General features: G+C 45.9%; 4 protein-coding genes and 1 long non-coding RNA gene across 16 annotated transcripts; 3 read left to right on the top strand and 2 right to left on the bottom strand.

The window, feature by feature from the left end:
- The first annotated feature begins 5,392 nt into the window (after nt 1-5,392).
- AFG3L2 (AFG3 like matrix AAA peptidase subunit 2) lies at nt 5,393-51,804 on the top strand. The gene is made up of 17 exons (XM_082697382.1): nt 5,393-5,787; nt 10,174-10,273; nt 10,869-10,946; nt 16,162-16,268; nt 16,407-16,559; nt 19,084-19,158; nt 22,985-23,109; nt 25,081-25,354; nt 26,554-26,691; nt 29,290-29,443; nt 36,340-36,447; nt 36,546-36,671; nt 39,213-39,323; nt 41,216-41,331; nt 44,543-44,743; nt 46,852-47,046; nt 50,969-51,804. Exons 1-17 carry the CDS (start codon nt 5,671-5,673, stop codon nt 51,209-51,211), a joined length of 2,421 nt encoding a protein of 806 aa, XP_082553508.1. The 5' UTR covers nt 5,393-5,670; the 3' UTR covers nt 51,212-51,804.
- On the top strand, nt 41,607-43,556 carry LOC309847351. Its single transcript, XR_014302421.1, has 2 exons — nt 41,607-42,938; nt 42,975-43,556. It is a non-coding gene; the product is annotated as an uncharacterized lncRNA (long non-coding RNA).
- A 2,258-nt stretch (nt 51,805-54,062) lies between the features above and the next one.
- TUBB6 (tubulin beta 6 class V) lies at nt 54,063-71,187 on the bottom strand. Of its 2 annotated transcripts, XM_082697387.1 has the most exons (4): nt 71,012-71,187; nt 70,519-70,627; nt 68,831-68,941; nt 54,063-55,558 (listed from the first exon to the last, which is right to left on the bottom strand). In XM_082697387.1, the coding sequence occupies exons 1-4, from the start codon at nt 71,066-71,068 to the stop codon at nt 54,495-54,497; spliced, it is 1,341 nt and encodes a 446-aa protein (XP_082553513.1). In that variant the 5' UTR covers nt 71,069-71,187; the 3' UTR covers nt 54,063-54,494. The 2 variants fall into 2 exon arrangements, with proteins under 2 accessions (XP_082553513.1, XP_082553514.1); XM_082697388.1 differs by lacking the exons at nt 68,831-68,941; nt 71,012-71,187 and having other exon boundaries at nt 70,519-70,625.
- On the top strand, nt 70,105-89,387 carry LOC309847350 (uncharacterized protein). 11 transcript variants are annotated; one of them, XR_014302418.1, is made up of 6 exons: nt 70,573-70,657; nt 71,823-71,932; nt 72,413-72,517; nt 82,067-82,096; nt 83,787-84,074; nt 88,928-89,387. XR_014302418.1 is itself a non-coding variant. In XM_082697402.1 (5 exons), the coding sequence occupies exons 1-5, from the start codon at nt 70,418-70,420 to the stop codon at nt 88,940-88,942; spliced, it is 381 nt and encodes a 126-aa protein (XP_082553528.1). In that variant the 5' UTR covers nt 70,105-70,417; the 3' UTR covers nt 88,943-89,387. The 11 variants fall into 11 exon arrangements, 1 of the variants encoding a protein (XP_082553528.1); XM_082697402.1 differs by lacking the exons at nt 70,573-70,657; nt 71,823-71,932; nt 83,787-84,074 and adding exons at nt 70,105-70,437; nt 80,284-80,494; XR_014302411.1 differs by lacking the exon at nt 71,823-71,932 and having other exon boundaries at nt 70,394-70,657; nt 72,308-72,517.
- A 7,473-nt stretch (nt 89,388-96,860) lies between these two features.
- Nucleotides 96,861-116,919, bottom strand: CIDEA (cell death inducing DFFA like effector a). The gene is made up of 5 exons (XM_082697395.1): nt 116,817-116,919; nt 106,135-106,279; nt 105,143-105,289; nt 99,107-99,288; nt 96,861-97,306 (listed from the first exon to the last, which is right to left on the bottom strand). The coding sequence occupies exons 1-5, from the start codon at nt 116,852-116,854 to the stop codon at nt 97,159-97,161; spliced, it is 660 nt and encodes a 219-aa protein (XP_082553521.1). The 5' UTR covers nt 116,855-116,919; the 3' UTR covers nt 96,861-97,158.
- Nucleotides 116,920-126,207: the final 9,288 nt, after the last annotated feature.

The raw sequence follows: 126,207 nt of genomic DNA, 5'->3' as shown, positions 1-126,207 counted from the left end.
CACTGAAACAAGTCAGCCTGAGAATCAGCACAGCAGGCCTCTCCCCTAGAAAACGAGCAGAAACACCTTGCTTATACCAAGTCTACTAATCATAGAGTGCTGCAACGCTTCAGGTTTAGGCGAAATAGGATCTAGCTTCCTTTTTAGTTTTATTCTTTCTTTATTATTATTATGTTTTTCATATATTTTCTCATTTTTATCAATTCCTTTAAACAATTTTTATAATTTTTTTTAAAATTTTAGTTTTATATACATACTTTTAAAAAAAGATTTTATTTATTTATTTGACAGAAAGAGAGAGAACACAAGCAGGGGGAGCAGCGGAGGGACAGGGAGAAGCAGGCTCCCTGCTGAACAGGGCTCAATCCCAGGACCTTTGGATCTTGACCTGAGCCAAAGGCAGATGTTTAACCAATTAAGCCATTTAGGTGCCCCTATATATATCATATATATATATGTATATATGTATATATACATATATATATATTTATATTTATATTTATGTATAATACTTTTTGTATATATATTTTTTGTTTATTTTCAGGTTTTTTCTTTTTCTTTCTTTCTTTTAAATAATTTTGGGATATAGGTTCTTTGAATAAGCAGGTCAGTACACACCCATGAGCTAGTTTTTTTGTTTTGTTTTCCTTTTTCTTTCTTTCTTTCTTCTTTTCTTTTCTGGACAAAATAATGACATGGAGAAATTCACCCCAAAAGAAAGAACAGGAAGTAGAACTCATGGCCAGGGCTTTAACTGATATAGATATAAGTAAGGTGTCTGAACTAGAATTAAAAAAAACAATTATAAGGATTCTAGCTGGGCTTGAGAAAAGCATAGAAGACATTGGAGAATCTGCTACTGCGGAGATCAAAGAACTAAAATCTAGTGAGGTCAAAAATAAAAATGCTATAAACTGTGATGTAATCCCAAACTGAGGCCATAAAAATGAGGCCGGATGAAGCAGAATGACAAATCAGTGATACAGAAGACAAAATTATGGAAAATAATACAGCTGGAAAGCAGAGGGAAAGAAAGGTAATGGGCCACGAAGGTAGTCTTAGGGAACTCAGCAACTTATTAAAACATAATAACATGGGGCGCCTGGGTGGCTCAGTGGGTTAAGCCTCTGCCTTCAGCTCAGGTCATGATCTCAGGGTCCTGGGAGCAAGTCCTGCATAGGGCTCTCTGCTAGGCAGGGAGCCTGCTTCCTCCTCTCTCTCTCTCTCTCTCTCTGCCTACTTGTGATCTCTCTCTGTCAAATAAATAAATAAAATCTTTAAAAAAAACCAAAAACATAATAACGTTCATATCATAGGAGTTCCAAAAGATGAAGAGAGCAAAAAGGGGGCAGGTTTTTGGAACAAATTATAGCTGAAAACTTTCCTAATCTGAGAAAGGACATAGACATCAAAATCCAAGAAGCACAGAGAACTCCATTTAATTCAACAAAAGCCAACCATTGCCAAGGCATATCAGAGTCAAATTTACAAAATACAGACAAGGAAAGAATCCTGAAATCAGCAAGGGAAAAAGTCCTTAACCTATAAGGGAAGACAGATCAGGTTCACAGCAGATCTGTCCATAAAAACGTAGCAGGCTAGAAGAAAATGGCAAGAAGTATTCAATGTGCTGCATGGGAAAAAATATGCAACAAGAAGTTTTTATCCAGTGAGGCTGACATTCAGAATAGGAGCAATAAAGAGTTTTCCAGACAAACAAAAACTAAAGAAGTCTGGGAGCACTAACCCAACCCCACAAGAAATTTTTAGGGGGACTCTCTGAGTAGAGAAAAAAAGACCAAAATCAACAAAGTCTGGAAAGAAACACAGAAAATCTCCACAAACAGCGACTTTACAGGCAATACAATGGCACTACATTCTTAGCTATAATTATTATGAATGTAAATGGACTAAGTGTCCCAATCAAAAGACATAAGGTATCAGGATGGATTTAAAAAAATACCCATCTATATGCTGCTTACAAGAGACTCACTTTAGACCTAAAGACACCTGCAGATAGAGGATAGATAATGCTCTATCATGCTAATGGACATCAAAAGAAAGCCAGGGTAGTCATACTTATATTAGACAAACCAGATTTTTTAGAAAAGATTTTTATTTATTTGACAGACAAAGATCACAAGTAGGTGGGGCGGGGGGAGAAGCAGGCTCCCTGCCGAGCAGAGAGCCCAATGCGGGGCTTCATCCCAGGACCCTGGGATCATGACCTGAGCTGAAGGCAGAGGTTTTATCCCACTGAGCCACCCAGATGCCCCCAGACAAGCCAGATTTTTTTTTAAAAGACTATAATGAGAGATAAAGAAGGGCACCATATCATAATTAAGGGGTCTATTCATCAAGATCTAACAATTGTAAATATTTTTGCCCCCAACTTGGAAGCCCAAATATATAAATCAATTAATAATAAACATAAAGAAATGCATTTATAATAATGTAATAATAGTAGGGTATTTGTACACACACCCCCTTACAGCAATGGGCAGATCACGACATACTTATATAGACATAGATATACTCAGAACTTTTCATCCTAAAGCAGCAGAATACACATTCTTTTCAAGTGCACATGGAACATTCTCCAGAATAGGTTACATACTGGGTCACAGGTCAGGCCTCAATAAGTACAAAAAGGTTGAAATCATACCATGTATATTTTCAGACCACAATATTATGAAACTTGAAGTCAACCACAAGAAAAAATTTGGAAAGACTTCAAATATATGCAGTTAGAGAACATGAAGAGCCCTACTAGGGTCGCCTGTGTGGCTCAGTTGGTTAAGTATCTGCCTTTGGCTCAAGTCATGATCCCAGAGTCCTGGGATGGAGCTCCACATCAGGCTCCCTGCTCAGTGGGAAGCCTGCTTTTCCCTCTCCCTCTGCCTGCTGCCCCCCCCCCCCATGTTTGTGCTCACTCTCTCTCTGTCAAATAAATAATTAAAATCTTCATATGATCTCCCTGATATGAGGAATTTAAGATGTAGGGTAGGGGGTTTGGGGGGTAGGGTAGGAAAAAATGAAACAGGATGGGATCGGGAGGGAGACAAACCATAAGAGACTCTTAATCTTACAAAACAAACTGAGGGTTGCTGGGGGTGGGTGGGGTAGGGAGAGGGTGGTGGGATTATGGACACTGGGAAAGGTATGTGCTATGGTGAGTGCTGTGAAATGTGTAAACCTAACGATTCACAGACCTGTACCCCTGGGGCAGATAATACATTATAGGTTAATAAAAATAATTTTTAAAAAATCTTAAAAATAAGAACATCCTACTCAAGAATGAATGGATTAACCAGGAAATCAAAGAAGAAATTAAAAATCACATGGAAGCAAATGAAAATAAAAACATGACAGTTCAGGGACCCTGGGTGGCTCGGTCAGCTAAGCATCTGCCTTTGGCTCAGGTCATGATCTTGGTGTCCTGGGATTGAGTCCCACATCAGACTCCTTGCTCAGCAGGGAGCCTGGTTCTCCCTCTGCCTGCCACTACCCCTGCTTGTGTACTGCTCTCTCTGACAGATGAATAAAATCTTTAAAAAAATACAAATACAAACAAAAAATGGAAATACCATATGATCCAGCAATTCTACTTCTGGTATTATCAAAAGAAAACAAAATACCAATTGGAAGAAATAGACGCACACATATATTCATTACAGCATTATTTATAATAGTTAAGATATAGAAGCAAATTAAGTGTTCATTGATAGATGAATGGATAAAGATGTGTCAGATGTGTGTATTTATATATAAATATATATTTTTATATATAACATAAATATATACATATATGCATATATGCACATACATACATATATGTATATATATACCTTTGTGTGTGTATATAAAACCATTTGCAACAAGATGGATGAACTTAGAGGGTATTATGCCAAGTAAAATAAGGCAGACAGAGAAGATTTCACTTCTACGTGGAATCAAAAAAACAAACAAACAAAACAAAGCAGACAGAGACTCATAGGTGCAGGAAGCAAACTATTGGTTACCAGAGAGGGAAGGGTTGGGGGGCTGGGTGAAATAGGTGAAGGGAATTAAGAGGTAAAAACTTCCAGTTATGAAATAAATAAGTCATGGAAACGTAATATACCGTATAGAGCATACAGTCAGTAATATTGTAATAACTTTGTATGGTGATAGATGGTTATGAGATTAATGGGGATCATTTCATAATGTATAAAAATATAAACTCACTATCATGTACATTTGAAACTAATAGGATACTGTATGTTAATAACATTCAGTAAAACATTTTAATAATGGTATGAATTTACCATTGTTTTAAACAGTCCCTTATAGATGAATATTCTAGTTATTTCCAATAAATTGTGACCACAAACCATGCTGTAATTATTAACCTTGTGCTCACAGCATTTTATACACGTGCAAGCTGTCTGTAGGGTTCATTTCTATAAATGGAATATCCGGGTTAAGGAACACATGCATTTGACATTTAGGCAGACATTGCCAATTTCCCTTCCACACGCTGTCATCATTCTTTGTGCCCACCAGTTATTTCTGAGAACGCCTGCCAGTAGAGTGAGTTGTCAATATATTGGATTTTGCCACTGTGACAGGTAAGAAATTTCATTACCATTTCAGTGTCTGTTCTTCCAGATTTTTCCCGTCTCTGTGCATACGTTAATACATTTCTGAGGCCACCTTCGTACTCCTCCTCAGCCAAATCTCCTGCCTTTCCTTTTCTTCCCCATCGGCAACATCAGCTACCATTTATATTATACATAATACTGGCCAAGCTAACAGAAAACAGTGACATGTAAAACTTGGCTCCAGAGTCCTCTCTCTCCTCCTCAGTCACCGTGTGCGAAACAGCGTGCAGTTCCATTGAGTTCATCTGAGAATCATTTCTCTTTCAAACGGTTCCCGATGGATCCAAGCCAGATGTCACAGTCTCAACACTTTTATCATTGCATTTAGCTTGTGATTATTTGCATTGCTCTCCTAGGGTTAGGGATGCGTGTTAGCATCTCCAGACACTTGGGCGATGCCGTCGCTGATTAGGAGCTCAATAAAATATTTCGGGAGTGACACACCGAGTGTGAATGCCCAAAATGTCGACAATGGCCTCGCGCCGAAACAAGGAAAGATCCGTTTGTCTGGGACAGCAGCAGCCTTCCCCGCTCTCTGCTGGCTGCTACGAGCTGGCCCCGCCCCGCAGCCCTCGCCTCCGCTCGCTCTTCTACCCTACGGCCACGCCTCCTGCCCCGCCCCCAACGCCCCGCCCTCCGCCCCGCCCACCAGCCCTACGCTCCTCCCTCTAGGCCCACTACCTTGCCCGCCCTCCCCCTCCACCCCGCCCACTGCCCGCTGTCGCCCTCGACGCTCCTCCTCTTTCGAGCGCGCCGCTCCGGGAGCGAGGACGCTCCGGAGCCGAAGGAACGGCCCTAGACCCCTGCGCCCGCTCTGCGGCTGACGTCAGCACGCCGGGAGGGGTGGAGCTGGGAGAAGACGCGCGCGTCGAGAGCGTGGGCTCGCCTGTGAGCCGGGGACCCGCAGCGCGGTTCGCTGGTTGTTCCGACCCGGTTCCCGCGACCGGAGTCGGTCCGTCGCCGCCTCTCCGGCCGCAGAGCCGCGCCTGCGCAGCGCCCCCGGCCCGAGCAGGCGGCGCCGGCGGCCATGGCGCACCGCTGCCTGCGGCTGTGGGGCCGGGGAGGCTGCTGGCCCCGCGGCCTGCCCCCACTCTTCGTGCCTGGTGGCCGCCTGGACCCCACCGAGCGGTCCTGCCTCCGGACGGTGAGTCCCGGGGGCCCAGCGCCCTCCGCCCCCGGCCCGGCTCGACCCTCGGGCCTGCTTCCGGCCCCGGAGAGCAGGGCGTCAAGGTCACCGGCCCCCGGGCGCGCTCGCGCCTGTCCGGGCGTCTGGGGCGGGTTCCTCGCGTGAATGAGGCCGCGTGCGCTGCGTGTTCCGGGCCAGGACGTCCAGCGTTTCAGATCGGTTTTATCCCGTGGTTCCCGTAAGCACGCTGTGCGTCTCAGAGCCTGGGTATAGAATTGGATTTTTGAAAACAATCAAATACTTGTACGTCAGGGAGCTTCAAAAAGATCATCCGGGAGGGTCCTCTGACTTCATTCAGGACGAACCCATTTTACAGATAGAGCAGATGAGACCTGAAAACGTTAAGGAACTTGTCTGTCGTATCTCCAGTGTAGCTTACCTTTCTTTCACCTGCTCTCATGGTATGGAAAAGTAGCAGCTGTTAAGCGTTGACAACGTGAGCATGATCTGAAAGCACAGGTTTTGGAGGTAAGCTACGCAGCCTCTCTCAGCCTCCATCTCTCCATCTGTAGAAGGGGGCTGCTGCCATTCTGGATCTGGCACATAGTAGATAATACATATTAACTATGATTATTAACAACATCATCTCAGAGTAGAGAATGTGCTTTTTGTTGTATAAGAAGGCCTGTCTTCAGTTGGAGGCTGTTTTTCTGTTGGTAAGGAGCAGATAACAGGGCTCCCACGTGGGGGCGGTGGTAGTACGTTTTTCTGAAGTGATGGTAGCCTGTTCTCACGGGACAGTGGCAGTAATCTGTCAAGTAAAGGTTCGTGTCATGGGTGGGTAGTCAGTATCATCTATTTCAGCCACATGGTCTCTTGCTGTCTGCCAGTTTTTTAGAGACCAGCCTTGGCATTGGTTTGCTTAGGGCCAAGGGGCAAATGAACACGGTGGTTAAGGCCCAGAGTCAGTCACAGGAACCTGTCACTTACTAGCCAGATGCCTTTGAGGAAATTATCTCAGCCTCTCCACTGAAAATGGAGCCTTCATGATTTTCTTTGAAAATCTTGCCAGTCTTGGAGTATCTTCATCTCTGTCTTACACGCCTGCCCTGCGCTGGGCCTAACGTTTGCGTCGCATCGTGTTGCCATCTTACCATGCCCTCTCCTTTCGTCCCTAGTGAATACTGGACTCAGACAAGTAAGAAGCAGATAGGGATCTGCCCTTTGATTTTGCAGTTATGATGTCAGGAATCTTACCTGAACACCTTTTCTTTTTTGAGTGGCACTGTTGTCCTGTGAGTCTTGGATGCTTAGGTCTAAGGAAGTCCCCTGTGCTGACAGCAGTAGCTGATTGATCAGGGGTCTGTGACACATTCCTGGTGTTGCTTAGAAGATCTCTATGGGGACATTAGGGCATTGCTAGGGAGTGTGAAAGATCAGATTTGCCTTTAGGTTTGTGCCACTAGTAAAGGTCAGACACAGAAGAAGTACGATTCTCACATTTTTTCCGGGGAAAAGATTTTGGTATGAGATGTCCATTCTCAGATTTTATGCTCAGAGGAATAAGGACTGATGAAAAAGCTGCTAAACGGTGCACATATTGGCAAACCTAAAAGCTAATCCTCTAATATGAGGTGCTCTAAACTTAAATTTTATGAGTTGATATTTTTTATCTTATCTTTTGAATGGGCTTGGGTTAGATAAGCAGAGAATAGTTTCAGTGATGGTGCCCTTAGAGAAAATAACTTCAGCGTTAAAAGAAGGTTCAGGATTATTGCTAGAGGTATTCTAGGTTAACACAATTTGAAAATAGAGAGTTTATTGGTCAGTAAATGTTTATGGTGTATATGCCTTATGCCCAATTCTGTACTTTACAGTGACATAAAGACTTACTTTATATGGTGATGTAAAGAACCCTTACTCTCCAGGGGCTTTCAAAATAATTGGAAATGGTAATTTAAATCGAGGTATCACCATATGATTTTAACAGTGCTTTTACATACGTAACTACATTTGATCCTCATGGTGGCATGCCTGGGAACTAGCTGTTTTCTCCCATTACAGATGTGTAGGTGAAGTTCTTAATAAGAGATGTGTTAAAGATGTCATTCAAAAGTTGAGATTTCTGGCTTTAACAAAATTAAAAGTTCTGACACCGTCTGCCTGGTGATTACAGGTTCTTTGAATCCCAGGCCTAGATGTCGCTTTTCTTATGACATCCTTAGGTCCCCTGAACATGTAATCCCTTCCTCCTGTGCTCCCTCTGTACTTGCATGTACTTGGAGGTTTTGTAGTGCTTGTGTATTATACCATCCTGTAGTGGGTCTGTCCTCAGGACTCTCTCCCCTACACTTCTGAGTTTCTTGGAGGTAGGGATCGGTTCTGACTTCCAGACCCCCAGCACTTAGCAGCGCGTGGCCTGGAATAGATGGTTCAGTGGATCAGTGTGACTTACTGTTGCCTTATCCACCTTGCCTAACAGGTCTTCTTAATCTAAATGGATTTGGTATTGGAAAAGCCTTATTTACTTTCGATACATTCTTGCTTATTGTTAGTGGTGTTTTCTTAGGCCAACTGCTCTCGGGTCAGGGAGGGCCTAACACAACAGAAGCTCCAAATTCTGTCAGACCAGCATTGCTGTCAACCAAGATCAGTGTCAGTGCTTCTGTCCTATTTTGCTGTGTAGAATTGTGTATTAATTTGAAGTTAAATCAGCTTATTCTTTATTTCTTATTGACTTTTTTATTCCCATCCCATAAAACTAATCATTTTAAAGTGTACAATTCACATGGTTATACAACCATACTACTATCTAATTCCAGAACATTTCATCACCCCCAGAAAGAAGCCTTGTAACCAAATTAGAGTCACTCCCCATTTGTCTGCAACCAGTCCTCTAGTCCTAGGCAACTGCCAGTCTACTGTCTTTGGATTTGTCTATTTTGGACATTTCATATGGGTGAAATTACATAATATGTGGCCTTTGTGTCTGATTTCTTTAAGTTAACATGAGCATTTCATGAGCTTGTCACATGAGCATTAACATTTCTTAAGTTAACATGAGCATCTTTAAGTTAACATAAGCATAATGTTTTAAGATTTATCCATGTGGTAGCATGTATCAGTGCTTCATTCATTTTTATGGCTGAGTAATATTCCATTGTTTAGTATACCACATATCAGCACTTGATGGACATTTGGGTTGTTTCCCCCGTTTTGGCTCTTGTGGATAATGCTGTTATGAACATTCACGTACAAGGTTCTGTGTGGATATGTTTTCCATTTTCTTGGGTTGGAGTGGACTGACCAGATCACATTGTGACTCTGCATGTAACATTGAGAATGATGAACTACAAAGTGGCTACACCGCTTCCCATTGTCACCAGTTCCCGGCGGCTCTGCCTTTTCCACTTTCTCTACGTTCTCACCAGCACTTTTAATTGTCTTTTTGATTATAGTCACCCTGGCAGATTTGGTTTTGTGTTGTTCTGTTCCTCCCATCAGACCCAAATGAGGCAATGCTGGTGGAGACTAATACAGATGAACTTCTCTGTAAACATTCTCATCTGTATTTAAAAGTTTGTTCTCCTCAAAAATGGTGATGAATTTTCACTTTGCCAGGGGATAGGATTTCTTGAAGTTTTTCCACTGCCACATTTGGATGTATCTCCTCACTGCACCTTGCTTTTAATTGTGAACCTAAAAATTTAACAGGGAGTTTGTTCAGCTTGTTTATGTTATATTTCCAGTTTACCTAAACAGTATTTAAAAAATAACTTTATAATAGCCACATATGTTATTTAAAGCAGAGATGTGTCTGTAACAGGACTTGCATAACCTGCATTCTCTCTAGGATGACAGTGTATCAGGTATCTTTAGCAACTGTTAACTAGTGTAAGGATTATCAGTAATGTGGACCATAACTTCCTCATCCTGGAATGAAGATGAATTTACAAGCATTGCTGTCATGATTTCAGGTGAATAGTCTTGGTTTCAGGTGAATAGTCTTGCCGTTTTATAGACCCTCCAAATGAGACAGCACGAAGGAGCAGATTTTCTGTATCAGTTTGTCTTTTGAGTGCTACAAATTGCATAAACAATGCCAAGGTGAATGTGCCGATGAAGAGTAGTAATTGGGCCACAGTTCTAACTCAGGCAGGATTTTAAAGTGTTCTTGTCTTCTGGATCATAACTTAGGTGTCCTGGTTCATGTGGTGGAATAGAGAGGCACAGTCCCAGGCAACCAAAGTCCTCCCCTTCAAAGGGTGGAGACCCCTATGCTAGTGTGAGCACCTGTTGAGGGGAGAAACATTTCATTCACTTTGAGATACTAGGAAAAGAAGTCCTTTCAATGGTTTTATCTTGATATAACTTTTATGCTTTTATATATATGTTATGTTGCAGCTTTATCGATATGCTACAACTCAAGCAACAACCAGCAGAAATTCTCTTTTGACAGATGTAATTGCTACTTATCAAAGATTTTGTTCTCGACCTCCAAAAGGTAAACACACTCAGGTGTGATCATAATGTTCTATAATCTGTTAAAAATGTGCCAGGAGTGGGGTGCCTGGGTAGTTCAGTCAGTAGAGCATCTCACTTGGGCTCAGGTCATGGTCCTGGTGTCCTGGGATTGAGCCCCCATATCAGGTGACAGGCTCCCTGCTCAGTGGGGAGTCTGCTTCTCCCTCTCTCCCTCCCTGCCTCTCCCCTCTACTAGTGCTCTCTTGCTCTCAAATAAATAAAATCTTTTTAAAAAAGTGCCAGGAGCAGGTGTTCACTAATAGATGCGTAGCTGTTTTAGGTAGACTCTCAGCTTCTGTCTCCTGTAAACCACCCCCTATCTACTTGTGTCTGATTGCAGTGATGAAAATGTATCCCATTCAATTATAACACTTCTGTAGGTAATGAAATTGGCATGCAGTTGAGGCTTTTTTTCTTTATCACCTCAGGTTATTTAAGCATTGAATTACTTCTACACATGAACTGCTATATTTTGAGCTTTAGCGTTTTAATGGTATATCAGCTTTCAAAATGAACATTCATACGTAAAACCTAATGAATTTAGTCTAAGGGTGTGTTTTTTTTTTTTCTAACAGGGTTTGAGAAATACTTTCCTAATGGAAAAAATGGGAAAAAAGCTAGTGAATCTAAAGAAGTTACAGGAGAAAAAAAAGGTACCTTTTAAAAAGATTATGTTTAAGCTTACTACTTTCCTCTAGTATATAATGTTGCCAGTCATTTTCTCTGAAAAAAGGAAGTGTTCTCCTAAGGCAGTTGTGAAGTGGAAGGTTACAATACATGTAAAATTCTACAGACCCTGTGTTTCATTTCACCTTACTTTTCTGTTCATTCTTGTCATTTTCAAATTGAATTAATTTAAGTTTACCTTAGAGATACTGATCAGTCAGTATCAGTCATATTTATTCCTTTTATTTTTAATGTTATGTTAGTCACCATACAGTATGTCATTCGTTTTTGATGTAGTGTTCCAAGATTCATTGTTTACATATAACACCCAGTGCTCCATGCAGTACATGCCCTCCTTAATACCCATCACTGGGCCAACCCATCCTCCCACTTCCCTTCCCTCTAAAACTCTCAGTTTGTTTCTCAGAGTCCATGGTCTCTCGTGATTCGTCTCCCCCTCTGGTTCCCCCTGCTTAATTTTTCCCTACCTTCTCCCAATGTCCTCCGCGCTATTCCTTATGCTCCACAGGTAAGTGAAACCATATGATAATTGACTCTCTCTGCTTGACTTCTTTCACTCAGCATAATCTCCTCCAGTCCCATCCATGTTCATGCAAAAGTTGGGTATTCATCCTTTCTGATGGAGGCATGATACTCCATTGTATATATGGACCTTATCTTCTTTATCCCTTTATAGCTAAGGGCATCTTAGCTATTTCCACAGTTTAGCTATTGTGGACATTGCTGCTATGAACATTGGGGTGCCTATGGCCCTTCTTTCCACTACATTGTATCTTTGAAGTAAATACCCAGTGGTGTAATTGCCAGGTAATAAGGTCGCTCTGCTTTTAACTTTGTGAGGAACCTCCACACTGTTTTTCAAAGTGGCTGTATCAAGTTGCATTCCCACCAACAGTGTAAGAGGGTTCCCCTTTCTCCACATCCTTTCTAACGCTTGTTTCTTGTCTTGTTAATTTTTGCCATTCTCACTGGTGTTAGGTGGTATCTCAGTGTGGTTTTGATTTGAATTTCTCTGATGGCTAATGATGATGTACACTTTTTCATGTGTCTGTTAGCCATTTGCATGTCTTCCTTGGAGAAGTGTCTGCTCATATTGTCTGCCCTTTTTTTTTTTTTTACTTGATTATTTGGTTTTTGGGTGTTGAGTTTGAGAAGTTCTTTATACCTCTTGAATATCAGCCCTTTGTCTGTAGTGTCATTTGCAAATATCTTCTCCCATCCCGTGGGTTGTCTCTTTTTTTTTTTTTTTTTTTATATTTTATTTATTTATTTGACAGAGAGAAATCACAAGTAGATGGAGAGACAGGCAGAGAGAGAGAGAGGGAAGCAGGCTCTCTGCCGAGCAGAGAGCCGGACGCGGGACCCGATCCCAGGACCCTGAGATCATGACCTGAGCCGAAGGCAGCAGCTTAAACCACTGAGCCACCCAGGCGCCCCCCGTGGGTTGTCTCTTTGTTTTTTTGGCTATTTCCTTTGCTGTGCAGAAGCTCTTTATCTTGATGAAGTCCCCAAAGTTCATTTTCGCTTTTGTTTCCTTTGCCTTTGGAGAAGTGTCTTAAAAGAAGTTGCTGTGGCTGATGTCGAAGTATCAGTTGAATTTAACTGCAAATTTCATCAATATATTTTACACATCTAAATCATTTTTTAAAAATTTAGAAATCCAGGGCCTGGGTGGCTCAGTGGATTAAAGCCTTTGCCTTCAGCTCAGGTCATGATCCCAGGGAGCGTGCTTACCTTCCTCTCTCTCTGCCTGTCGAATAAATAAATAGAATCTTTAAGAAAAAAATTTTTTAATTAAAAAAAATTTTAGAAACCTAATACATGCATATGTATCTGGCACATATTTTGATATAGTGTGGTGTTTTTCAGAGTTCCTCAGAACCTGTATGAGCTTGGGTTTCAGATAGGGTTTCTTAGAGCTTGGTGGCGGGGAGAACTGTGTAGTCCATGAGTCTCCTGTCCCCATTTCACGTGTGTGATAACATTTAGCATAATGTCTGTCACATTTCAGTTGGCATCTTTGTTTTTAGGGAAATGTAAGGAAAATTACAATACAGTGTTTTTTTGAGTCAGCCAGTGGAAAAGTTTTATTTTAACAACCACATACAGAAGGTGGGTCTTACTTACTTATTTATTTTTATTTTTTTATTAACATACAATGTTTTATTTTCTCAGGGGTACAGGTCTGTACAGGTCTGTGATTCATCAGTCTTACACAATTCACAGCACTCAACCATAGCGCATACCCTCCCCAGTGTCCATCGGCCAGCCACCACATACTTCCCACACCCCCCTCCACTCCAGCAACCTCCAGTTTGTTTCCCTCTGTGGTTTTGTCCCATTTCATTTTTTTCCTCTTTTCCCCCATGATCCTCTGCCTTGTTTCTCAGATTCCACAAGATTCCACATAACAGCGAGATCATATGATAATTGTCTTTCACTGATTGACTTATTTCACTTAGTATAATATCCTCTAGTTCCATCCGTGTCATTATAAATGGCAAGATTTCATTTTTGCGGGGGGGGGGGTTGGACGACTGTATAGTATTCCATTGTATATTGTTCCAACAATATACATCTTTTTTTTTTTAATTTTTTATTTTTTATAAACATATATTTTTATCCCCAGGGGTACAGGTCTGTGAATCACCAGGTTTACACACTTCACAGCACTCACCAAAGCACATACCCTCCCCAATGTCCATAATCCCACCCCCTTCTTCCAAACCCCCTCCCCCCAGCAACCCTCAGTTCCAACAATATACATCTTTATCCATTTATCTGTTGATGGATATCTAGGCCCTTTTCATAGTTTTCCTTGGCTTTCCATGGCTCTTGTGGACATTGCTGCTATAAACATTGGGGTGCATATGCCCCTTCGGATCACTATGTTTGCATCTTTGGGGTAAATACCCAGTAGTGCAGTTGCTGGGTCATAGGGTAGCTCTATTTTCAACTTTTTGAGGAAGCTCTGTACTGTTTTCTAGAGTACAGCCCTCGTTTTTAAGTGAACTTGGTTTTAATTCTAGTTCTAGTCGGAGAGACAAATAGATGCTCAGAGAATGCACGGAGTGAAAACAAGGCCAGGGGCTAAGAGAAGGGAGCAGCACTAGTGTGGCCTGACTGGAGACCTGGGCAGTTTGTATGTACAGTGTTTCCCAGGGTCATGGTGGCTTGTCTTTTTATCTTGGTTTGGGGGTAGATTAAGAATAATAGGTCTGCTTTTAAAATAGAGCCTGTCATGTTACATTTTCACATGTGTTCCACTCCTGTCCCAGTAGTAGGGATTCTTGTCAAACAACTTTAGAAATGCATTGTACTCTTTCCCAGCCCTGCACCTCATTACAGGTAGAGCTTGCCTCTCTCAGACCCTGCCTCACCTAAGACATGTGCAGAAGCCCCTTGTGTGCATGACGGTGGGGTGATCACGTCAGGAACTCTGTGCTAGGTAGCTGCAGCCTCCCGTCCTGCGTAGTAGAGGAGTCACTGCACAGTAGTTGAAGATGTTAGAGTAGTATTTGTGATTCTATGAGAGGATAGAAAGTAGGGTGGGGGGATATTCACTGGTATTGGTTTCCCAGGGCTGCGGTAACAGAACTGCACAGCTGGGCATCCTGAGCAGCTCAAGTATGTGTCTCCCAGTTCTGGAGGCCGGAGGTCCAAGATCAGTATGTTGGCAGGGTTGGTTTCGTCTGAAGATCATGGGGGAAGGATCTGTTTCAAACTTTTCTCCTTGGCTTATAGGTGACTGTCTTCTCCCTTGCTGCCTTCTCTTTGTGCATTTCTGGTTTGTTTTAATAAGAATGACCACTATATTGGACTAGGATCTACCCATATGACCTCATCTTAAACTTGATTATTTTTCTCTGAAGACTCTATTTCCAAGTAAGACCACAGTGGGCTAGGACTCTAAGCACATGAGTTTGGGAGAGGATACATTTTCTTCCCGTAACAGAGACTAATTTCAAATTCTTGCAAACTAATTTTAGTGGGTAAGGTTTTTTGTTTGTTTGTTTGGGTATCAAAATCATGCGTCGCTTACGGAAGAAACTGTGACAGTATTCAGTTCATGGGAGTGGGAAAGGGGAGCCCCTCCTTTTTACCTACAAGTGGGAATTCGGAAATTCGTTTACGTTCACCTCAAACACAACTCTGTCACTCTCTCAATGTCACTTAACACTACAACCAGTTATTTACCAAATTTCTTAAGCTATGCCTTTTTTATCTGTAAAATGGGTACACCCCCGGTTGTCGGAGTATTGTGCAGGTGTCACAGGATAGTGTGTGTAAAGCGCTGGCAAGCTTCCTCAAATGCTAACTGTCAGTTTCCTTTCTCACTTCAGACTCCTCAGTTGCCATAAGCTATTTCACAGGAAGTCCTTTTTTTGGATTTGTATAAGGTTTTGATTTTTTTCAAAGACTGGAACTTCCCTCTCTTTTTTGATACTACCTTATAAAATAGAGAAAATGACATTATTCACATGTTACTGTTCCTATTTGACAGGAGCATGAAGAGATTAAGTAAAATCTCAAGGTGTCAAAGTGATTGGAAAACACAGCTGGATTCTAATCCCAGATATGCTTCTGATTCCTCAGTCAAGGTCAAAACATGTTCTAAAGCCACAGTAACAATAGAACTAATGATTCTGTCTCCCAGGAGTATAGCTCATCTGTGCTCAATGATTTTTATACTCGGTGTAAATCTAGTTGAGGTATAGGATTGGATTGCCTTACAGAACTTCGATGTAACTATCAAGTAACGAAGCTAACATTAGGGTGGCCTGATGAAACTCTGCCTCCTGTGTATCTTAGTTGCACAGAGTGAAACAGTATTTCCTTCAGACTCATCCATGCTTTGAATACCAAGTGTTGTCACGACACCGTAACACACAGGCCGATTCTGGAAGTTGCTGGTTGATGAGTACCTGAGACAGGGTGCTGAAGGGTTTCCTATTCCTGATTCCCAGAAATAAAAGGCCTGCGTCTATTTCTAAGCATACAATACAACACAGAGGTCACAACTATTAATATTTGGCTCTGGATATATCTTAATGAAAAAAGATCAACAAGTTATTGTAAGAACTTTTGTAGTAAGTCTTTTATTAAACTATATTAATGGAAACTTTGTTGAGAGATATAAAATCTGCTGTGTTGGTATATGTGCTCTCTGTTCGTGAACAGAATCCAAGCCAGCTGCTACCTCACGCCCTTCTGGAGGAGGAGTTGGTGGTGGTGGAAAACGAGGTGGCAAGAAAGACGATTCTCACTGGTGGTCTAGATTCCAGAAGGTGTGATTCCAAACTGGATATTAATTTGGAGGGTGTGGGGTGGCTGCAGGGGAAGTTGGGAGGGATTTGTGGCCAGTATGGCCTAGATCATGTTGTGACATTTCAGTCTTGACAGAGACTGTCTCCTTCTTTGCCCAGGGTGACTTTCCATGGGATGACAAGGAATTCAGGATGTACTTTCTCTGGACTGCTCTATTTTGGGGTGGAGTCATGTTTTACTTCCTGTTCAGGAGCTCCGGGAGAGAAATCACATGGAAGGACTTTGTCAATAACTATCTTTCCAAAGGAGTAGTAAGTATTTTGTGGGAGTGGTGGTTTTAGTGGTTTCAAAGGTGAATTTAGTAGATTGCACCAATAAAGTAACAGTCAGCTAGTTACACAGCTTGTCCATGGTAAAGTTACTATTATCATCTCTCTCTCTCTCTCTTTTTTTTTTTTTTTTTAAATCCTGGAAAAAGTACTTGCAACCAAAAACCCCGTTTGTTTTGGCCCAGCAATCCCCACATATGCCACAAAATCCTTTTCTTGTGCTTCTGCTAGAACCTAGCTTTGGTCTTGCTCCCGCCATCCTCCATCTACTTTCTCCCTCCATCTACTCTTCCTGTGTGCTCTTCGGTCACCTCTTCCTCCTGCTATAGTGTGCCAGCCTCTTCCGGCTCCTTTATACTTCCAGGGCTCTTAATCTCCCGTGGCTTTGGCATTGGGTAAATAAGGGGCAGCGGGTGTTGAAAGTGAGAACAGATGGGCTCTAAGTCCAGGCAAGGCTGCTCAGGAGGCTTTGTCATACCAGCAGGTCTTTACCTAGTGAGACTATATTCCAGTATCTTTGAGATGCTGTGGACTGTAAGACACATTATTTTATGTATTCCTAAGAAAAATTTAGTAAGCTGCCATTGAAACTATAAAATAATACTAGTGTCAAACATACCCTAATTTCTCAAGTTAAAATATGAAAAATGTCCACCTTAGAACTGATTAAATGAACTGATAGTGAGAAAACCGGGCTGCTGTGTCACTGGGGAAATTTAACCTCTTGATACTGGGCTTTTCATCAAGGAAAATGGATAAAAATAAAGGTGAGATAGTGATACTGGGTAACATAAAGAATCAAAAGTTGTTTTTATTTTTTTTAAGGGTATTATTTATTTGAGAGCGAGAAAGTATGCAGGGGGAGGAGCAGAGGGAGAGGGACAAGCAGACTCAGCACCAAGTGCAGAACCCAACTCAGGGCTGGATCCCAGGACCCTGAGATCACGACCTGAGCCTAAATCAAGAGATCAAGAGTCAGAGAGGTTCAACTGACTAACCCATCAAGGTGCCCCTCCAAAGTTTTTTGTTTTTTTTTTTTTAAGATTGATTTTATTTGACAGAGAGATCACAAGTAGGCAGAGAGGCATGCGGGGGGTGGAGGGGGCAGCAGGCTCCCTGCTGAGCAGAGAGCCCAATGCGGGACTTTACCCCAGGATCATGACCTAAGCCAAAGACAGAGGCTCAACCCACTGAGCCACCCAGGCGCCCCTCAAAAGTTATTTTTAAAGGTTGTAGAGTAAGGTTGAGGATGGAAAAATGGAAACGATTATTTACTCAGATTTTTGAGGCAAATGTTTCTTGTGGAAGCCAAGATATTTATGTGTATATCCCAGATGTTGGGAGAGCCCGCTTTCTAAGAAGTGACTTATGTCTGTGTGTGTGTGTTGAGGGGGCTGTAGCCATCCTTCCAAGTGTGGTGACAGGGCCTTGGGGGAGATTCTCCAGAGAGGCATCTACTTTTGACCCCCTGGTTCTTTGAAATCTGTCTGCTGTTGTCCCAGAAGTTTTATAGGGAGTAGTCACTCCTTTCCAGATGGCGTGCCTTTAGGAACAGATAGTCCTCTGTCCCAGCTCCTCCTGGAATTACCCAGGGCTCCCTCACTTTCCATTTTTGACTTGTACCTTTCAGACTTCTGCCAAAGCATGCTTAATGACAGCAGGAGGCAAGCCTCTTCCAGAGGGCTCATGCTCCAAGTCCACTCCAAACTTTCGAGCGAGGTTTTTAGTGTTCTTTAGAACCTTGTAGTTAGGATGTTACAGGGAAAAAAAAAGCTTATTTCATTTTATACCCATAGAATGGCAAAATGAAAGTCTTCTAATAGCAAGTGAGACTGAAGACCAATAGGAATATTTTGTTGTGCATTGTGAACTGGAGAGCAGTTTCATGGTGTCTACTAAAGTACGTATATCATGCAGCCCAGCCTTACTGTGTCTAGCTACAGGTACACGTCCAGAGATATTTTTGAAGATGTGCCTAGGAGCGTATACTCAGGACTGTTCGTAACAGTTAGTGGTAGCAAATGTTTTGAAACAGCCTAAATGTCTATTAATAGGAGAATGGATAAATAACTTGGGGTGTGCGCATAAAATGGAATACCATGCTGATCTGGCTGGTCAACAAGGGTGTACCTCACAAATACAAGGAGGGGGAAAAAAGTGCAGAAGAATATATACCAAGCAAGACTGTTTTTAAAGTCCTAAAGACAGGCAACAGCGAGTATATATTTAGGGTTATGTCTATGCATGGCACAAGTGCCAGGACGTGCTTTGGGACAGTCAGCACCTAATGCCACCTCTGGGAAGGGGACATGACTGGGTGCTTCAGCAGTGTTTGTGACGTTTTTATTTTTCAGCTTGGAAGGGGAGCATGCTTCCTCCCTGTATTTTTTGTCATGCTTCTTTGTGTGATCTAAAATAAACTACTGTGTGCGGTTTTAATGTGCTTGACCATCTCAAATCTCTTCTGTAAATTTATGTCTAAATATATAACTTTTTAAAATTCCAGGTAGACAGACTGGAAGTCGTCAACAAGCGTTTTGTTCGAGTGACTTTTACACCAGGAAAAACTCCCGTTGATGGGGTAAATGATTTTACTAATTGATATGGATTAACTATAAATTAACTTCTCAGATCTGGAGTTGAAAAGCGAGCTTTCCTCACATTGCAATAGCTCTGTGTGCTGCAGATATCATAATTAGGCAGCAGAGCACTTGCAAATTTCACTACCATGGGTGAGAATGTGAACGCTGTGTCTGTAGTTGGGTTACGAAAACTGGGTCAGTTTTGGTTTGGTTTTGGTAATCATTTGGCTATACATTTAGGAAACTGTGAAATCCTAGTTTTCAGTGTTCTGGTGTCATCTGTGATTTTTCAAGACTGAGAAAACAGTTGTTTGGTTAGGGAAAAACTGTTAAAACTGAATTGTTTATGTTTCGAGGTAGGTTTTTTCAGATTGGTTTAAGAAGCATTCTGATCATATCTCTCCCAACTGTTACATGATATGGATTATTCTGACTTAAATTTCTTTTCTGATTTCAAAAAGAATTTGTATATCTGGTCCACCAGTTTGAACTCTACTCTAGACCTCCTAGACCAGGTCGAGGGGATTGTTGGGGAGGGCAGCAGAGGGGCAAATGAGGTTCCCAGGGGTCCCCAGCCTTCCGTGGGCCTGCCTTCAAGGGCTGTTCCTAGTCCCTTGGTGTCCTGTTGTCTTACCACCCTCCCCCAGGACCAGATCTCTTTACCAGGTTGCATCCCTCCTTCCAGATGATTTTGCTTAAACGTTCCCTAATCATCCTGCCTGGGTAGGGTGACACTTAAGGAAAACTAGAACTGATGGTGACCCCTTCTTTCTGAGCACATTAGTAAACAGAGGAGTATTTGTAAAGCTATATGGCTCTGGTATTTCAGTCATGATGAAATGTGCATTAATAACCACACTACTTTTTTTTTTCCTCAGAACTATCCCTCACAGTTTTAGTGCTGGAAATTAAATTGGCACTCCCTTTCAAGAGGACAGTTTGGCAGAGTATTTATCAGCAGTTTTGAAAGTACGCACACACTCAGTCATGTTGCTTCTAGGACTGTATCCTAGGGAAGTAAGGATGCATGTAAAGATGTTTATGCAAGGATGTCCTCCAAAACGTTGTTTCTAGAGCGGAAACTTGGAAATCGATAAATGTCCACAGTAGGCCCCTGGTTAATGTTAGGGGCTCCTCATTTCTCTTCAGTCTTGCCACTAAAGCAGTGGCCACAAACATTTATGTATTGAAATTCATACCATTTTATTATAAATTGCTTTCTTTTTGTCTCTCCTTTATATTGCAGTTAAGATTTTATATGAATTTCAGAATTGTGCATGCTTCAAGATCATAAAGGGGATATGAATATGATCTTGAATGGCATCAGAATTGCTAATAGTGTTTGTCTCTGAGTGTTGAGTTTACAGATGCTTCTTATTTTCTTTGTATTTCCTTAGTTTTCTACAGAGGGCATGTATTACCTGTTATATTTAATAAAAGACTTTTATTTTGAGCTTTCAGAAACAGAAGATTTTCAGTGTCCTGATTCTAGAGTAGCAGTGTCAGTTGCTGTGTTGTGTAAGCAAGGCTTTGGAGTCTGACAGATCCAGCTGCACATTAGCTCTCCTCTTGACTAGCTCTGTGACCTAAGTCCCCTAAGCCTGGGTTTCTTTATTGCTAAGATCAGAACCTCAATAACAACTCTTTAGGGTTTAGTGCTAAATGAGATCATGAGCTGGGGGTTTTTGAACTTCAGTATCTGAAGAATCACGTGGAGGGCTAGGAGCCACCCTCAGAGGCCCTTAACTAGATCTGGTCTCCAGATCTGCTGCTGGTCCTTTATCTGCCCCGATTCTCTAATAGGAGTCATGCGTCTTGTCATGTCCAACTGGAAATAGGCACTAAGTAAGGGAATGCTCAGTCACACGTGCTTAACCTGTTATTGACTTGCTGGGGGCCTGTAACCACAGGAATCTTGTAGCTTTGAAGTGCAGAGCTTAGCAAGGACCATTGTTGTATAATGTAAAACTTAAGAAAAAAATACACTTATTACAAAACTTACTCTCCATCTTTTGTGTTTAGATACTTGGAGAGAAATATCAGAGTGATATCCTCCACTCAGTAGCACTGGTTGGTGGGAGGAATACGGGATGACAAGTTACTCTCTTCTGTGAATTGTCTGAGTTTTATATTCTAGATTTATTGTTTTGATGGGGAAAAAACCCACTTTTAAAAAGCGATTGCAGATTTAAGAAGGAACAGAGTCTTTTCATGCTGTAAAATGCAACTACTACTTGCTGAGTGCTTAGAGTGGGTTCTTGTGTATTAGAAACTCCGTAAGTGTGAGTATTGGTAGGTAGGTGTGTGGTTGTGGAAGAGGCAGTGTGACATGCCAGATAGGGTCCCTGGCTCAGTAGCCAGCCAGACTGCTTGGGTTTGGATCCAGCTTCTTTTTTTTTTTTTTTTCTTTAAGATTTTATTTATTTATCTGACAGAAAGAGATCACAAGTAGGCAGAGAGGCAAGCAAAGAGAAAAGGGGTGGGAGGGCAGGCTCCCTGCCAAGCAGAGAGCTCCATGCAGGACTCAGTCCCAGGACCCTGAGATCATGACCTGAGCTAAAGGCAGAGGCTCAACCCACTGAGCCACCCAGGTCCCCTGGATCCAGCCTCTTAATAGATTTGTAACCATGAGCAAGTGAAGTCACCCCCGTAGTTTTCTTGTCTGTAAAAAGGGGACAAAGAGGGCTGGTCTTCAGCCAATAAACAGCGAGTACAGCGGGGAATACTTACGTGCTGGTGCTGGGGGGTAAGTAGCCGTTGCTTCAAAGCCTTCAGCTGTTCCTCTCAAGGGTCTCAGTAACTCGCCAGATCAGGTGAATAGGAGAGTAACAGCTGGCACAGCAAGATACGCCTCTGTTGTCGTAGGCTGGTGGGGGTGCCTTCCTAATGTTCAGATTTTGAATGTGACTTATAGTGATAGCACCTCCTTCTTAGGGGATTTCTTTTTTTTTTTTTTTTTTAAAGATTTTATTTATTTATTTGACAGACAGAGATCGTAAGTAGGCAGAGAGGCAGGCAGAGAGAGAGAGGAGGAAGCAGGCTCCCTGCTGAGCAGAGAGCCCAATGCGGGGCTCGATCCTAGGACCCTGGGATCATGACCTGAGCCGAAGGCAGCGGCTTAACCACTGAGCCACCCAGGCGCCCCCCTTAGGGGATTTCTGAAGATGGAAGGAGTTCATGTATCTAAGGGACTAAGAAGGATGCCTGACATTTAGTAAGTGCTCAGTAAACTTTACCTGTTGTTACTGTGTCCCATTAGTTTTTAGTTGGAAATAGGCAGCCTAGAAGTGTGTGGGAAATGAAGAAGAGGAAAAAGATACATATTTATGAAAAGGCTTGTCTTTTTTTTTTTTTTTAAGATTTTATTTATTTATTTGACAGACAGAGATCACAAGTAGACAGAGAGGCAGGCAGAGAGATAAAGGGAAGCAGGCTCCCCGCTGAGCAGAGAGCCCGATGCGGGCCTCGATCCCAGGACCCTGAGATCATGACCTGAGCCGAAGGCAGTGGCTTAACCCACTGAGCCACCCAGGCACCCCAAAAGGCTTGTCTTTTTAAATAGATTTTTCATTCGTTTGAGTTTATAGTTGTAGAACCACTAAGGAATATTGCTTAAGAAATGCTTATTAGCAAGGATTGCCAAGTGTTTTCACTGAGTGAAACTTAATTGCTGCATTATTAAAACCAGTCTTCTTTTATTGTTGGGGTTTTTCAGATTCTGAATTTTTGGTATTTCTGAGAAATCCTTTAAAAGTTGAACGTTACAGTAAATTAAACTTTGCTTCCCTTTCATTCTTAGGATATTTTGTTTTTGTGTTTTTACAGCAATACGTCTGGTTTAATATTGGCAGTGTGGACACCTTTGAGCGGAATCTGGAAACCTTACAGCAGGAATTGGGCATAGAAGGGGAGAATCGGGTTCCTGTAGTCTACATTGCCGAAAGTGACGGGTAAGAAGACTGTTGACCGGGCCTTGTGCAGCTCAGTGTGTGTTCTGTCACCAGGTGGCAAGGTACAGACAGCATTCTCAAACAGGCCTTTCTCGGTGTAGCCGGACTTCTTGTAAATCTTAGGTAATTTATAGGTTTTTGCTCCTGACCAATTTTCTACACATTCGTATTTATCTTTGATTAAGCAATAGATTGGGGTATGACCATCCTTTAGTAGGATTTTAGGGTGAAGAGTCCTCTTGTGTGAAAGAATGGCGTCCCCGTCTTTTAACCTTCATTTACATTTATGTTTCAGAGTTTCCCAAGAATTTTAAGTAACTCTTCTTCCTTTCTTGTCAGAACTTGCTTCTTCTCGTAGGGGTTGTCTTTAAAAAAAATTTTTTTTTTTTTTTAATTTATTTGACAGACAGAGATCACAGGTAGGCAGAGAGGCAGGCAGAGAGAGAGGAAGGAAAGCAGGCTCCCTGCTGAGCAGAGAGCCCGATGAGGGACTCGATCCCAGAACCCTGGGATCATGACCCAAGCCGAAAGCAGAGGCTTAACCCACTGAGCCACTCAGGCGCCCCTCTTAGGGGTTGTCTTTAATAAAATCACTTATGAGTCTGAGTCTTTCAGGAAGGGCCCATTGATTTTAAGAGTCACTTGTCTTTCCTTTGGGGATTATATTGTCTTTGGGTACTCAGCCACATACTACACCGGGTAGATTTCCTCACGGTCACTTCATTTGCATTGAGGTGTACCTCATTATGGAGTTACCAGTTCAAGAGCAAAAATAGAAAGAAATCTTAAATTTTCTGAATATGTAAAAGAGCAGAAAAACAAATTGCTAGTGTGCTAATCGAGCTGATGATTACTCTGTTTTAGAGACTTTCTTATGTCTCGGTTTCTGTAGACCTAGTTTCCCTCCATTATTTAGATCCACATAGCTATTGGGGTGGTTTCACCAAGGCTGTGTCCCTCAGCCCCCAGGGCTGTCATATAATCAATTAACTAGGCTGCTGAAATGTTATGGAAAGTTTTGTTGCACCATTTTTTAAACCTTTACTGTCAGTGAGTATTTTTTTGCCGTCCAGAAATAAACCAAAGGTAAAGTTTTCACGGTTCTTGCTGCCTGCTGTAGGGGCATTTAAACGAGTGTAAAAGATGAAAACTTAGAAAGTAGATCCTGGTTTTGGTTTTTGTTTTGTTTTTGAGCTAACCGGTCTACAAGGTTTTGACCTAAATTTCTTTGGGTAAGTTCAGCTAAATTGCTTATATTAACCAATATGAGTACGTATCCTTACCCATGACTGTATTGAAATTTACTAAGGCAAAAGGCATCCCCCAGCTTTACGTCCTCTCTGAGCAGAGTCGTCTAGAGCAGGCACTAGTCTGAAGGACAAATGATTGCTCCCCCAGGAGTCAGGCTCTTAGGTCTGCACAAGCTGCACAGCACTCAGCAAGCAATAGCTGTCACCACTGTAAACGGGACTTTGGAAGCTGATCTGCTGTTAACTTGGCAAGGATTTGATGTTTGGAAGACATCTCTTTAGAATAAGTCAATGTATTCCAATAAGAGAACTAGAATTTCTGCCTAAGCTAACACCAGATCATATTAAAAATGTTAAAATTTTTAAGTAATGCAAAAGAAATGTCTTTGAGCTGTAGATGTAATGATAGTAAATTACAGTTTAGGTCTGTATTGTGCATAAAGGATGATTATCGGGGTAAAAAGAAAATCTCAGTAGACATCGCAGAAAGAACAGCTTTATCTTCGGTGTCATCTTCTGCAATTCTACGTCAGTGATATCGAGGCACTAAGGTCTCTTTGTGCCTCAGACAAATCTTAGAATATTCAGTTTTTCTAAAAATAGAAAATCTATACAATTCATACCCTTAGCAGTTATCAAAAAGTCTATCTTACAAAACATGTACAAAGCCAGAGTTTAACAGACTTAAAAACATGTCAGTGTTGTGTGTGGTTTCCTTCAGCTCGTTTCTCCTGAGCATGTTGCCTACAGTGCTCATCATCGCTTTCTTACTCTACACCATCCGAAGAGGGCCTGCCGGGATTGGCCGGACAGGCCGGGGGATGGGTGGACTCTTCAGTGTTGGAGAAACCACTGCCAAAGTCTTGAAGGATGAAATAGATGTGAAGTTCAAAGATGTGGCTGGCTGTGAGGAGGCCAAGCTAGAGATAATGGAATTCGTGAATTTTTTGAAAAACCCAAAGCAATATCAAGATCTAGGAGCAAAAATCCCAAAGGTAAAGTGAACTTTCAGACGATTATTTTCAACTGATTAACCCCAAAATCTTTTGAATTACTTCTTGATCTCTAAAGTTATAATTTTATGAAGTTTGATGACTTAGGATAAAGTATCTGTTATTCTCCTTCTATCTTACCAGTCTTTGCTTGTTATTCCATGTCATTTAGTCTGTGAAAATGTTTCTTCTTGCAATACAGTGTGTATATTCCCAGAAAGATTTGTGTTCTCTCCCCTTGGAAGCCTTCCCTGATTTGCCTTTTTTATCCCTTCAGTCAGATTTAAATAACCCATCTCTTACCAAATGTGCATGAAAGCATATTGTCCCCCACTGTCACCCAGTTATCTCTCCCTGAGCAACTCTGAGCACACACTGCCTGTGCGTGGCACCTGGACTCAAACTCACACAGGATTTGGTGGAGAAGAGATAGGCAACACTAATTCAAGTCTTCCCCTCAAATCCGAGGACTGTTGACCACGGGCTGGGCTTACTGACCTTTTTACTCCAAGGGCCAGGCTCAGTCTTTAAGTAAAAGAATCCAGAATGCTTCATGATTTAAAAAATCCATTAATAAAGTTTCCTTTAAAGGAATCCTTTGTAAAGGAAATCATAATTTCCTTGATTTTCATGTCCTACCTATATGGATTTAAAAAAATCATATTTGATAATTTTTATAATTGGTTGTTACTTTCTTAGTACCTGTGTGCATCATACTGAAGCATCTCCATAACTTAAATAATTCTGCTGTTTGAGCAAGCACATTTTCTCTTTTTAGCTATGTTCACAATTGGTAATTAGATTTTTACTTCATTTGTAAAATTTTAAAGGGAAGAAAGTAAGCAGAATGTAATTTGGGAGTGTGTTGTTTTGTGTCTCCTTGACTTATTTAAGTAAACCTCAGTTGGTTCATTAGTAGATATTCAGCCTAAGTCTAAAGGTCTGAAAAGCAACACTAAAAATCTTATAAAACAGGCGAAGAATTTAAGATTTCACATTCTTACTAAGTTTTTAAAACATCTCTAAGTAATCCTTTTCTTACTAATATAAAAATGTTTTGCCATAGTTCAGATGTTTTAAGGAACATTCAGTATATGTCAGTAGAGTTTATAGACAGATTTATATCTCAGAATTGCCTGCAGATATGCAATTTACTTTTCTGAAATTCTAGTTAAAGATACTTTCCTTTTTTATATCTGAAGGGTGCCATTCTCACCGGTCCTCCAGGCACTGGAAAGACACTGCTAGCTAAAGCCACAGCTGGAGAAGCCAACGTCCCTTTCATCACCGTTAGTGGATCTGAGTTTTTGGAGATGTTTGTTGGTGTGGGTCCAGCTAGAGTAAGTCTTTTGTTCTGTTACAATGGCACAGCTTCCACACCTTTCCTCTGAGCTTCTCCCCAAATATGGAGTTGGTAAAGATGGCCCTGGCCCAAACTAGTGCCATCTGTTAATTGGGTTGTTGTTCTGACATTGAGTTGTGAGAGTTCTTTGTCTATTCTGGGTAATAAATCCTAACCAGATACATTATTTGCAAGTAATTTCTCCTGTTCTGTGGTTTGCCTCTTCTCTTTCTTGATAGTGAAGCACAAAAGCATTTAATCTTGATAAAAACCAGTGTATCCATTCTTCAATTTTTTTTTGCCATTACTTGGACTTGGTATCATATTTAAGAATCTGTCACCAAATTCAAGGTCATAAATATTTACTCCTATGTTTTTGTCTTAAGAGTTTTATAGTTTTAGCTCTTACATTTAGGTCTGTGATCCATTTTGAGTTAATGCAGCAAGGTGTAAGGGTCCACTGTCACTCTTTGACATGTGTGTATCCAGTTTCCCCAGCAGCATTTGTTAAAAAGATGATTTCCCATTGAATGGTCTTGGCATCCTTGACCATAGATGGGGTACATGGGCTTAATTACTTCACTCTCAATTCTGTCCTGTTGATATGTATGTCTGTCTTTATACCAGTACCGCAGACTTGATTACAACTGCTTTATAGTAAGTTTTGAAATCAGGAAGAGTGAATGTGGATTAACTTTTAAAGCAACACTTAAATTTTTCCTCTTGTGTATCTCATTAAATGTTAACTTTTTTTTAAACACCTAGGAGGGGTAAAGTGCTATCATAGTTGTCTTTCCAGACATCAGGATACAGCATATAATCAGGTGTTATGTCATCAACTGGCAGGATTTAAAATTTTTCTTAATTTTTTATTTTTTCAGTCAATGGCAAATGTGTTAATGATGTGTCTTACCCCTGATGGCATCTTCGGTAGAGTAGGTAGATTCATATGGGTCTTGTCAAGCAGCTAGGGGAGTCTGAAGGTGTTGTGTTGCTGATGTTGTGGCATCTGATATGGGCCGGAGCAGTGGGGGGACTGAAGACAGGAGAGGAGCTGTGGGTGGTGAGAAAGCAGTGAATCTAATGGGGTGGAGACCGAAGAGGAGCTGGCAGTCAGAGAGGCGTGAGCCTATGAGTAGGCCAGACCAACGGGAGGGTGTCAGAGTAGACTGGGAAGCTGGTTGTGTAGGGAAACCTTGGCATTGAAGGTGATGGAAATAGGTGCTTCAGGGGACCAACCAACCAGGAACCACTGAGAAAATAATGTCCAGTGAGGGAGGGGTGGAAAAGGGAGAAATCAGGCCCAGGGAGTACTATAACCAGGAGGGTCATGTCTCTGCCCCATATTGAGAACATCGATAAGCAGGGGTTTTCCAGCAGAATTATTTTGGCAGTAGTCACAGCATATGAGGTAGACTTCAACTCCCACGGGCCTGGAAGGAAAGACAAAAACCCTTTCCAGTTGAGAGCTTTGCAGTGTCAGCCAAATTAGAGTTCAGGCAAGAGGGTGAAGGAAGTATTTAGGGAAGAGTGTGAGATGGTTTATTGATCACAGATCTGGAGTTGAGTGGGGGAGGGCCTAGGTAACATGAGTTACCCTAGAGGATGTGTTCAGAGAAGTATAGCAGTGAAAACCTGGAAAGTCCAGGGAGGAAAGGGTGACAGGGAGAGTTGGACTTCAGTGAGTGAGGGGAAGAGGGATGTGAGGCATGGGAGATTGTTTTTGAAACTCTGAACTCTTGGCTGGTGGAAAGGTGTGGGGATGCCCATTCCTTCAACCCACTTGAACTAGTGGCCTGAAGGGACATGTTTAGTAGAACAGAATATAGGTGCAGGAGCCTCACACCTCCTCCAGCAACAGCAGGGCTAAGGGCAGGACACTGTGTCTAAGCTGTGGGGTGATGATCCCTGTGGGGACGTGGCTCAGTCACTGCCTTCGCTGTGTGTATGTGTACTGCCTAGATCTGTTAGTGCGTGTCTGCTTGCAGCTGCCTTGGGCATGAAATGCAAACCGCAGAGTAGTTTGAACTTTTAATCTGAATATAAAGTCTACAGTTCTACAGCATTATCTTTTTTTATTTTTTAAAGATTTTATATATTTTATTTATTTGACAGAGCGAGCCAGAGAGCACAAGCAGAGGGAATGGCAGAGGGAGAGGGAGAAGCAAACTCCTTACTGAGCAGGGAGCCCAACACAGGGCTCGATCCCAGGCCCCTGGGACCATGACCTGAGCTGAAGGCAGAGGCATAACCATCTGAGCCACCCAGGCGCCCCTACAGGGGCCATTGACTCATCTTTTTGTAGGGCAAAAATGTGTAGTATTAAGTTGCTATAAAAATAACAGATATTGTTAGTGCCTGTGATATATACAGTATCTTACTTACAATGCTATAGAAAAAATGTTTGCTCACCTTAAGACAGTTACCCACCAACTTTATTTGCCACTTCCTTGCTTATAACTTTTAAAATATGTACTATACAGTATAGTATGTTTACAAAAAGATTTCCTATTAGATGGAAGCATGATGCTTATTTTAGTAGGAGGAAAATAATATTCACTTGTCAAGTGACTCTAGTGTTTATATTTTTATCCAGGTCCGAGACTTATTTGCCCTTGCTCGCAAGAACGCCCCCTGCATTCTCTTCATTGATGAAATAGATGCCGTGGGAAGGAAAAGAGGAAGAGGCAACTTCGGGGGGCAGAGTGAGCAGGAGAACACACTCAATCAGCTGCTCGTGGAGATGGACGGTGAATATTCAAGTCTTTTCATATTTTATTTTATTTTTCTTGGTGTAGAACATTTATTCCATGAAACACTGAAAGTGTAGGTCAGAGGGAAATAATTTTAATCAAAGCGTTATATGTTTTCTTTCTACATATCTTGCTTTGTATTAGGAAATGACATTGCAGTCCATTTCACTAATGGATCACAAAAATATTTACAAGAAAATATTAAAATGACTCAAACACAGAAGGCAAGATGGGGTGCAGTAAACTTTTTTTTTTCCAGAAATCTCTACCCCAGTGCCGCCCCCACACAAGAAGAGAGTGAAATAAATAACAAGGTTCCCTCAGTCACAAGTTTCCAAAGAACTGGAGGAGGGGAACAAACAGGATGAGGGAGAGGAGGTTAGCACTGCTTCAGTAACTAGCCTGTTCTGAATGAAGTAATCCTCTCGTAGGTGCAGTAAATTCTGAACACAGCTTAAACTTTAGGGCTTAAACTATCCTACAGTTTAATTTAAGAATACCTTAACAGTAGGGGCACCTGGGTGGCTCAGTGGGTTAAAGCCTCTGCCTTCAGCTCAGGTCATGATCTCAGGGTCCTGGGATCGAGCCCCGCATCGGGCTCTGCTCAGCTGGGAGCCTGCTTCCCTCTCTCTCTCTGCCTGTTTCTCTGCTTGCTTGTGATCTCTCTCTGTGTCAAATAAATAAACAAAATCTTTTAAAAAAAAATTTTTTTTTAAGGAATGCCATAACAAAGTCACTCTTTCACTAAGTATAGTAAGAACCTCTTTCCCCAAACCAATGATCCAAACAGAAACCTGCTCCAGTATTAGAAGCTCTCACAGTAGCCCTTCCATCCCTTTCATGGAAGCTTCAGAAATATCATCCTTAGCCTGTGCTGAGACAGGAACAGATGGACCAGATTTGGGAGCTGCTTTGGCCAGAGGTACATCCTCTGACTTTCTTTGAGGAGCAGCAAATTTATTCTCCCAAGGTACCCTCAACGCAGTGAGCATGAATGAAATAATCTCTGCCTTGGGATTAATGATCTGTGGCTTGGCGCTGATGGTTGCCGTGGCTTTCTTCTCATTGGTGGCTGCACTTGTATCATCCACCTTGGGTCGCTGAATCAAGTTCTGGGGAGCCCGGCAAGGGAGCTGGTGGGACAACCTAGGGCAAGTCCAAGTGGAGGCATTTAACTGTGGTTGCTGTATGAGGTTAAACTCCCTTTCATCCAATTTCTCCATGTCCTGGATAACCCCTTTGGGATCCTTCAACTTCAAAGCTGTAGCTCTTACCGTCATGCACTGTTTCTATTCTTCTTTAATTCTCTCTTTGGGCTGCTTTTCAGGTTTGGTCTGTGGGATTCATAAATTTTCCACTCTTGGTGGATGATGTAGATCTCCGTCCCATGCTGACAACTTGTATGGTTTACTTGTTCATTAAAACAAAACAAAAACAACACTTTTGCTGGGCTCCTGGGATTAAGAGAAGTGGGGAGGGGAGGATTCTCTGCCTCTTCTACCTCATAGGGGCCTTCACCTGTCTGCCAGTCAGCCACCCAGCCACTGCCATCTTGAAGGTCTTCCATATTTTAAACTACACTTTCTAATTGTTTCCCATGTATCTAAAGTGAGAGGATGCCTGGGTGACTCAGTCTGTTGGGTGTCTGCCTTTGGCTCAGGTCATGATCTCAGGGTCCTGAGATTTGACCCCCACATCGGGCTCTCTGCTCAATGTGGAGTCTGCTTCCACCTCTCCTTCTGCCTGCTGCTCCTCTGCTTGTGCTCTCTCTTTATCAAATAAATAAAATCTAAAAAAATTAAGTGAGAATCCTTGTGTTGATGGTATAGATTTTTTTAACAAGATTGTATTTATTTATTTGACAGAGAGAGAGAGATCACAAGTAGGCAGAGAAGCAGGCAGAGAAAAAAGGGAAGCAGGCTCCTGGCTGAGCAGAGAGCCCAATGCAGGGCTTGATCCCAGGACCCTGAGACCATGACCTGAGCTGAAAGCAGAGGCCCAAACCACGGAGCTATCCGGACGCCCCCAAATAGCCCTTTTTAAAAAAGTTCTGCACCAGTACAGATAATAGCAGAATATTCTTACCTAGCAGCCTGCCATAACTTAATATTGGTATTAAGGTGGTGTTTGTACCTGGTGTTGAATAAGAGAAAAATTGGTGAAATGATCCACAAAAGAATCATAATTCCATTCTTTTTTTTTTTTCTTTTTTTTTTTTAAGATTTTTTAGATTTATTTGAGAGAGCAGGGGAGGGGCAAAAAAATCTCAAGCAGAGTCCATCATGGAGCTCAGTCATACGACCCTGAGATCATGACCCGAGTGGAAACCAAGAGTCAGATGCTTTACTGACTGAGCCACCCAGGTGCCTCTCTTTTTTTTTTTTTTTTTTTTTTTTGTTAAAATTTATTTATTTTACAGAGTGAGCATGAAGTGGAGGGTAGGGGGGGAAGGACAGAAGGAGATGGAGAGAGAGAGAATCTCGAGCAGGCTCCCTTTGAGTGGGGAGCCCGACGCTGGGCTTGATCTCACGACCCTGCATGACCTCAGCCGAAATCAAGAGTCAGATGCTTAACCAGCTGAGCTGCCCAGGTGCCCTGATAGTCTCATTCTTAAAACCATTTATGGTTCTGAAACATCAGGAAAACCCATGTATAACCAAGTGTAAATTGGGCAGATTTTGAATACTCGTCTTAAGAGAGTAGCAGTCTTTCCACATTAGTTAGCTTTTTCTTTTATTACGAAAGCTAGTTTGAAGGATGTAAGAATGCTCCCTGCTGTAAGATACATGAATGCTGTTGTGTGCTCAGAGAGGGCAGTACAGGTGCTGAGTATTAAACTGCTTTATGTGACTGAGCTGGCCAGTGTTCAGGCACTCCTCAGAGATAACTGCGGGTTCAGTACCAGACCACCGCTGTAAAGAGTATTGAATAAAGCGAGTTGAATGTTTTGGTTTCCCAGTACATATAAAAGCTGTGTTTACACTATAGTAAGTGCAAAAGGTGTCTAAAAAAAAAATGTACCTACTTTAATTAAAAAGTGCTTTACAGCTGAAAAATGTTGACCCTTATGTGACCTTTCAGTGATTTGTAATCTTTTGGCTGGTGGAGGATCTTGCCTCCGTTTTGACAGCTGCTGACTGATCAGGGTGGTGGCTACTGAAGGCTGGGTGGCTGTGGCAATTTTTAAAGTTTATTAGAGAGAGAGAGTGCACAAATGGGGCAGGTGGAGGGACAGAGGGAGAAGCAGGCTCCCCGCTGAGCAGAGAGCCCGATGCCAGCTCAATCCCAGGACCCTCGGATCATGACCTGAGCTGAAGGCAGAGGCTTTAACCTACTAAGCCACCCAGGTGTTCCCTCCCCCACTTTATTTATTATTTTTTTTTAAAGCTCTTATTTTTCAGTAATCTCTGCACCCATTGTGGGGCTCGAGCTCGTAACCCCAGTATCAGGAGTCGCATGCTCCACCAGCTGAGCCTGCCAGTGCCTTACGTTACTGTAATTTCAGCAGTCTTCACAGCACCTTTACTCATCCATAAGAAGCACCTCATCATCCATTAAAGGTTTATCATGAGATCATAGCAATTCATTACCTCTCCAGGTCCACTTCTAATTCTAGTTCTCTTGTTATTCCCACCACATCTGTAGTTACTACCCCCACTCAAGTCCTGAGCTCCTTAAAGTCATCCATGAGATTTGGAATCAGCTTCTTCCAAACTCTTGGCAATATTGATACTTTGATCTCTTGGTCCCATGAATCGCAAATGTTCTTAATGGGGAATCCTTCCTTCTTTCCTGCTATCTATAGCAGCAATAGCCCAACGAAGTGTATTTCTTAAAAAATAAGACTTAGGGGCTCCTGGGTGGTTTAGTGGGTTAAAGCCTCTGCCTTCGGCTCAGGTCATGATCCCAGGGTCCTGGGATAGAGCCCCACATCAAGCTCTCTGCTCAGCAGGGAGCCTGTTTTCCCCCCCTCTCTCTGCCTACTTGTGATCTCTGTCTGTAAATAAATAAATAAAATCTTAAAAAAAAAACTTAAGTTCAAATTACTCTTTGATCCATAGGCTGCAGAATGGCTGTTGTGTTTGCAGGTGTGAAACAACATTAATCTCTACGTCCCCATCAGAGCTCTTGAGTGACCGGGGCATTGTTTGTGAGCAGTAGTATTTTGAAGGGAACCTTTTTCCAAGCTGCTTTCTCAACTGTGGGCTTAAAATATTCAGTAAACTATGTTCTAAACAGATGTGCTGTCCTTGGACTTTGTTGTTCCATTTCTAGAGCACAAGCAGAGTTAGCATGATTCTTTAGGGCCTCAGGATTTTCAGAATGGTCAGTGAGCTCTGGCTTCAACGTAAAGTCACCAGCCGCATTAGCAACGAACGAGAGAGTCATCCTGTCCTTTGAGGCTTTGTAGGCAGGCATTGACTCCTCTGTAGCTATGAAAGTCTTAGATGGCATCTTCTTCCAATATGAGGCTGTTTTGTCTACATCTAAAGGTGTTAGTGTCGTCGCCCTCTTGAACTGTCTCAGTGAGACCTTCTGGATCACTTGCTGCAGCTTCCACATTGGCTTTTCCTTCTCATCTTGCCTTTTTATGTTATGCAGCTTCTTTCCTTAAACCTCACGAACCTCCCTGTGACAGCTTTCAACTTTCCTCCTGCAGCTGCCTTATCTCTCTCTGCCTTCATAGAATTGAAGAAACTCAGGGCGTGGCTCTGGATAGGCCTTGGTTCAAGGGAATGTTGTTGCTGGTTTGCTCTTCTATCCAGACCACTCAAACTTTCTCCATGTCAGCAACTAAGACTGTTTTGCTTTCTTGTCGTCGTGTATCCACTGGAGTAACGTTTTAATTTCCTTCATGAACTTTCCCTTTGCATTCACTCCTTGGCTAACTGCTTGGCACAAGAGGCCTAGCTTTCAGTCTACAGTCTGTCTCAGTTTTCAACGTGCCTTCTTTACTGAGCTTAATCATTTCTAGCGTTTCATGTAAAGTGAGAAATGACTCTTCTTTTCACTTAAACGCTTAGAGGCCTCTGTAGGGTAATTAATTGGCCTGATTTCAGTATTGTTGTTTCAGGGGATAGGGATGCCCAAGCAGAGGGAGAGAGATAGGGAACACCCTGTCGCTGGAACACTCAGAACACACACAGTATCAATAAAGCTCACTTATATGGGTGCAGTTTGTGGTGCCCTAAAACTGTCACTACAGTGACATTAAAGATTACGGACATGTCACTGCAGCAAATATAATCATGAAAATGGGGTGCCTGGGTGGCTCAGTTGGTTAAGTGTCTGCCTTCAGCTCCTGGGCTCAAGCCCCAAGTCAGGCCCCTGCTCAGCGGGGAGTCTGTTTCTCCCTCTGCCTCTCTCAGACTTGTTCTGTCTTTCTCTCAAATAAAATCCTTTAAATAATGATAATAATAATAATAATGAAAATGTTGAAGTACTGCAATTACCAAATGTGATGGAGACACAAGTGATCAAATACTGTCGGAAAAATGGCACTGATAGATTGGCTGAAACTAGGGTTGCCACAGACCTTCAATTTGTAAGAAACACAGTAGGGTACTTGGGTGGCTCAGTGAGTTAGAGCCTCTGCCTTGGGCTCAGATCATGGTCTCAGGGTCCAGGGACCAGGCTCCGCATTGGGCTCTCTGCTCGGCAGGGAGCATGCTTCCCTTCCTCTCTCTGTCTGCTTCTCTGCCTACTTGTGATCTCTGACTGTCACGTAAATAAATAAAATCTTTTAAAAAAATAAAATAAAATAGAATGGGTGCCTGGGTGGCTCAGTGGGTTCAAGCCTCTGCCTTGGGCTCAGGTCATGATCCCAGGGTCCTGGGATTGAGCACCGCATCGGGCTCTCTGCTCAGCAGGGGGCCTGCTTCCTCCTCTCTCTCTGCCTGCCTCTCTCTCTGCCTCTCCCTACTTGTGATATCTGTCAAATTAAAAAAAAGAAAAAAAAAAAGAAATACAGTATGTATAAAGTGCAGGAAAGCAGAGTGCAGTAAAACAAGGTCTTCCTGTATCCAGACAAGAAGTAGAGCTCTTCCCTTGCTCTGTGGTGGTCAGTCCGAGTAGAGCCATGTTTTTGGGTACCAGTACCAGAGCTCTTTTGGGACCAGGGTCCTGAGGGTGAAGGCTCTATAGCCAAGGCATTGACATTTGCAAAGTGGCTGATAGAACCGAGCAAGGTGAGCCTGGCTGAGAGGTTGGAGGTGAAGTTTCATACTTGTCATCAGATATTCATTGGGTTGTCCTATGACCCAGGGAGGTTAGACAGATTGTTTGCAAATTTAATCATATTGATTTTATTTATTTTTTTTAAAGATTTTACTTACTAGTGAGAGAGAGCCAGCGAGCTTAAGCTGGAGGCGGGACAGAGGGAGAGAATCTCAAGCAGACTGCACTGAGCGCAGAGCCCAACATGGGTGGGGCTCGATCCCAGGACCCAGAAAGATCATGACCTGAGGTGAAATCAAAAGGCTGACACTCAGTTGACTGAGCCAGCCAGCCACCTCTGAATCTCACTGGTTTAAAATATTTAAAAAATAATGAAGGTCCCTGGGTGACTCAGTCGGTTAAGTATTGGCCTTCAGCTCAGGTTACGATCTCATGATTCTGGGATCAAGCCCAGCCCTGGGCTCCCTGCTCAGTGGGGAGTCTACTTCTCTTTCTCCCTCTGCCCCTTCTCCCACTCATGCACTCTCACTCTTGGGTGCACATGCTGACTCTCAGATAAAATGTATCTTTAAAAAAAATTTTTTTTAAGCATTCAAAAAAATGGACAACATATTCTCAACTATAGTCATATAAATTAAAATCTTTCATATTTGTGTTTAGAAAAATGATGCTTTATTAAAACTTTAAGTCTTGCATTTTTGTTATTGTCTCTTTAGGTTTTAACACAACAACAAACGTCGTCATTTTGGCGGGCACCAATCGACCAGATATTCTAGACCCAGCACTGTTGCGGCCAGGGCGCTTTGATAGGCAAATCTTTATTGGTGAGATGATCTTCATTGGGTTCAGTCCAATTCTTTTGAGGAGAGATGTGACTATTTCACTGTGATTTTTTTTCCCCCCTTAAAAATAATTTTTCAAGGACCACCTGACATAAAAGGAAGAGCCTCTATTTTCAAAGTTCACCTCAGACCACTAAAACTGGACAGCACCCTGGAAAAGGAGAAATTGGCCAGAAAACTTGCATCCTTGACTCCAGGGTTTTCAGGTGAGTAGAACAGAGCCTGCTGTGTGTTAGAAGTCCTTTAGGTCAGAGACATTTGCCAGATACCAGTTTACTGTTACCTCTCACCTTGGGCCTCTTCAGTGTATAATTTTACCTTTTTATTGTGGGAAATTTCAAACATCTGCAGAAGCTGAGAAAATAGTGTGATGAACCCCTCTGCATATATCACCTATTAGCTTCAGGAACAATTATTAATTCATGGTGAACCTTCCTCCATACCGCACCCTCTTCCTTCTGCCTCTGGGTTATTTGTATGTGGGTTTTGGGTTTTTTATAGTTAAGATTCATTTATTTTATTTGTTTGAGAGAGTGTGCACATGAGCGGTTGGTTGAGCGGGCGGGCAGAAGGAAGGAGAATCTCAGGCAGGTTCCCCAGTGAACACGACCCTGCCGTGGGGCTGGATCTCACCACCCTGAGATCACAGCCAGAGCTGAAATCAAGAGTCAGACACTCAGGGGTGCATGAGTTACTGGCTCACTGGGTTAAGCCTCTGCCTTTGGCTCGGGTGCATGATCTCAGGGTCCTGGGATCAAGCCCTCCATCAGGCCCTCTGCTCAGCGGGGAGCCTGCTTCCCCTTCTCTTTCTGCTTGCCTACCTGTGATCTCTCTCTGCCAAATAAATAAATAAAATCTTCAAAAAAAAAAAAAAGACGCTCAACCAACTCAGCTACCCAGGTGCCTCATGAGGTTTTTTAAAACTGTTGAGACAGAATTCACATACCATAAAATTCATCTGTGAATTGTAAAGTGGTATTCAGTGGTTTTTCGTGTATTTACAAGGTTTCACTGTAACTACGGTAGTCTCATTTTAGATCATTTTCATCACCGTGGAAGAATACATTAGCAATCACTCACTCTACCCCCAGCTCTAGGCCACCCCTCACCTACTTTCTTTTTCTATCGATTTTCCTATTCTGGACATTTCATACAAAAAGAATTACACAACATGTGATCTTTTCTGCCTGGCTTCTTTCACTTGGCGTAGTGTTTTCAGAGTCCAGCCGTGTTGTAGAATGTGTCAGCACTCTGTTCTTTTTCCACTGGATAATGTTCCATTGTGTAGCTAGACCACATCTTTATCCATCATTTGTTTCCATCGTTTGGCTCTTAGAGATAATACTGATTTGAACATCGGTGTCTAGATTTTTGTGTGGATGTACGTTCCATTCTTCTGGTTATATACCTAGGAATAGTGCTGCTGAATCACTTTTTTAGGAGCTACCAAACTGTTTTCCAAAGAGACTGTGCCACATTCTCACCAGCAGTGTCTGCAGATTCCAATTTTTTTTTTTTTTAAGATTTTATTTATTTATTTGACAGAGAGAAATCACAAGTAGACGGAGAGGCAGGCAGAGAGAGAGGAAGGGAAGCAGGCTCCCTGCTGAGCAGAGAGCCCGATGCGGGACTCGATCCCAGGACCCTGAGATCATGACCTGAGCCGAAGGCAGCGGCTTAACCCACTGAGCCACCCAGGCGCCCTGCAGATTCCAATTTGCCACATTCTTGCCAGTGCTGGTCATTGCCTGTCTTTTTGATTGTAGCCACCCTGGTGGTGTCTCATCGTTTTGATTGGCATTTCTCTAATGACTAGCCATGTTGAACATCTTGGCGTGTGCTTATTCCAGAGTTTTTAACATGTAAAATGTGAGCCTTTCTTAAAAAGGAAATGTGGAAAGTCTGAGAGGGTTATATACGGAAGTGTGTCGTTAGAAGAAGGTAGGCATCTTAAATGTCCCAGGGTTCTAATCTTTTTACTTGTTTTCATTCTTTGTTCTTTGGAATTTATAACATTTCAGTGTTACACATGTTATAACTTATTTGAGTTAACCATATACTTGATCTGAAACGTGAATTTTAAGAGACTTATGGGGGCACCTGGTGGCTCAGTTGGTTAAGTGTCTGCCTTCGGCTCAGGTCATGATCCCAGGTCCTGGGATCCAACCCCACATCAGGCTCCCTGCTCAGCTGGGGGTCTGCTGCTGCCTCTTCAGCCCACCCCTCGACCCCCAGTCATGCACTCTCTCACTCTAGCTCTCAAATAAATAAATAAACATATAAATCTTTTAGAAAAAGACTTATGGATCTAGAAAGCATTTGGCAAGCTTCACATATTTAACTTTTGTTATTTAATTGAGTGCACTGCTTATGTTTTCATTATATTTCAGCATGTTGCCTAATATTCACATTAGTCACTCTCCCAGCAGAGCTCATAGAACTAAGTTAATTAATGGGTATTTTTAAATAGGTAACTGTTGTATGAGCCATCTTGCCTGTAAAAGTTGCTGCCGTAATTATCTGCTGACTGCTACTAACACTTGCACCTTAGTTCAAAGGGCCAGAATAATTGTACCACGTTATTCTGAATACTGCTAGAACAGCTTGGGGTTATGAATCAAACTGAATTTGTATTACATTCTCAAAAGTCTGTTGCTGAGAAACTGAATGTAGTCATCTATAATGTGTGTGATTAATCAGTCTGAGTTTATTTGGTGGGTAAGCTGTTCTGCACATTTGTTTTGTAGGAGCTGATGTTGCTAATGTCTGTAACGAAGCGGCTCTGATAGCTGCGAGACACCTCTCAGATTCCATAAATCAGAAGCACTTTGAACAAGCAATTGAGCGAGTGATTGGCGGTAAGCAAACTGAATGTACCTCAAGTCAAAAGGCTGATAAAATGAGTTTGAAGCCATGGGTTTCTCTGTTTTGGCAAGATCTAGAAGCAAAGTCACTCCACCCAGCTTGGGGTTACCATGCCCTTGCTGTGTTCCCTCAGTGATGTGAGGGCGCCCCCCTCGCCCCCACCGCAGTCTGGTAGAGGTGGATGGTGTTGGTTTGGGGGAGTGTGAGACAGCATCCCACACCATACCTGACATGTGCAGCAAGCAGCAAGGTGTCTACCCCTGAATTTTACTGTCTAGTGTTTTGAAAATGCTCGCAACCTTTCTGTTTTAAATTGTATTGCGTGATTTAAATGTGCTCTCTATTACGGGGACATATATAACGTGTTTTCCCAGCCTTCTAGGGAGCTTATAATTTAAATACCTGTAAAACTATAAATAAATAAATAAATACCTGTAAAAAGCTAACTAGCAATTCCAGAACTTGGGCATTCAAAGAAGTGAAGGGCACTGTGGTCAGGCAGGGCTTTGCAGAAGAGGCAGGATTTAAGCCAGGCTCCCCTGAAAGAAGAGTTTGGTGTCAGAGAGGCAAGAACAGAAGGTGGCTGGTAGCAGGGGTGGGAAAGTAAACCAGTCAGGCTTAAGTCCCTTTGAGAAGGAAGTAAAGCTGGAAATAGCTGCTTTGGTCTAGATTTTAGAAATCCTTCAATGTTAAGGTCAAGGGCTTTTTAAACTCTTGTTCTGTGTCCAGATTGAACTAAGGTGGGATTTTTCTGGAGTCATTGAGTAGCATAATCGGTGATATTTTAAATAAAAGGAGTCTGACATTGAAGAAGGGGGAAGCAACAGAAGGCAGAAAACCTTGTAGTCATTAATGTGAGATAGTGGATTTTAGCATAAGTGGTCCCAGTGGTAATAGGCCAAAAAAAAAAAAAAAAACGTCTCACTGGCCTTGGGAAGAATGGGGTGCTTCAAGAAGCAGCCAGCTTGGCAGAAGATGCATTCCCACTCAGGATAGGTACATAAAATTCGGCCAAGACGTCTGGTAATGATGGTGGGATGAAGGGGTTATGTAAACCCTCCTGCAGAGAAGTTACAAAGTTTGGAAAGAAAATTGTTATTTAAAGGGACCGAACAGTGTCCAAAGCAGACTAAAGCTACAGTTCACTGTAGAGGCAGGTGAGAGCCGTGTATGTGTCTGTGCCTTTTAGGTGGGGGGAAGAGTCAGTGCTCAGTGTGAAAGACATCAAGGTGGCACACCCAGGAGGGGCCTTGCTCTGAGGTACACAGACACCCGCTTGCAGCTCAGCTGCTGTAAACCAGCCATGAGCCATTGTTCTATAATATGCCTCCTGGGAAAATGAAAACTTCCAGGGATAAACCAGGGGGTGGGTCAGAGTTCTTGTTTTTCTCATGTAAGCAAGAACTGCTCGTCTCTACTTAGTAACTTACCTTTTGTCAATCTCTGCCCTTCCAGCTCTGTTACTGTCTTGGGTTAGGTCATTGGAACGTAGCACTCTTTTTTTTTTTAAATCTTTCTGACTCAATATGTTACCATTTGAGAAATTCTCTCAGATGTGTTACCTTGAACACAACAAAGCTACTTTTGTCACAGTGTGACAATTTGCATTTCTGTTTCCCAAAACAAGTTAGATGGCTCAGAAGAGTGGGAGAGTTAGGAAAAAAGTGGACCTCGGGGTCGTGAATGCATTTTGCAAGTGGCTGGGTGTATTTTGGATTTGGTCCTTTACTTTAAGCCTGACCGTGGTTGGGAATTTACAAATTATCATAGGCAGCGTAGTCGCTAAATCACCTTTTAGATAAGGCAGTGTGTAGATTGTATAACTGTCTTTATGTCGGTGCCACTGAGGCAGTGGTTTTTTGACGTTTCGGTGTTATTTTGTCAGGCTTAGAGAAAAAAACCCAGGTTCTGCAGCCCGAGGAGAAGAAGACCGTGGCGTACCACGAGGCAGGTCATGCGGTTGCCGGGTGGTACCTGGAACATGCAGACCCACTTCTAAAGGTAAAGCGGTTTGTGCTGAACAGTAGGCCAGCCAGCTGATCCTGTGAGCAGTTACCTGAGGAGAAGATTGCATTCCCACTCAGGATAGGTACATAAAATTCGGCCAAGACGTCTGGTAATGATGGTGGGATGAAGGGGTTATGTAAACCCTCCTGCAGAGAAGTTACAAAGTTTGGAAAGAAAATTGTTATTTAAAGGGACCGAACAGTGTCCAAAGCAGACTAAAGCTGGAGGAGAGTTTCCTTTTGCAAACCAGTAGCTGCAGTAGGCCTGAAAGATGGGTGCACCAAGTGAGATTGGTAAATTTTTGCTTTTTCAATTGAGTGCGGTCCCCAGACTGATGCAGCACGAGCAACAGGAAGCCATAATCTGACTTGCGATGTCAGGGGACCTCTGGAAATGGAGGGGGATCCCTCTGAAGCAAGGGGACCACAGAGAAGATAACATTAAAAGTGTGTGGAATTAGGGGTACCTGGCTGGCTCAGTTGGTGGAGGGTACCACTCTTGCTGACGGTGGAGTCATGAGTTCAGGCCCCATGTTGGGGTAGAGTTCGCTTTAAAAAATAAATACATGCATACATAAATAACCAACTTAGATAATCTGCAAAGAAGCGGCTAGAACCAGTAAGGGAAATTAACAAGTTACAGAATTCAGGATCCATATAGGGATCAGTTGTATTTCTGTATATTAGCCATGAACAATCAGAAAATTAAATTTTTAAAATGCAGTTTCATTTTCAGCAGCATCTAAAAACATGAACATGGCCAGGCCAAATGTATGTATGGATATGTTTATTGAGGTACTTGTAGGATCGGTACACTAACGAAACAAGACCTAAATAAAAATAGAGATATAGGGACACCTGGGTGGCTCCATTGGTTAAGTGTCTGCCTGTGGCTCAAGTTGTGCTGGGATCAAGACCCACAATGGGCTTCCTGCTCAGCAGGGATTCTCCTTCTCCCTCTCCTTCCACTCATTCTTTTGCTCGCTCTGTCAAATAAATAAAATCTTAAAAGAAGAAAGAGATACACTTGTATCCCTGCAACGTTATGATTACCATTCTCCCCCAGATTCATGTATAGTAGCAGTGCAATCTCTGTCTTAAACATAGCAGACTTTTTTGGAGAAATTGATAAGCAGATCTAAAATTTATACAGAAATCAGGTCAACTAGAATAGCCAAAACAATGGAGTTCGAAGGAATTACATTGTCTATTTTAAGACCTTGTTTATTGCTAAAGTAAAGATGATTAGTATTGCAGAAGGGACTGAACAGATCAGTGGGTTGGAATAGGAATAGACCCTCACACATAATCGACTAATAGATTTTCAGCAGAGATCCCAAAGTAATAATTGAAGGCGGGGAGGATTGTCTTACCAACAAACGATTCTGGCAACTCAGTGTTCATGTGGGGGGAGAAAAGCTAACACTGACTCTCAGATCATATGTAAAAAATTAATTTGAAATAGATTGTAATAGCTAAAACAATAAAGTTCTGGAAGAAAATGCAAGTCAAAATCTTTGTAACCTTAGATAGGCTAGTACACAAAATGCATGAACCACGAAAGAAAAAGTTGATAAATGGGATCTCAGCAAAATTGAAAATGTTTTGTCTTTGAGAGACATTATTAAGAAAATGAAGAGCAAGCCACATACTCTGAAAAAACTTGCAATATAGGTATATGACAAAGGACTTATACCTAGAATAAGTTTAAAAAAAAAAATCTCTTAAAACTCAAAAATAAGCAACCCAGTAAAATCATGGGCAAAAGATCTGAAGGTATACAAATGGACATTAAGCACATGGGGATACTCAGTTTCATTAGTTTTGGGGAAAGTGTAAATTAAACCACGTTGAAATACCACCACATATCCACTGGAATGGCTGAAGTTAAAAAGTCAGTCCTAAGTGTTGGTGAATGTCAGTCTACCTGGAGTTCTCATCCATTGCTGTTAGGAATGTGAAATGGTATAACCATGTTGAAAAACAGTTTGGCAGTTTCTTACAAAGGTAAATGCTTCTGGGGCACCTGGGAGGCTCAGTGGGTTAAGGCCTCTGCCTTCAGCTCAGGTCATGATCCCAGGGTCCTGGGATGAAGCCCCGCATTGGGCTCTCTGTTTGGCGGGGAGCATGCTTCCCCTTCTCTATCTGCCTGCCTTTCTGCCTACTTGTGACTTCTTGTCTGTCAAATAAACAAATAAAATCTTAAAAAAAAAAAAAAAAGGTAAATGCTTCTGTACAACCAACCAGTCTCCTATATAAACACTCAAGAGAAATAAAAACATGCACACAAAACTTTTGCTGCTTGATCCATAATAGCACTAAACTGGAGACCGGAGACCGCCCTGATGTTCCTTGAGAATGAAACAGATGTTTGGTTTGTTTACACAATGGAATGCTACCCAGCAGTAAAAATGAATGAACTATTAATATACCTGGCAGTGTGGGCAAATCTCAGAAACCGTGAAGAAAACCAGACGCAATAATGTACATACTGTAGGATTCCATTTATATGCAGTGCCGGAAATTGTGACTAATCCATAGGGACTGGTTGCACATCTCTGGCGCCAGGGCTGGAATTGGTGGGATGGGGTGCAGGGGTGGGGGTAGGTGAGACTGAGTAGAAAGGGGTACAAAAGAACTTAGCAGAGCAAAGAAAAGATTTTCTGTCTTTGTTTTGGAGGAGGTTGTGTTTGTCAAAACTCACTGGACTATAACCTAAAATGAATGTGTTTACTGAATATAAACTATCCCTTAATAAAGCTGATTTTTTTAAAATTTAAGGAATTTACTCTGTTGCAAAAAGCACTAGGAGAGAAAATAAAGGCGCTGAGCATCCAGGTTTGCCTTCCCCTGCGTCCTGTAAAGGACGATGTGGCTGGGGCACTGTGAAGTTGAATGGCACCTAGCCTGTACTTGAGCTGTCAGGAGTCCTCCCTCACCAGCTGTCCTTCCATCGGGATCGAATAATTTCAAGTGTGTTTTATAAAAAGACAAAAATACTTTCTAGAGCTTCAAGGTGAAGTTCTCCTAAGAGAAAATACAGCCCCAGATAGTCAGCAGCTGCTGATCTCGTCTTGCCAAGGCTGATGTGTTGCCCAGCTGCTGTGTTTGTGTTTCAGCAGCGAGCTTATTTGTGTGCAGATAACCACACTGGTCAGCATTTGGTGGTGGAATCCTCAGCGTCTTGTGTGTTTTCTACTTGCCAGGTCTCCATCATCCCTCGGGGCAAAGGACTGGGTTATGCTCAGTACTTACCCAAAGAGCAGTACCTGTACACCAAGGAGCAGCTCTTGGACAGGATGTGCATGACCCTGGGGGGCCGGGTGGCGGAAGAAATCTTCTTTGGGAGAATTACAACCGGTGCTCAAGATGACTTGAGAAAAGTAACCCAGAGTGCCTATGCTCAAGTAAGTGGAAGAAATGGGGGGTTTCTTCCTTGCTCTTCCACATTTGCAGAAGAAATGGACATTTGCAGTTGGCTCTAAAACAGTACTGTTGTATTTAACTGGCTTAGGCTATTCAGGCAAGAATTAATTCCTAAATGAAACTTTTTTTTGGTAGTATAACAAAGTTTACGGATTTCTCCCGCTCTCTGAAAGTCCAGCCTTCCTATGAAACCTTTTGGGAGCCGAAATGGCTCAAAGCAAAGAAGCACTAACTGTTAATTGATATGGGAAAATTTCTGAAAGTTCCCAGACTGCAAAACTAGGTCTGGTGCTCTGCCTCAGGACTCAATTTCCATGGGGACTGCAGTGCCGCTCACTGCCCCGGGGGGGCGCGCCAACTCTGTCGCAGCTGCTGCAGAACCCGTGTGGAGCACTGTGTTAGCCTTTTTTCATCAAAAGGAAAGTCCTCTTTCTCCTGGTTAGCAAAAGCAGATGCTGCTGGAGGCCATAAAAGCAGAGTGGCCCGAATGAACTGTCGAAAGATGGGGGATACATGTGACCAAGAGTCTCTAAAGCATATGTGCAGAGTTCAAAGCTCTGTTACAGGCCCCTGTGATCCCACAGTACAGCATTGCCTGTACCCTTGGGCTGTCCCTAAGAGCGTCCCTTCTTCGGGCCCTCCCTTCCTGCTGGATCAGCCGCTCTCCTGACTTGTAATTGTCATGCCCACATTTTGCTTACCTATCCCTGGTGCATACATCCCCAAACAATGTAGTTTTGCTGTCTCTGAACTTAAATGACTTTCTTTGGAAACTCTTGTTACCTGTATGTCAGCTCTTCTGGTCTGTCACTTTTTCAAGTCTTTTTTGAGAGTGAACAAGCAAGAGAGCATCCCTTTAAAAAAAAAAAAAAAAAAGTTTTGAAAAAGATTTGAGGGGTCCCTCGGTGGCTCAGTCCATTGACCGCCTGCCTTTGGCTCAGGTCATGATCACAGGGTCCTGGGATCAAGCCCCATGACAGGCTCCCTGCTCAGTGGGGAGCCTGCTTCTCTCTCTGCCCCCACCGCCTTGTGTTCTCTAGCTCTCTCTCAAATAATAAAATCTTTAAAAAAAATAATAATGATAACAAATATGGCTTCCTGCTTTCTGAGTTCTCTTGGCTGTTTTCCTATTCCTCGCTTTCATCTGGGCCTTTTTTAGTCCATTTGGATTTTACTTCCAGAAACTTCTTTTTTTTTTTTTTTTTAAAGATTTTATTTGTTTATTTGATAGAGAGAGATCACAGTAGGTAGAGAGGCAGGCAGAGAGAGGGGAAGGGAAGGAAGCAGGCCCCTGCTGAGCAGAGAGCCCGATGCGGGACTCGATCCCAGGACCCTGAGATCATGACCTGAGCCAAAGGCAGCGGCCTAACCCACTGAGCCACCCAGGCGCCCCCTTCCAGAAACTTCTTAATGTGGGGCATTTTAGTTTTGGGAGCTCATAGGGTCCAGGCTTGACCTAGTGGCTTCAGGGAACAGGAAAATGGAAACGCCCTTCCAGGATCACTAGTTCTCAGGTTGGCACACTGCCCTTTCCAGGAAGCCCAGAGGGCTTGCGTTTTAAATTCTTGAGTCTGTCAGAACCTTCTTGCTTCTTTACCTCCCCTCGTGCAGGGAGAAGTATCTTGCACGTTTCGTAGATTTTGTCCGTGGGCTTCTTGTCTTGTGTCCCTAGTTGAATGCTATCCACTGCTGCACTGTCTACATAGAACACCCCATCCAGTCAGCCAGCACAAGGCTGCCATGTAAATTTGGCCCAGTTAAAGAGTAGTATTACAGGGGCACTTGGGTGGCTCAGTGGGTTAAGCCACTGCCTTCGGCTCAGGTCATGATCTCAGGGTCCTGGGATCGAGTCCCACATCGGGCTCTCTGCTCTGCAGAAAGCCTGCTTCCTCCTTTCTCTTTCTCTCTGCCTGCCTCTCTGCCTACTTGTGATAGTTCTCTGTCAAATAAATAAATTCTTTTTAAAAAAAAGAGTAGTATTACAGCGAAGTATAGGCAGTTAAGGCCCGTATGAAGACGTACTGCCATTTTATAAGTCAGTCTGTCAGCAAAACCAGATGCGCACCACTAATCATGTCTTCTTTTTCAGATTGTTCAGTTTGGCATGAACGAGAAGGTTGGGCAGATCTCCTTTGATCTCCCACGTCAGGGCGATATGGTTTTAGAGAAGCCTTACAGCGAAGCCACCGCGAGACTGATAGATGACGAAGTACGAATACTTATTAATGATGCTTATAAGAGAACAGTGGCTCTCCTCACAGAGAAGAAAGCTGATGTGGAGAAGGTGGGTGCTGTGGGAATAATTTTGTTGTGGGAAATAGTTGTGGGAATAATTTTCTACGTGATTTTGCCAGAAAGAAAGAAAAAGAAAAGTTGAAGTGATGGATGTACGGTTTGGTTTGGTTTGTAGACATTAGCGTTTCCTGTGACTGTAACTCTTGGGTTCCTTTCTTCATTCTGGTTCTATATCTGCTCTGTCTCTGTGAGGAGGTGGGAGTGCAGGATTAATGGAATCTGCTCATGGCCACAAAATACACAACTGAGGCATTCCCTCCCCCCAACCCTGTGTTTTACCCGTACTCCTCAGTAAGGAGCACAGTGGACTGACAGGAATTTACCGTTGTCCTACACCTCTGGAATAAACAGGTACTAATGAAAGTGCAAACAAAAGCCAGCCCACATGAAATTGGCACATGAAAATTACCTTCGGTTTAATTACAAGCTCTGCAAATAAACATGCTCTATGTTTTCTGTCCTACTTCATATGACTCCACCTATCAAAGGGAGGGTTTCCTTCTGAATTCAGTGAATTTCTTGCATCCAGTAAATTTTTAATTATTCAGAATCCATACAACCAAAAGCAGAGTTTTTTTTTGTTCTTTGAACATTCCACACTCCTAAAGCACAAATGAGAAAGTCTTTTCAGAGGGATTGATACAGATAAAAGAATATTCCAAGATATGCTCTTCCATCAGTAAGGCAATCGAGAAGCATCTGTGATGTCTTCTCACAAAAGTGCCCAGTGCAGGCTGAGATTGCTGGCACCCTCCACACTGGAAAGCACCCACAGGATCTCGGAGAAAGGGAGATCGAAGTGGTTAGCAAAGGCTTCGTGTAGAAGATAGAACTTGGGTTGTATGTGGAAGGGTATGTATGTATAGATAGATATGTATAGATTGTATGTAGAAGGGTAGTCATATTACAGTGAATGAGTTGAGGGGAGCAGATGGCGGCGTGCTGGCCTGGGGAGCAGGAAGTGTGTGAGGAGCAGGGCAGGGCTGAGCGGAGAGTTGAGAGGAGGGAGCTGCAGTACCCAGGTTCTCAAAAGCTAGCTAGAAAGTTTAGAAACACAGTTTTAGAAATAAGAGTGACCTTCAAAATGATCTGTCCAGCCCCTTTGTTTTAGAGCAAGGAGTCCTTTAAGAGTGTTGAAATGATGAAGTCCATCATTTGCCGGAGTGTGGCAGCAGTGTGCCTGCCTAGGGGAGAGGCAGAGACTGCCGCTGGGGGCTCAGCTCTCCCACGGTGCTGCGACTAGCCGTGGAAGTAGGGCAAAGGCCCATCTGAAAAAAACTGGGATTTATTGGTTAAATGCACAGAGTGAACGAGAAGAAAGCCCTTGAGATGACTCCTAGTGGCAGACATGGGGTGGGGGTCAGTCTGGAACCCAGGAGAACATGGGCTGTGGGCATCTGCGAATGAAACATGGACAGCAGGTCCAGGCTGGAGATAGGATCTCTTGGTGGTCCCCCCATAGCCAGTTGTGGAAAAGGAGGACCTGAGCTGTGGAAGACAGTGGAGGAGCTCCCTCAAGACCCCTGGCTTCAGGCGGACAGTGTGCATATACAGATTGAAGAGCAAGCTTCCATGTGCACATCATAGGTGCCAAACAGTTTCTCCCAGTTATCTGTCCTTCCACATGTACAGTGTGTTTACTGACAGTGGTAACAAAGATGTGTGTAGGAAAGGGAAATTGGGTTCAGCGGAGTGAGGATTTTGAAACACTGCAGAGCTCTGAAGTACTGTTTGGCGCATTTGAGAAATTTAAATCTATGAAGGGCACTGTTGAGCCAGCCAGGAGATGAGGAACTGTCAAGAGGAGAGGTGGCCAGAGACTTTGCTGCTAGGACTAGTGTCCTCCAAACTATGGGCCTCAGTTTACTCCTCTGCTGGACAGGACAATACAGAAGGGCCATGCTTTAGGAGAATAAGAGTAACCAGCTAGCGTCCACCCAGCATCTCGTGTGCACTAGGCACTGCTGGAGATGGCTGAACTTCTCGAAAGCTCCCTGCAGCCTCAGGACATTGAAACATTATCATCCCATTTTACAGAAGAGGAAACTAGTACATGCAGCGGTTAAGTAACTTTGCTTAAGCTTATGCAGTTGATAAGGAGCAAGACCAGGGCTTGGACCCAGTATCCTTCCTGCCTGCAGAGCCCTTGCCGTTAACCTCTGACCAAGCCTGTGCTGCTGAATGTGGCTGGTCCCAGTTGAAGTGTGCTCTGAGCCCACTGGGTTTTGAAGACTTGCTATGAAAAAAAAAGAAAGTAAAATATCTCAATAATTGTTTATGTCATTACAGGTTAAAATGTTACTTTGTTTGGGGGCATCTGGGTGGCTCAGTCCTTTGAGTGTCTGACTCTTAATTTCAGCTCAGATCATGATCTCAGGGTCACGAGATCGAGCACCACATCGGGCTCTGCGCTCAACTCAGAATCTGCTTAACATTCCCTCCTCTCCCTCTGCCACCCCCACCACTTTCTCGCTCTCTAAAATAAATAAAATCTTTAAAAATTAAACTGCATTTGATATATCGGGTTAAATAAAATACTGGGTTAAACTAAGTAATATATTATTGCTGTATAAATGGTTACCCACAACTGTGTAGTAGGCAAATTGAGAATTGATGGTAGTCTGAAAGACAACCTCGTTGTGTTTTTTAAAGTTTTTATCTCAGAGATAAAGACAAAAATATATATGGATAAAATATGACAGCTGAGATTTTCTTCAGTGTAATCTAGGATGTAGAGGAGACAAAAACAGCTCTAAGTTGGGGACTGTCGCTAGTGGCTACACAGGGATTTGTTACCCATTTTCTGCTTTTGTGCATATTTGCAGTAGTCCGTAGTAAGGGTTTTAAAAGCTGACAAAACAGCATAAAATTGTTCTATTATTTGGTATCTTTAAGAAATGGCATCTAGCATAAAAGTGCAGATAAGTCAGATTTCTAAGTAAGGAGTTACCTTAGGAAGTACATCTGTTTTATGAGGTCAGTTGATATTTTAACCCACTTTGCTATTTTTTGTAGCGGTCAGATGCTCTGATAACCATTGTCCTGCCCCCGACACCCTCACTCACCTCCATACACACAGCTGGTCAGGTGTCCCGGTGACCTGTTAAGATGTGTACTGTCAATTTGTGGTTTAAGCATAGAAATGACTAGAACTTCAAGATTCATGTTTTCATATAAACCTTCCTGGCTTCCTTTTGTATCTCTGCCCTTGTCTTTATTTTTCCCAACTAACTTTTTAAATTTCTTGCTTACCTGTTTTTCCCTTTTCCCCTAACTTGCTCTCTCAGCCACTTTTGTAAGTGTATAATGTATCCTTCCAGAACTTTTCTTATGTACATATAAGCACATAAAAAGATACATATTTCTGTCCTTTTTTTTTTTTTTTTTTTTTAATTTATTTGACAGAGATCACAAGCAGACAGAGAGGCAGGCAGAGAGAGAGAGGGGAGGAAGCAGGCTCCCCGCTGAGCAGGGAGCCCGACGCGGGGCTCGATCCCAGGACCCTGGGATCATGACCCGAGCCGAAGGCAGTGGCTTAACCCACTGAGCCACCCAGGCACCCCCATATTTCTGTCCTTTTAAAGGCAAATGTAGCATACCATAAAAGGTGTGCATCTTGCTTTCCTAACTGAATATGCCTCTCCAAGCCCTATCTAGAACAGATTCTTCATTACAGGTGCATAATTGTTCATTGGGTCACTGTATCAAAATGCATTTAGCCCCTCACTTACTGGTGGACATTTGTTTTTTTAGTATTTCGTGTATTTTACTCTAAAATCATGGGACCTTGTCTGTATCTTTTTCAATGGTCTTAAATCCTATTTTGGAGCGGGGTTAGCTAAAAATAAATCATTAGCTTTGCAAGTACTTTACTAAATTACTGTGTTTAATGGGAATTATTCATGTTTCAGGTTGCTCTTCTATTATTAGAAAAAGAAGTGTTAGATAAGAATGATATGGTTGAACTTTTGGGCCCCAGACCGTTTGCAGAAAAATCTACCTATGAAGAATTTGTAGAAGGCACTGGCAGCTTGGATGAGGACACTTCGCTTCCAGAGGGCCTTAAAGACTGGAACAAAGAGCGGGAAAAGGAGAAAGAGGAGCCCCGGGATGAGAAAGTTGCCAACCAGATCCGAGAAGTGAGACCATTTTAGCTTGTGCCTTTGTCAAGGTCGACTCTGGCTCTCTCAGAGGAATAAGGACACTGTGGGGTTGATCGTAACCATCTGCTGACCTGGTTGAGATGGTGGGAAAAGGGGGTCCTTAGCCCTCAGCCTCTGAAGTCACAGCCTGGGTGGCAGGGTGACTTTCTGAAGGCCCAGGAGAATGTGTCCCAAGCCCGCCAGGCTCTCGGACAGTGGCTGGGAGCATGGAGAGGGCACCCAGCGCCACTCCCTCCGCCATCCGTGGTGCCAGCTGGTGTGTGTTGGGCATCGACCGACCACCGTGGAGGCTTGCCAGTGTGGAAGAGGTGTGTTTTTCTCTTTCCATCACCCACTCTTCATTCCTGTTTCCCTTCAGAGTTTCCCTCTGTGGATGAGCTGTGAAATTACATTGGAGTCCTGATAAGAATATTTTAATTTGACTTAATACTTAAAAGATTGAATCCAGATCACATGTTGCTGTTTTAATGGAATGGTTTTCTACAGAGAGCTGTAACATATCTACAAATATGAATGTATTATGTAAATATGGCTTCTTTACATCAAAAATAAAGTGTACTGTACTTTTTTCCTTCTGAACTCAACAGCGGGTTACTGTTTCGTGCTTGGGATGTTTTCTTTTAGAAAACCTAATGGAAAGGAATCAAGTGTTCTAACTTTGGAGAGAGGAATCCTTTAAAACCTTGGTCCTGCTGGTTCTTACCAGCTCCCCCAAGAGGCTTGGTAATTTCCAGAGTCCTACATTCTGGAATGATGAACTCTGGACATAAAGTACATTGAAAAAATTTAAAAAGTACATTGATAAGAAGTCAGTGCAACAATCTGTGGCAACGACATCTGTTTAGAGCCTCACGAGGCCAGGTCGGTCCTGCTGTCTGGGTCTGGATGTCAGTGTGGTATCAGAGCAGGTCCGGCAGGCTGTCCCACGCCGTTCTGTTGGATCGCAGTTACTTCAGCTTGCCTCGTGTGTTCTTGATGCAGTTAAGTATGTTTTGGGAGCAACAACTTCTCAGCCTTCAGACAGAAACAGGTGGCGCCCCGGGGCAGCACGAGACCAATGGGGAGGACGGTGGCATTGGCAGGCTGCTCTGTGCCAGGACAGCTCCTCCGGGTGGCCCAGAGCAGCCAAGCTCACCGCACCACCGCATCGTCTGCAGACGCCAGCAGCTCAGTGTTCCGGGCGCACGGGAGCCCACCTCTGCTCACACTGCAGTTGCCCAGTGCCTCTGCCCAGTGACCTGCAGATGTGACAGACTTACTGCCTCCCTTCCTCAGAGGATGTCTGTGGGAGGTGATTCAGTGAAGAATTGTCTGGAGACGGTTAGGATTCACCTGACCATCAGGGTGTCAGCATGCTGTTCCCCACACAACCCGGAGACGAGGAGACTACTTCCTCGTGCGGAGGTCTGGTAGGCCTTGGCTGTGAGGCCTCCTAAGCGGAATGACGCAGGATGTGCCACATGAGTCAGATTTGATTTAGTGAGAAAAGGGACAAAGCCATGCATGAGATGGTTGGTCAGATGCTAACTCATCTGCATTTCGAATCCAAGCTTGCGGAGTCTTGAGAAGGCAACCAGAATGGCCTGGAAGAACTACCACTGCCACCCTCGGACTTTCTGATCTGCACAAGGAGGCCCGCAGCACTGTGGTGAGCAAGACCCCATGTTGGTTCCCATGTGGAGCCTGACTCACACCAGGGGCTCACAGCACGCATCTTTTCTCTCTGCCAAGGTCAGTCGCACCTGGCCTATTTCCAGGGTAGATGTGGTTAGTAAGGTACTTAAGATTTCTACAGAAATGGGGCCTGTTTTCACCACAGTTCAAGTCCCGCTGCCATGTTTAGTGAGTCCCTTTCTGTGTGCCCAAGGTTGGGGCTCAGCCCAGGATAGTTAGTTATTGGGTGTAAGCCACGGCATCACAGAGCGCAGGCCTGCTGTCAGGTGGGGGAGCTAGGTTACACTGTGGGGTAAACCCCAGGCCAAAATGACTCCAAAGGACAGTCCTTTCTTTCTCACTCCTTGTTCAACAAAGGTCAGAGGGGGCTGTGCTCAGCAGTTCTTGGGACCCAGACTGATGGAGAAATCTGTCAAGAGGCAGAATTGAGGGTTGAGCACTAGCATTTAGACCTTTCCACCTGAAAGATACGTGCTACTCACATTCTCTTGGCCAAACCAAAGTCATGTTCACGGCTAACTTCAAGGGGCAGAAAGGAGAAATAAACCAGAAACTGGTGAACAGCAATGTCTGCTCATTACTAATAGGACTAGCCTGGTCATGTACTGTGGAGTTTGGCTTTACAAGACCTTACAGAAGTTGTGTCAAGTTACCGAAACTGTAAAGTGGTGATTTGTTATATAGAAAATAGCCCTCAGCCTCCACCCTGAACCTGAGCACGTCTGAAGGAAGCACACAGCTCTCCGAGCCGGCCCTGCCAGGTTCCCCCTCACCCACCAAGAGCTTGCATGTCCCCCTGGCTCTGGCTGGAAGCCTGGAGGCCATTTTCTGTAATTCCTCTGATAAATCTTAGCCCAACTGTTGGGGAAGGCTGGGACTAACTAGCCCAGGAGGTCGTGACCCGGGAAGATGAAAGATTCTGTGGGAGGGCTAAGTGTTAGTTGCAAAAGGGGACTACGGGCTTTTATTTACATGTGTGCTACTCAGATGCTCAGGAAAATTCTGGCCGCCACCCGTAAGGTCTGCAGTTCAAGGAAAACCTTTCCCCTGAGCTCATTCACTGAGTGGCAGGAGCAGTTCCCCCCAGAAAGAGACAAGGTACCCAAATAACCATTATTTAACAACACAAAACAAATCTTTCAGGGAAACAGGCTGGAAGAGGCAAAGGAACGGTTTTAGTGTTTTATTATGAATAGGCTGTTGTAAAGTTCCATATTGCATTTTCAGTATAAGGCAACACTGCACAGCTTCAGGTTTCATCACAATGGATGGATGAAAAACACTGTTTCTAACTTCCTTGCTAATTCTCAGCATGGTTGAACACTTGACAGAAGGTGAGGTCAATTCACTGCTCCCTCTGTTGATGGCCTCTTTATCTTTTCAAGTCCTCCAGTAGAAAATTGGGTAGGGCTGCTGATTCTCTGCTATTCCGATGTACTTTCTTGGTTCCAGATGACTGATGGTGCAATTTTGTTGCATTGGTGAGAGGCCTATGCCCACATATTTAGAGCAGAGCACCACGGGTGGCCATCAGGGTCACGATGCTCCAGAGTTAAAGAAACATCATCTGATTTGCCATACGTGAGACTGGGATGTGCCTCTATTCGTTGATCTCCTCCTCATCATCCTCGAAAGCTTCCTCGCCATCGTTGGCCGTGGCTTCTTGATACTGCTGGTACTCGGACACCAGGTCGTTCATGTTGCTCTCGGCTTCTGTGAACTCCATCTCGTCCATGCCCTCGCCCGTGAACCAGTGCAGGAAGGCCTTGCGCCGGAACATGGCGGAGAACTGCTCGGAGATGCGCTTGAACAGCTCCTGGATGGCGGTGCTGTTGCCGATGAAGGTGGAGGCCATCTTGAGGCCGCGTGGCGGGATGTCGCACACGGCCACCTTGACGTTGTTGGGGATCCACTCGACGAAGTAGCTGCTGTTCTTGTTCTGGATGGCCAGCATCTGCTCGTCCACCTCCTTCATGGACATGGGGCCCCGGAAGACGGTGGCCACGGTCAGGTAGCGGCCGTGGCGCGGGTCGCAGGCGGCCATCATGTTCTTGGCGTCGAACATCTGCTGGGTGAGCTCGGGCACCGTGAGCGCGCGGTACTGCTGGCTGCCGCGGGCGGTGAGCGGCGCGAAGCCCGGCATGAAGAAGTGCAGGCGCGGGAAGGGCACCATGTTCACAGCCAGCTTGCGCAGGTCGGCGTTGAGCTGGCCCGGGAAGCGCAGAGAGGTGGTGACGCCGCTCATGGTGGCCGACACCAGGTGGTTGAGGTCTCCGTAGGTGGGGGTGGTCAGCTTCAGGGTGCGGAAGCAGATGTCGTACAGGGCCTCGTTGTCGATGCAGTACGTCTCGTCCGTGTTCTCCACCAGCTGGTGCACTGACAGCGTGGCGTTGTAGGGCTCCACCACCGTGTCCGACACCTTGGGCGAGGGCATGACGCTGAAGGTGTTCATGATGCGGTCGGGGTACTCCTCGCGGATCTTGCTGATGAGCAGCGTGCCCATCCCAGACCCCGTGCCCCCGCCCAGCGAGTGCGTGAGCTGGAAGCCCTGCAGGCAGTCGCAGTGCTCACACTCCTTCCTCACCACGTCGAGCACCGAATCCACCAGCTCGGCCCCTTCCGTGTAGTGGCCCTTTGCCCAGTTGTTGCCGGCGCCTGTTTGTCCTGGGACAAAGCACAAGAGAGGGGCACACGATTTCAGTAGGTCTGCACAGGGTCGGGTGGAGAGGGGGAGCTCAATCCTATTCATGCTTATAAGAGGGTGATGAAAACAAACACATCTTTCAGCCCCAAACAACTGGATGGGAAGCAGCCCTGGAAACAGCCTGAGTTGGCTCATTCTTCTCTTTTGCTTCACGGAGAAATCAAAAGGCTTTGCCACCAGGACTTACTGAATGTTGCCTCTTATATGCAGAGGAACTTGTTTTAATCCAATAGACTTGGAAAGAGTTGGGGAAATGGAAATATTAATTCCAATACAATTTTGCCAATGTGATTTTTAAAAGATTTTATTTATTTATTTGACAGAGAGCACAGGCAGGGGACCAGCAGGCAGAGGGAGAGGGAGACACGAAGCTCCATCCCATGACCCTGGGATCATGACCTGAGCTGAAGGCAGATGCTTAACAAACTGAGCCACCCAGGCACCTCCACCAATGTGATTTTTCATTTAAATGTTTTAAATAATTTTTACTGGAGGGCGCCTGGGTGGCTCAGTGGGTTAAGCCGCTGCCTTCGGCTCAGGTCATGATCTCAGGGTCCTAGGATCGAGTCCCGCGTCAGGCTCTCTGCTCAGCAGGGAGCCTGCTTCCTCCTCTCTCTCTCTCTGCCTGTCTCTCTGCCTACTTGTGATCTCTATCTGTCAAATAAATAAAATGTTTTAAAAATAAATAAATAAATAAATAAATTTTTACTGGAAAGAATTTTTAGGTTGAAGCTTAGCTTATCCCTGTTATAAAAAATGTAAGCCATATACTCTAATTGGCAAAGACAGTCCTAACCATCAGAGCAATCCTCCAAACTGGACTTTCTTTAAAAAAAAAAAAAAAGAAGAAGATTGCATTTATTTATTTGACAGAGAGCGAGCGCACAAGCAGGGAGAGCAGCAGATGGAGAGGGAGAAGCAGACTCTCTGCTGAACAGGGAGCCCAATGTCGGGCTCTATCCCAGGACCCTGGGATCAAGACCCAAGCAGAAGGCAGACTCTGCCAACAGAGCCACCCAGGTGCCCCTGGGCTTTCTGTCAGAAAAACATGACTTTTTCAATCCAAATGTATATGTTAATACACATTTCAAGGATTATTAGAAACATCACTTAGAACTACATTCTAGAGCACACTGTAGAGTAAATGATGAAAAGCAGTGAAGTTAACGCCCAGTGCTGACCTCCTCAAGCTCGTGATGAACATGGTCCCTTTCCCCCACCTCCATGCCTGGCTTTGCCCCTCTGACACTGAGTGATGTCACCTGCCAGGAGCGGCCCCACGCTACATCAGGTAAGACAAGCAAATGGGAGGCATTTGTGCACTTCGGGCTGGGGCCCTCTTACTGAGCTCTGCTGCTGGGCCCCTTCTGGATTCTGCCGTGGACTGTGGGTGTGGCCTTACACAAGGGCCTATTTTTGGAGGAACGGGTCTTATCTCAAATATCCTTGAGTCGTCTACAGCATTTATCAGTGCTAAGCACTGTGGGTTTTAAGTGGAAATCTGTAAAATAAGAAAAACCACCAAAATCCTGTGGTTCTTCAGTAAGGTTAAAATGTTCACTACTAGTACTTGTATCGCATACAAAGGGATACGCTCCTTAAAGATCTATAGAAGTCCTTACAAATGAATAAGGAAAATAGTAACTTTTGGAAAAATGAGTAAAGGATATCAACGGTTTACAGGGAAGGAAATGCAAACAACTTAAATATTTGATGCATTCCTTATAAGAGAAACGCACATTAAAACAAGGAGATTCAATTTCACCCCTGTGAAACCGACAGAGCAAAAAGCTGGCAAACCCTGTTGGCGAGAGCTGGGGAAAGGCCCCTCCATACACTGGGGCTGTGGGGAAGGCATAACACAAGGACCAGCTTCTCTGGAGAATAGTTTAGCATATCTTTGAAAATTAGTCCCCTTAAGCTCAGCAATTTCACTTCTAGAAATTTGCCTAGACAGGTGTATGTGCACAGGTGGAAAATGGCATGCAGAGAAATACACGCTGAGGAGCAGTTTGTAATCATAATAAAGAAAAAAGGAAACAGGGCACCTGGGTGGCACAGTGGGTTGAGCCTCTGCCTTCGGCTCAGGTCATGATCTCAGGGTCCTGGGATCAAGCCCACATCGGGCTCTCTGCCCCGCAGGGAGCCTGCTTCCTCCTCTCTCTCTCTACCTGCTTCTCTGCCTACTTGTGATCTCTCTCGGTCAAATAAATAAAAGCTTTAAAAAGAAAAAAAGGAAACAAACCTAAATCTCTTTTAACAGAGGATTGGTTGAATCCATGATGGTTTCTGTACACAAGAACACAGCAGCCATCAGCCCTAGCACTGAGATGGTAAGGTTTTCAAAGTATATTGCTAAGGGGGGAGAAAAACCCCAAATTTCTAAATGGTGTATGCAGTTGGCTGGCATTATATGCATGTTCCAGAATGACCACAGGAATCCTAGAGGGCTGTCTCTGGGAAGGAGCCTGGGTGGGCACCAACTTGGGGTTGGAATGAGACCACCTTTTCACTATACACTATTGTTCCCTCTAAGTCTCGGGCCAAGTGAATGTCTTGCCTAGCTAGGAAACTGAACATTTTAACCCTTATTAAAACACTGAAAATGTTGGGACGCCTGGGTGGCTCAGTGGGTTAAGCCTCTGCCTTTGGCTCAGGTCATGATCTCAGGGTCCTGGGATCGAGCCCGCATTGGGCTCACTGCTCAGTGGGGAATCTGCTTCCTCCTCTCTCTGCCTGCCTCTCTGCCTACTTGTGGTCTCTGTCAAATAAAAAAACTTAAAATAGATTAAAGAGCTAAATGTATAAAAGTCTCAGAAGAAAACTTTGGGGTAGATTTGGTAATGTATTTTTAGATACAACCTCAAAAGCCTGAGCAACGGGAGAAAAAGAATAGATAAATTTGGACTTAAGCAAAATTAAAACCTTAATGCTTCAAAGCACACTATTAAGAGAGTTAAAAGACAACCTATGGAATGGTAGAAAATATTTACAAATCTTTTATCTGTCAAGAGTCTAATGTTCAGAGTATACAAAGAATTTTTATAATTCAACAATACAAAGACAAACAATACAATTTAAAAATGGGCTCGGGGTGCTGTAGCTCAGTGGGTTAAAGCCTCTGCCTTCGGCTCAGGTCATGATCCCAGGGTCCTGGGATCGAGCCCCGCATTGGGCTCTCTGCTCAGCGGGGAACCTGCTTCCCCCCTCTCCTTCTGCCTGCCTCTCTGCCTGCTTGTGATCTCTCTCTCTCTCTGTGAAATAAATAAATAAAATCTTTAAAAAAAAAACATGAAAAAGATTTATTCTTAAAAACAAACAAACAAACAAAAACACTGAAAATGTATTTAAGAAATGAACTGTAGAAACACAGAGTGAACTTGGGGATAACCACGGCTGTCTCTGAAAGATGGGATAAGAGGATAGTTAGGTTTCAACATGACGTACTGCTTATAAAATGTTAACTCAGCAAACATGTCTCTGATGATAATCAAGAGAAAAAATATGAAAAGATACCTTTAAGGGAAGTTTTTTTTTAATTTTTTAATTTTTTAAGATTTTATTTATTTATTTGACAGAGATCACAAGTAGGCAGAGAGGCAGGCAAAAAGAGAGAGAGAGAGAAAATGGAAGCAGGCTCCTGAGCAGAGAGCCCAATGCGGGACTCGATCCCAGGACCCCGAGATCATGACCCGAGCAGAAGGCAGAGGCTTAACCCACTGAGCCACCCAGGCGTCCCTAAGGGAAGTTTTTAAAATGTCAGTAAGTAGGGGCATTTCTCCAGGAGGATAGTCGGCAGAAAGGCACTGTGACGGTCGCAGGGGACATCCCAGTGACTTTGACGAACTTTTCAAAAAGCCACAAAGGGGTATGTGTGGCATGATCCCTTTTTCTAAAAGCCAAGTCAACTGCCTGCCTGTGTGTGTGTGCGTGTGTGTGCGCACAAATGCACGTGTACGTGGGAAGACGCGGGCACCATGTACAGCACTAGTTATGCCCAGGGAATAAGATCTCAGGGTCATCTGTGCAAAGGTTGAGGAGGTTCCATTTTTATACTCCATCCTCGCATGTTTGAAAAACACACGTGCCATTTTAACTTTACGATTCAAACAATAAACACATTTTAATATTCAATAGCAACATGTCCAGGAGAGCAGAAGTGCCCATCAGAATGAGACACAGCTGGCCCCTTGCTCAGCTGTGTTAGCCCCTCCTCCCAAGGGAGCTCAGCCTCTCACTCCTGTTGTCTTTGTCCCATCAGCTCAAAGATCCCAAGATGGGGCGCCTGGGTAGCTCAGTGGGTTAAAGCCTCTGCCTTCGGCTCAGGTCATGATTCCAGGGTCCTGGGATCGAGCCCCGCATCGGGCTTTCTGCTCAGCAGGGAGCCTGCTTCCTTCTCTCTCTCTGCCTGCCTCTCTGCCTACTTGTGATCTCTATCTGTCAAATAAATAAATCTTAAAAAAAAAAAAATCCCAAGATGATGGGCATGGCGGCACCGTGGCTCCAGGAGGGGCCAGGCTGGGCAAGAGTAAGACCCTCTAGGCTTGCAGCACCCCACCCCCTGGAGGGCACTGGCCCCTTAGCCCTCTGGGTGGCCGCTTCCTTGTCTAGGAGATGACTGTATTCTCTCTTATAAAGATTCGATTTTCCCCCAGCCCTATGGACTCGAATATGGCCATTGTCCTTCCTATGCCCCCCACTAACTTCTGTCTACCCCTCCCCACCCAACCCAGTGGAAGTGGCCCAGCCAAATGACCCAGAGGCATGGGGAGGAACAAGGCCAGGGCCAGCCTCGCATGCCGAGTTCAGTGTAGGACTAGCACACCTTCACCAAGGTCAGAATGCAAGTGCAATTGTCAAAAAGAGGCAAAGAGAGGAGAGGGGCGCCTGGGTGGCTCAGTCGGTTAAGCGGCTGCCTTTGGCTCAGGTCATGATCCCAGGGTCCTGGGATCGAGCTCCGCATTGGGCTCCCTGCCCTGCAGGAAGCCTGCTTCTCTCGCTCTTAACGCCCCCTGCTTGTATTCCCTCTCTTGCTGTGTCTCTGTCAAATAAAAAATAAATTCTTTAAAAATAATAAATAAATAAATATTTATAAATAAAGTCTTTTAAATAAAGTCTTAAAAAAAAATGTGAATAGACTAGAGTAGAAACCAGCTACTGACAAGAAGGTAGCTTCGGCAGACGTGCAGCCACAGCAAGGCAAGCTGAACTTGACTCTTTTCCCCCGGCTCACACACAATCACTTGGCTTCCTATTTCAGCACAATTAACCATGAGGTTTTCTCTGCCTTTGACAAAAGGAAGAAGCTAGTGACTTCCGAAAATATTTTGCCACTGTCTCATAGCAACAGATGTTCCCAGTTAAATATTTGGGGGTCATGAGTTGAACACGTTCTGTAATGAGCTGTTGTGACATTAATCAGCGGCTCAGGCCCATAGAACACAAGGCTGCAATCTCCAAGCTTTGGCAGGCAGGTTGCAACAGGTCCCCAGGGTTTTCTCAGAATCCGGCCTCGGGTCTACCTCTTGCTCACACTGGGTAAGGGATTAAGTGCTCCCTGACCCCCTCTAGCCCCAAGTCTGCAAGGGAAAGTTACATGTGCAAAAAGAGGCTTTCTGGAGCTCCATTTTCTCCCACAAAACTCTCTCCCACTGTCTCTGGGCACAACTGCTATAAACCAGCAATTCAACCAGCAGTTGGTTAAGAAAAAGATTTTTTTTTTTTTAAGTATATTCATGTTCAAAACTTAAATGCAGATAACTTTCACTTTTAAAATTATATATTTCTTCAAATCAGTGTTGTGTTTTTTTTTTTAAAAACGCGTCAAACCATACCTAGAGATGGAATGACACTGGTTTACTGTAATTGACCAACTCCGAAACAGGGGGCTCGGAAGCTTCTGGGGGATGAACCACCTCCCAGGCAATGCTGCCTCTTTTTTTTTTTCTTTTCTTTTCTTTTTAGAGAATGACTTCTAAACAACTGTTTCCTCAAACGGTATACTGTGTTTATGCACTCTGGACACCTCCCCATTCCCTGTAACAAGCATGCTATTTTAACAAAATAAGTACATTCATTTAAACAATTCAGGGTTGTTAATTAAAAATAGTGTTGGCTTAAAAAAATTTTTTCTTTCAATAGTTTCCATTCCAATGTGGGGCTTGAAACTCACAACCCTGAGATCAAGAGTTGCATGCTCTCTCTACCAACTGTGCCAGCCAGGTGTCCCAGTGTTGGCTTTAAAAATTACCATTAAGGGGTGCCTGGGTGGCTTAATCGTTAGGCATCTGCCTTTGGCTCAGGTCATGATCCCAGGGTCCTAGGATCGAGCCCCATATTGGGCTCCCTGCCCAGCGGGGAGCCTGCTTCTCCCTCTCCCACTTCCCCTGCTTGTTTCTTCTCTCGCCATCTCTCTCAGTCATAAATAAAAAAAGATCTTTAAAAAAACAAGAAATAAAAACTACTATTAAAGCTATCTCACATCAGCACAATCTACCAAAATTTTAAAATATTCTGAATCAAAAATTGGGACGCATGTTCTAACAAAGAAGCAGATACAAGAAGCAATCCTAAAGACAGTTTAAAAGCCTGATGTCATTTCTAACATTCTTGAAGGTTTACAAAAGCAGTGGATTCGATCATTAAATGGTCACTATGGGTCTGTGTCAATTTCTTCTTAATCTTTTTCGTCCCACTTATGGGCAGCTAGAAAGATGAGTCCAGACTTTTTTAGTCTCTCTCATTTTCAGTTCAAATAAATTAAACCAAAGGAAACTTCCACCATCACTGAAGCGGCTGCCATGAGAAATTAGCCTAGCACAACTTCAGTGGTTTGATCCAAATTCATAAGCCTCATTTTTATTCATGCATATTTTTTGTTTCATGAAGACTCTTTAAAAAGTTCCACATGGGGTGCCTGGGTGGCTCAGTGGGTTAAGTGTCTGGCTTCGGCTCAGGTCATGACTCTGGGTTCCTGGGATGGAGTCCTGCCTCAGGTTCCTTGCTCAGTGGGGAGCCTGCCTCTCCCAGTCCCTCTGCTGCTCCCCGTGCTTGCATTCCTTCTCACTCTCTCTCAAATGAATAAGTAAAATATTTTTTTTAAAAAGCTGCACACGGGGCGCCTGGGTGGCTCAGTGGGGTAAGCCTCTGCCTTCGGCTCAGGTCATGATCCCAGGGTCCTGGGATCAAGCCCCGCATTGGGCTCTGCTCCTCGGGGAGTCTGCTTCCTACTCTCTCTCTCTGCCTGCCTCTCTGAATACTTGTGATCTCTGTCTATCAAATAAATAAATAAATAATCTTTAAAAAATAAAAATAAATAAAAACAAAAAAATAAAAAAGCTGCACAGGTCCTCGGCTGCACAGGAGTGATGGCGGCTGAGGGAGGCCTGACCCGGAGCAGACATCAGGGCTGGGTGAGAGACAAGTGAGACGGGGAAGGTGCATGGCTTCCAGGGTCCTATCAGAAACCTTCTCCGGCAAGTGCACGGATAAGGCCTTGTCCATGCCGACATGTCTCCAGATGGACCGAACCGCATGTAAAAAGCTATGAAACAGACTTAATATCTATACGCCTGCCACCCATTGTAAGAAATAAAACCCTACAGGGTTCCCATGAAGCTTCAGTGTAACAAGTAGGAGTCTGAACCTCTTAAATTTAAACAATGTACAATTACGTAATGTTTTTCTATTCTCTCTCAAGAACCAATAAGGGTGTGTGTGTGTGTTTCAGCTAACTGCCCCTCCCCATGGGGACAGGGTTCACTGAGTTGTATTTTAATGACTGGGTCTTCAGGTTTCTCAATGTGTGAGTCCTATTTATGGGAGTGCAAGTTTCTCTTTTCTTATACTGACAATTTATACAGACTTGCCAAGTTCAGAGTTCTTCCATTTCCTCTAAAGTATTTCTTTTTCTTTTTCTTTTTTAAGATTTCATTTTTTTATTTGACAGACAGAGACCACAAGTAGGCAGAGAGAGGAGGAAGCAGGCTCCCCACTGAGCAGAGAGCCCAATGTGGGCTCTATCCCAGGACCCTGAGATCATGACTTGAGCAGAAGGCAGAGGCTTAACCCACTAAGCCACCCAGGTGCTCCTCCTCTAAAGTATTTCTTAAAGCATTGTCAATTATAGTGCCTCAGAGTCCCTCAGTTGATACGTTTCTTTAAAAGTTTAATTCCAGGTAAAAACTGTGCTCTCAACGCTGCTGGTGGTATTAATCCAAAGGAAAGATTACAGCAAAATGTATAATGGACCTAAATATGTTAACAGGCTCTGGCCCAGTAATTTCACTTTTGAGGATCTATTCTGTGATCTGAATTAGAAACCCAGACCAATTTATGTGAACCAAGATGGGAGCGTCTGGATTCTATGTTAGTACATTCTTTCTTTTTAATTAAGTAAGCTCTACACCCAAAGATCAAAAGTCGCACGCCCTGCGGAATGAGCCAGCCTGGCGTCCCTATATATTATATTCTTTCTTAGAGCAAAATCTGCTAAGAAATGACTCCCTGATTATTGGCCATTGTGAAGATTATAGATTTTAAAACTATAATTAACATGGAATATGGCTTAAGTATAATACTCAGTGGGGAAAAAAAGATCTAAGTGATAGTGTTTACAAATAAGGAAAATCAGCAAACAGAAAAGTCAGAAAAATACCTCAATGCCAATGATGATTAGGTGATGATGATCACACAGAATAATGCTTTTACCCCAGTTCTTAATTTTTAATGAGATTTGTTGAAAAAAGCAGTGTAAAAATCAAATAACACAAATAATGTAAGAGTGGTATAGTCTCTTTCATGACAGCCGCCAAGTCCTGGCCTTCCTATGCTGAATGTAATTGCCAGAAACCCAGAGCATAAATTAATTCTCAGCTGCAAATGAATTAACTCTCAGTTCACTCTCTTTGAAACGGCCATGCTTGATGGCTGTCTTTACTGTACATTGTCTTAGATCCTTCCGAGAAGCGGGAAAGCCATGTGTTTCACATAGATCTCCACCATGTGTTCATATACTCAAACTCCCAGGGCTCCTGGGTGGCTCAGTCGGTTAAGCATCTGCCTTCGGCTCAGGTCATGATCTCGTGGTCCTGGGATGGAGCTCCATGTTGGGCTCCTCGCTCAGTGGGGAGTCTGCTTCTCCCTCTGCCACTGTCCCTCCTCAGCCCTTGCTCGTGCTCGCTCTCACGCTTTCAAATAAATAAAATCTTTAAAAAACAAACAAACAACTCACAAGCTCATGTACTCGCTTCTAACATGCATATGCCCCAGGAAGGCCTCCTTACAGGGTCAGCAACAGGACCTGGCCTGCTGGGAGAGGACTAACTGGACAGAGAAGGCAGGGGCCCACTTCCCACTGAACATGCCTTCCGCACTTCTACCATGCCCAGCCCATCAAAAATCAAGTACAGTTGACCCTTGAACTATGGTGGGTGGGCTTAAACTACATGGGTCCACTTACGCACAGAATTTTGATAAATTAAGTACAGTACTGTATGTGCACTTTCTCTTCCTATGATCTTCGTACCATTTTCTTTTCTCTAGCTGACTTGATTATAAGAATACAGTACAGAATACACAGACTATACAAAATAGGTGTTAAACGATTTTTATGTTATCGGTAAGAATTCCAATCCACGGTAAACTATTAGTAGTTAAGTTTTCGGGAAGTCCAAAACTGTAGTAAATTTTGGACTGTGCAGGAGGTCAGCATGCCTAAACCCGTGTGTTTTTTCAAGGGTCAACTGTATACTTTTCTTAATGACGCAATCTATTAATTTTGTTTGGTAAAGTTTACTAAGACTGAGGCAGATTCCGCCAACTGTAATCCAGGTTCAAGAAACTTTAGTTATCCTCTCAGACTCTCACCAAAAGTCAATTAAACCTCCAAGGGAAGGCACCTGGGTGGCTCAGATGGTTAAGAGTCTGCCTTTGGCTCAGGCCATGATCTCGGGGTCCTGGGATTGAAGCCCGCATTGGACTCTCTGCTCAGCAGGGAGCCTGCTACTCCCTCTGCGGCTCCCCCTGTGTGTGCTCTTTCGCTCTCTCTCAAATAAATAATTAAAATCTTAGAAGACAAACAAACAAAAAACCTTCAAGGGAAGAAACTGAGCCAAATTCTATGCGCAGGTGTATTTCTATGCCCGGGAGGGAGACAGGCCATTGCTTCCTTCAGATTCTTACAGAGACCTGGATGCCTGGGCCCCTCGTTCCTCACACCGTCAAGCCGAAGGAGCCCCAGGAACGTAAACTGATAACACCAGAGATGGTAGAGCTGAAATTAGCTGCCAAGTCTCCCTTCTCCCCATTCAGTTCTCTCTTTTTGGTGCCCCGAACTCAGTAACCCAACCAAGCAGTGCATCCAGGAAGATTCTATAGCTGTTAAGAATCTATACCCGTTAGTAAGAGAAAGAGAAAGATGGCGTTGATCTGTGTCAAGACCAGTTCCCCGGGGAGGTCGTCCTTTTTTCCTTTCGGGCATACAGACTCTGAACGTTCCCCCAGTCAAGGCTACATCACAGGTACTGAGGGAGCCGACCACAGGACGGACCGAGACGGACACCAGCCAGTGCTAAGAGCGAGAGGGCAGGGGACGGCAAAGGAGTCCAACTCTTCTAGAAACCAGGACGCAATGTCCACTCTGCATGTGCAAGCATTTCTTCCGGACAGATTCCTTGAACTGACACTGTTGAATCGAGATTCCTGAGTTGCTGAATCCATTAAGCTCCTCTCTGACAAGGGCCACAACTCCGTCTCCCCAGACAACCTAGCTATCTGTTGGTTTTTAAAGTACCACCCAGTCTGTTGGGAGGAAAATGTCTTGTTTGACAAATGTCTTGTCTCCTCCTCATTCCCAATTACTGGTAAATTTTGTCCCTAGGTATTTATAACTTTCACTGCTACTGTGAATAAGATATTTTCCCATTATATTTTATAATTGATTATTGCCTTGAAGGACATCAATTTGTCCCAGTTTGCCTGGGAGTTGACCAGTTTCAGCACTGAGCAGGCAGTGTCCTGAGAAGCCCCCCCAGTCCCAAGCAAATCAGGACAGTTGGTCACCCGATAGCAATAATGTCTGAGGCTTTATTTTGTGTCTAGCTGCCTTACTGAGGTCTTGTAAGTGCCAGTCACTGTTCACTGGACAGCCTATCTGGAAAATCCCAGAGAATCAGTCTACCTTCAAATAACAATTTTGTCTTTTCCTTTAAATGATCCTTATCTCCTTTCCTTCTCTGGTCTTCGTGTACTAGCTAGAACCTTCAAAACATGGACTAATAGTAGGGGCAATGATATCTCTTTCTCATATGTGACTTCGTGTGGAATACTTCTAATGTTTCACCAGGGAGTGTGACGTTGCTATGGGTTTGGTAGATGATTGTTAAACAGAGAAAGTATCTGTCAACTTCCAGCTTACACATAAGGGTTTTTGTTCTGAACAAGTCAGGAATACATACTGAATTTTGTCAAATATTTGGGGTTACCTATTAAGATGCTGTCTCTCTTAATCTATTAGCAGACTTCTCCATGTTGAATCACCCTTGCCTTCCTAGGATGTTGTTAATATTTATCAAGCACTTACTTTTTTTTTTTTTTTTTTTAAAGATTTTACTTACTTATTTGACAGACAGAGATCACAAGTAGGCAGAGAGGCAGACAGAGAGAGAGGGGGAAGCAGGCTCACTGCTGAGCTGAGAGCCTGATGCTGGGCTCAATCCCAGGACCCTGGGATCATGATCTGAGCCAAAGGCAGAGGCTTTAACCCACTAAGCAACCCAGGTGCCCCTATCAAACTTACTGTGTGGAAGATAATCTAGATATATAGGATTTAAATAGGATTACCTGTTACCCTCAATGAAATTGTCTCTATCTGGTGCCTTTTGAGGAAGGGGTTGGAAAGCAGATCTTTGATAGATTTAATTTCTATATCACAGTAACTTTAAGCCCTGAATCAGTCTTAAGAGTCTCTCATTTCAGGGCGCCTAGGTGACTCAGTCATTAAGCACCTGCTTTCAGCTCAGGTTATGATCCCAGGGTCCTGGGATGGAGCTCCACATCAGGCTCTCTGCTTGGCGGGAAGCCTGCTTCCCCTTCTCCCACTCACTCCCCTTGCTTGTGTTCCCTCTCTTGTTGTCTCTCTCTCTGTGTCAAATAAATAAATAAAACAAAAAAGATTCTCTCATTTCCATGTGAGACACTTTGCCTTTTACGGACACTGAAACTGTGCTTGGTTGATTGAGGTACTTCTGTTGGTTAAGTAGTATTTTTCTCTCTGGGCACATTTCTTACTCAATTACACTGGTAATTTTTGAGAAAGAACATCAGTGAATCTAACTGAAGCGGTATGTAACATTGAAATAGGCCACTGCCTAACTCTGCTACAGAGTCATCAGTTTGTGTACCAATAAAATCTTTCAGGATTCTGTCTCTACTTAATCTTGATTCTAAAAACCATGGCTATAGGGTGATGGAGGCCAGTAGCACTAACGGTGTCACTTCATTTAATGTTATATAATTTTCTTTGGGGGGCACCTGGGTGGCTCAGTCACTAAGCGTCTGCCTTTGGCTCAGGTCATGATCCCAGGGTGCTGGGATAGAGCCCTGCATCGAGCTCCCTGCTCGGCGGGAAGCCTGCTTCTCCCTCTCCTACTTCCCCTGGTTGTGTTCCCTTTCCTCTCTGGCTGGGTCTCTCTGTCAAATAAATAAAATCTTATTTTTTTTTTTTCCTTTTGGAGTATGCAGAGGGACAGGTGTTTTATGTCTTAGGTAGAAGAAGGGAGGGAAGGATTTACCCAGTTTTAACAAAACAAAATTCACATGGTGCCGAACTTTGGGAAGAAAGGAGAGTAACTGCCTTGAGGTAATGAAAAAGAAACATAGGTATAAACACATCGCAACTGAAAGATGAGCAACACAAGAACCAACAAATGATTATCATCATGTTATGATCATTTATAAGGGGAAGAAAGAAGCTAATGTCTAAAAAAATCTGTTAAACCAAGAACTATCAATACAAGCACTTCCTTTAGCGATACGGAGATTATGTTCCTAAAGAAAAGTCGAGAATTAAAAGGCTCAGCACCCTGGCATGACACTGGGGACTGCTGATTTCCATCCTAAGCTTTTCTTTGTCTTTTAATCTCGCACATATATCAGTTTAATGTGTAAAAAAAAAAAAAAAAGAAAGAAAGAAAAAGAAAAAGACAGAAGGAAGCAGAAGAGAGGGAACCCACCGAAGATGAAGTTGTCGGGCCGGAAGAGGTGCCCGAAAGGCCCAGACCGCACACTGTCCATGGTCCCCGGCTCCAAGTCCACCAGGGCAGCCCTGGGGACGTATTTCTGAGCTGGAAGAGAACAAAGTCCACGCCCAAGGTCACTTTCTGGTCTCCAGGGTCATGGGCTGCCCCACAGTGAGTCCCCCCAGCTGCCCAGATGGTAGGAAGCAGGGTCTCTTTAGAGACAGAACCTTAGTGCTGGGAGGGGACCAGGGAACACTGTCCCAGCTGATGCTGTCCCGATGAGGAAACCAGCCCAAGCATGAATGGGCAGAGGAAGTACCAGGAATAAGCAGGATGAGAAATCAGGTCTCCTGACTTCCTGCCTTCTGTATTTTCCACTTCACCCTGACACCTCTTTCCTGTTGGGAAGCTTTACTTTTTGAGCTCCATGGAAATAAACTGTCTCTGTTGCAGCAAACCGCTGTGTGGCTCTGACATTCTTTCCACTTTTTGGCACCTCCCTCATGCACACACATGCAGGAACCCAAGCTGTAGTCTGAGCGCCTGGTTATGGGGCTGTTTCTGGGATGCACTCTCATTCATGAACAAGTGCCTACTGGGCAGGAACTTGGGACTGCACACAGGATCTGCCCTATAACTCCTGTCCCGCTACACACACACACATGCAGACTGAAGAGAGCAAGTTAACAAGCAGGACCTAACTGGAATTTTCCTGAGGGCTATCTTGAAATTTCATATTCTATGCCCTGCTGGTCCAGATCTTTCCTTCTAGCTGCTAGATGGATAAAACCCAGTGACTTATGTATCCTGCTCTTCACAGCTCTTGTATAGACAAATGGCAAGTGACTCCAAAAACAGGAGTAATTCTTTCTGGGGACATACGTCATGCGTCTGTCATTTTGTGGGTGTCCTTTCAAAGTCTTAGTGGTGCTGTTTAGTGAAGGGCACCTATCACTTTTATAATAAAAACTAACAAATAACATATACATGTAGCCACACATATATACCTAGGTACCCAGAGCAGAGGTGAGATTATTCCCAAACTTGGATATGCCACAGCTTGGAATTTTTACTGCACTCCACCAATGATCCAGAATTGAGAACATAGAACGCTTTTGGACGTTGGTAAAAGGTCAGATAAGTCATTTAACGGGGGTGCTTTTCAGATTTTTAGCCAAGAATCTCCATTAAACCGAAAAACAAAACAGAAAGTCGTACGTGACCCAGTAAGTGATTTCACAACACTAACGGGTTGTCTGGTTCAAGAGTTCAGACTCTGAGATAGGCCAAATTCGGTTGTTTGAAAGAAACTGACGGCGGATTTCCCGCCCCAGGGCGAGAGAGGAAGGAGTCCGGCATCCTGCTATATAACCCGGGAAAATTTCCGAGGGCAAACTACCCTCGCGCGAGGGCGTTATCCTGAGAGCTAACCTTGGGTCGATCGGAGAAGACTCGGGAAGGCCGGGGTCCCAGAGGGGGAAGGCCCGGTCCGGGAGGGGAATGGCCCAGGTCCAAGCGGGGCATGGCCAGAGTCCAGGCGGGGGTGGCCGAGGGCCCGGAGCGGAATGACTAGGGTTCCTGATGGGTGGCCAGAAACCTAAGTGAGGACGGCCAGGGTTTGGGAGGGGGACGGCGGGGTCCGACGGGGAAGGGCGGAGTCCCGGCGGCGCCGCGCTACTCACAGGATGACTCATTGTAGTAGACGTTGATTCTCTCCAGTTGCAGCGCCGAGTCACCCACGTAGCCTCCGGCTGGGTCGATACCGTGTTCATCGCTGATCACTTCCCAAAACTTGAGAAGGGCAAGGCGGGGGGAGAGACGGTGAGAACCCGGAGCCTAGGGCGCCCTCCCCCCCGGCTCACGCCACGGCTGGCCCGGCGGGGCGGGGTGCGCGGGGCCCGGCTGCCGAATTCCAGGCGCGCCGGAGCCGCCGGCCGCCGCTCCCAGCTGGGGTGGGGGTAGGGTGAGGGGCAGGGGGGGTCCCTGGCTGTGACGCCCCGTCCTCGGCCGCGCCACTCCTCCAAGCACTTCTCGGGTGCAGCGCAGGGCAGGACAGGGCTCCGAGGACCGAGGCGCACAGAGGGTGCGCACCGGGGCGCCCGCACCGAGGGGTCAAGCCCCGACACCGTAGGCTTGCTCGCTGCCCACCCTCAGGAAGCCCGGTGCCCGGCCCACCTTAGTGCCGATCTGGTTCCCGCACTGGCCCGCCTGGATGTGCACAATCTCCCTCATGGCGGGCGCCGGCTCTGCGCTCTGGGAACTGGCTCTTCCGACCGCGGCGGCGACTGCGGGCCGGGGGCGCTCTCCCTGGGACTCGACCCTCTCTCCTCCCCCGATCCTGGCAGCCCAACCAATGGCCGCGGGCCTCGCCCTCCCCGGCCGCGCCCCCTCAGCCCCCGCTCCCCTCAGCGCCTCCAGAGCCCCCACCCCCGGGCCTCGCCCTCCCCGGCCGCGCCTCCTCCGATCCTGGCGGGCCTTGGGCCTCCCTTCTCTCCCGGCCTCCGCTCCTTCCCCACCCCACCCCTCCGCCAGGGCTCGCGCCCCGGGCACCCCGCTGCCCGCGCCCCACCTCGGCTCGCCTCCCCCTGGGCCATCTTCCTGGGGCAGCTTCCACGCGGTTCTGTCCCAGGAGGGAGAACAGAAAGGGGAACTGAGGACCCCTTGCTGGGGAAGTCAGGCCGGGAAAAGAGCCTACTGAAGCGGGTTTGGGGGCGGAGGTAGGGTTAGTCGTTGGGGACTTCCAAAGTGGGGAGGCGGACGGGAAGGACACGGTTCTGGCCGGTCGCCGCCCCCATTTTGCTGCCCACACCTCTGTTGCTGACCCTCCCGGGAGGGAGACCCTTCCCGCTGAGCCGTCGTGGGCAGGCGGGGGCCCACCCGGAGCCCGGCGGGGCCAGGCCGGGGCGCTTGGCAGCCGTGGGTGCTCACAGTCCCCCCGCGCCCCCCGCCCCGGCTCCCCGCCCGCGCTGCGGGGCAAACCCTGCAGGGAGACGGGCTTTGGGACACGAAAGTGGAGTGTTCGGCGTGACTCTGACACTCGTCTCGGGCATTGGCTCTCACGGCCTTGCTTTCCTGCCTGTGCGTCTCGGAATACAGGTACCATTCGGTTCCGACGACCCCGAATCTTTTGTAGTGGGATTTAGTTAAAGTGAATCCCTGGCTGGGGCCGACAGCGAACACACACGCGCGCGCACACCCACACACACCCACACGCACGCACACCCCCGCACAGTTGTCTACGCAGCCTTTCCATCTGGAGTCAGCGATGAAAAAGCTCTTTGGCCCCAGGAGGGGCAGAGGACTGCCTTCCACCTCTGCTGGCCCCTTCACCTTCCCTACTCCTGGGTGCGGGGGTGGGGGGTCCCTTTTGCTCTTCCGAGCGAGGTGTACCTGTGTGCCTGCTCTTTAAATGCAGGACGAGTGAGGACGCTAGAGGGAAAGTTTAATCACACGGGCCTCTCTCTCCTCCAGGGGCCACACGGAAAGGCAGGCCAATTCAGCAGAACGAACTAAGCCCTCTCTGCGGACTTGGAGACAACTCTGCCTATGCAAATCATGGCTCCGTATTTCTTTTAGAACATGGTACAGCCCTGACCTCGCTCTGAACTCCAGTCCTCCCGCTTCAGCATGTTTGCTGGACGGTCCCTCCTGGGCACCTGCTCCCTTCTCACCCTCCAGCAGGTAATACAGTCCTCATTTTAGGGGCTGACATCTGGGCCCTCTGGGCTCTGGCCCCCTACCCGTCCCTCCTCAGTTGCCCTCATTCTGCCCCCACCCCTTCTGTTTGCCCCACCCAGCCTGGGCCCCTCTGCTGCCAGCCCTCTCCATAGGCATGCCCACCACGGACACCCACACACCTAGAACTCTCTCCAGTTCACTCCTATGGATGCTTCTTGCTGGCAGGGCTCGCTCACTCCTGTACCCATGTGGCAGACACTTAAGGCATGCCAGGGGTAATCAAGGTTACTTCTGGGCATGAATTAGGCCCTCAGGGAGCGACAGTCCCTCTTCCAGGCCCTGTTGTGTGGTAGAAAGCAATGACCACTGGGTGGTGAGTCAGGGTGACTTGGAATTCAATTCCGGTTCTGTTTCCAATTAGCTTTGTGTTCACTCCAGTTCTCTGGGCTTCAGCTGATTCATGTGTAAAGCAAAAGGATTATCCTAGGGGCTCTGGTTCTGTGGCACCTTCGTTTGGAATGTACATCCACCGAAGACTTCTGCATGAGTTTCCCTGTGTGAGCACTTTCGGTGGGGAGACTCTGGAAAGGCCGGACTGCGCCCCACCCACCCCCCCCATGCCCCGGACAAATTGAAATGCTACACAAAGTGGAAGGGACAGCGCTCCATCACCTGCACCAGCAGTTTCTTTTTAGATACAAGGAAACCTTGGGGAAGTCCTCACGAGTGTGTGGTTGGAAAGAGGCAGAGAACTTGAAAGATTTTTTCCTTCTGGAGTTTTCCAAATGTTTCCGATGTTAAGGATTATTTTCTTTACCCTTTGCGTCCCTGGCCCTGGTCCCCTCCTGCACCTTCTCAATGCCAGAGGCCACAGCCCTGCCCACACGCCACCATCAAACTTTCAGCCTGAGGTGACCCGGCTGTCTTCTTCCGAGTAGCTGGCACCCTTGCTTAGGCTCTCTGTGGCCATTGTTCCATTTAATTATTGACTCCAAGTAAATGTTCCCCTCTTCCATCTCCTGGGACTGAATCCAGTGTCGGGAGGTGGGGGAGTGGAAGGCCTCGGGTTCCTGGGGGAGCCTTTGCTCAGCTCTGGTCCCACAGCCCTTGCGGAATCAAGCCACTAAGTAGCTTAAAGAAAAGTGTCTTCTTCAGCAGCTTTGGCTGTTTGTGGCAATAACTGTGTTTTCAATGCTAGTCCTTCGGTGGGGATTTGCATCCAAGATATTTGAAGGAACCAGAAAGTAGGTGTCAGTGGCTTCAGGACCACGGCTTGGTAACAGGATTCAATGGGGGAAAGTTGACTAAGTGGAGTTTCTGATGGACACTCCCTGTAGACCGGCCTACCGTCCACATCAGAAGGGCGAGTAACTAAGGTGACTTAGGCTCACGTCCACACGCTTTTCCACATAATTTATAGAATCATCACAACATCCCTCCAAGGCAGATGTTATTGCCCATGAGAGAACCGATGCTCAGAGTGGCCGTCACCTTGCTGGCAGTGGGTGACAGGATCCCAGCCCCGGTGGCTAAGGCCCTCACAGTGATGGGGCTGGAGCAACAGGACACCTGTGCCTGATGTAGGAGTTATAAATTAAGTCTACAAAAATTTTAAAGAGTTCATTCTGCCCTGCTTTTTCCTGTCTGGCAAGCCAGGTTCCAACGTAGGATTCTCAGACGCCTCAGGGATGTGCATCAGGAGTGGCAGTGGAGTGGGGAGGGCTCTAGCCTCCAGCCCCAACTCTCAGCTTGCCCCCCCCTCCCCCTCCAACTCCATCCCCCCTGGGACAGGCCTCTTGTGTTCCTGTGAGCACCCCAGCACCCCCCCCAACCCCCACACAGCCATCCCTTTGTGCACATCAGTGTCACCATCCACCATGGGGTAGGAAGGTGGCCCTGGAAGCAGGTTGGGACGTTTGTGCGGGGGGCCTTCTCCCATCCTGGCTGCTGAAACAGTGGTGTGGGCACATCCTAGCAGCTGTGCCTAAAGCGGTACCGCCCAAGGCAGAGACCCTCTTGTCTGTGGCAACATGATGGGCAATAGGTGTTCATTTGATTATTGTATTGTCCTTTTAACTTTTCTATAGGTTTGTAAACTTCTCAAATGAAGGGGTGGGGGCGGGGAAGTACCAATACATGAAGGAGCCCAGTGAACGGAGGGCACAGACAGCCTGACCACAGCCTCAGTATCTGCTGGTAAAAAGCTGCCTCCTAGAGTATGGGGGTGGCTGTTGTCCCTTCCCTGGGGCACAGAGATGGGATGGATGAGCAGAAAGTTCCTTGCAGCTGAGAAACAGGGTCTCTAAGGGAGGAAAAGGACCTCCAAGAAGGGCCTCCAAAGGCGGGAGGTCTTTGAAAACAGGGCACCGTCTCTCTCATCCCTTGCGCATCAAGCAAGAAGAGAGAGGGAGGAGACGAATCACCATTCACTCTAGAGCCCCTGTGATGTTGGCGGGGTAGCTCCTTTGGCTCTAACCCCAGCTCCCCAACAGTAACTCAAGGGCCATGTGTGCAGGAGCCCTGCTGGTTTGCGAGGCAGGAACCTGCAGATGCTGCCCCATGAAGGTAGAGGGGTGGCTAAGAGAAGAGCCAAAGGACAGATGACTGGGCCCGGCCCACGCACGCACGCACACACACACGTACGCATGCGCGCACACAGCCCCCTGCCCACCCCACTCGGAATTTCCATGATCGGGTTCACCCGGGCAGTGGGGATGGGGATGGTCACGTGATGGCACCCTTCCACGATGCTCCCTCTCCAGCCGCTTTTGTTTTGGCTTGGGAACAAAAAGTTTTATAGGCCATTGCTAGACAAGACCGGTTTGGGATGTGTGATTGGAGAATACCTTTGTTTTTATGGAATGCCGTACGCCCTGGAGTGCCACGGGGAGCCCCTGTGGGGTGGGGCTGCTGGCAGCCTGTTCTGCTCTAGGTGGGAAATGAATCGGAAAGTTAACTGTGCCTCCTAACCCTGCATCCTGGAGGTTCTGGGTTTAAATAAAACCCGTTTCCTCATCAGCCAGAGTTAACCAGGTGATCTTAAAATTCCTTTGCAGGGGGCGCCTGGGTGGCGCCCTGGGTGTGTTAAAGCCTCTGCCTTTGGCTCAGGTCATGATCTCAGGGTCCTGGGACTGAGCCTGCATGCTCAGCAGGGAGCCTGCTTCCTCCTCTCTCCCTGCCTGCCTCTCTGACTACTTGTGTTCTCCTTCAAATAAATAAACAAAATCTTAAAAAAAAAAAAAAAAAATTCCCTTGCAGCTCTCATATCTTGTGACTGATCAGCACCTTTCCTAACAAAAAAGAGCCAGCTGACCTAAAATGTGACCTGGTTGTCCCATTTCACCTCCTTCTAGGGACGTAATGAGCAGGGGCCCAGGTGGCTCAGAAGATTGGGAGTCTGCCCTTGGCTCAGGTTACAATCTCTGGGTCCTGGGATTGAGCCCCACAGCCAGGCTCCCAGCTCGATGGGGTGGTGGGGGAGCCTCTTTGTCCCTCTGCCTCTCCCCCTGTTTTTTCTCATTCTCTCTCTAAAATGAATAAATGAAATCTTAAAAAAAAAATAGTGAGCATATATCCATAAAGTACACAATGAAGAATAAACATTCATTCATTCGAACTGAGTGTAGCAAATCAACTTTGTAACAAATATAACCTGACAGCCACCTGCTGGTAATGGAAGTGTTGCCCTGTTGTGTGGCAATGTGGCAAAAATGGCACCATGTCTTGCTGTGTAGTCAGATGGCTTTACCCAGCCCAACCTAACTTTGTATTTTCCCAGTCATGGAATCAGCTCCAACGCTGACCATTTTCTCCGATACTGTGCCTAATGTAACAGTCTTCAGTCTGTTCTAGAAGGAAGGGCTCTGTGTGAGGTGGCAGAATCCCGGGCTCCGATCCCCGATGTGACCTTCAAGTCTCAGCTTCTTCCTCAGCAACATGAGGGGGTTGAGTGACCAGATGCAAAGGCCATGAGTCCAAACATCCAGGAGAACACACTCTGGTAAAAAGCTGCCTCCTAGAGTATGGGGGTGGGTGACGGGATCCCAGCCCCCGAGAACACACTCAGGGGACCTTTCCCTCATTCTTTCTCACCCTGACCCCTTATCTTGACCACACACACTGCAGGGTGTGTGGGGTGAGGGGCTGAGGCCCCAGCACACCCAGGTGCTATGGAGGAGGGGAGAGACGTGCTGAGAGGGGCAGAGGCCGTGGTGGGGAGCTGCCCTGGGGAGAAGGGGCTCCAGAATGTTCCAGCCAGGTGACTTAGCTGGAGGCCAGAGACAGGTAGGAAAGGCACCTTCATCCTGGGATTTTTAAAACCAGCTGAATCAGGACAATGTTCAAGGCTAGCCTTGCATACTTTATATTTTTAAAAATAATCGTTATATTCTTTTCCCATTAAACCCTAGTAGATGAGTTTTGCAAGTTGAACATTCTGGAGATCTGTTGCACAACACTGTGAATATACTGAATGCTCCTGAACTGTATGCTTTAAAATAGTGAAGATGGTACATTTTATGTTGTGCCCTTTTTTTGAACCACAATTTTAAAAAGGGGTGGGGTGGTAATAGACAAGCTTCACAAAAGTTGGAAAAAACTGAAAAGTAAACAAAAAACAAAATCCAACCCCCCAAAAACCATTAATTAATTAATTAACATTTGGATGCATTTCCTGGCGGTCTTTTTTTTGATTAACGTATAGTGTAATATTAGTATCAGGTGTAGGATTTAGTGATTTCTCACCTCATACAACAGCCAATGCTCATCACAAGGGCCCTCCTTCATCCCCATCACCCACCTCCTCCCTTCCAGGAACCCGTCCTGGCAGCCTTATTCTACAACCAGTTTTCTTACACTTAATTAGTTTCCTGTGGCGTGTGGGCTTTGAAACCCTGAACTTTGAAAGCGTATCTTTTTCACATTTGTATGGTGCTCCATAAGAACCATCCTTCTTTTTTTTATTTTTTATTTTTTGAGATTTTATTTATTTATTTGACAGAGACAGAGACAGCGAGAGCAAGGGAAGTGAGAGAGGGAGAAGCAGGCTTCCCGCTAAGTAGGGAGCCCAATGATGGGCTCGATCCCAGGACCCTGGGACCATGACCTGAGCCGAAGGCAGACACTTAAGGACTGAGCCACCCAGGCGCCCCCATACAGACCATCCTTAGCGAAGGCACAGCATTTTATAGAGTATTCTAATTATTTCCTTCTGTTTGGCTATCTCCATTGTTCCCAGTTTCCAGCTACTGTCAATAATGCTTCAACAAACATCTTTGTAAGTGAAATGTTTTTGAACTTAGAACTGAAGGTTCATCCCTAAAAGTGGAATCACTGGAGCAAAACTATGATTCAAAGGATTTCGATCTGCATTGTTAGCCCTCTTTCCAGAAGAGAGGCAGAGAGGAGCAGTGTAGGAAAGAGCTCATTGCAATCTGAGGCTGAGAATCTTTTTGAAGAGGGAGAGCCTCACCAACCCCCAGACCTCCTCTCCTGGTCTCTGGATGCCTGGAATTCTTTGAGAGAGAGACAAAGCCTGTGCTTTTCCCTTAAAGAAGAAATACCTTAGAGGCTCAGCTGGCAGGGGCTTGAGGTCTGGTGTGTGTGCGAATAAAGATATGGGGCCCTGCCCTGATTAGTTGGAGGTGGCCCCTGGGAGGCCCCCAGCCTGTCCCTGAGAAAGGAAAGGACACTTCTGCCACCTCTACCTGGAGTCAGCCCTAACATGATGGGAGTCACTCCAATGAAATTCTGTGTACCCCACCGGGCCACTTCACTCGCCCCCGTCTTATGGGAACCACCCCTGACAGTTTCATGTGCAAAGTGTTCCCTGTCCCTTTCTATGTGACTTCTGCAGTAACCTCCTTGGGAATGTTAGAGCAGAAAACTGTCCCGCTAATAAAGTGTGGTGGCTAGGATTGGTGCCTTGTGGAGCTTTGAGAATGGACAGAATAAATTTAGTTTCCGCCCTGCCACCTGGGGAAATGGGGGGTATAACTCCAGGCTTATCCAATTGTTGGGCAGATTATGTACTGGGGATGTAAAGGTCTTTACTTTTGATGAGAAGGTTGCCCAAGAGCAGGCACTCAGCACGTTTGTCTTCAAGTACGTACCATATAAACGCATTATTCTCTCAGTTCTAGAACTGCAGATGACAACTTTGTTTGGTTGCAGTCATAGGGCTGTAAAAAATTTATGTTAAATGAAACAGAAATCGATTTAAGTGATTGTGTGATTTAGAAGGTTGTGTGTGTGTGTGTGTGAGAGAGAAATACTTAATTACCTATTTATTTTTAAAATTTAAATTCAATTGATTTACATATAGTGCATAATGTTTCAGAGGTAGAGTACAGTGATTCATCTGTCTATATAACACCCAGTGCTCAGTACATCACGTGCCCTCATTAAGGCCCATCACTCAGTTACCCCCACCCCTCCAGCAGCCCTCAGTTTGTTTCCTATGAGTAAAAGTCTCTTAGGATTTGTCTCCCTCTCTGATTTCGTCTTGTATTATTTTTCCCTCCCTTTCCCTACGATCCTCTGTTTTGTTTCTTAAATTCCACATATGAGTGAGATCATATGATAATTGTCTTTCTCTGACTTATTTCGCTGGGCTTAATACCATCTAGTTCCATCTACATCATTGCAAACGGCAAGATTTTATTTTCTGATGGCTGAGTAATAGTCCATTGTGTGTGTGTGTGTGTGTGTGTGTATAAATATTACATCTTCTTTATCCATTCATCTATCGATGGACATCTGGACATCTGGGCTCTTTCCATAGTTTGGCTCTTGAGAACATTGTTGCTATAAATATTGGGGTGCAGGTACCCCTTCAGATCACTATATTTGTATCTTTGGGGTAAATGCCCAGTAGTGCGATTGCTGGGTCATAGGGTAGCTCTATTTTTTCAACTTTTTGAGGAAGCTCCATGCTGTTTTCCAGACTGACAGCACCACCTTGAATTCCCACCAACAGTTTAGGAGGGTTCCCCTTTCTCCGCATTCTTGGCAACATCTGTTGTTTCCTGACTTGTTAATTTTAGCCATTCTGACTGGTGTAAGGTAGTATATCATTGTGGTTTTGATTTGTGAGTGATGTGGAGCACTTTTTCATGTGTCTGTTGGCCATCTGGATGTCTTCTTTGCAGAAATGTCTATTCATGTCCTCTCCCATTTCTTGATTGGATTATTTGTTCTTTGGGTGTCAAGTTTGAGAAGTTCTTTATAGATCTTGGATACTAGCCCTATAGATCTTGGATACTAGCCCTTTATCTCATATGTCATCTACAAATATCTTTTCCTATTCTGTCGGTTCTCTTCTGGCTTTGTTGACTGTTTCTCTTGCTGTAATATTCTTCTTGATGAAGATTCTTCATTCTTCTTGATGAAGTCCCAATAGTTCATTTTTGCCTTTGTTTCCCTTGCCTTTAGAGACGTCTCTAGCAAGAAGTTGCTGTGGCTGAGTTCATAGAGGTTGCTGCCTATGTTCTCCTCTAGGATTTTTTTTTTTTTTTAAGATTTTATGTATTTATTAGAGAGAGCACAGCAGGGGGTGCAGCAGGCAGAGGGAGAAGCAGTCTCCCCACTGGGCAAGGAGCCCCATGCAGGACTTGATCCCAGGACTCTGGGATCGTGGCCTAAGCCAAAGGCAGACACCCAACCAACTGAGCCACCCAGGTGCCCCTCTCCTCTAGGATTTTGATCGATTCCTGTCATCAAACAAATATTTACCTCATTGATGAACATAAGTGTTCAGTTTTATCTGTTAGGGAAGAGAATGGAGAAGGCAGGACGAGGACAAAAAGGAAGAGAGAGACCTCCATGTGTAAAAGGAAAAGGAGAAATACAGAGAAGACCCGCCGTGTGTTCCCACCGATGGATCTGCCCCTGGGGTTAGCGCCCTTGCCTGTTTCTCCGGCACTCTCCCTCTGCCTTGCTGGATCGGCTCCCTGGCAGGGCCTGGGGGATCAAAGCTCCAAGGTCAGAGCCACCTCAGTCTGTTCTGTCTGGTTCTGTCGTAGGATGCTATTTTGAGTGTTGATGATTCACTGATGTATTCATCCTTTTCTTCAACAAATGTTGAGTGTTTACTGAATCCAAAGCACTGGGCTACGACTGATTAGAATTGTCATCAAGTTTTAGTAACCTCTGCAACAAATAAGAAAAAGAAACTTGATATGCTGGGAATAAATAGTGGTTGCCATCATTCTTACTATTAAATGACTTGGAAACATTTTTTTTTTCATGTTAATATTAAGGAAGAAAGTGATGGAAGTTGAATGAATGAGTCTGCCCGTAAGTGTGCGAGGAAGGGCAGTTATATGGGAACCATCAAGGAAGGAGAATTTCAATGGGACTTATTTGCACAGGCAGAGCGGACCCCCTCCCCACACTCTCCCCGCGCTGCCCCAGGAAAGCGCAAGAATAATCGACTAGATGCCCAGGATCCAAAGGGACCGTATTAATGAGATTTGGGATCTCCCAACAAGGCTGGGAAGCCCCAGCAGTGAGGGTGACCACATGATGCTTCCAACCCTCCGGGTACCACATCCCAGTTAATGTGCACCACATCCCAGGAACCAGGGTTTCCTGGGGACCTCTTGCGACCCCCGCCTTCTCCTCCTGAGGTCGACGGGAGTTGCTAGCATCTTGTTCGTGATGAATCCAATGAGCGTTTGCATGCCTGCCAGGATACATTTTTTTTTTTTTTTTTTTTGGTGACAGAAATCTTATAGGTCTGAACTTGTGTCCATTGACTCCTAGAAAGAAGATCTAATTTAATTTATTGCTGCCCTGAACTTTGACCCTTGGAACTTTATCTCCCTGTGACTTGGACTCTGCTGTGGGTCCCCCAGCCCAAGCCTCCTGAGGACCTAGAGACTTTCCCCATGCAGCTTCCTGGTCCTTCTTGCTTCCTGCCCCTCTCAGCATCACCTCTACCTGTATCTTCTGCCTGGCACTCTGGCAATCTGCTCCATCCACCTTTGGGACTTCTTTTTTCCTTTTTTTTTTTTTAAACTTTATTTATTTATTTGACCAAGAGAGACACAGCAAGAGAGGGAACATAAGCAGGGGGAATTGGAGAGGGAGAAGCAGGCTCCCTGCTGAGCAGAGAGCCCAGTGCAGGGCTCGATCCCAGGACCCCTGGGATCATGACCTGAACCAAAAGCAGACACCTAATCACTAAGCCACCCAGGCATCCCCACCTTTGGGACTTCTGCCTGTTGCCGCTGTCAGAGCCCCTCAGGCCACATCCCTCGCCTCCTCCTGGCATGTGTCAGCTGGCCTCTCCCTGCCCTGGGACGTGTCTGAGACGTTTGGACCTGTTCATCCCTTCTCCAGCCCCTCCTATCACTCACTGAGCTGTTATGTAATGAAACAGTGCCAGGAAAACCAGTTAAAGCTCTGCTATACTTTCCCAACTAAAAGCATAAATGGGACTGTTGGGGCTTTTGCTATTTACCCCTGTGGCTTGGATTAAATTAAGTTCTGTGCATCACCCCCCCCCCCAGGTTGGAATAATTAGATGATGTCCTCTTTTTCTGGTCCTAGATTCCCATTGGACATGACATTACCACACAGGTAAGTCAGCATTGAACTTCCAGTCTGCCCCAACCCCGGTATCATGCACTTGGTCTCCATGATCATATTCTCCAGGTGTCCCACATTTAGAATTCTTCCCTCCTGGACCAGACTGTAAATTCCCAAGGTTAGAGACTAGATGTCCTGTATGCAGCACTCAGCACACAGCTCACTAGGCACCTGCATCCAGTAAATGATTGGAAACGAAGAAAGTAGAATGCAAGAAAATTTGCAGTGCAGAGGGCTTCCCCTTCCTAAAGGGAGGGCCCAGAATTGATCATAATGGGAAATGAGGAAAAATTTAGCCTTGCCTTCCTGAACAAAGATGTGTCCACCAGGGTTTTCTGAGAATTAAGTGTAAATTCAGACGGCATTTTAAAAGCAGAGTCAGAATGGTTCACAACTGATTACAATCAACTGTGCCTCGTTCTCTGCCCCACCTACTCCCCGGGCTAGTTAGGGACTGAGTTTTCATCTTAGCTGTGGGCGTGGCCCTGGGTGCTCTTGCAGGTGTTGGGGGGGAGGGCATCTGGGAAGGCAGGAAACAAGCCCTGAGGCCGCTGCTCTGGGGCTCTGGAGTGGGGTGGGTCTTTCCACCTAGCAGGCTTGCTGGGAGCACCTGACGTAACAGATCTGAAGATGCCCGAAAACCTGAAAGTGCCAGACCAAAGCAATGTGATGTTCTCATCCTTCCTCCTCCGTAGTAAGAGACTGCTTTGGAGAGTTCAGCTCAGTTCAGACTGGGGGCCACCCGCTCCCAGCTGTCTCAGCTGTCCTCAGGAATGCCGTGGCAGCCCCTCCCTCGCTTCTCAGCTGGCCTGGTGATTCAGAAAGCATCGCCCTCCACCCACCCTGACCGCTTATCTCCCAGTTCTTTAGCTTATCCCTCCTAAAATGTCTCTGTGACTCACTGCCCAATATAGGCTATAGGGCTCACTCACTTGAGATCAGGAGAGATGAAGCCGTGTCTGGGGCCATGCCACAGTGTTCCGAACAGGGAGCATCGTGCTTTAAGCAATGTATCTCATTTAAGGCCGTCCTTCCCAAGGCAGGTCTTATTTGCTCTGCTACAGAGGAGGAAACCAAGACCGAGAGAGGCCACGTAACTTGTCGTGCCCTGTGACTCCTTCTTCAACTCTAACTGCTGCTTTTTCTTTCCTCCTTTTACATTTTGTTGTATAATAAGAGCCCTTAAAGTGAGATCTACCCTCTTAGCAAAGCATGCACTCTATCATTATTCTTTTTTTAAAGATTTTTATTTATTTATTTGACAGACAGAGATCACAAGGAGGCAGAGAGGCAGGCAGAGAGATTGGAGGAAGCAGGGTGCCCGCTGAGCAGAGCCGGATGCGGGGCTGGATCCCAGAACCCTGGGATCACGACCTGAGCCCAAGGCAGAGGCTTTAACTCACTGAGCCACCCAGGCACCCCTGCACTCTATCATTATTGACTATAGATACAAGGTTGCACAGCAGATGTCTAGAACTTCCTCATCTTGCTCAACTGAAACTTTATGTCTGCTGATGAGTAACTCCCCATTGCCTAGATCCTAGCTTCTTAAACAAGAAATGGGGCCGGGAGCTCAGGGTTTGGATCTCTGCTGGCATAATGCAACAGTGTTTCAGCTGCAATAGAATTGGCTGGAAACTGATGAAACAGGAAGACCTCTTTTGTCTGGTGTTTATTCCAGGGAGAACTGGGGGTCACAAGGCTTTCCTGGAGAGTGAGATCGTCTCCCTGCCCTTCCTGTTCATCCTCCCTGGGCGAGAGGCTGCGCTCACCCACCAGAGAGACACACTGAGCGCCAGCCTCTGCTTCAAACGGAGGCCATGCCTTGTCCCCTCTCTCATCTGGCTTCCACTCAACAGAGCAGCTGGAGAAGTGGCACCTCAAGGGCTCCCCGACTATTTTTATGTGGCCATCTGCCTTCTCGACAGGGCCTGGCAGGCAGCAACCCTCCCGAGGAATGCCACAGCAGGTGGGTGACGCCCAGACAGCTGCGGATGCCCAGCCCTGCCCTTGACTGTTGTTCTGGGGACGCTGGAATTGCGGCGCAAGGATATCAGGAGGAAAAAGGAAGCCTCTTTCATGTCGTGGCTGGGGCGTGATGTGGCTGCCCTTCTGTTCTTTTTCCGTTTCTAGAACAAGCTAAGGGCAGTTCTGCCCTGCCACCACCGGGACCCAGGTGGCAGGGCTGAATGGGGAGCACAGTGTGGGGGGCAGCAACACGGGCCACCTGCAGACCTCAGTGCCATCAGAGGAGACAGCACAGTAAGGAGGCTCTGCAGAGGGGAATGTACTCAGTGTAAGCCTCAGGCTTCAGCTGTAATAAGACCCCGGAGTGTCCCTACAGCCCACCCTGCCTGAAAGCTGAACCTGGGGCCACATGGGGGCAGGTGGGGATTTTCTCCAGAAGCGTGGATTGGTCGGGGACCATGGTCAGATCTGTGGTTAGTGAAGGGCTTCCTCACTCATAGTTCCGGGGAATGGAGGAAGCATTAAAAATCTATCAATAGGGGTTCCTGGGTGGGTCAATCGTTAAACGTCTGCCTTTGGCTTGGGTCATGATCCCTGGGTCCTGGAATCAACTCCCGCATCTGGCTCCCTGCTCTGCAGAAAGCCTGCTTCTCCCTCTGCCCACTCCCCCTGCTTGTATTCTCTCTCTCGCTGTGTCTCTCTCTGTCAAATAAATAAATAAAATCTTTTTTAAAAAATCAATCAATAAAAACCCTTTTGGCAATACAGAAACTTTTAAAATATGCAAATTATACATAAGATGCTGAACCCAAGTTCCCATGGAAGCATTTCTTAAAGAAACCTTGACTGTCCACTTCTTTCCTGAGAAAAGAAAGAAAAGACTGTATTCCTGGCAGATTTATAGTAAAGGCTTAATTTGCCTTTTCCGGGACGAAATGGGAAAATAAATGGATCAGTATATTGAATTTCTGCTACGTCTTTCTTTCTCCTCAGTGTAAAAGATGTTTCCTTCCCAGGCATGCATGATGCCTGCTACCTGCCGAACCCCATTCCAGGTCCATGTGCTCTACCAACTGCAACAGCAGTTGGGCTCTTGGGGTTCAGGAAGAGGTGGATCAAGTCTTCTGGGCTGGTACTGGTGGGACTTTGAGAAAGGCACTGAAATTCTAGATTTTAGGCTTCCTCATCTGCAGGGTAATCATGATAATGAGCATCTTAATCACTATTTTGTAATGGTAAAAACATTAAAAAATTTATAGAATGAGGCGCGTGGGTGGCTCAGTCATTAATCGTCTGCCTTCTGCTCAGGTCATGATCCCAGGGTCCTGGGATCCAGCCCCACGTAGGGCTCCCTGCTCTTCAGGAAACCTGTTCTTCCTCACTCTTTTTTTTTTTTTTTTAAAGATTTTTATTTATTTAGTTGACAGCCAGAGATCACAAGTAGGCAGAGAGGCAGACAGAGAGAGAGGAGGAAGCAGGCTCCCTGCTGAGCAGAGAGCCCGATGCGGGGCTCGATCCCAGGACCCTGAGATCATGACCTGAGCCGAAGGCAGCGGCTTAACCCACTGAGCCACCCAGGCGCCCCCTGTTCTTCCTCACTCTTGCCCCCTGCTTGTGTTCCCTCTCTCTGTGTGTCTTTCTCTATCAAATAAATAAATAAAATCTTTTTTAAAAATGTAAAGAAGTTATTGGGGGATGCGGCACCTGGTTGGCTCAGTGGGTTAAGCCTCTGCCTTCAGCTCAGGTCATGCTCTCAGGGTCCTGGGATCGAGACCTGCATTGGGCTGTCTGCTCAGCAAGGAGCCTGCTTCTCCGTCTCTCTCTCTGCCTGCCTCTCTGCCTACTTGTGATCTCTTTCTCTGTCAAACAAATAAATTAAATCTTTAAAAAAAAAAAAAAGTTATTTGGGGGTGGGGCACCTGGGTGGCTCAATAGGTTGGGTGACTGCCTTCAGCTCGGGTCATCCTCCCAGGGCCTTGGTTAAAGTCCCATGTCTGGCTCCTTGCTCAGCAGGGAGCCTGCTTCTCTCTCTGCCTGCTACTCTGCCTGCTTGTGCGTGCTCTCTCTCTCTCAAATAAACAAAAAAAATTCTTAAAAGAAAGAAAGAAAGAAAGAAAGAAAGAAGTTATTTGGAACATGACTGACCCAACAAGGGGATCAGAATCCTTGTGGGTGTCTAAAACTCCCCTCCTTTCAGGAGAGGTTGGACAACTGAACTGAATTTTTGCCCTCCTTGCGGCAAGGACTCTGGTTGCAAATGGCACATGGTCAGCGAGATGCTGGGGCGGGGTGGGCGCACTGGTTCGGAAGCAGAACTCTTCCTCTTGCTCCTGCTGCCCTGCAGCTCCCAGCAGACCCACTCGGACCCAGTGAGCGTGTCGAGGATCAGGGGCACCAGAGCTCAGGCAGCCCTGACTCCAGCCCCCCGCTGACGTGAGCACCTAATTCCCTGTGCGAGACCCTTCCATGCTGCAGCTGCCCAAGGTGGCTGTTGTTCCTACTTTGAACCCTGTCTGCGATGGCGACTCAGAATGAAAGCGGGGTGTGGCAGTCAGGAGCGGCTACGGGAGCAGAGAGGGCCCCGACCCCACTGCCCCTGTGCTCGTCCTCTTATTTCCATGAGGCTTGGTCTCTTGGGCATTTTAGGTGGCAGGGACCACGGATGCCGCTAGACTAGCCTGGGCCCGGCGACCCACGGGTGGTTTTGGGTCTGGCAGCTCCATCCAGACATTGGAAAGCCCAGCACCAGCTGTTCCTCAAAGAACGATGTGTGTGTCTCACCCGAAGAGCAGGAAGGGGCGCCGTGCAGAGGGAAGGGGCCCCCCGCATGGCCAAGACAACCAAGACGAGCACGGACTCCGGCACCTGGGGGAGCCATTTGCTATTTCTGAGAGATGTCCACCATCGATGGCCGCAAAACACAGTGGCTTGAACAACAGGCATTTTTTTTCTTTTCTTGTCCCTCCCTCCTCTCCACCCACCGACCTGGCTGACAGCTCTGCGTGTGGCTCCAGGCTGGGGGACAAGGGAAGCCCTGGACCACATGCCTCACTCTGGGGACCCTGCCAAAGGGGTCGTGGTTACCTGGTCGTGTTCTCATCTTGATCACCCTGAGAGGGCCCAGGGCAGGCCAGGCACGCACACTGAAGGCTTGGTGTGAAAATACCAAACCCGCCATCATGGGGCCTCCCGAACCCAGCAAGACCCTCTGCCCCAGCAGGGAGCAAAATCTCATCTTCCCAGGAGCCTAAGAGACGAGTCAATTTTGAGAGGAGACGAGTCAACAATTCGAGGAAATTGTTGCTCATGTCTGATCAATTGAGTTCATTTGAGTGTCTGTTTTTGCTTTGTTTTTAAAGATTTTATTTATTTATTTGACAGAGAGAGATCACAAGCAGGCGGAGAGGCAGGCAGAGAGAGAGAAGGAAGCAGGCTCCCTGCTGAGCAGAAAGCCGGATGCGGGGCTCGATCCCAGGACCCTGAGATCATGACCTGAGCCTAAGGCAGAGGCCTAACCCACTGAGCCACCCAGGTACCCCTGAGTGTCTGTTTTTATAAACTATTTTGCTCATTTGTGACCTGCCTTTGATATTTTTATTAGTATTTTTGTGATTTTTTCATGCTCTCAGGAACTATGTGTTTTCCTGCCATTATTTAGTAGAACCTTACTGTTTGTGTTTATATTATTATTTTCAGTCTGTTTTAGCCTTGTCTTATTCTTATAACATTGCTCTTGGGAAGGAAAAATAACATTATACCCATTTTACAGATGAAGAAATTAAATCTGAGCAGTATCAGTTAACTCCGCTAAAGTCACCACAGCTGTTAAAATAAAAGAACTTGGAACTAGCACCTGCATTTTGTAGGCGTCTTCAAGAAAACATGTCTATTTTGTAATAATCATGTCGCCAATGTCCCCTCCTCTACCCTCCCACCTGTTTTTGGACACAGCCTTGGCATCCCTTGTGTATTAGTCAGCTCTGTTGCAGTAACAAACAACCACATGCTCAAAACCAAACCAAACCAAACCAAACCAAAACATGTTTGTTTGGCAACCACAGGGTGATATTAAAAAATGGCAAACAGGGGCGCCTGGGTGGCTCAGTGGGTTAAAGCCTCTGCCTTCAGCTCAGGTCATGATCCCAGGGTCCTAGGATCGAGCCCCGAATCAGGTTCTCTGTTCAGCAGGGAGCCTGCTTCCCCCTCTCTCTCTGCCTGCCTCTCTGCCTACTTGTGATCTCTGACTGTCAAATAAATAAATAAAATCTTTTAAAAAAATGGCAGGCACTGGTACCATAAAACTTGACCCAATCAGTCAAACTACAAAATGAAGGGCACCTGGGTGGCTCAGTAGGTTAAGCGCCCGACTTGATTTCAGCTCCAGTCATGATCTCAGGGTTGTGAGACTGTGCCCCAAATCCAGCTCAAGCTTAGCACAGAGTCTGCTTAAGATCTTCTGCCTCTGCCTCCCCCTCCCTCATGTACGTGCGCACTCTATGTCTCTCAAAGATAAAATTAAAAAAAAATACAAAATAACATTTTTATCCCTAGTTAAACAAAACTATATATTATAAGGGGTGCCTGGGTGACTCAGTTAAGCGTCTGCCTTTGGCTCAGGTCATGATCTGAGGGTCCTGGGATCGAGCCCCACTTCAGTTCCCTGCTCAGCGGGAAGACTACTTCTCCCTCTCTCTCTGCCTGTCACTCCCCCTGCTTGAGTTCATTCTCTGTCAAATAAATAAATAAAATCTTTTTTAAAAACCTATATATTATAAACTCCCAATCATGTGATATAAGTTGTAGCACAATTTGTTAAATCATTTTATTAATTTTGAATCACTTTTTGGTTTTTAGGAAATGTTCATGTGACCTCCCCATATGACTTGGTGACTGCTAGCTAAATGAAGCCATTGTCAGAGGGATGGTCTGGCACGGAATGACATCGATAGACACTGGGTGTCTTGTATGGAGAACTGCTCTTCGCCTCAGTGGCATTTGCTCTTCGTGCTCAAGAGTGCTACGAAACCAACAGTAATTCCATTCAAAGCACTTCTAGACTTCTCTAACACTGCCTGAGATTTTGTACGGTATCTCCGTGATTAGCCAACCTGTGAAAAAACTCTATTAGAATGCCATTATTTAGTAAGTGCCTTCCTCTTGTTGATTTTTCCTTTTCAAGCCATGGAACATAATGCAATACCTTGAAATAATGTAAAACATTGTTCTATTTTTCGCTTTTGTCATCAAACCGCAAGTGTGTTGTAATATAATTTGTCAGACATCATCAATGGGAAAAAAATAGTTTTCTCCTGGAGTTGGTGTTTCATTGTGTGTATCCACAAATGGTGTTTCCTCTGCCTCCATTTCAGTAGTGTCTTCTCCTTCAAGCTTGGTATATTTTAAACATTTGATCAATTTTATAATTTATGGAATTAACTTGTTATTATTTTTTAAGGTTTTTATTTATTTGACAGAGAGATAGAGAGCATGAGTAGACAGAACAGCAAGGATACAGAGAGGGAGAAGCAAGCTCTCCACTGACCATGGAGCCCAAGGTGGGGCTCGATCCTAAGACCCTGGGATCATGACCTGAGCTGAAGGCAGATGCTTAACCAACTGAGCCAACCAGGTGCCCTAATCTGTTATTTTTAATAACAGAAAATGTTCTTTCTGATAAAATCAAAAGTATTGGTGCTTCTCCTAGATTATAATACATAATTTTCAAATCTCTCTTTTAGATATTTTTTAAAAAGATTTTATTTTTTCATTTGCAGACAGAGATCACAAGTAGGCAGAGAGGCAGGCAAAGAGAGAGGAAGGGAAGCAGGCTCCCCGCTGAGCAGAGAGCCCGATGCGGGGCTCGATCCCAAGACCTGAGATCATGACCTGAGCCGAAGGTAGAGGCTCAACCCACTGAGCCACCCAGGTGCCCCACCCGTAGGTATTTTTTAATGATTTTCTTTTCTAAAATGTTAAAGACTTCCATTCCAGTTGTGCATGACAGTGAATACACACAGCATGATGCAGTTTCACTCTGCTTTTCTGGCTTGAGCCCCACCGGCCGCCCATTGAGGCTCATCCTGTCTTCTTACTTCAGTTTCCAGCCTGTCAGGCACATTAGATATTTTACTTTATTTTATTTTATTATTTTTAAAAGATTTTATTTCTTCATTGAGAGAGGGAGAGGGAGAAGCAGGCTCCCTGCCCTTTGTGGGGCTCCATCCCAGGACCCTGGGATCATGACCTGAGCTGTAACCAGACCTTTAACCAACTGAGCCACCCAAGCACCTGGAAAATGCCTGATTTTTAAACACTTTTTATTGTGGAAAATATTAAACATAAACAGAAAATAGCATAATGAACCCCTCTGGGCCCATGAAGAATGGTCAATTCATGAGTACTTTTGTTTCAGCTATAGTCTCATTTACTTCCTGCTCCACTCCAAAGTATCTTGAAGCATAATGCAAATGTCATTTACTCCATCTGAGAAAAGTTCTGTTTGTAGTTCTAAAAGGTAGGGAGTTCTTTTGGGAACATAACCATTATCATGCCTAAAAATTAATTTTTAAATCTGTTTGCTAAGAAGTTTGTTGTCCTCTAAATGTTTTTCATTTGCTTTATCAATTTCCTTTGATTACGTTTTTGAAAGTTTTCATTATTATAAATGGCTTGAAGTGTGAATGGTTTTCCTAGCAACAATTACTTATTTTCTTTAATTCAGAGCTTTGCCATACCATGATTGCCATTCTGATAGATCTGTATGTTTTTAGTATTTTCAACTTGAATGAATCAAAACTTATGTCACTATCAGTAATAAGCCACATTTTGTTGTTGTTGAAATGACTATTTTTCATCCCAAAAGTTAGATTGAAGGGAATAGGAAAAAAATGCACTTGGCACTGACTTCTGCCTTTCTTTCTTTCTTTCTTTCTTTCTTTCTTTCTTTCTTTCTTTCTTTCTTTCTTTTTCTTTCTTTCTTTCTTTTTTTAAAGATTTTATTTATTTATTTATTTGACAGAGAGAGATCACAAGTAGGCAGAGAGGCAGGCAGAGAGAGAGAGAGGAGGAAGCAGGCTCCCTGCCGAGCAGAGAGCCCGATGGGGGGCTCGATCCCAGGACCCTGGGATCATGACCTGAGCTGAAGGCAGAGGCTTAACCCACTGAGCCACCCAGGTGCCCCTCTTTCTTTCTTTTTAAGATTATCCGTTTATTTATTTATTTATTTATTTATCCATTTATTTATTTATTTGACAGAGGGAGCACACAAGTAAGGAGAGCAGCAGGCAAAGGGAGAGGGAGAAGCAGGCTCTTTGCTAAGCAGGGAGCCCAACACGGGGCTGGATCCCAGGGTCCTGGGATCAAGACCTGATCCAAGGCAAAGCTTAACCTTAACAGACTGAGCCACCCAGGGACCCCTGTCTTTCTTTCTTCTTAAATTCACTCTTCAGCAAGAGGAAGAAGCTTCATTCATCTTCAGGAAGCTGAGTCATTCACGACTTTAAAAAAAAACATTCTCACATTCTTTGTGATGTTTCACCCTTGCCTGAGGTCTGAGATCTGATTCAGAGTGAGTGGTATTTTATTCTAATTATACAGATTCATAACGTTGCTCAGGGAAGCTGTGCCCTGAGTCAGGCAGATTGGCAGATGGGCAGGGGCGCCTGGGTGGCTCAGTTGGTTGGACATCTGTCTTCAGCTTGGTTCATGGTCCCAGGGTCCTGGGATCAACCCCGCATCGGGCTCATTGCTGGGCAGGGAACCTGCTTCTCCCTCTCCCTCTGCCTGCTGCGCTCAGTGCTGGGCAGGGAACCTGCTTCTCCCTCTCCCTCTGCCGGCTGCTACCCCTGCTTATGTTCTCTCTCTCTTTCTCTCAAATAAATAAAATAAAATTAAAAAAAAAAAAGAAAAGAAAAGAAAAAAAAAAGAATGGAGTCGGGCAGCCAGGTTTCCCCCAAAGCCAAGCTTCTGAGTGGGCATTGGATTCTCACGCTGGGAAGTTTTATATCATATTTCAATTTAGATGATCATGTTATGCATCATCTGTGCATTTCCGTGTTGTGTATTTTTGCGCTTATTATTGTAGTGTGCCAAATAATTCTCCTAAAGGAAAGAGTAGAGGAGGACTTTCTTCCTTTACTTATTTATTCCATTAATTAACAAACATTTATTGAGCACTTTCTATAGGAAGATGCTGCAGGAGGTGCCGGCAGGTGGTGGGACAGTGTCCGGTGAAGGGAAGCTTTGCAGGGATCCGAGCAAGCCCAGAGTTCTCATCCAGCAAGTCAACGTTCCACCGCAAGCCCCAGTTTAACTTAAGCAAGCATCATCTACATTATATTAAAGCTGTGAACCGGGATTTAGTGGGGGTTTTTTCCAGTTTTGTTTATATTTGTTATGTAAATTTGAAAAAACAGTTGAATGGAAGCAATCAGAATAGAGGATTCATATCTGGTTTTGTTTGTACATTTTTAAACAATGTTACAATGAAAATAATAGAACTTCTTTGGGCTCTCCCTCCCCTCCTGCCTTTCACAGGAACTCTTCAGCAGTTTCAGGTCTCCCCCTTGACCACACAGGTGCACACAGGCACGCAGCACGGGCACACAGCCGTGCAAACAGCGTGCACACGCACACACCATGCACACGGCATGCACTTACCTGCATTAGCACGCGCACTCCAGAGGCCCTGTGGGAAACCTCAGGAACCTGGCAGGGGATCTTCTCTCCCTCCCAGAGGTTTACAAGTTGCCCTGGGAGGGATCCTAGAGCTATCCTTCCTGCACCTGCTGCTCAGAACCCCCCAAGAGGCCCCGCCCCCTGCTCAAGGTCCTGTCTCCTGCAGGACGCCCTCTCCTCGCCCTGCCACACGGAGCACTGGCCCCAGACCCCTCCCAGGCTGCACACTCTGAGCGGGACCCCCAAGTCAGCAACACCATCTGCTTTTGTTCTGCTCCTTCCGAAAGCTTGTACTTTTACTAGCTTGTACCAGCCACCCTGGCAGAGAGGGCAGGCCAGGTCCAAGTTGAAGAAAGGAGGCTGTGCTCCCCGGAACGCTCCCTTCCGGCCTGGGGCGTGGGGCAGAGGAGTCGGTACTGGGTTGGGAGAGCCCAGCAGCCCGCGGTGTGTGGGTGTGTGTGGTGGTGGTGGTGGTCGGGGGGGTGCCGGCATCCCGGGGAGATTAAAGGCACTGGGTGGCGAAGTAGGTAGGATTTGTTTTTTATAACTAAAGAGGACAGAAGCAAAACCTGTGAGCGCAAGTCTTAGGGACCCAGATATTTGACATAAAAAAGAAGAGAAAAGAAAAAGCGAACAAAACTGTCTACAAATAGAATGAGCTGCCTTGGTAGGGGATGTGACCCCTGAAAGTGTTCACACCAAGGATGAGGGCAGAGCACCAACATCCTGGGTCGCTGCTGCCCTGCCCCCCACGGGGGATATCTGTGACTCATGTTGAGACAACAGCTTGGCCCTCAGGGGCCATCCTCCTGACCCAAGCGCCCTCATCTGCTCATGATTCAGCCCTTGCCCAGAGAGGTGATCATTTCTAAAGCAAAATGCCATTTGGAGTGGTAATTCACCCTGGTGCATTGGGAGCAGGAACCAGTGGTAGCCGCATCCTTTTAGATCTCAAATTGTTTCTATGTTTGAGGTCTAACTAAATACCAACGAGACTGGTGTTGGCAGGCGTGAGTGTCATCCCATCTGAAGTGTCCCCTCACTGAGTTCCTGTGAATCATGTCCAGGTAGACAAGGAGAATGTGCCGCTCAGCCTCAGTGACCAGGCTGGCGATTTCAGCGCCTGGCTGCTTTTTCTTTTTTCTTTTTTTAAAGATCTTATTTATTTATTTGACAAATCTTTTTAAAGATTTCATTTATTTATTTATTTATTTGACTACTTGTGATCACAGAGAGGGGGGCAGCTCTGACGGGCGGCCATGCACACCTTCCCTGTGTAAGAAGGAAAGCCTACAGCTGCCATGCTGTGTGAGGAGAAAGAGAACTTGCCTTGGAGGAACTGATTCTGGTTTTAAGATCCTTGTCTGACAAAGCCTACAGCAGGGTCCCTGACTTGGGGTCCCGGAGCCAGCAGGCAACAGACACTTTCCCGGGGTGGGGGGTGCTGGGCACAAGAGTAGAAATGTGGGGAATTGGAAAATGCCAGGGTGACAGAAGAAGCTCTGTTAACATTTTTTAAACCCGTGCCGAGAACACCTGCCTGGAAATGGAATTGCCGGACCACCTCGTTTTAATCTTCACTGTACAGACGCAGAGTGCTGTGACAGGAAGTCTGCTCACAGCCCGGTGATCCTAACCAGAGTCTGTCTTTGGCCAGGGCAACGCTCTCAGTCCATGCCTGGCTCGGTCACCCAGTGGAGATGGCAGGACGTGTGGGGACATGGAGCTGTGTATGTGTGACTGAGAAAGGGGGCACACTAATAAACATTGGGGTGCGCCACGAAATGGGAGGTCACAGATTCGGAGCGCCTAGGCATGATTTCCCATTTCTGAATTGGACACTGGAGCAGCTTCGGCCAGTGACTTCGTTACTGGTGACATCTCAAACCTTATATTCTGCTCTTTCTCTGCAAGGACTACACTGTGGGGAGCTCCAGGGAGCAGCCACGGTGACCCCACCTTTCTCCCAGTCAGCGGACTAAATGTGGGGTGTGGCGATACTAAGATTAGAACAAGAAGTGTCACGTTTGGAATGCGTGTCGCCTAACTCAAACCGGGGACAAGAGGGGGGCGCACCTGTTGGGACTCCTCCCAGACATGAAACAGGTTTTAATTCTGCTAGTTCTCTCCCATCAAAAGCCTCATGAAGGGCCCTCGGGAGCCTTTGATGTTTGCAAAATCAGCCTTTGCCTCCCCTCTCCGCAGGCCTTGAGCATTACAGCCTCGAGGCTGGAACCCCGAGGCCCGGATTTAGCCTTCCCTGAGAGCTCTGTCAGGGCTGCTCCAACCCAGGCCGTCCTGGTCAAGTACCGCACAGCATCAGGGGAAGAGGAAAGCTCCCAGACTCTAAGTAGTCCTTCTGAATGGATCCCCTTTTTTGATGATGAGGCGGCATTTCCCCATTTTCCCCTTTTGCTTAACTCCCCTACCCCCGAAACAGGCCAGGGTGCCCGGTGGACACGGTGAGGAAAAGGACACACCAAGAGAGGGCACCGGCTGAGTCAACAGGATCAGACACATCAGGGAAAATTCCTTTTTTGGAAGCCGGGCAGTCTCTTTCCAGGACTGCAGAATCCTGGGGAAGTGACGCAAGCCCTCAGTCAGGGAGAGGCAGGGCCAGTGCTCGGCTCCTCTGAAGGTGCTGGAAAGACGGCTTAGCGAGTGAGATGTGAGTAGTTTCTGGGGCCTTCTCCTTCCTCCTGGAGCACCCGGCCCAGCCCCAGCCCCAGCCCGCAGAGGGCAGGCTTCTCAGCAGAGCTCCTTATATAGGAAACCTTCACCAGGAGGCTTTTATGGTCCCTCAAAGGCACCGTTTCTGGGCCTTTCCTGCGAAACAGCCTCTATGCCCCTGCAGCGTCCTATTCTAGAAGGAGAATGAAACAGAAGGGGGCAGGGGGTGCTCCAAGTGCCTCTTTTATCACGATGCTAAACACAGAGGCTGTGTTTTGAGGAACGCTGCCATTCCTCATCTCCATGCCAGGGAAAGCCTTTCCAAGTGGGCAGCTCAGGACTGGAGAGACCCAGGGACAGAGCAGACCTGCCCACCGGGAATGTGGGAGGATCTCTGGACTGTGTGTCAAGGGCAGCAAGGCGGAGACCCCTGGGAAAAGCCTGGGTCTGGGGCAAGAGCCGCAGAAACCATGCGGGACAGTCTTTGCTGGGGTTTCTTCTCAGGGAACTGTCGGCCAGGAAAGGAGAAAGGCCTCCAGGGTAATGTTTCCTAAGAGGAAAATCACAAATCTGAGTAGGAGAACAGTTGTCTCCTAGCATCTTAGGAGACAAATCATGTTCCCTCTTATTCTAGTAGTGGCACCCCCATTTCCTCTGGGGAGTGCAATTGTCCCGACCCCATCTGTGTGGTTGGGTTTATCCTTCTGAGCCTGTCAGACCCGGTGTGTGGCCCCACATGTCACACCCTCACCCCTGGGTCCCGGAGACCACGTAGCCCCAAGATTTCCTGCTCAGGGGGCTGGCATTTCACTTTCATGTGGGGAGGACCCCCTAAAAGGACGCTAGCTCAGAGGGAAGCAGGACCGAGAGCAAGGAGTACAGATTCCTGTCTACCTCCTGATAACCCCGGTGACATTAGGAACCAAAGACGTAGTCCACTAGTGCCATGTATCATCAGGTCTGGGTTTCAAGTAGTTTTGTAGGGTTTTGTGTGATTTTTTTTTTTTTTTTTAAGCGATAAGCACGGATTGAAGACCTCCAGAACTTCAGGTTCTTAAAGTTTTGGGTCCCTTGGGGCTCATTCAGGACCTATAACTTAAACAAAACAAAACAAAACATGGGGACATCTGGGTGGCTCAGTCGGTTAAGTGTCTGTCATCGGCTCAGGTCATGATCTCAGGGTCCTGGGATCGAGCCCCACATCGGGCTCTCTGCTCAGCAGGGAGCCTGCTTCCCCCACTCTCTCTTTCTGCCTGCCTCTCTGCCTACTTCTGATCTGTCAAATAAATAAATAAATAAATAAGTAGAATCTTTAATAAACAAATAAATAAATAATAAAAGTGATTATATCTGTTAGCAGAGCACTTCTGGCTGATTTTTGCTTATATATAGAAGGTTTGCTTGTTTGGAACACGAAAGAGGCACAAGGAGGCATTACCCATATGAAAAGCAGCTCTTGGGATTGGTTTATTACAGAGGAGAGGAGCTGAAAGACCCAGTGTGTGTTTGTGTTGCTCACCCTCCCAGGTCCCTCCACCTCTCCTGCCTTCGGGGCATCCCACTGGGCATCTCCCATCTCATGGGCCGTCAGCTCCTTCCTCCCCGCTGGGTGCCACACCCGAGCACAGGTGCCCTCGGTGTCCAAGTGTGTGTGGTTTAGAACAGAAGCGTCTTCAAAATCATCATTCGAGACGGAATGTTTGGGTCAAGAGCCAGCTGGGTCCCTGCGGCTGGCCTCCCTAACCGCACGTGAACCCCCGTCTAGAGTGTGACCTGCGAGGAGCCGGCCCTTCCGTGTCGCCCAGCAGCTGGAGAATGTATGAGCCGGTGTAGATGAGCAGCTGTCCAGTCACCTGGGCGGCATGAGACACGAGTCGCAGCAGGCTCCTGCAACGAGGGAGCGAGGGCGCACCTCAGGCCTGGCGCTCTGGGCCAGCCAGGGGCAGACGCGCTCGACTCCTCACCACTCCCCAAACATGGGCTCAGAGCAGACCCTGCTTGCGTGTGGGTGCTTTAGGGAACCATCCCCGCCCCCCAGGGCTGGCTAACAGGCAGATGCTGACGCAGGAGGCCTGGAACCACCTTTCCTCCAGCCACTTCCAAACGTGGCCTGTTGTGCAGTAATTAGGAAGCACGGGGAAGGCACATGGTGTGTCCTGTCCTTTGGCTGCTTGCTTACTCAGGCCACCTTGGGTGGGTATGGGGGGCTTGTTATTAAAATCAGGCAAGTCAGGTGTGGAAGGAAAATCAGGCTGGAGGAGAGTGACCCTGTGACCCAGATTGCTTAGGGGAGCTGGGACAACCCACCTGGACCCTGTTCTGGCCCTACGGCTGAGCCTGGCCTTCCTGTTATTCTAGGCTAACAAAGTGGCTTTAACTCAAATTCTTATTCTCCACCGAGTCTAAAGCAAAAGGATTTCCTTCCAGTGTTAAAGGTCTGTCCTTTAGCAAGGCCTGGGCATCAGCCACGCTGGTTGGGACAGCCCCAGCCCCTGGGGTCCCATGACAGGACCCTGGGGTGATGCTTTCAATGTGGGGACCTTGATGACTTCTGTGGCTCCTTGTGGGGCCATCAGATCTCAGATGGTAAGAATTAGGGATGAGGAGGCCTCTCAAGAAAGAGTTTGCTGAGGCAGGATTTGGGGTGAGGTTTACTTTCCTCATTATACTTTTCTAAGTTGGTATTAACTCTCCTGTCTCACTTTAGAAAAATCAATCAATCAAGCTCTTTTCTCCCATCTCAGGAGGGAGAAGGAAGTTCTCCTGGGAGTCAAGATTTCAACACGGGGACAGCTACAGCTGTCTGGGGCCGATGGGTCCTGATGGGTCTGAGTGGGAAACAGAGGCCACCCAGAAGACATTGTGGAGCCAATTCTGTGCTCATGGGGGGAGACCCAGCCTCATTTCCAGAGCATTTCCCGCCCTGCGCTAGGGCTCAGGGATGACAGGGCCTGTGGAGAGAAGGAGCCCATGCCCTTGGAGAAGCAGGGGCCCCTGCCCTGAGCGGCTGTGCCAGGACTTTTTAGATTAGCTTCAAAGACCTTCTGCCACTGTCAGTCTCTCCCATCCATCCATTCCTCCACAGGAATTAGGTATTTACAGGATCAGTCTGACTTTACTAGAAGACAGAAGGAGGTGTGTTTAGAGCCAAACCATTCATAAAGAACTTGGAAGCAGCCTTGTCATTTTAAAGACGTTAGAACTAAGGCTCAGAGAGGTTAAGCTGCGTGTTAAAGGTCCCACAGCTGGTGGCTCAGAGGCAAGGCTGGGAGGGAGGGCAGGGGGCCCTCCATTCAGGGCTTGGGGGACGGGCTGTCCGGTCACAACCACAGAGCATTCCTGGGGAATACACAGAACGTGTTCAGACCAACCCCTCGTTTTTTAAAGACATTTGGTTCTTCTCTATACTTATTATTTAGTTTCTGTTTCCATGTTGTATTTAGTGGTCTCTGAAGGACAAAAAAAAAAAAAAAAGAAAAAAATTTGGCTCAATGTTCTGTCCCCTGACTGAAGTCTGTGGCATAAACTAACAGAGGGCAACATGAATTAGTGAAGGTCAGGTCAGGGCCTCCATGGGGCTGGGCATGGCAGGGCAGAGCAGTGAGCTGGGGACAGGTCTCCCCACACACCCACCCCAGGCAGCGCCCATGCAGCTCCCAGACCCCTAGCCACCCCCCGAAGTGTTACCTTAGCAGGGCCTTGACTCCCGTACACCGGATGTCGTAGGACACTGAGTACATCTCATACATCGTGGCCTTCACGTTGAGGCAGCCAATGACATCCTTGGGGTTCAGCTTGTACAAGTCGAAGGTGACCCTTGCTATCCCCGCTTTCTTTGGCTGCTGGCGAGCTGAGACGTAGTTGCCACCCTAGAACCAAGGAGGGAGGGAGGGACTTCAGGAACATGGCCAGCTGTGACGTGCGCATCCCATAATTCTAGGTTTTTGCCCGTCTTGACTCTGCTGGCTTCAAATCTGTTGGTGACTGAGCTGCTAATTACTTGAGGCATGTTTCTGGCAGATCAGTATGCCCCCACTGCTCCCGTGTCCTAACCTGTAAGAAACGATCCTTCCCTAAGCTACTTTCACAGTTTAGTGACTCGGGGTCAGTGTGGTTTGGCTTCCGGGCCCGGACTCTAGTAGGATGACTGCGCTATTGACATGAAGTACAGAGCACACTCGGCCTGGTCCCTTAGGCTCACCCATGGTGACTTGATCGATGGGGACAATCTCATGAGTATAGCACGGTCTGCTCAAAGAGGAGTGGACAGCTATTTCCATTTCACAAGAGGCTGCCAGGCGGGCAGTGACTAAAGCAAGGGGCATGGCATCTGGGGAGGTCAGTCCATGAAGCCTCTACCCTTCGGCTCGGCTCACGATCCCGGGGTCCTGGGATCAAGCCCTGTATCAGGCCTCTTGCTCGGCAGGAAACCTGCTTCTCCCTCTCCCACTCCCTCTGCTTGTGTTCCCTCTCTCGCTGTTTCTCTCTGTGTCAAACTAATAAATAAAATCTTAAAAAAATAATAAATTAAGCAAGGGGCAGGGCGAGAACTTCCCAGGGCTGCCTCTGCTTTCTAGCTACCGCCGGGATGAATGCAGACCTCCTGGGGACACAGAAAGCTGTCTGGTTCCAATTGCCATGGAGGTCGTCGTGAAACATCAGTAGACCCTTCAGGTCGGGGGAGAAAGCCAGAGACCACTGTCAGTCCCCTGGTTTACAAAGAGCCCTGGAACGTCTTCCACACAGAAAGCTTTGCAAACAGCAAGAACAGATGGACGCTGTGCCAGGGGCGACTCTCCCTAGGGCTGGCTCCACGCAGGGGTCCTGCAGGATCCAGGATTCAAAAGTACACAATCAATCCAGTTACTACGTCTCAGGAACCTTGGGGGTTGGGAGGAGTTGAGGCTGGAAATGTTAAATTCACCAATGACAACAATGACTCTAGGTGAAGGTAAAACATAAATTTCCCAGAAGTACCCACTTCTTGGCAGAACCACTCTTCTCTCCTCCACACAGGACATACACAACAAGTTGTTTAATGCACAAGGGGTCCAGCTGCCTCTTTAGGGGATACTAACTGTCCAGTATTTAGGAAACGTTATTATTATTTCTTAAGTAATGTGGAGCCCAATCGGGACTTGAACTCATGACCCCGAGATCAAGACCTGAGCTGAGATCAAGAGTGGGACTCTTAACTAACTGAGCTACCCAGGCACTCCTAGGAAACATATTTTTTTAAAAATTAAGATTATAGAATGAGGGGCACACAGGTGGCTCAGTGGATTAAGCATCTGCCTTCAGCTCAGGTCATGATCCTGGGGTCCTGGGGTCGAGTCCCACATGGGGCTTCTTGCTTATTTTGGAATCTGCTTCTCCCTCTGCCTCTGCCTGCTGCTCCCCCCGCTTGTGCTTGCTCTCTGTCAAATAAATAAAATCTTAAAAAAAAAAAAAAGATTATGGAATGAGGAGGGTTTTACCTAAAATCTGCCCACTGTTCTTTCTCACTGCTTCATGTTCCTTTCTGATATATAGAAGCTTGTATCTTATTCCCCCTAAATGTCTTCCTTGAGTGTTGGTCTTAAATCAAAATCAGCCCTCACAAGCTCCACGGTGACAAGGATTTCTCTGACCTGCTGGCTAAGGAAGAAGAAAGGATCGCCAGGCAGCCTGGTCCTTCCGCGCCCTCCCAGGCCTCCCCGCGCTCAGACTGAAGACGGGCGACCCCTAGCGTTAAATACAATAGGCTTCACTGACTTGGGAAAAAAAAACACACGCACCTACAAGGTGGGTATAAAAAAAATACGCACCTCCAAGGCTCTTATAATCACCTTGGAGGTGCCCATTTCCACTAGAGGGAAGAAGGTTGAAAGGCCTAAGTCAAGAGATGACACAGGTCCCAAAGTCATTTGTCAAGCAGGCTGTTGGGAGCTGCAAGGCCTCTTGCCCCGTTGGACACACCGCCCCACAGGATTACTTGCACCCACAGCCTCTCAGCGCCCTGCTCTCCAGCTCAGTCTCCCCACGCCCACCCAAGCTGAAGGCCCACTCCCCCAGTGTCTGTTATAAAAACAAACAGAAAAACCGACCTTCCCTTCTGAGCTAGTTTCTTGTTGCTCTTGTAACAAATGACCACAAACTCAGTGGTTTGAAACAAGGGAGATTTAGACCAGAACAATCTGGAGGTCAGCAGTCCAGTGAGCTGGCAGAGCTGTTCCTTCTGTAGGCTTCCAGGGGAGACAGGGGCCCCCTCTCCTTCTCCAGGTTCTTGGCTGCTAACGTCTCCCCTCCTCTTTCCCTGTGTCCGGCCCTCACTCTGACCCTTCTGTCCCTCTGTAAGGACCCCGTGATGACACTGGTGCCTGGTCAAGATCCTTAACTTATCCATACCTGCTAGGTTCATTTGCCAAGTAAAGTAACACCTTCACGGACTCCAGGGTTTAGGCTGTGGGCATCTCGGGAGGCTGTTATTCTGCCCACAACATCTTTCTCCAACAAAAAGGCCCAAGATGGCCTTTTAAAAGATTTGTCTAATTCACCCTATGCTCTTCCAATCCTTCAGTAACCCTCTCACCCCAGTTGTGGCCACAAAAATGTCTTCGGATACTGCCAAATGCCTCTCAAGGGGTAAGACTGCTCCCCACCCCCCCGGTTGAGAACCTCTGCTTGATGGAGATCTACAGGTCTACTGAAATCCACATAAACAAAAGCTATTGTGGGGTCATCATTTATTCTGAAGAGTGTAAAGGGGTCCTGAGGTCAAAAAGCTTTAAGACCCCTTGCTTAATGGATTATTCTGATATTTTCACTGAACAGAGGTGATGAGATTTATCCGCCGAGATGCCTGGAGCTGTACGTCCTGCATTGTCACAGCTGAAGACTATTCCATTCAAGGAAGAGACCCTAGAGTATTAATTTGTGTGTACTGACAGAGAAGCCCATGGCCAAGGGTCTGCGGGCAGGGTGTATGTCTAGGAGAGGACTGCCGGGGTCGTAGATGGTGCTTCAGTTCTATGGGATAAATGGACACCGTTTTAGATAACTGCTGGTGGGAGTGGAAAGGGTTCATTGCTCCATAGCTTAAAAAATTCGAAAAGCCTCAGAATACCAAATCTAATGGTATAAAACAGTATCCTATTATGGTCTTAAGTTATGTTTTCCTAATCACCAATGAGGTTGAAGATTTTTTTCCCTAGATTTTATTGTCCATTCTGCAGATACCGGTCCCTGTTTTTGGCCCATTTTTCTACCAGATCATTCATTGTTTCCATAACTGATTTCTGGGACATTCCTAAATTTATCAAATACTAATCTTTTGTTGGATTATGTCGAAAACACATTCTGCCCACTTGGGGCTTATTGTTTTACATGCTTTACATAGTATCTTTACATAGTATCTTTTGATGAACAAAATTCTTAATGAAATGTATCATTTGAAAAGTGATTTATGCATTGTCTTTTTTAAAAAAAATATCCTAAGAATGTCAAACATCTCTGAGACCCTCTCAGTCCTGTCTCCAACTTCCTTAATGGTTTTCACCTCTAACTTCTTGTGCTGCATCACAGAACCTTCTTAAGTGGTCTTTTCAGTGCTGCCTGTCTCAATTGACTTTAACTGCATTTCTAGAAATTCTATTGTAGTCTTTGAAGTCTACCTAGTCCTGATTGCCTCTTGTCCCTTCTAACTTTTGAATAGCTTTGGATGTTTTAAATACACTTATTTTATTGATTGATTGATTGATTGATTATTTATTTATTTATTTGACCGACCGAGAGAGAGAGAGAGAGAGAGAGAGAGAGAGAGGAGCGTGTACAAGCAGGGGGAGCAGCAGGCAGTGGGAGAGGGAAAAGCAGGCACCCTGATGAGCAGGGAGTCCGACACAAGACTCAATCCCAGGGCCCTGAGATCACAACCAGAGCCGAAGGCAGATGGTTAACTGACTGAGCTACCCAGGAGCCCAAAATACACTTATTTTATACTCTGCCTGGTGATTCCAACATCTGACGTCTTTGGAGGTCTGACTTCATTATTTCTGCTTACTCTCACATAAGTGCCTTAAGTCCTTACATTCTATGATTTGACTGTGAACTCACATTTGTTGGAATTTTAGGAATGGAAACTCTCTGATACCCAGATCAATGCTCATTCTGAGCCTATTTGCTCCTACTGGTACATGGGGACCCAATCAACTCCAGGATTCTGGGGCTGGATGGAGAGACCAGATGAACAAAGAAAACTCAATGAATATGCTCCTGTTATTGATGCTTCCTTCCCCGGGCTCTGGAAACAAAACTCTTGGCTTGGATGTTTTTGGAATCAAGAGTCCTTAAAACCTCATGAAGGCAGCTTGTGTCCACGAATTCTTAGGAGAGACTAAGATTCTCTGCTTTATGTGGGCCTCTCTAATCTGGCCCCTTACCCTGTGTCAGCCCAAAGCTTTGTCTCCTGTCCTGCCAGCACCTGTCAAGATTGCAGTCCTCAGTCACTGCAGCGAGTGGATGGGCACAGGTGAGACGCTCGCAGGTAAGCTGCTGCTCTAGATTCTGGCTCCCATAAAAGTTTTGGCCTCTGAGGATTTTCCTTTGTTGAAGGTCAGTAAGCATATAAAATATGTTTTAATATTTTGTTTTACACATTTGGGTGTTTTATAGTAGGATCCAAGAGATATATAATCTGTAGTTTTCCTGGATATGGAAACCTTTATTTAACTTTTTTACCTTTCTAACTCACTGTAAATTCATACACACACACACACACACACACCCCTACTCAACTGCATTGGCTAAAGGAATGGTCACATCTGCATACTTTAACAGGATCTGTGGGTACTTATTGGCCTAAACCTGTTCCTCAGAATTATTTGCTTTAAAGCTGGTGCAGCCACTCTGGAGAACAGTATGGAGGTTCCTCAAAAAGTTGAAAATAGAGCTATCCTGCAACCCAGCAATTGCACTACTGGGTATTTAGCCAAAGATACAAATGTAGTAATCGGAAGGGGCACCTCACCCCAATGTTTATAACAGCAATGTCCACAAGAGCCAAACTATGGAAAGAGCCTAGGTATCCATCAACAGATGAATGAATAAAGATGTGCTGGAGATATACAGTGGAATACTATGCAGCTATCAAAAATGAAATCTTGCCATTTGCAACGATGTGGACAGAACTAGAGGGTATTATGCTGAGCGAAATAAGTCAGTCAGAGAAAGACAATTATCATATGATCTTGCTCATATGTGGAATTTAAGAAACAAAACAGGATCATAGGAGAAGGGAGGGAAAAATAAGGCAAAATCAGTGAGGGAGACAAATCCCAAGAGACTCTTAATCATAGGAAACAAACAGGGCTGCTGGAGGGGCGGTAGGTGGGGGATGGGGTAACTGGGTGATGGAAATTGAGGAGGGCACCTGATGTAATGAGCTCTGGGTGTTTATACGACTGATGAATCACTGAACTCTGCCTCGGAAACTAATAATACACTATATGTTTATTAACTGAACTTAAATTTTAAAAAATGATTTGCTTCAAATCATATAGCTTAGGCTCACTAAGATGCTAAATTTCCTAGAAATGCTTTGAAGCAACCGGTTGAAGTTTGCAGATGTGGTTATTAGGGGAAACAAAGTATATATTTAGAAAGAGGGCAAGTCAACACCAAACTAGGGAACGCATTTTGTGGGTAAAAAGTCTACCCAGTAGCTGTTTGGATAAGTGTTTTACTTACCGGTGTCCACTTCTGCCCTTTCTCCAGGATCATGAAATGCGTGTTGTCTTCTAAGGTCTGAAAGAACTCTTCCGTATCTACCACGGTCCCGTCTTCCTCCAGCACCAAACTGACCAGTCCGCTGGTGATAACCAAGGCTTCCAGGGTCTGCACTGGCAATGCATCAGAGACATGGAAGAAAGCAGGAGATTCTGTTTTGAGCCCTCAGAGCCACTCTTTAAGTTATAGTTTCCAAAGTCCCGTCTGAACTTGCTAAAATTTCAATGGTAAAGATCTACCTTAACTGGGGTGTAGGACTTAGTCTTTGCTTGGAAAAAGAGAATTTCAGGTTTCTTTTTTTTTTTTTTAATTTTTTAAATTAACATTTAATGTATTATTAGCCCCAGGGGTACAGGTCTGTGAATTGCCAGAATTTCAGATTTCTAGTGGATATCTCTTTTTCAGAGATTTCAATGACATGAGACAAATTAAGACATTGAGTCATTCAGCTTCTATAATTACTGATTTTGGCAAATAAAATGAATAAGGCAGCAATACAATAGAGAGCCATCTTTCTTGCTATAAGGTCTGCGTGTGGGATGCTCATTTATTTCCGTGGGTGTCTTTGTCTGGGTTATGCCTCCATAACCCAACTCCACAGACTCCGGATTCTTCCTTTTTTGGTGATCTAGGACACTGTTTTAGATTAAAGACGATTCTTTCCTGGGACTTATAACCAAAAACAGATTTCCAAAGCCCGGTGCTTCCCTGTATTCTCCCTTGTCAACGAAGTCAGGCTACATTATCAGTTTTAAGGCCTTTGTTTCTGCAGCTAAATCTTTTATGGTCCAGAGAAGTGCTAATGTTCCCTTTCATTCTTTTCTTCTCCCCTTAGGGTCTCTGAGGTCTTGACATTTCTGTCTTGGCACTGGCTTAGTACCCAAGATCAGAGCCCCAGAGTGCAGTCAGGGGCCCTCCTGTGAGCGGTGGGGAAGCACTGTGCTTCCTTGCACCTTGCTGAGAAGGTCCTTCAGACTAGTGGCCATCACCCCTCGCCGGCTGCTTCTGTCATGGTTGGAGACCCGGAAAGGGCGAGCCGAGTGCATCAGGGGGGTTAGTAGGACTCTCTTGGTCTGTGATCCCATAAACCTCAGAGGCCTGGAAATGGAGGAGAAAAGTTAAAATATCTTAGATGTAACCTTCAAAAGAATCTTTTAAGAGAGGATTGTGGGGGGGCGCCTGGGTGGCTCAGTGGGTTAAAGCCTCTGCCTTCGGCTCAGGGCATGATCCCGAGGTTCTGGGATCGAGCCCCGCGTCGGGCTCTCTGCTGAACGGGGAGCCTGCTTCCTCCTCTCTCTCTCTCTCTCTGCCTGCCTCTCTGCCTACTTGTGATCTGTCTTTCAAATAAATAAATAATCTTTAAAAAAAAAAAAAAAGAGAGGATTGTGGGGCATCTGGGTGCCTCAGTGGGTTAAGCCTCTGCCTTCAGCTCAGGTCATGATCCCAGGGTCCTGGGATGGAGTCCCGTGTTGGGCTCTCTGCTCAGAAGGGAGCCTACTTTCCCCTCTCTCTGCCTGCCTCTCTGCCTACTTGCGATCTCTCTCTCTGTGAAATAAATAAATAAAATCTTTAAGAAACATATAGAGAGGTTTGATGTACACAAAATTAAAAGTTTTCATATTTGTATCTGAAAGAAAGAAAATCAATAGTTAGAAATTATTGAAATTTTTATATATATACATATATATTCTGACATCCAAAAAACAAATGAGTAATAGATATATCATTTAAAAACACAGCCATTATATTATTACACTCATTTTACTAGAACATTCAAAGTCCTTGTAGTAACTATGTGAGAAAAGAAACTCAAACAAGGAATAAGAATTCTATTCTGCAAATGTGGATTTTACAGCTGAAAAAATCTTAAAAAAAAAAAAAAAGGAAAGAAAAAGATTTTCAGAGGCTATGCAGTGACCAAGCAGAGTCAAAGAATTAGGTACAGGGGTACCTGGGAGGTTCAGTGGGTTAAAGCTTCTGCCTTGGGCTTGGGTCATAATCCTGGGGTCCTGGGGTCAAGCCCCTCATTGGCCTCTCTGCTCAGCGGGGAGCCTGCTTACCGCCCCCCCACCCCACCACCGCCTGCCTCTCTGCCTGCTTGTGATCTCTGTCTGCCAAATAAATAAATAAATAACTATTTGATGAAAAAAAAAAAAAAAGAATTAGGTACACACACACACACACACACACACAGAAAAGTTACTTATTGTATGGTAAGACTAAGCCATTGCTCTAAGCTCACTAGAGCAATAAACTCATTTCTAGGAATTAACTTAGAATAAATGAGGAATAGGGGCACCTGGGTGGCTCAGATGGTTAAGTGTCTGTCTTCAGCTTGGGTCATGATCTCAGGGTCCTGGGATCAAGTTGCGCCTTGGGCTCCCTGCTCAGTGGGGAGCCTGCTTCTCCCTCCACCTGCCATTCCCCCTGCTTGTGCTCTCTCTGACAAAGAAATAAATAAACAAAAACTAAAAAAAAAAAAAGAAAGAAGAAGAAGAATAAGCAAGGAACACCAGAACACTATAACAATTGTGGTTGGAATAACAAGAAGGAAAAGAACTTTGGGCCGTATACCACATTACACTTTGGAGCAAGTTCCACACTAAACAAAGAATTAATTCAAAGTTTCACTATTAAAAAAACTAACATGGAGAAGAAAAGTAACTAACAAAACCAAATCAAGACAATTTCCTCTTTTTTTCTTTCTTTTCTTTTTTTTTTTAAGATTTTATTTATTTATTTGACAGACAGATCACAAGTAAGCAGAGACGCAGGCAGAGAGAGAAGGGGAAGCAGACTCCCCGCTGAGCAGAGAGCCTGAAGCGGGGCTCGATCCCAGGACCTTGGGATCATGACCCGAGCCGAAGGCAGAGGCTTTAACCCACTGAGCCACCCAGGTGGCCCTCAAGACAATTTTCTGAGGAAAATAATCTTGAACGCTTGATTATCAAATTTTAGTTACCTAGCAAATACTCTCTCTCTCTCTCTCTCTCTCTCTATATATATATATAGTGTATAAATAATTGGGGATAAATGAGAAGCTCACAGCTTTGGTAGTTACTTAACAAACACTTTTGTTGTTAAAGATTTGATTTTTAGGTCATCTCTACACCCAACGTGTGACTCGAACCCTCAACCCCAAGATCAAAAGTTGCAGGCTCCACTGACGGAGTCGGCCTGGCACCCTGACATTTGCTTTGTAAATATTACTTGCTTACTCCTCAGAAAACTCTGTGATATAGTCCTTTTTCAACTTGCAGATGAGGGAAATCAGGCCAGAGAGCTGCCCCAGAGCTGGGAGGAGCCAGAGCGGGGATTAGGATCCTACCGTCTGTTCTTGACCTCATGAAGTTTATCTAGATGCCGCACACCAAAGAATAAGACAAGTTTGCGTATTTGGGGACATAGGAGGCTTTCGATAGCAATTAAAGAAATGCAAAGCCACCTTTGACATACTACCCCATGCTTTTAAACAAACATCCAAGAATTTATTTAAAAATAACTCCATGAGGGGAAACAGATGCATCTTGCTGTGGCACTAAGCGTGGCTTTGGTCTCTTTGGAGATCAGTCTAGCAATGTGTAGTTTCCACCCAGCACTAGGGGCTGTTTTATATTTAGGAATATATCCAAAAAGAAATTATTTAAAAGAATATAAACAGGATGCCTGGGTGGCTCAGTCGATTAAGCGTCTGCCTTTGGCTCAGGTCCTGGAATTGGGCACTGCATTGGACTCCCTGCTCAATGGAGAGTCTGCTTCTCCCTCTCCCACTCCCCCTGCTCATGTTCTCTCTCTCAAATAAATAAATAAAATCTTAAAAAAAAAAAAAAGAATAGTAATGTAAGTTAGGAATGTGTCAGGTGGGTCTTGCCTCATGTCAGGTGCTGGGATAAGTGACACATGACCTTATTTAATCTCCACAGCTCCTGGGGTAACAGTATGTATGGTTTCGCTCTCCCCAAACCTGAACGGTGCCTACCGATTTCAGGTGCTCAAAGAGCTGTTGACAATTTGGACAAATAGTCCATCTGGTGACATTCAGGAGAATGGTTTTATTTTTTAGGGTAACCTTGTAGAAGATACAAAGTGAGGACATCACTGTTTTCTTTCTTTCTTTCTTTCTTTAAGATTTTATTTATTTATTTGACAGAGAGAGAGATCACAAGTAGGCAGAGAGGCAGGCAGAGAGAGAGAGGAAGCAGGCTCCCTGCTGAGCAGAGACCCCAATGCGGGGCTCCATCCCAGGACCCTGGAATCACGACCTGAGCTGAAGTCAGAGGCCTCAACCCACTGAGCCACCCAGGCGCTCCACATCACTGTTTTCTGACACATAGTATCTTGTCTAGATTAACCCCATGAAGGCTAAAATTCTAGAGACTTCTGTACTTTTTGTGAATGCCTATCGCCTAGGATTAATACTTTTATTTTATACATATACACACACATACATTCATAGCTACACATATATTGTTATTTATTTATCTATGCTTTATTTTCCCAAGCAGATTGGAATTTCCTATGGACAAAGTCTTCTTTGTTGTATCTCCCATAATGCCTAGACTAGCACTAGACAATATATGCTTTAAATAGTATGTGGTCTAACTTGAAACTCTACAAATGGACGTAGTGAAAAGTTCAGTGATTTACTGAGTTATTTTCTATATGAACACCCGGTAGTATAGCAATGAGCCAGCTCTCAAAATTTGTCCAAAATTTGTCAGGTTAAGTTTATGCTTGTAGCATGATCAGCTAGTTTCAGCAAGGTTTCCATAATAGCCAGCACCTTATCCCTGTGCCCTGACCATGAACTGGTGTTCTAGGAGTCAGGCCTGGATTGTCAGCTCAGATCTGATGCGTCCGTTAGTGTGTCCTCACTGGTCACATCCAAGCACTCGCTATGGCCAGCTTGTGCTAACTCTTAACATATTACTAATTATCAGCATAACTTTACAGGGAAAGCATCACCCCATTTTTCAGATGGGAAAACTGAGGCTCAGAGTGTTTTCTCAAGGTCACTCAGTTAAGAAGGAAAAGACAGTTCCTTTCCCTTCCTGGCTGGCAGAGTCCGTGCATTTTCTCTTCCTAGTGAGACAACTGCAAAGGGACTGTGGTGCCCCATTAGACTGAGCAGAGACCCAACGAGTGAATCAAGCCTTGAACTGACACAGCAGTGAGACCAGCAGACGCCTCTGAACTTTTGCCCTGATTACAAGAAGTTACACCAGGTTCTTTGGTTACACAACCCCATGAACAAGATGCCTACGTTATGCTGAGCTGATGTTGCAGAGAACCCACTCACAGTTCCATCTCCGGCGATCTGGTGGACTGGGCAGTGAGGATTTTCCATATTATGCTTTACATTTAGGATTGGGCTTTGGTGGCAACCTACATATGGCAGCTGAAACTTACAACTCTGGGGGCCAAGTCCCTATGGGAAGAGAAGGATACTAGTTCCACTCAGTGCCCGACACTGGGCACATTAGTGCATTACTTAACAACTTGGCAAGACAGATGTGTCAGCTGAGCAAAAGGGAGGCTCAAGAGGTTAAGAAATGATTAAGGTCGGAGCTAGCATGTGCTAGAACAGGGGTTTGAGTCCAGCTCCCATTCTTTGCACCATTGTGTCTGCCCCACATGGTGAAAACCCTCCTATGGGACAGAGCCACCCAGCCTGGAATCTCTCCGGCAAGAGCCTCTCTTCTCCCCACAAAGCAGGAACTCATTGCTATGAACCAGGAGTCCTTCTAGAATCTGTACTCACTGAGGCCAGGGTCTTTGTGTCCATTTTCTGGCTTCCCCACGGCCCCTAGGCTACTGCTGGCATGTAATCTATTTATGGAGTAAAAGACAGGCTAAGTCAAGATCAGAGAAATGGGAGAACAAAGTTCGTGTCCTGGAATCTTAGGTCCAGGCGCTAGAGGCCAATGGTACACCTTGTGGGCACAAACAGCTTTGACCTAGTTAGTTGTGGTCGTACACCTCCTCATTGGATGCAAGCGATCACGCCTTAGTGAGCTCCCGTGCTCCAATGCCGTAGTGTAGCTGATCATGCAGAGTCCTTATTGTCTTTTAACTTCAAACAAGGTAAGTGCTGGCAGTGATTTCTGGTCCTCCCTCTGCATGCTGCCCTCTAGATAGCCACCCTCAATAAAAAAAAAAAAAAGGCGGGCATATAGAGTCCATGTTCTTCCTCCCCATTATGTTTCCTAACCGGGTAGTGGCTCATTGTTAGAGCACACCTAAAAAAATCCTCAGAGACATGAAAATTAAATCCTGCCATTCCCTTTAAGGAACAAGAGGAATATCTGATGTATCAAATTATATAAAATTGAGACTCTCTTATGGATAATAAAAAAAGGGGTTATATGGAATTTTATGTACACTAAACTGATTTAACAATTATTGTAGGATTATTTACTTTGTGCCAGCTAAAGGAGCAGCAGGGCTAACAAGATAGCTAATTGAACAAAGCAACATACGGATCCAATTCACTCCTGGTCCTCCTATTAGGAAAATCTAGGTCACTGGCTATCAGCATAATGTCTAAAATGTGTTGCCATTCTCCCCCGAATATCTTAATATATCAAAGTCGAGATAGGAGCTCCGAGAAGCCTTGGATTAGATACATCACACGTTAGTCACCCCCCACTTTTTTTTTTTTAAAGATTTTATATATTTATTTGACAGAGAGAGAGAGACAGCGAGAGAGGGAACACACACACTGGGAGTGGGAGAGGGAGAAGCAGGCTTCCCACCGAACAAGGAGCCCGATGCAGGGGCTTGATTCCACAATCCTGGGATGATCTGAGCCGAAGGCAGGCACTTAAGGACTGAGCCACCCAGATGCCCTTTTTTTTTTTTTTTTTAAGATTTTATTTATTTATTTGACAGACAGAGATCACAAGCAGGCAGAGAAGCAGGCAGAGAGAGAGGAGGAAGCAGGCTACCTGCTGAGCAGAGAGCCCGATGCGGGGCTCGATCCCATGACCCTGGGATCATGACCTGAGCCAAAGGCAGAGGCTTTAACCCACTGAGCCACCCAGGCGCCCCCAGATGCCCTTTTTAAAAAAAAAAAAAAATTGTATTTATTTATTTGTCAGAGAGAGTGGGCAAGAGCCAGAGAGAGCAAGCAGCAGGCAGAGGGAGAAGCAGGCCCCCTGCAGAGCAAGGAGCCCAAGGCGGGACTTGATCCCAGGATCCCAGGATCACACCCTGAACTGAAGGCAGACGCTTAAGCAACTGAGCCACCCAGCATCCCACAGTCACCCTCTAATTCCTGGGAAAGTGCAGACAAGCTATGAAGCAGGAAAGAAACAGTTCACTAAAAGGAAAAGAAAAACCAGGAAACAGGTTGTTCGAGGAAACAGATTGTTTCGGGGAAATCAAGACAAAAAGAGAAGTCAGACTTCATAGAACATTCTTAAAAACTGGAAGGGGCATAACTCCCAGAAGTGAGGAAAACAGAGAAATCTTTGTGTTTTTCCCTGAGGGAACAAAGGAGGCTCAACTTAGTATAGGGTGGCAAATAGAGCATGAGCCAGAGATGGACAGATGTGAGATTTACACCAGGAAATGGAAGCCAGCTCCCACAGGGCATTAAAAAAAAGCATGTTTTTATGTTACCCAATGGACTTATGTTTCTTCCAAAAGTGGAAGGAGGAGGAAAACAGCAGGCCTGGGAACAAAGTCTCCCCCAGAGAGAAACATTTTGGGGTCAGCCGTGACGAGGTGGTCCTGTCAGGCCATGTAAGTGACTCCCCAGGGAACATCCGCAGTGAAATGAATGTTTTGGTGTCTGAGTGGCCCCACGTTTTCTTGTTAGGTGGCAAGGAGGAACCCACCTGAGAGTAAGTAAGCACAGACACGGGTAGGCAAGTCAACCAAGCACTACCACCAAAGCCTGGTGACACCAAAGACATTAGGGAGGGAAGTGGTGATGTCCAATACAGCAGTGCAGAGATAGACAGGATTGAAAAGCGGTCATCAGGTCTGGCTGGATCTGGGTGAGCAGTAGGGACAGTGTCAGGGTCCAACTCAATGGCCACAGCTGGAGGAGTATCCCAACAGCACAGGGTCCTAGTTCCAGGCTTACACACATGGTACTGCGCCCGGCTTCCATCTGGACCTTGACCAACCTATTGAAATCCTTGATGCAGGAAGAGGATTCAGTGTATGTATGACCATACATTTCAAGTGTCTTTTGACACTTTGAAATATTATTAAAATAACAGTTTAGACCCACGGAGGAGTAAGCGTCAGTAATCAAGGAAATTTACTTGTAGAAAATGCAATTCCTTGCTTAGGTCACTAATAAGACGGTGTGAAATGTGTCCTGAAATGCCAACTATTCATAACCTAGAGATCCTTGTTCAAGCAAAGGAAAGATGTACCAAATAGCAACAAACGCAGCAATTTTGCACACAGTATAGTATCTCTTGGCTCTGTAACAACTTCAAGGTCTGTGGGAATGCTCTTGCTCCTGGACAGACACAAAGGCTGAGGAGCTTCCTCTATGACAACACAGTCAGGTGTGGGCATCTTTGATGTCCAGAGCTCTGTTAAGAGACCTCAAGCTGCTTTCACCATGACTATGACCTTGAGGGATCACAGACAATTAACAAACGAAAGACTGGATTAAGATTTTAGAATTGCTGGCCTTAAAAAAAGAGGAGTATGTAGATTAAGTTATTTCTTTGGCAGAATGCAGTCATCTACTAATGAAAGAGTTAGGGCCATCTAGGTTAAAACGAAGGAACAAGTAGGAGACAGAAATCCAACAAGACTGTAACTAACACATGTGGCCATCACCTTGTCTGTGACTCACACGGGTCTTCAGCCTGGACATGGTTCTAAAGGACAGGGAAGAGAAGTGTTTTCCTTTCAACAAGTAGTATAGATTGTTTTTCTTCCAGTTTAGTTTGGAAGCAGGTGGATTCCGCCCCCCCACCACCAAAGAACTGTACAGTGTGTCTCTAACAAATGGATACTTATTTTTAGATTTTGCCAAGCTCAGAAGGAATGTGTCTTCGGGTAGACATTTCCTTTTTTTTTTTTTTTTAAGATTTTTTTAAATTTATTTGACAGATAGAGATCACAGGTAGGCAGAGAGGCAGGCAGAGAGCCCTATGCGGGGCTTGATCCCAGGACCCTGGAGTCATGACCTGAGCCGAAGGCAGAAGCTTCAACCCACTGAGCCACCCAGGTGTCCCCCTCCTTATGTTTTGATTTGCCAACATTTCGCAAGCAAGTGGCTTCCATACACACTGGACCCAGTGGAAGCCTCGCACTGCTGCATTTTGGATCTGAATATCCCGTTGTAGGAATCAGGGGGAAGGGCGGGGTCAGCCCTCATTCCGCAGGCATCTCCTGCTCCAGGCAACACCAGCGAGGAATTAATGCCTACTTACTGGTCCTTTAAACTCAGCCTGCCCCCTCCCCAGGGCTCATAAGAAGTTGCAGAATGTGTGTGTTTGCATATTTGAGAATTGCACACCAAACTGTCAACAGGTGTTACCCCCTGGGGCGGAATTGTAAGAGGGGAAAGAGAGGAACAAAAAAGGAAAGAAACCCAAGGCTTTACCTTTATACTTGCGTGCTTTAGTGACGTGTGAAGCAAGTCTGTTTCTCACCCTTCCTGGTTCCTACTACTTGACTTCTGTTTTTTTGGATTTGTTGTTGTTGTTGTTGTTGTTTATTTTTAAAGAGAGAGCCAATGCAGTTTAGACAGACAACATGTACATTTTGGAAGCTATTTTTCCTAACCTTGAGTGTTGCACACAGCAAATTCAGCCCTCTATACATCACACTGATTTTGCAGAGTGGCTCTCCCTTGCCACCCTTTCCTTTCAACCTACGAGGTCCCTCTGACCTTTCCTACAAATGGGATCAGTCACCTTTGAAAACCTGCATTTTAAAGAACTCAAGGGCTTCTCTATCCTTTTTGAAGCACTTCGAAGATCTTCAAGGAAGCACTATCCCTTTCATTAATCTATACTTAAAAATTACTTCCGTACAATATTTGGATTTTATTAACAAGGACAGGATAGGGAATGTCAGATATTGAAGTGGGAAACAAAAGCAGAAGAGACATGTTTCCTTACTACCCACAGTTCATTGACAAGCCTTTAAAACAGGCCGAGTGACATTCCTCTAGGGACTCAACTGTCTGAATGTTAATGCTTTGCTAAGGGCAAAAGACAATCCCAGCCCAACCCCCCTTCCTCCCCTAGGATCCTATAAGTCTACTTTAACATACAAAAATTTCTTTGAGAACTTCCTTTAGATCTACCCCACAAGATATATGTTGGCAATCATCTCCCAAGTATATGACCCACCCATAAACATCTGAAGGGTCTCAGGACAGAGTTTCTACTAAACAGTAATAAAGGACCTTTCCTAATAATAGTAGATAATAATAGTAGATCCTAGTCCCCTAGGGATCCAGGAAACCTTGTTTCCAAAACACCTGGAAGGCCCACACCATCCCTAAACCCCTCCCCAGTTGAAAGTATATAATGGGCCACTCCTCATGACCCTAGTGCAGCTCTTTCTGCCCACGGGTCCTGTCCCCTGCTTTAATAAAATCACCTTTTTGCATCAAAGACCTCTTAAGAATTCTTTCTAGGCAGTAGGCTTGGAACCCTAACGTTCTTTCCTACATCAGTATGAAGATGAACAGAAATTGGGTCCTCGCCCCCACCAGCGGGTGGCAAAGCCCCGGGAGAGCGGGGGGAGGACTCCGAAGGCTTCTCGGGGCCCCTGGTCCCTCCGAGGGCAACGAGGGCGCTCTCAGATGCGGCGAGAAGGGGAGCGCTTCCCTCCAAACACATCCTCACAAGTCTGGGTGGAGTCGTCAAGCAGGGGTCACGGCGCATTCTAAGCCCAAGGGGTGCTCTCGGCTCAGCCCACCTCCTCTTGGAGCTCAGAGCTCTCACTCATCTTTAGGGGTAAGTCTGGACCATCCCAAAGCCACCGAGTGTCCCACCAGGGCCCCAGCTCCCGCTGAGATCCCGAGATACCCTAGAAGTCCTGTCCGGGCGCACCGTGAGGGCGTTGCCCAGGTTTCCCGCGACTGGGCCCTCGAGGATCTGCACGCGGGGCTGCAGCACCAGCAAGAAATTCAGCCATTCCCGCATTCACCACTGTCACCTGTTCCGTGGATGCCCGCGCAGCTCGGGAGCGTCACACCTGGCACTTGCAGCCAGCTGGAGGAGGGGAAGGAGCCCTGCGCCCGGCTCGGGCTCTGCCCGCCCGCGCTGCCCGAAGGCGTGGGCACCAGAGGTGAGGCTGGGTGCGTGGGCTGGGACGCGGCCTCGGGGAGTTCCAAGTCGCGGGGCACAGGGGTGCCGGAGGACCCCGGGTGCAGGCGAGCCGAGGGGCTCACGGAGATGCCAGGCACAGGGGGCAGCAGAACGCCCAGGGCGTCGGGGGACACCGGGCGCCGGTGGGACTCAGAGCGCACGGGCGCGGGACGCTCCGGGGTGCGGGGTGCTTGAAATGCAAGGCGACGGGGGGCTAAGAGGGGACAAGGGGCCCAGGGGACTACGGCGCTCAGAGGGATACGGGGCGCCGGGGGACGTGGGGGCGCGGGGGGACGCTCAGGCGTGGCCCTGAGCCGGGCTCGCGCCGCACTCGCCTGATGAGGGCTCCGGCGTAGTCTCGGGCGGTCTCCATCGCTGGGGTCCCCCCTCACAGGCTCCGCTTCTGCCCGCCGGCGCCCTCTTAAAGCTCTGCCGCCAGCCCCGCCCCGGCCCCCGCCGGCCCGCCCAGCGCAGGGCGAGGAGCTTGGCAATGGGCTCTCCGCAGCCGAAGGTCGCGGCTTGGCCTTCTGGGAGTGCGCCCCGGTCAGTGCCACCTCGGGGCCCCCGGGGGAAACAGCTCTCGCAGACCGCTGCAGAGGAGGGCACCCGGGACTCTCGACCTCCAGCTGCTCCGCGGGTCCCTGGATGGTCGTTGTTAGCCTAGGCTTGCCTTGCCCGTTCTGGGAGTTGGAGAAATTGGCGACATCGCCAGCCAGGATAGCGTGGCTTTGACTGTGAAAAGGCAGATGTGTTGTTTTCAAACCCAGGCCATGCGGGAAGAGGCCGGGGTGGGGTAGGAGATGAGGTGCGGGAGGAGTTACCCCGAGGGCCAGCTGGGTTGGCGCCGGGACTGCAGCCCACGACGTCCCGCTCCAAGCTCCGCAAGCCAGTTGGCAAGGTGAGGAGGTTCCTGCAGACACCTGGACACGTAGCCCTTCAGGTGCTTGGGGGGAACCTTGGCTCCCTTCCTTTCAGGTTGTTTCACGGCTGTATCATGGGCATTTGGGAGCTGTGAGAAGCGTGTTCAGATCAGAGAGGTAAAGGAACCGCTGGACTTTGTTAACAATATTTTAGCTCAAATTAAGGGACTTTCTCAGAGTAAGGAAGGCAAGACAGAAGCCGAGCAGGGCGGAGGGGGATTTTGTTGAGGGCTTTCTGGCACAAATAACCATCCCAGGAAACGCACTCTGGCTTGTTGTAGACCTTGGAAGCCGGCAGGGGGCTTGTCAGGGATTCTCCGGGGCTCTTACCTACAAAATGGAAGCAGAAGCCTCTAGTAAATTACGGTGTGAAGCAGCAGTCCCTTCATTCCAGCGCTTTAAAAAGTAGAAACTTTCTAGGATATAGAGTTGCTAGTGCTTACTGTCCTGCACATAGTCGAGTGGCTGGCTCCGTAAATTATTGGTAACTGCGGGCTGCCCTGTTGTGTGTTTCCCAAGAGCTGTAGCCTGCCCTGTGCCTCCCTTCTCTTGACTCAACTCTGTCTTAGCACATTGACTTGGTCACCCAAAACACGGCTCCTCTGTCTGCATTCCTCAAGTCAGCTCACAGAAACAAGCACACCCTTATTCCTCTTCAAGGTCTGTGGGGGTCAACAAATCTCATTTGGGGGCGCCAGAGTGGCTCAGTCATTAAGCATCTGCCTTCAGCTCAGGTTATAATCCCAGGGTCCTTGGGGGGTAGCCTGCTTCTCCCTCTCTCACTCCCCTGCTTGTGTTCCCTCACGCATACTCTCTCTCTCTCTCTCTCTGTCAAATAAATAAATAAAATCTTTAAAAAACAAACAAACAAACAAACAATAAAAACGAACCTCATTTGACTTGCTGGAAGGTGTGTTGAAGCCAAGAGCAATTTCCTTCCAGAGTCCTGGATTCGAGAGGGCCTGCTGGGAACTCCCCAGCCACAGAGCGCAGAACTGTGTCTTCTGCTGGATGCCACTGGGGTTGGGGCTTCTCCCGCTGATACCCTGCTATGACCTGAATGTTTGTGTCCCATCCCCAAATTCATGTATCGAAGTCCTAATGCCCAGTGTAATGTTATTAGGAGGTGGGACTTTGGGAAGTTGCTTCAGCCAGGAGGGTGCGATTAATGCCTTTTTTTTTTTTTTTTAAGATTTTATTTATTTATTTGACAGAGATCACAAGTAGACAGAGAGGCAGGCAGAGAGAGAAAGAGAGAGAGAGAGAGGGAAGCAGGCTCCCCACTGAGCAGAGAGCCTGACGCGGGACTCGATCCCAGGACCCTGAGATCATGACCTGAGCCGAAGGCAGTGGCTTAACCCACTGAGCCACCCAGGCGCCCCTGAAAAATGCCTTCTGAAAGAGGTTCCGAAAAGATCCCTAGCTGCCTCTGTTGTGGGAGGATGCAGCAAGCAGGTCCCAGCTGTGAACCAGGAAGAGAGCCTCATTAGCTCTCACCCTGACTTCTCAGGCTTCCAGGCTCCAGAACTACGAGCAGTAAATTTCTGTTGTCAATAAGCTATCCATTCTGGGGTATGTTGGTATAGCAGCCCACAGGGACGAAAAAGCACACCCCTGGACTGATAGATGAGAATGGGGACCAGGCAAATCAACTCAACTCACTTTGTAGAAAACTTAAAAAAAAAAAGATTTTATATATTTATTTGAGAGAGAGAGAGGGTGAGAGAGAGCATGAGAGGGAAAAAGGTCAGAAGGAGAAGCAGACTCCCTGCAGAGCTGGGAGCCCCAAGCAGGACTTGATCCCGGGACTCTGAGATCATGACCTGAGCTGAAGGCAGTCGCCCAAACAACTGAGCCACCCAGGTGCCCCCAGAAAACTTTTTATTGTGAAAAATTTCAAATGTACAGACGTAGAGGCAGAACGTTTTGTGAGCACCCTTATGCCCAGGGCCTGGATTCAACCACTGTTAACATTTTGACATCTTTGCTTGTTATTTATCTGTATTTTTGTTGCACCCCTTCACATAAAAGTTTTCAGCTTGTATCTCTGAAGAAACAAGGACCTTCTCTCACATAACACAGTGACATTAGCGCTCCTAACAAAATAAAAATCATCTCACGATCACAGCTAACACTCAGTGTATAGTCAAGCGACCCAAACATCCCTACCTTATGTATAAGGCACTTTTCTTGTGCCCGAGAGACAAGTGTATTAGACCTGTTCTGGAACAGTGAAGGTCATGAAGGTCAAGATCACAGGAGATTCTGATACACCAGGAACCAAGCAGGCCACTAGGTGCAATTGATTTGCATATTTCTAGGGTCTGGAGAAGCATCTGGATCCTAAGGCACTCAGGGTAGGCCTGTTAAGGACTGATGAATGAATAAGGGGCTATGTTAGCCTTACTACGTGAATGCATACTGCAAAGGGAACAAAAATGAGGAATTCCACCTGAAGGGTGTCCAGGAAGAACCCCTGGAGCTGAGGCTTGAAGCATGAGGGAGCATGTGGTGTATGGGGAGCTCTATCCTGCATTGCTCGGCGTGTCTGGCGTCCTGGGTTGTGTGGGGGCTTTTAGAGGAGAATGTCCCATGACCCCTCGGGGCAGCCATGCTGGAGTCAATTTGCACAGCTCGGAAGGCACGTGACCATTGTTCTCAGTGGAGAACCAACAGAGGAGGTGGGGGTGACCTGCTCAGACACAGATTTGAGAAGACTACTCCGGGGTGGCTTAGAAGCCGGACTGAGCTAGAGGGCCTGTAGGTGACCCATGTGACAGATGCCAAGGGTACTGATAGTTGGGGAACGGAAGGGGAAGGGGCTGGGGCGGGGAAGGGAACATTTCACAGAACCTGATGATGGACAAAAAGGAAAGCAGCTGGAGACACCCTGATATTTCAGAGTCGGTAGCTGGAGAGGCAGCGAGGCCCTTCCGGAGAGGGGAAACATGGGAGACCAAGCAAGTTGGCAGCTGAGATGGACATTAGGCTGAAACCCACTGGCCCGTGCGCTATACCAGGTACAGCTGTGGGCTGGGAACTGCCGCTGGTGGCTCACACTCAGAAGGCCTCAGGGTGAGGTCCCGGCTGGAAGCCAAGGCTGGCCAGCTCCCTGTCTGCTCCTAAGTGGGGACCTGTGCCCTAGGAGGGGGTGGGTGGTCGCAGGAGGGCATGTGGAGAGGCAGAGAAGGGCAGGGGGCACGTGTTGCTCCTAAGCATGTGGTGGCCAAGCCCAGGAGAAGGAAATGGGTGAGAGACCTCACGTGTGGGCTGTGGGGGAAGTGTCTTTCTAGCACGTTCCCAGCCTCCGGCTTTCACACAGAGTAGGTTTGGGTTCTGGTGCCCCCGAAAGCAAGTCACAAACACGGAGAGCGATGCCTTGGCCAGAGTGAGCCAGGTAACAAGAATTTGAAGTGAATTTTCACAACGTTGGAGAGCATTGCTTCTGATCGACCCGCGCTGTCTTTCTCACACTTTAACTAAGGAGACTGGGGATCACAATGAGAAGAAAGGAACTGGGGGATGGGGCAGATGTGTTTATACGCAGGAGGGTAAGGCTTCCTAGAGGCCTCCAGAAAGCCAGAGCACACTTTATTCAGTGTTCCAGTAGCTTCTGTTCCTCAGCCAGAGGAATGATAACCGGGGCAGAGTGTCAGGCACACAGGGGGTGTGTGTCCAGCTCTGCTACGTGCTGGGAGTGAGGCCCTGGACGAGTCACCCAGGTGGACGTTCAGCTCCCCAGGCAAAGTTGTGGCTGGAGGCGGAACCATGGATCTGAGGGGGTGTGGGGTAAGCTAGCAACCCCTTGGGAGGAGGGGGGCTGGCACGAACCTTCTGTGGGGTGAGGAGGCCTCAGTCTGGACAACTGTTTCTCCATCTAGATTAAAAGCAAAACTGCCATTCAGTGGGTTAAGCTGTTGCCTTCGGCTCAGGTCGCAGTCTCAGGGTCCTGGATCGAGCCCCGCATCGGGCTCCCTGCTCCTCAGGAAACCTGCTTCTTCCTCCCCCACTTCCCCTGCTTGTGTTTCCTCTCTCGCTGTGTCTCTGTCAAATAAGTAAATAAAATCTTAAAAAAAAAAAGCAAAAGTGCTTTTAGATTCTGGAATGGGCATTAGGTTTAAAATTTCTTCTGTAGCCTGCATGGGAACCTCAGTGTTGAGTTATTGCCTGCCTATGCCACCGTGTCACCCCAATGCAATGATTCTCAAACTTTTGGGGTTCAAGCTCCCTTAAATAGCTGAGGAAAGCTCTAGACCTTTTCTCCAGAAAGTCTTCTAGGATCAACCCTCTTTGTGGGGTTCCATAGGCTCCAGTCTGCAAGTCTCGCCTGGGAGAAAGGGCCCATCCCTGTGGCCCAACGCTGGCCCTCGATGACCAGGCTGTGCCTGGCTGGGAACAACTCAGGGTCATCCTTTCCCTGTCCCTGCCCGACACTCATGTTGGCTGTTCTCATTACTGGGGATGGTATTTTTCCTTCCAAATATAAGAACAAAGGTGATGTTCTTTTCCGCTGACTTCAATTTGAATTTTTCTCTCCAAAGAAAGTGCCCAAAGAAGCCTGTGTTTTGGGGCTAATTCCAGGGTGAACAGTCCTCGCCTTTCCCAACTGGGCAGAAGGGCAAAGCAGAACTCTGCTTTTTCGCAATGAGTTGTGCCAACATCAACCACAACATCTCTATAGAAAATAGGACCGGACTCTTCACACAAATACCTTGTCATCATGAGACAGTTTTATGAAAACCTGACAGATATTGGAACACCTCAGCTGGTCACCAATTCTGGCCTCATTCCTGCCCAGTTCTCCGTCCCATGTGAATCCTTTTGTGCCTTTTTCTAGGTGATCATATATACATCTGAGTGTTACTTTGGGTATTGGTTTCTGTAACTGGTGTTGTATGCAACTTGCCTTTTTCATTCACCTGTATGTAGTTCTCCTTGTCTTAGTACACATTGCCCACCTCTGACTTTTGAACTTCTGCTCCCTGATTCACAGCACGGATATAACCTGTTATTCACAACATCTCCCCTCTTGCTCCATTTTGAGCTGTTTTTAATGGTTCATGAGTAGAAACAGTGCTGTGCTAAACATTGTCATAAATGCATCCTGTGTGCATGGGTGTTTCTCTGGGGTATAACACCAAGAAATGGAACCGTTGGCTCTTAGGCTGTGCTTTTTTTTTTTTTTTTTTTTTTTTTTGAAGTGGGCTCTTCACCCCGCACAGAGCCCAACACAGGGCTTGAACTCATGAGCCTGAAATTCAAGACTCGCATTTTCTACCAACTGGGCCAGCCAGGTGCCCCAGGGCATATGCATGTTTTAAAATGCGAGTAGATACTACTTTCTTATTTCCGACATGTAAGCAGGAGGCCGAGGGCCCTTTCCCTGTTGTTGCTGCATTGATGCTTAAGCTGACAGGCGAGCCTCCTCCTACTCCTCCTCTTCCCCCCCCTCCCCTCCTCCCCCTCCTCCCAGCAGGGAGCCTTGATGCGGGGCTCGATCCCAGGACCCTGGAATCATGACCTGAGTCGAAGGCAGCAGCTCAACCAACTGAGCCACCCAGGCACCCCCTTCCCAGGTCTATTAAACTGTTTTCAATACAGTAATAATAGCTGGCACTTAGGCTTTTCTTCATAACTTATTCAAAAACTTACCTTTTTAAAGCATGCAAAACTGGTTTTCAAAAATGAAAAAATAGTGACGTGAGGAATAGGCTTAAGGAAATGTCAAAACTCACTAAATGATCAAAGGAATATAATTTTTTAAAAAAGATTTTATTTATTTATTTGACAGAGAGAGACAGAGAGGGAACATAAGCAGGGGGAGTGGGAGTGGGAGAGGGAGAAGCAGGCCCCCTGCTGAGCAGGAAGCTGAGCTGAGCCAGATGTGGGACTTGATTCCAGGACCCTGGGATCATGACCTGAGCCTAAGGCAGACACCCAACAGACTGAGCCACCCAGGCACCCCATGAGGATATAAATTTAAAAAATAAACAGATGCCGTCTTCTGTCTCCTATCCTTTAGTAAAGATTTTTTAAAAAACCAACACTGGTTGGGACGCCTGGGTGGCTCAGTGGATTAAAGCTTCTGCCTTCGGCTCAGATCATGATCCCAGGGTCCTGGAATGGAGTCCCACATCTGGCTTTCTGCTCAGCGGGGAGCCTGCTTCCTTTCCTCTCTCTGCCTGCCTTTGCCTACTTGTGATCTATCTGTCAAATAAATAAGTAAAATCTTTAAAAAATAAAATAAAATAAAATAAAAACCAACACTGATGAGAGAGCAGTAAAATGGGAATTTATTGTCTTCCTGCTGGTTGGTGTATAAACTGTTCCACTTCTTTGGAAAGTAATTCAAGAGTATGTATATGAACATGAAAAATGATCTTTACCCTTGATCTGTTCATTCCTCTTCAGGGAATCAATTCGGGTAAACCCTGGTATTATTCATGTGTGTTTTATCTTCTCCATTGGCCCCTAAACTCCCTGCATCTCCCACCAACGGGGTACCCCAGGGGGGCTCCAGCCAAGGATGCCACATCACAGGGCTCAGACCGCGCCCACACACCCTCAGTTGCCCCTCCGGTTCCTTCCCTGCAGCCTGCCTGAGCTTTAGTCCCTGTTTGGGGGGCGGGCTGGGGGGCTCCCCCTCCGCAGCGGCCAGCCTCCACTTCCTCTCTGCAGGAAAGATCCTCTCTGACCTTGTCTGGTTGAGGAAACCCACTCTGGCCTAACCCCTGCATAGTTCAGAGTCTCACCGGGTGGGTGGAGCCCAGACCTCGAGGTCTAGAGACAGGCAAGCTCCCACCTCCGCTGGTGCGTGTCCAAGCCCCCCAGGACTCGGGGTGCCCCCTGCCGGCCAGGTCGAGGACTCGAGGCTTCAGCGCGTTGGGACTGCCACCCCTCACTGGAACAGCAGGGCCTTGTGCGAAAACAGCGCGGTTTGGACACTTGGAGGGGATTTTAGCAGAGCAATCAATAAAGCCTGTGTTTCAGGCTCTTTCACTTCACGAATCAGTCCGCACATTCATTAAGTGAGGTGTCTGGATTTAAGGGCCGCGCACTCAGAAAGGGGGGAAGCGTTCGTGCAAAACAAACAAACAAAATACCAAACTGACTCTCAGGCCCCTGGGATCCTGACCTGAGCCACCCAGGCGTCCAGAAGCCTGTCTTTTTAAGTTGCTCAGAAAACTACTAATAACATTTGACTTAGTGGATGGCACTGGGGGATAAGAGAGAGATGAAGAGGAAATGTAATTTGTATTCTACAATCTTTGTATTTTGTGAACTTCGTACATGTATTACCAATTCAAAAATATTAATATTAATGAGAACGTACATGAATTACGAACATGAATATTAATGAACATGTACATGTATTACCAATTCAAAATATTAATGGATCAGAGGTTTTTGTGGGTTTTTTTTAATTGAGAGAGAGTGCACGACAGTGGGGGAGGGGCAGAGGAAGAACCTTAAGCAGACTCCATGCCCAGTGCCAAACCCCACACGGGGCTCCATCTCACAAGCCCAAGATCATGACCTGAGCTGATATCAAGAGTTGGATGCTTAGGGGCGCCTGGGTGGCTCAGTGGGTTAAAGCCTCTGCCTTTGGCTCAGGTCATGATCCCAGGGTCCTGGGATCGAGCTCCGCATCGGGCTCTCTGCTCAGCAGGGAGCCTGCTTCCTCCTCTCTCTCTGCCTGTCTCTCTGCCTCCTTGTGATCTCTGTCTGTCAAATAAATAAATAAAATCTTAAAAAAAAAAAAAAAGAGTTGGATGCTTAAATGACTAAGCCACCCAGGCACCCTAATCAGCGTTATTTTTCAAAATTTAGCTCCAAGGGTGCCTGGGTGGCTCAGTCTGTTGAGCGGCTGCCTTTGGCTCAAGTCAGGAAACAACAGATGTTGGCAAGGATGCAGAGAAAGGGGAACCCTCCTACACTGGGAATGCAAGCTGGTGCTGGAAAACAGTATGGAGGTTCCTCAAAAAATTGAAAATAGAGCTACCCTATGACTCAGCAATCGCCCTACTGGGCATTTATCCCAAAGATACAAATGCAGTGATCTGAAGGGGCACGTGCATCCGAGTGTTTATAGCAGCAATGTGCACAATAGCCAAACTATGGAAAGAACCTAGATGTCCACTGACAGATGAATGGATAAAGAAGAAGTGGTACACACACACACACACACACACACACACACACAATGGAATATTATGCAGCCATCAAAAGAAATGAAATCTTGCCATTCGCAATGTCATGGATGGAACTAGAGGGTATTATGCTGAGGGAAATAAGTCAATCAGACAAAGATAATTATCATATGATCTCTCTGATATGAAGAATTTGAGAGGCAGGGCAGGGGGTTGTGGGGTGTAGGGAAGGATAAAAAGGAAATAAGTTGGCATAGGGAGGGAGACAAACCATAAGAGACTCTTAATCTCACAAAACAGAGGGTGTAAGCTTGATGATTCACAGACCTGTACCCCTGGGGCAAATAATGCATTATATGTTAATAAAAAATAATAATAATAAAGAAAAACCATACAATTATCTCAGTAGATGCAGAGAAAGCATTTGACAAAATTCAATAACGGTTCATGATAAAAACTCTTAGCAAAATAAACACAGGGAAGAATTTCCTCAAGCTGATTAAGGGCATCTACAAAACAAAACAACTACACTGGACTTCGTGAAAATGTAAAACTTTCACACATCAAAGAGCACTAACAGGAGGGGCGCCTGGGTGGCTCAGTGGGTTAAAGCCTCTGTCTTCGGCTCAGGTCATGATCCCAGAGTTCTGGGATCG

The sequence above is a fragment of the Mustela nivalis genome (genome assembly GCF_964662115.1).
Source record: "Mustela nivalis genome assembly, chromosome: 14".
In the NCBI taxonomy this organism is placed as follows: Eukaryota; Metazoa; Chordata; class Mammalia; order Carnivora; family Mustelidae; genus Mustela; species Mustela nivalis.
The sequence above is the reverse complement of the archived record's forward strand: the minus strand, read 5'-3'. Positions and strand labels throughout refer to the sequence as shown.

Coding starts and splice junctions, on each gene's coding strand:
- CIDEA (XM_082697395.1), bottom strand. CDS start 116,854: ATGGAGACCGCCCGAGACTACGCCGGAGCCCTCATCAG. Junction 106,280..116,816: donor TACGCCGGAGCCCTCATCAG/GCGAGTGCGGCG, acceptor CTCCATTTCCAG/GCCTCTGAGGTTTATGGGAT. Junction 105,290..106,134: donor TGAAGGACCTTCTCAGCAAG/GTGCAAGGAAGC, acceptor TTGCCAGTGCAG/ACCCTGGAAGCCTTGGTTAT.
- TUBB6 (XM_082697387.1), bottom strand. CDS start 71,068: ATGAGGGAGATTGTGCACATCCAGGCGGGCCAGTGCGGGAACCAGATC. Junction 68,942..70,518: donor CTACTACAATGAGTCATCCT/GTGAGTAGCGCG, acceptor GTTCTCTTCCAG/CTCAGAAATACGTCCCCAGG. Junction 55,559..68,830: donor GCCCGACAACTTCATCTTCG/GTGGGTTCCCTC, acceptor GCTTTGTCCCAG/GACAAACAGGCGCCGGCAAC.
- AFG3L2 (XM_082697382.1), top strand. CDS start 5,671: ATGGCGCACCGCTGCCTGCGGCTGTGGGGCCGGGGAGGCTGCTGGCCC. Junction 10,947..16,161: donor AGTTACAGGAGAAAAAAAAG/GTACCTTTTAAA, acceptor GTTCGTGAACAG/AATCCAAGCCAGCTGCTACC. Junction 26,692..29,289: donor TTGGTGTGGGTCCAGCTAGA/GTAAGTCTTTTG, acceptor ATTTTTATCCAG/GTCCGAGACTTATTTGCCCT.
- LOC309847350 (XM_082697402.1), top strand. CDS start 70,418: ATGGGTGGCCAGAAACCTAA. Junction 70,438..72,412: donor ATGGGTGGCCAGAAACCTAA/GTGAGGACGGCC, acceptor TATTTCTTTTAG/AACATGGTACAGCCCTGACC. Junction 80,495..82,066: donor TGGGGGATCAAAGCTCCAAG/GTCAGAGCCACC, acceptor TTCTGGTCCTAG/ATTCCCATTGGACATGACAT.